The sequence below is a fragment of the Oryctolagus cuniculus genome, chromosome 4 (assembly GCF_964237555.1).
Source record: "Oryctolagus cuniculus chromosome 4, mOryCun1.1, whole genome shotgun sequence".
NCBI classification, from domain to species: domain Eukaryota; kingdom Metazoa; phylum Chordata; class Mammalia; order Lagomorpha; family Leporidae; genus Oryctolagus; species Oryctolagus cuniculus.
This window is the reverse complement of record NC_091435.1, coordinates 81,760,238-81,870,249: the sequence shown is the minus strand read 5'-3', so window position 1 is coordinate 81,870,249 and position 110,012 is coordinate 81,760,238. Positions and strand designations below refer to the sequence as shown.

General features: G+C 44.8%; 1 protein-coding gene and 1 long non-coding RNA gene across 4 annotated transcripts; one reads left to right on the top strand and one right to left on the bottom strand.

Moving 5' to 3' along the window:
• Positions 1–14,334: 14,334 nt before the first annotated feature.
• LOC138849303 (uncharacterized) lies at positions 14,335–19,192 on the bottom strand. Its single transcript, XR_011387966.1, has 3 exons — positions 19,089–19,192; positions 17,078–17,134; positions 14,335–14,466 (listed from the first exon to the last, which is right to left on the bottom strand). It is a non-coding gene; the product is annotated as an uncharacterized lncRNA (long non-coding RNA).
• Positions 19,193–19,244: 52 nt separating this feature from the next.
• Positions 19,245–109,531, top strand: SNX4 (sorting nexin 4). Of its 3 annotated transcripts, XM_070072239.1 has the most exons (15): positions 39,689–39,956; positions 40,053–40,296; positions 42,562–42,683; positions 55,396–55,531; positions 55,603–55,752; positions 56,220–56,267; positions 67,179–67,234; positions 76,406–76,478; positions 81,946–82,007; positions 88,813–88,878; positions 97,745–97,834; positions 98,511–98,610; positions 102,111–102,256; positions 103,923–104,037; positions 108,359–109,531. In XM_070072239.1, exons 3-15 carry the CDS (start codon positions 42,562–42,564, stop codon positions 108,404–108,406), a joined length of 1,212 nt encoding a protein of 403 aa, XP_069928340.1. In that variant the 5' UTR covers positions 39,689–39,956; positions 40,053–40,296; the 3' UTR covers positions 108,407–109,531. The 3 variants fall into 3 exon arrangements, with proteins under 3 accessions (XP_002716459.3, XP_051715173.1, XP_069928340.1); XM_002716413.5 differs by lacking the exons at positions 39,689–39,956; positions 40,053–40,296 and adding an exon at positions 19,245–19,425; XM_051859213.2 differs by lacking the exons at positions 39,689–39,956; positions 40,053–40,296; positions 67,179–67,234; positions 76,406–76,478 and adding an exon at positions 19,245–19,425.
• The last annotated feature ends 481 nt before the right edge of the window (positions 109,532–110,012 follow it).

Sequence of the window (110,012 nt, the reverse complement as noted above, 5' to 3'; positions counted from 1 at the left end):
GTACTCTATATTTTGAGTGGCTGTGTGGGTGCAGTCTGTTGAAATCTTTAATATATACTAAGTTGATTTTCTGTATATAAAGATAATTGAAAATGAATCTTGATGAAGAATGGGATGGGAGAGGGAGTGGGAGATGGGATGGTTGCAGGTGGGAGGGAGGTTATGGGGGGAAAAGATGCAACAATTCAAAAGTTTTACTTCGTAAATTTATATTTATTAAATTAAAAAAAGAAAATTTAAAAATAAAGACAAAAGAATATCCTTTCTCTGTTGAATTTTCTTTATAGCCTTCTCTAAAATCAATTGATCATAAGCATGTGGCTCTACTATGGACTCTGTTCTGTTACATTATTCTATCTGTGCCAATCTTAATGGCCATTCTAGTCTCCATTATTGTAGCTTCTACTAGATCTCCAATTGAGGTACAAGAAATCTCCCAGCATTGTTCTTTTTTGAAGTGGTTTTGGCTATTCTGGCCCCTTTGCATTTCCATATAAATGTTAGGATAAGCATGTCAATATTAGATTTCTCTCTAAAAGTTCATATTTTTGATGGTGATATTAGTGGAATTAAAAAATCTGCACTGTTGATAGCTTGTTGCTAACATATAGAAGTACAGTTTATCATATGTTGACCCTGTATCCTGTAGCCTAACTAAACTCATTTATTACATCTAATAACTTCCCCTGTAGATTCCACATGATTTTCTATATAGAAGATCTTGTCTGTGAATAAAACCAGCTTTATTCTTCCTTTATACTCCAAACGCTTATTTCTTTATCTTGCTTCATTGCACTGGTTGGAACCTCTAGTGTGAACTTGAAAGGCAGAGTTACAGAGAGTGGGGGGAGGAGAGAAGGAGAGAGACATCCTCCATCCACTGGTTCACTCCCCAACTAGCCACAATGGCCGGGACTGGGCCTGGTCAGAAGCCAGGAGCCAGGAAGTTCTTCCTGATCTCCCAGGTGGGTGCAAGAGTCCAGGCACATGGACCATCTTCTGCTGCTTTCCCAGGTACATTAGCAGGGAGCAGGATTGGAAGTGGAGCAGCCAGGTCTCAAACTGGTGCCCATATGTGACACTGGCACTACAGATAGCAGCCTAACCTGCTATGCTACAGCACGGCCCTACTTGCTTTATTTATTTATTTTTGTTTGTTTGTTTTGTTTTGTTTTTGACAGGCAGAGTGGACAGCGAGAGAGAGAGAGAGACAGAGAGAAAGGTCTTCTTTTTACCATTGGTTCAACCTCCAATGGCTGCTGCGGCCTGCGCACTGCGGCTGGCGCACTGGGGTGATCCGAAGGCAGGAGCCAGGTGCTTCTCCTGGTCTCCCATGGGGTGCAGGGCCCAAGCACTTGGGCCATCCTCCACTGCCTTCCTGGGCCACAGCAGAGAGCTGGACTGGAAGAGGAGCAGCCGGGACTAGAGCCCGGCACCCATATGGGATGCTGGTGCCGCAGGTGGAGGATTAACCAAGTGAGCCACTGCGCTGGCCTCAAATAAGTCTTAAAAAGAAAAGAAGAGAAAAATCTACAGTTAACATCATACTTTTTGCTCTAAGATAAAAAATAAAGCAAAGCCGGCGTCACAGCTCACTAGGCTAATCCTCCGCCTGCGGCGCCAGCATCCTGGGTTCTAGTCCTGGTCGGGGCGCCGGATTCTGTCCCAGTTGCTCCTCTTCCAGTCCAGCTCTCTGCCGTGGCCCGGGAGTGCAGTGGAGGATGGCCCAAGTTCTTGGGTCCCACACCCGCATAGGAGACCAGGAGAAACACCTGGCTCCTGGCTTCAGGTCGGCGCAGCGCGCCGGCCGCAGCATACTAGCCATAGTGGCCATCTGGGGGGTAAACCAATGGAAAAAGGAAAACCTTTCTGTTTCTGTCTCTCACTGTCTAACTCTGCCTGTCAAAATAAAATAAAATAAAATAAAATAAAATAAAATAAAATAAAATAAAATAAAAAGACTTACTTGAGGGGCTGGCGCTATAGCACTGTGGGTTAATGCCCTGGCCTGAAGCGCCAGCATTCCATATGGGCACCGATTCGAGTCCTGGCTGCTCCACTTCCTATCCAGCTCTCTGCTATGGCCTGGGAAAGCAGTAGAGGATGGCCCAAGACCTTGGGCCCCTGCACCCACATGAGAGACCCAGAATGAGCTCCTGGCTCCTGGCTTCGGATTGGCTCAGCTCCGGCCATTGCAGCCATCTGGGAAGTGAGCCAGCGGATGGAAGACCTCTCTGTCTCTGTCTCTGTCTCTCTCTCTCTCTCTCTCTCTCTCTGTGTGTGTGTGTGTAACTCTGACTTTCAAATAAATAAAAATAAATCTTTTTTAAAAAAAAGACTTATTTGAAAGGTACAGAGATATTCCATCTGGTGGTTCACTCACCAAATGGTCACAACAGGCAGGGCTGGGCCAGGCTGAAGTAACTCCTTCTGGGTCTCCCATTTGGGTGGCAGGAACTCAAGTACTCAGGCCATCCTCTGCTGCCTCCTAGGCTCGTTAGCAGGGAACTGGATTGGAAGTGGAATAGCTGGGATTTGAACTGGGATCCTGATATGGGCTGCTGGTGTCCCATGTGGCTGCTAATGCTGTGCCCCAGTGCCTGCCCTGACCTGTGGGCTATTCAAGGGACCCTGATCACTTCAAGAAAGGTCCCTTGAGTTGCTGCTTTGCTGGGAGGTTGTATCAGGAATTGTTGAATGGCTGCTCTTGTGTAAGATTGCATTTACATTTTCAAGTCATTTGGTTCGTTGCTTATGAAGTGTACAATCAACCAAAAACTTTTATTGTCTTTTTGTTTTGTTTTAAAGATTTATTTATTTTACTTTGAAAGTCAGAGTTACACAGACAGAGGAGAGACAGGGAGAGAGAGAGAGAGAGAGAGAGAGAGAGAGAGAGAGAGAGAGAGAAAAGTCTTCCATCTGCTGGTTCACTCCTCAGGTGGCTGCAACTGCCGGAGTTGATCCTACCCAAAGCCAGGAGCCAGGAGCCTCTTCCGGGTCTCCCACATGGGTGCAGGGGCCCAAGGACTTGGGCCATCTTCTACTGCTTTCCCAGGCCATAGCAGAGAGCTGGATCGGAAGTGGAGCAGCCAGGACTCGAACTGGTGCCCATATGGGACGCCAGCACTACAGGCAGTGGCTTTACCCTCTATGCCACAGTGCCAGCCTCATAGATTGCCTTTTCTTAACAGTCAATAAGCTTTAGTCAATTCTTTCTATGCATGTTTCTACTTCTTCTGAGGTACTTATCCAGGTACAAGAAATAGCATTAACTATTGTGGATGATTCTCCTTTTTCTGCTAATAGAATATCTAAAGCAATTCTGTTACCAAATACAACCCAAGCATGAGTCTCCTGATTTTTCTTAGGCAGCAATACTTTTGGCAGTATCTATCTTCTGCTATTGACCACTGGTGTCAGGAAAGTTCTGGTCATAGCCCTGCTTTGCAAACTCTGACACTAGGGGATAAGAAATCTAATTATGCTTTCACCTCAACTGTCTTGGTAACCTGTCAGCACACATCTGTTCTTTCTGCATTTGAGGGACTCTGAATTCTTGTGTGAAGAGAGAAGAGTCACAAAATGTTCTAGAAGCCATTGTCCTCTTTGCCAGCTGTCTAGACAGTGGTGACACAAATATCTTAAAATAGACCATCTTAAACACCACGTAGCTAACCAGCTCAGCATAGCACAGTCAAAATTAACAATATACCTAAGAGGCCGGCGCCGCGGCTCACTAGGCTAATCCTCCGCCTAGCGGCGCCGGCACCCCGGGTTCTAGTCCCGGTCGGGGCGCCAGATTCTGTCCCGGTTGCCCCTCTTCCAGGCCAGCTCTCTGCTGTGGCCAGGGAGTGCAGTGGAGGATGGCCCAGGTGCTTGGGCCCTGCACCCCATGGGAGACCAGGAAAAGCACCTGGCTCCTGGCTCCTGCCATCGGATCAGCGCGGTGCGCTGGCCGCAGCGCGCCGGCCGCGGCGGCCATTGGAGGGTGAACCAACGGCAAAGGAAGACCTTTCTCTCTGTCTCTCTCTCTCACTGTCCACTCTGCCTGTCAAAAAAAATAAAAATAAAAAAAAAAAAACAATATACCTAAGAGCAAAATTGCTATAGGAACTGTGAAATAAGCAAAAGGATTAGGCGTGCAAGATTCGGCCCGGTCTGGACTGGCAGGCAGATGCAGTCTTTGAGCTGTCAGTGACTTCTCTTCCTGGTCGGATGAAGCTCAAGACTGGTGAAGGGGGTGCTGGACCCTTCAAGTTCATCTTCATCCCCACGTGATTTTTGTTCTGTTTGGAGTTGGGGTAGCAGTAGTGTAGGTCTTTTTAGGTGGCAAATTTGAATCCGGGAGTGCCTTGTCTCACTTTTGGCTTCGCAGAGATTCACAAGAAGTACCTGGAAAGGAGCTTTCCAGAGAGGTTGCAACAAAGATGTCTTTTCTAGTACTTGAACTTGCCAAGATAGATTCTGTGAGGTGCACTGTTACTCTCTTTGTCACTGTAAGAATACTACTTGGCTTAAGAATGATTTTTAGGGGTGGGCGTTTAGTATAGCAGTTAAGACACTGCTTGGGATGCCTTCCTCTCAGAGTGCCTGGATTCAAGTCCTAGCTCTGCTCCTGATTCCAGCTTCCTGCCAATGGGTACCCTGGTGTTGCAAATTCTTCTGTCCTCTGGATTTTTACAGCAGAAACACCGGTGTTCTAACTGCTCAGGTTTGTGTCTTGTGACCACAAAGAACAAGGAGAAGGGACAAGGAAGAATGTGTAAAGCAGAAGTTGTTTATTTATTTATTTTAAGATTTATTTATATTTGAAAGTCAGAGTTACACAGAGAGAGGAGAGGCAGAGAGAGAGAGAGAGAGAGGTCTTCCATCCGATGGTTCACTCCCCAATTGGCCGCAACGGCGGGAGCTGCACCCATTCAAAGCCAGGAGCCAGGAGCTTCTTCCGGGTCTCCCACTTGGGTACAGGGGCCCAAGGACTTGGGCCATCTTCTACTGCTTTCCCAGGCCATAGCACAGAGCTGGATGGGAAGTGGAGCAGCTGGGTCTTGAATTGGCACCCATATGGGATGCCGGCACTCCAGGCCAGGGAGTTAACCTACTGTACTACAGCGCCGGCCCCAGAAGTTGTTTATTGAAAGAAGCAGAGAACACTCCTGGCAGCCGGGGGGTGGGGGTGGGGGTCTCTGAAGGAGGGACCCATTGAGGGCTGATTGTCTAGGGGATTTTATAGGCTGAAAGAGGGGAATTCTCAGGATTGGTTCCGGAGAGGCACTGAGAAGGGACGGTTTTGATTGATCAGTTGGGTGAAAGTTAAGTCTGCAATCACCGAAGCCAGTGGCTTCACTTTTCTGAGGTCCCTGCAGACCCATTTCCAGAGGGGAGGAGGGGCCCTTGCTCCCTGCCTGCATAGCCAGGAATCTGTCTCTCTCCAAACAGTTGGGTTCCTGCCACTCTTGTGGGAGACTTAGCCGGAGTTCCTGGCTCCTGGATTCAACCTGACACAGACAGGGCGATAGCAGGTATTTGAGAATAAACCTGTGGATGGAAGATCTCACCATGTCTCTCCCTCTCCCTGTGTCACTCTGCCTTTCAAATAAATAAGGCCAAAGCCAGGAGCCAGGGGGTTCATCCAAGTCTCCCACGTAGGTGCAGGAGCCCAAACACTTGGGCCATCTTCTATTGCCTTCCCAGGTGTGTTAACAGGAATCTGGATTGGAAGTGGAGTGGCTGGGATTGGAACTGGCATCTATATGGGATGTCAGTGTTGGAGGCAGCAGCTTAACCCAGTATACCACAATACCAGCCCCGATATAGATATAGATATAGATATAGATATAGATATAGATATAGATACACACACACACACACACACACACACATGATCAGGTTTTAGTCCTTGCAAGCAGAAACTCTGGGCTTTCCTTCCTGTGATGTGCACATTTTGGGAGAGGTGGTTTTTCAAGTGGAGACTGAGTGGAAATTTACATCTCACAGGCTGCATAGGAGTCTTCACAAAGCTCATAGAAAACATGCATCCATGCATCTCCAAAATTTTCCACATGGATTTCAATAATGTTTCTGCGCCAGAATAAAGTGATATTAGAATGCCCTTTTCCACGAACTTTTTGAAGTACTTTCCTAGAAACACGTCACGACTTCCACAGGCCAGTGGAAGTGGGGGTATCAGGCAATGAGGTAGATCCACTGCCATCGCACCCCCACACAATCTGCCATTCTGCTTTGTGGTTGCTGTTTGTTTTTTAATTGTTTATAAGGTAAAGAGAAAGAGAGAGGGAGTCAGACAGAGATCTCATCCTCTGGTTCACTCCCCAATGCCCACAATGGCCAGGACTGGGCTGGGCTGAAGCCGGAAGCCAGGAATTCAGTCCACCTGAGTGACAAGGCCCTAAGTGCCTGAGCCATCACCTGCTGCCTCCCAGGGTCTGCGTTAGCAACAAGCTGGAATCCCCAGCCGGAGCCAGACTGAAACCCAGGTGCTCTGACATGGGTGCAGGCTTCTTAGCCACCAAGTCAAATGCTGGCCTGTTGAGAAGAGAAGGTGGCCCACAGGAGATGGGCAAACGTGTCTCAAGTCGGGAGGTTTCTGGGTGAGGTAGGAGAAAGCCGGTGAGGCGCGTTCTGACTGGAGGGGCGGAGCTCAGAGCCAGGCCGGCGAGGTAATGAGGACTTTCCATTCTGGCTTTCCTCGTTCAGTGGGCCTCGGGTTTCTGAAGGGGTTGTAGGAGTGCAGGGCAAGGAGCCGAAGGCTGACAGCCCCAGCCGAACCGACGTGGCACAACTCCCTGTCAGCCCTAGCAGGACCGTGCAGGTCGGCGCCCATTGGCTACTCCAGGCTCCAGACTTCCCACGCTGGTGCTGATTGACAGCCCCGGGCAGGCTGTGCTTCGACAGCTGCAGCTGAGCACCCAGGTGCTGCAAGGCCTGGCCCTCGTGGTAAATCCCTTTCCGTGCATCGTCCAAACTCCGGTTCCTTTCTGTGCACTACCCAGGCCCACCTTCCCTGAACCACCAAGTCCCACTCCCCTTCTCCATGTAGCAGAAACCGCAGTGTTGCAAATGTAGAACCAGCGGTGGCTGGAAATAGCCAATATGGCGGGAGGATGTGTCGCTCCTCCCCTCCTCCACCGCATCCCACAACCTGAAGATTTTTATAATAAAACTACCATGGGGGGCAGCCCCACTCTCATCTAGCACCTGACAGCACGACACTTCTGATATTTCCCAAAAAAAAGGGCTTAGAAGTGGGCAGTGCTTGAACCCCAGCCAAATCCCACCCCTTTTTGAATATTCAATGTGGCTCCACCCTCTGTGCCTCCTGATGGTATAATTGAAGGCCCAGCCTTGTTGGGCATTTTTTGTCTTTTGTTTCGTTTTTTGAAAGGTTGTTTTCTCCTTGAAGGGGGCTCTTCTTGGTTGAGTTTTCACTTGGTGCGGGATTTTCTTTGTTTGGGTTCCTTTTGGCTGCTTGTTCTCGGCCGCCCCGCTCTGGCCTGACATCGCTATAGCTGGCACTTTCGCTTTGCTCTACATCAGTCCTGCTCTCCTGTACACCTTGCGCCTCCACCTTTGAATTCTCGGTGCCTGGAGGGAAGACCTGGGGTAAGCCTGCCTGGGAGCCTCACCCCCTCCCCCCCATGACAAGAGGGCTGCTGTGCACCTCAGTCACCATAGTGCTCTGCTTCCCTTGATCCCGCCAGGCACATGTTCCTTCTGCGCATGCCCAGGTTGCAGATGTGCCGCTCTCTGCTCTGGGTGCCCTGTGCAGATGCGCGAGCACATCCCCCAAAGCAGGGACTTAAACAGGGGAACTCTCAGGAAAAGAACAGGGGAACAGCAAGGCGTTTTTGAGTTTGGGGCATCAGGGGGAACCCAGTAAAGCTGTGGTCCACCCTGGTGAGGGGGCAGTCAAGAACCAGCGGTTTTCTGGCAACATATTTGAGACAGTAGCTTTAACTCCTTTAAGAGCTGGTTACAGCCTGAGTGGTCTGCATTCAACAATATTATCTTAATTTGCTATTTGATGTCAAGGAGCAGATTTCCAGCTAAGATAGAAATCATAGTTCTCTTTTCCAAATTTAAAGCTATTTGTCTTTTTTTTTTAAATATTTTACTTATTTATCTGAGAGGTAGAGTTACAGACAGTGAGAGGGAGAGACGGAGAGAAAGGTCTTCTTTCTATTGGTTCACTCCCCAGTTGGCCACAACGGACAGAGCTGTGCTGATCTGAAGCCAGGAGCCAGGTGCTTCCTCCCGGTCTCCCATGTGGGTGCAGGGGCCCAAGGACTTGGGCCATCTTCTACTGCTCTCCCAGGCCATAGCAGAGAGCTGGATTGGAAGTGGAGCAACCGGGACTAGAACTGGCGCCCATATGGGATGCCGACGGATGATTAACCTACTGCACCATGGCGCTGGCCCCAGCTATCAGTCTTTGAAACGATTTAGTAACCTGATTTTTTTCTGAGGATATGGCTCTGTTTAGCTCAAGAAGGTGAAATAGACAACAAAAAAAATTTCTATCACAATCTGAATAAAAACCCAAATTCCAAACCAGAGGTATTCCTGACATGACTTAAGGCATAGTGCAATTCAAATTCTGCTGAAGACCAGAAGTAAGATCTAGGGCAAGTGTTGTGGTGCAGTGGCTTAAGCCACCACTTGGAACGCTCACATCCCACATCAGAGCCCCAGTTAAAGTCCCTGCTCCAACTACTCTGCTTCCATCCAGCTCCCTGCTGATGCACCTGAGAAGGCAGTGGCTGACGGCCAAGTGCTTGGGCCTCTGCCACCCACTTGGGAGACCCACATGGAGTTCCTGGCTCCTGGCTTCAGTCTGCTTTGTCTGTAACCATCATTTGGGGAGTGAACCAGCAGATGGAAGATCTCTCTCTCTGTGTCTCTGCCTCTGTCTCTCTTTCTGTCTCTTCCTCTACATCAATCTGCCTTTCAAATAAATAAATAAATAAATAAATAAATAAATAAATATCTTTAAAACAAGCAAATGAAAAGATCCAGATTTAGAAGTATTTCTTTCTATCAAGTTCAGGCCAGGAATGAACGGCATTGGGTCATTGAGAATCTAGATCCAAGTTGTAATTGAATAAAATGGCCACAAGATGTCATTAGGCATTTAAAGTGCTTTTAAAAACTGAAATAACTCTACTGAAATAACTCTGAATCAAGGAGGAAAACAAAACGGGTAAAATGTCAAATTATTAATGATAACAGGAGATGTGAAGGCGTTCCCTCAGCAATACATCCTCTCTAAACTGGCAGTTCTGTCACAGCTCCCTAGCCAGGGTGGCCACTTGGGCACAAACCAAAACAGGAGCTCAACAAAGCCAGAGAGCCATGGCCACAAGCCCTAGGTGCTGCATTCCAGGTCCTGGCAGGGGTTGAAAAGGAGGCACTTACATCAGGCCCATGAGTCCCAAAGGAGACTGCTGCTGTGGTGCCAGTACTGGTCCCAAGGGAGTTGCATCTTTTTCTGCTCCTTTGAAAATGAGATCCCACTGCTGCCACCAAGTTGTTAAAACTCTTAAGATCAAGGGGTCTCTGAAATTCAAATTTTTAGTGAGCCATTACTGATGATAGCCAAAAAAAAGGGTCAAATCCCAGGGCCAGTTCCTATAACTGAGAGCAATAAGATTCGATTAGAGATGGAAAGTGTCCACTGGACCAAAAAAGCCAGAGTATTTTTTAGAATATCTATTTATTTATTATTGAAAGGCAGAGTGACACAGAAGGAGAGCGAGAGCGAGAGCATCTCCCATTCACAGGTTCACTCCCCAAATGGCCGCAATAGCCAGGCTGGGCCCTGCTGAAGCCAGCAGCCTGGAACTCCACCCAGGTCTCCGACAAGGGTAGCAGGGAACTCAAGTACTTGGGCCATCATCTGCTGCCTCCAAAGATGTACATTAGCAGGAAGCTGGATCAGAAGCAGAGTATCCAGGACTCAAACCAGGCACTCTAATATGGGATGTGGGCATCCCAAATGGTGACTTAACCCACTGCATTACAATGCTAACCTTTCTGTTTATTTCTGTCTTTCAAATAAATAAAAAATAAAAAAAATTTTTTGAACAATAACAATGGATGAAGTCTGAGTTTGACAGACCAAGAAAAAAGGGAGAGAACATGAATTACAGAACACAAGTAACAGCAATAAAAGGTTATCATTGGGGCCAGCACTGTGGCGTACAGGGTAAAGCTGCCACTTGCAGTGCTGCATCCCATGTGGGTGCTCCACTTCTGATCCAGCTCTCTGCTGTGGCCTGGAAAAGCAGTGGAAGATGGCCCAAGTCCTTGGGCTCCTGGACCCACATGGGAGACCTGGAAGAAGCTCCTGGCTCCTGGCTTCAGATCGGCTCAGCTCTGGCCCTTGAGGACATTTGAGGAGTGAACCAGTGAATGGAAGATCTCTTTCTCTCCCTCTCTCTGCCTCTCTGTAACTCTGCCTTTCAAATAAAATAAATAAATCTTTCAAAAAAATGTTATCACTACAGACCATAAATGGATAATAAAAGAAACTAACAATTTTATGCCAACAAATTCAACAACTTAGATAAAATGGACTTTTCAATTTCTTGAAAAATGAACTTTACCAAAACTGACATAAAATGAACCCAAATCTTGGGGCTGGCGCCATGGCTCACTTGGTTAATCCTCCACCTATGGCACTGGCATCCCATATCGGCGCCGGGTTGTAGTCCCAGTTGTTCCTCTTCCAGTCCAGCTCTCTGCTGTGGGAAGGCAATGGAGGATGGCCCAAGTGCTTGGGCCCTGCACCCACATGGGAGACTAGGAGGAAGCACCTGGCTCCTGGCTTCAGATCAGTATAGCTCCGGCTGTAGCGGCCATTTGGGGGGTGAACCAGTGGAAGGAAGACCTTTCTCTCTCTCTCTCTCTCTCTCACTGTCCAACTCTGCCTGTCAAAAAAAAAAAAAAAAAAAAAAAAAAAAATCTGAAAGGCCTATATGCTTTAGAGAATTTGAATCAAAACCTTTCTCACAAAAAAAGCTCTAGGGGCAAGCACGTTGGCATAGCAAGCCAAGCCACCATTTGGAACAGCCACATCCCATACTGGATGGAGTGCCTGCTTCAAGTCCTGGCTACTCTGCTTCTGATGCAGCTCCCTGCTAACATGCCTGAGAGGGAGCAGATAGTGGCTCTTGTAACTTGAGTCCCTGCCAACAACATAGCAGACCCAGAAGGAGTTCTGAGCAGAGATGAAAACAGCAAAAACTGGTGTTAGTTAAGGAAAATGTGTGTTCTCAAACATTATTAGAGGGAATGTAATTTGTTCCACATTTTTTTAAGATTTATTTATTTATTTGAAAGTCAGAGTTACACAGAGAGAGGAAAGGCCCCTGTTCCACATTTTGGAGAACAGTTTGGTGGTGCCTATTAAAGGGGGTACCCAGTCATGCACCCTCGTTTTGTAGGCCCCAGCTTCCTGTCGTAGAGCAGGGCAGGCACTGTGGCACAGCAGGTTGTCACTGCTTGGGACACCTACCCCCAGAGAGAGTGCTGCTTTGAGTCCCAGCTACTCTGTACTTCCAATCCAGCTTCCTGTAATGTGCCTGGAAACGCAGCAGATGATGGCCCAAGTGCTTGCGCCTCTGCCACCCACATGGGAGACCCAGATGGAGTTTCTGGCTCCTAGCTTCGGCCTGGCCCAGCCCTGGCTGTTATAAGACTCTGGGGAGTGAACCAGTGGGAACATGATTCTATCTTTATTATACTTATATATTTGTTTTTAAAAGGGGAGGGAAGACATTCAGAAATATAAATAGTGAAGGTGGTTGTTTCTGGGTCCTGGTGTTATGGATAATTTTAATATTCTTTTTGCTTTTTGGTATTTCTGAATTTTGAAAATGATGACTATACATTGCTTTTTTAGCAAAAATGGAACTAAAGGTCATTAGAAACATATAATATGCTTCCCTATCCATGGTACTCTTTACAAGCACTGGTGTAGATAACACTGTGGTGGGAGTATCGGCAGGGACTTTCAGTATCAAGTAGAAAGTTGGACTGGTGGGGCCGGCGCTGTGGTGCATCAGGCTAATGCCCTGGCTTGAAGTGCTGGTATCCCATATGGGCGCCAGTTCCAGACTTGGCTGCTCTACTTCCAGTCCAGCTCTCTGCCTGGGAAAGCAGTACAAGATGGCCCAAGTCCTTGGGCCCCTGCACCCGCGTGGGAGACCTGGAAGAAGCTCCTGGCTCCTGGCTTCGGATCGGTGCAGCTCCGGCCATTGCAGCCAATTTGGGAGTGAACCATTGGATGGAAGACCTCTCTCTCTCTCTCTCTCTCTCTCTCTCTCTCTCTCTCTCCTCTCTGTGTAACTCTTTCAAATAAATAAATCTTTTTTTTTTTTAAAAAGAAAGTTGGACTGACTTTTGAGTTTCCTGCTAATTGCAATTTTTATGTTTTTGCACACGTGTCACTACACAAATGCCTCTGGATATGTTAGTGAAGTCAATACATCTGCACATGTCCTAACAATGCCTTTTTTTCTATATTTTCCATGCTTTGATAGTGGGGCCTTGCCGACCCTCAGGGGCCTGTTTCCAGGGCTGGCCAGTCCCTAGAGGTGGTAAACGACGGCCTGCAGGACAAGGAGCCCCGGCCCCTTGCCCTGGCCACCTCCTTTGTCAGCCCTCTCACTGCAGCCTCATTCTCCTTCGCTAACGGTGCCGGGGCCACGCAGCAGACCACCCTGTCCTCCACAGCCTGAAGAAGTCACTCAACCTAGCCAGTCCTAAGTGTCTGGTTCTGCCTGGCCTGTTCCCATGGAAGCTGTAAGAAAGGCCCCTGTCCATGGTTCCCCTGTGGCCTCCCTGCCCCCTGACCCACCCTAGTGGTTCCTTTGCAATCTGGTGGTTCCTCCAGGTGGTACCTCTTGCTGTGGGTATAAAACACTCCTTCCTTCACGACAGTCATCTGTGTGTGTGTCTTACCACATCCGTGTAAACCAAATCCTGGGCACCCGTAGAGTGTCGCATATGCACACAGCACCTGGACCCTCCCTTGTACGAACTTCCTTCAGTATAAACAAACACACTTAGGCTTGATTTTGTTCTGGTTTCATTCAAGTGGGTTCAGTCTGAGCCTTCTCAGAGCAGAGTCGCCGCATGATTTCTGGGGAATTATCTTGGAACATCTGGGCTGCTGTGACCAAACACCACAGCCTGGGGGGCTCAGAAACAGCGGACTTCTGTCTCACAGTTCTGGAGGCTGGAAGGTCGAGGTCAAGCTTCCAGCCAGTCTGCTGGGGCCTGAGGAGGGCTCGTTTCCCGCCCCATAGCCATCTTCTTGCTGGGTCCTCACTGGGGGGGAAGTGGTGGATGAACTCCTGTGGGCTTCTTAGGAAAGCACTGAGCAGCAAGCATGGACTGCCAATCCCGCATTGGAGGCGCTACCCTTCCCTCATGACCTCATCACCTCCCCAAAGCCCCAAGTCCTAAAACCTCAGAGGTTAGGATTTCAGCACATGATCGGGGGTGGGGGGTGGGGAGACATAAGCATTCAGACCAGAGCTAGAATTGTGTCTGAGTGGTTGGATATGGTTGGTTGCTGGCAAGGATTGAAGAGTTGGGAGTAATTATGACTTCCTTTTTTGAACTCCTAAAAACATCTCCCACAACAAAATGCCATATGTAATAAATCCTTAGTGACTTTTAGACAGCCCTAATTTTCAAGTCTGGCAACTTCTGGATACCAAAGAAAATTCCATGTCTGGAGCATGAATTTCCGGTTCCTTTTGAGCTTGCAGAAGTACCCTCACAGGTGAAGTGCTATTACTGGATGTGTGGTGTTGGTAGAGAGGTGCCACATCATTTGTCCTGAAATACTTGGGCAATGAACTGTGCTTCCTCCCTGCCCATCAGGTCAGGTTTCCTAGTTGTAAACAACTATCTGCCTCGGAAGGCCTCTATCAAAGGGTTTTTTTTTTTTTTTTTTAATGTTTGTATTTTAAGTTAGAATTACAGAAACACCCACTGATCCACTGGTTCGCTCCCCAGATGGCCGCAACAGCCAGAGCTGAGCCAGGCTAAATCCAGGAGCCAGGAGCCAGGAGCTTCATCTGGGTTTCCCACAAGGGTGGAGGGGCTCAAGCACTTGAGCCATCTTCCACTGGTTTTCCCAGGAGCTGGATTGGAAGTGGAGCAGCTGGGACAGGAACCCACACCCACATGGGATGCTGGGGTTACCGGCAGCAACTTTACTTGTGACGACACAACACCAGTCCTTCAAAGTACCTTTAAGTTATCTGAGAGGGAAGGAGTATTTCTTTGCTGAAGATTTTGGTAGCTGGCTTGCTGTAGGATGCTGGAGGAGTTGATCTCCTGGGAGTTCAAGGGCCCCATCTGCTGAGTTGAAATAATTGGCCCAGGGTAGTGAAGGAAGGATCCGAGTGCTTCTGCTCCTGTGCTGGGAGGCTGGGAAGAAGGCGCATGTGAAGAATTGCTCTGGGGACTCTGCTCCCAAAGAATACAGTGACACTGATAGGAAGGGGACAAATGAGATCCTGTGCTGTGAACAACAGCTGAAGTCCTCCACACTGACCCTGGGAAGGAGCGGGGAGGAGGGTGCCCTGCACACTGACCCTGGGAAGGAGGGGGGAGGAGGGTGCCCTCCACACTGACCCTGGGAAGGAGGGGGGAGGAGGGTGCCCTCCACACTGACCCTGGGAAGGAGGGGGGAGGAGGGTGCCCTGCACAGTCCCTGGCTGGTCAGCCAGGGGACAGTAGGAAGATCCCAGCAGCAGGGAGCGGAGAACCTAGATGATAGGGTGCAGCGATTTTCATATCTGTTAAATGAATGACGAAAAGAAAAAGTAAAGCATGCTGTTCAGATACAGAAGCCTGAAGTTCCTCTTGCTGGCTGAGGTGACAAGTGAGGGGCACTCATCCTTACAGCCAGCCTGGCCGGGTCGCTCTCAGGTCCCAAGGGCGAGCCCTCCCCAGTGGGGGCTGGGGGTGAGGAGGTGTCCTTCTGTTTCCAGAGTCACAATACGGCACATCTGTGTCTCTGCCTTTATGGATTTCCAAGTAAGTAATCTATCGACCTCTTTTTAAAATAATTATTTGAAAGGGGGAGAGAGAGAGAGGGAGAGAAAGAGGGAGAGAGAGAGGGGGAGAGAGAGAGAGAGATTGATAGATTCTTTACTGGCTGGTTGGGCTGGGCCAGGCTGAAGCCAGGAGCCAGGAACTCCATCCAGGTCTCCCAGGTTCTGGGATCATTGTCTGCTGCCTCCCAGGTACATTAGCGGGAAGCAGAGGTAGGACTCAATCCCAGGCACTGGGAAATGGAATGCAGGCATCCCAAGCAGCCGTTCAACCCGCTGTACCACACCTCGAGCCCCACTGGCCCGCTCTCTTCTTCCTTTCTTGCACGCAAAGAAGTCACATAGGCCAAGAGCTTGGTTTCTGACTGTCCTACAAATCTGGGTTTGAATCTCAAGTCTTTCCTGTAGTTACTGGCTGCGTGACCTTGTTGGCTATTACCTGAGCATGCTTCTTCCTCTGTGAAATGAAGAAAATAATGCCTGCCTGGACACTGCAGGGTGGGAAGGTATGCAAAGTGCCAGCACAGAAGAACTGCAGCTGTTGTGATGCAGGCTACTGGGCAGAGCATCCCAAAGATGGACCGACTGAAGGACTGACTTCCCGCACACCAGGCTTTTTATATAAACACTAGTTGCTGTCTCTTTATCAAAAAGAATGTGTTAGTTTATAGGCAGCCCAAGGTCAAGGTGTATTATCTAATGTATATAAATATCCACTTTTTTTTGAAACACATTATTTTGTAATAGAGTAAAAGTAATCCATCAGATAATCTATCAGAGTTTAAATGAAAATTTCCTTAAAATCCAATTCCTAGTTAGCCTAGGGAAACAAGTGGCTGGGTCCACAGCAAAGCTATGTAGAAGGATGGTCACTGCAGTGTTTGTGAAACTCAAGCTTGGATTCAATTTAAATTATAAGTATAGACCTTTATAGGATTAAATAAATCATAATAATGTTATCATAGAATGCTTTTGGCCATTAGGAAGATTATGTAGAAAGATTTACTCACATATAAAGGTGTTCTTACTGTATTAAGTAAAATGAAGTAAATTCTGAAATAGTGTTATAGAGGGTGGAGGTTAGGTCTGGCAGTTAAGACGTCCTAGTCTCGCTCTGGAGTCGGCAGACTCGACCCCAGCTGCGCCTTTTGGTTCCGGTTTCCTGCCAGTGCAGATCCTGGGAGGCCGCAGGTCATGCAAGTAGCTGGGCTGCTGCTATCCACATGGGAGACCTAGATTGAGTTCCTGGCGCTCTGCTTTGGCCCAGTGTGGTCCTGGCCATTACAGGCGTGTGGGTTCTCACCATTGGGTGAGAGCTCTGTCAGTCCGTGTCTCTGTGTCTCTGCAATAAATTTTTTAAAATGTTGAGTGGACTAATGAATGAATTAAAGTGTAAGAAAACAGGGGCTGGTGTTGTGGTACAACAGGTAAAGGCACTACCTGGGACGCAGAATCTCATGTGGATGTTGAGTCCTGGATGCTCCACTTCTTTTTGTTTTTGACAGGCAGAGTTAGACAGTGAGAGGAGAGACAGAGAGAAAGGTCTTCCTTCTGTTGGTTCACTCCCCAATTGGCTACTACGGCCGGTGCACTGCGCTGATCCAAGCCAGGAGCCAGGTGCTTTCTCCTGGTCTCCCATGTGGTTGCAGGGCCCAAGGACCTGGACAATCCTCCATTGCCCTCCCGGGCCACAGCAGAGAGCTGGACTAGAAGAGGAGCAACCAGGACTAGAACCTGGGGTGCCGGCTACACAGGCAGAGGATTAGCCTAGTTAGCTGCGGTGCCAGCCGGCTGCTCCATTTCTGATCTAAAGCCCTGCTAATGTGCCTGAGAAAAGCAGCCCAGCTCTGGCAGTTGCAGCCATCTGGGGAGTGAGCCAGTGGATGGAAGATCTCTCTCTCTCTCTCTCTCTCTCCCTTCTTCTCTGCAACTCTTTCAAATAAATAAGTAAATCTGGGGCCGGGGCTGGGGCTGTGGCTCACTTGTTTAATCTTCTGCTGCAGGGCCGGCATCCCATGTGGGCGCCAGGTTCTAGTTACCTGTCAAATAAAAAAAAAATAAGTAAATTTTTTTTTTTTTGACAGGCAGAGTGGACAGTGAGAGAGAGAGAGAGAGAAAGGTCTTCCTTTGCTGTTGGTTCACCCTCCAATGGCCACCGCGGCTGGTGTGCTGCGGCCGACGCACCACACTGATCCGATGGCAGGAGCCAGGTACTTCTGGTCTCCCAGAGAGCCAGGTACTTCTGGTCTCCCATGGGGTGCAGGGCCCAAGCACTTGGGCCATCCTCCACTGCACTCCCTGGCCACAGCAGAGAGCTGGCCTGGAAGAGGGGCAAGCGGGACAGAATCCGGCGCCCCCATCAGGACTAGAACCCGGTGTGCTGGCACTGCAAGGCGGAGGATTAGCCTAGTGAGCCGCGGCGCCGGCCAGTAAACCTTTTTTAAAAAGAGTTTAAGGGGCTGGTGCTGTGGCGCAGCAGGTTAATGCCCTGGCCTGAAGCATCGGCATCCCATACGGGTGCAGGTCCGAGACCCGGCTGCTCCACTTCCCATCCAGCTCTCTGCTGTGGCCTGGGAAAGCAGTAGATGATGGCCCACAACCTTGGGCTCCTGCACCTGTGTGGGAGACCAGGAAGAAGCTCCTGGCTCCTGGCTTCAGATCGGCGCAGCTCCTGCCATTGCAGCCAATTAAGAAGTGAACCATTGGATGGAAGACTTCTCTCTCTCTCTTTTTGCCTCTCCTCTCTCTGCATAACTCTGACTTTCAAAAAAAATAGTTTAAAAAAATTGGGGACTGGCATTGTGGTGTAGCAGGATATACCACTGGTGATGCTGACATCCCATACAGGAGTACCGGTTCTAGTCCTGGCTATTCTGCTTCTGATCCAGCTCCCTGCTAATGTACCTGGGAAGGCAGTGGAAGATGGCCCATGTGTTTGGATGCCTGCCACCCACCTGGGAAATGCATATGAAGTTCCTGTCTCCTGGCTTTGGCCTGGTCCAGACCTGGTTGAGGTAGCCATTCAGGGAATGAACCAGCAAATGGAAGACACTTCTTTCTCTGTCACTCTGCCTTTCAAATAAATAAAATGCATCTTTAAAAAATTATTTTAGGGGCCAATGCTGTAATGCAGTGGGTTCAAGCCATGGCCTGCAGCACTGGCATCCCGTATGGGCACAGGTTCAAGTCCAGCTTCTCCACTTCTGATCCAGCTCACTGCAAATGTGCCAGGGAAAGCAGAGAATGGCCCAAGTGTTTGTGCCCCTGCACCCCTATGTGGGAGACTTAGAGGAAGCTCCTGGCTCCTGGCCTTGGCCTGGCCCAGCCCTGAGAGTTGTATCGATTTGCAGAGTGAACCAGCAGATGGAAGATTTCTCTCTCACTCCCTCCTTTCTGAAACTCTGCCTTTCAAATAAATAAATCTTTAAATATTTTTTAAAAAAATCAAATAGCTTTATAGTGTGATCCCATTTTTACTGTATATATGTATATATTTGTATGTATATATAATACTTGAAGGGATATATATTAAATGTCATCAGGGTTGGGCCGACGCCTGCAGCTCTGGCATCCCACATGGGCATTGGTTCTAGTTGCAGCTGCTCCTCTTCTGATCTAGCTCTCTGCTATGGCCTGGGAAAGCAGAAGATGGCCCAAGTCCTTGGGCCCCTGCACCCATATGGGAGACCAGGAGGAGGCTCCCGGCTTCGGATTGGCACAGCTCTGGACATTGCAGTCACTAGGGGAGTGAATTAGTGAATCAAAGACTTTCCCCCCCACCCCACCCCCCGCTGCCTCTCTGTAGCTCTGACTTTAAAATAAATAAATAAATCTTTAAATAACAATAATAATAATTGGAGTCCAGGCAGGGGCCGAGAGGGGGGATGGTCGGACCACAGCCTTCAGCTTCCTCTGCGTCCACGGAATGGTTCCCATGCCTGCTTCTGGTGTTCACCTTCCCTGCTTGTTTCTCTCTCTCTCTGTCTTCCCTACCTCTACGAGTTCTCCTAGATTTCTGATTCTCCTGACTCGGGAGCCAAACGCTTCCTCCACCGGCCCATCTGTCACCAGTCCCGCTCGGGGAACGCACCCGGGTCGCGCCCCCCCTGGGGCGGGCCGGGAGGGGCGGGGCGGCGGCGGCCCCGGCGGCGGCGCAGGCGCACTGGGCTCGGCGCGCGGAACTGCAGCCATGGAGCAGGCACCTCCGGACCCCGAGCGGCAGCTGCAGCCTGCGCCCCTGGAGCCGCTAGGCAGCTCCGACGCTGGGCTGGAGGCTGCGGTCGGGGAGGGCGCGGACGGGGCCAAGGAAGAGGGCTCCGGGGCCGACACGGTGAGGAGGAGGGCGGCCGAGGCCTCGGGGCCTGTGTCTGGGCCTAGCGGGCTGGGCTGGGCAGGGCAGGGCTGGGCTGGCGGAGGCTGAGGGCTTCGGCCCGGGGGGCCGCTGTGCTGGGGCTGCGGGGCCGCAGCTGCTGTGGGCGGAAGGCTCAGTGGGGACTGGGGACCCCTGGGGTGGGGGGCGAGCGTCGGCGCTGCGGGGACCCAGGGCAGGGGACGTGGGGGTGCGGCGCTGGGGCGCTGAGGCTGGAGGGGCGTGGGTTTCAGCGGTCGAGAGAAGGGCAGGCGTGGAGTTTCAGGGGCGGTGGGTTTGTGGGGGCTTGAGAGGGGAGGGGTTGGGGAGTGGGATGAGGCGCGCATCTCGGGGCTCTCAGGGTGGTTGGCCCGGTGCTACCGCCCATCAGGAAACTGAAGAACGGGTCAGGTTCAGGAGAAGATAAAATTGAAGGCACATTTTCCAAACACCTCATTTGGCTTTAATTTCTTGAATTGGGGGCGTGATTTGGAGGCTCCTCGGTGTTCCGTGTGTGTAGCCGCTTGGGACAGTTCCTGTGGTGGTGATTTTCATTTGCTAGAAAGTAAAAGGGGAAAAACGTACCGTCTTAGATTTGTAAGCGCTTCCGGTCCAAAGTGTTTTTCACGTACGTGGCGGGATTTGCAGACCACCGACCCGGAGGCTCCTGCCTTGGGCATTGCTCATCCAGTCATTTTGGGTTTTTCTTGATCGAATGGCGGGCCCCATGTTAAACTGCCCATCCGTGTGATGGATAAAGCAAAGCTGTTCATTGGATGTAGCTAGGAGGCCTCTTCGGCTTGCCACGGATTTCAGCTGAAACAGGAGTTAAAGATTTGGCCTACTGAGGAAAATACCAAGGTAGGGAGAGGAGCAGGAAGACTTGTTTACGGTATGATATGCTTGTAATTTTTCTTTAGGTTAAAAACCCATTTTTTTAAAGGAGTGCTTAGGTTGGCAGCAGCAAAAATGAGAGAACGGTGTTGAGATGCCCACATGCCCCCTGCCTGGCGGGGGGGTACTGAGCCTTCTGCAGGGGCCCAGCCCACAACCAAGTGTGTGAGTGTGCTTTTGTTCCCTCGCTGGCAGGCCTTATCACTCCAGGTCCACAGTTTACATTAGTGCTGACTCCTCGTGTTGGACAGACCTTACCCGTGTCCACCATTGCAATAGCCTCTCTCTCTTCATTGCCATGAAGATCCTCTGGGCTCTGCCTGTTGGTTGGTCTTTCCCCTCAACTGCTGGCAACCACTGATCTAACTGTTTCCGTAGTTGTGGCTTTCCCAGTCTGCCAGGGAGCTGGACTCATACTGAGATTGGCATCTTTCACTTTGTAGTGAGCATTTGAGGTCCCTCATGGCTTTTCATAGCTGAGTAGTTCTGTTCTTTTTAGCACTGAGGAATCGTCCGTTGTCTGCATGTACCAGTTTGTTTATCCATTCACTTACTGGGGTACACCTTGGCACTTTGGAGTTTTGGCAGTTAGGAATAAAGCTGCTGTAAACGTGTGTGTGTACAGGTTTCTGTGTGGACATAAGTTTTTAACTCCTTTGGGTGAATGCCAAGTAGCGTGATCACTGGGTCATTTGGTACCAGCATGTTTTTTGGAGAAGCTGCCAACTTGACTTTACCTTCCCACCAGAGATAAGTGAGAGTTTGTGTTCTAGACATCCTCATCAGCCATTGGTGTTGTCGGTGTTCTCGACTTGGGCCACCGTGGATGGGGATTTCCGTGTTTTGATTGCGTTTCCCTGAGGACAGCTGATGGGGACCATCTTTGTGTGGGCTTGTTTGCTATCTGTGAATCTTTGGTGATGTGTCTGGTAGGAAGGACTTTTGCCCCTTCTAAAAATTAGGTGGTTTTTCTGTTGTTGAGTTTTACCTTTCCATTTCATTTTTCCCTAAATTTTAGAATTATTTGTGGAGTGGTCAAAGGATCTCATATTAAATGTGAGAGAAGTGTATATTCTGTCAGTGCATAAATTTGACTGTTACATGATTTTTTAATGTAGATTCTCACCCATGACATAATCTTTCTTTTGAAAATAGTGTGCATTCAAATTATATCAGTATGCAAACAAGGCTGTCACAAAATAATTAACAGTTCCTTTGAAGACTCCATCCATTCTCTTGTATTCCAGCTCCTTTCCTCCACCACAGTTAACCAGTATTCTAACTTTTTAAAATTTTATTTATTTATTTTTAAAGATTTATTTTTTTGAGAGCTAGAGTTGCAGACAGAGAGGGAGAGACAGAGAGTAAGGACTTCCATCTGTTGGTTCACTCCCCAAATGGCCGCAATGGCTGGAGCTGGGCAGATCCAAAGCCAAGAGCCAGGAGCTTCTCTGGGTCTCCCACACGGGTGCAGGGGCCCAAGCACTTGGGCCATCTACTGCTTTCCCAGGCCATAGCAGAGAGCTGGATTGGAAGAGGAGCAGCCAGGACACAAACCAGTGCCACGTGGGATGCCGGTGCAGCAGGCAGAGGCTTAGCCCACAAAACCATAGTGCCTACCCAGTATTCTGAATTTTGTGCTGGTTAATTCTTGCTTTTGGTTATTATGTTTCCATATGTATCCCTAAACAGTGTATGAGGAGGTCTTCAAAAAGGTAATAGAAAATGTATACTGTGAGAAAACTGCATGGATTTCAATTTCTTTTTTTTAATCAAATCTAAATTCTATTTTTTTCCACAAACTTTTTGAATTATTTAGGTTTTTGCTGATTTTTGAGACTACATATGTGGATTCATTTTTCTGTGATTCCCTTTCCTTTGAGATTCGTCTAAAATGTGGTTTAGTTTGTTTTCATGACTGCAGCCTGCCACTTTGTAGATATTCCTTTTTTTTTTTTAAATAAATCTCACACTTACAATTTTTTTAACTTATTTATTTGGAAGGCAAAGAGACAGAGAGACATCTCATCTGCTGTCTTACTCCCCAGATGCCCACAACAGCCAGCACTGGGCCAGGCTGAAGCTCAGAGACAGGAAGGGTGGCAGGGACCCAAGTACTTGAGCCATCACCTGCTGTGTCCCAGAGTGGGCATTAGCGGGAAGCTGGAATCAAGAGCAGGGCCAGAAGATCAGTTTAGTATACATTAAGTAAAGATTTCAACCGTTTGCACCCCCATAGAAACACAAAGTGAAATATACTGTTTGAGTACTCGTTATAGCATTAAGCCTCAATGTACAGCACATTAAGGACAGAGATCCTACATGAGGAGTAAGTGCACCGTGACTCCTGTTGTTGACTTTACAAATTGACACTCCTGTTTATGGCATCAGTAATCTCCCTATGCACCAGTCATGAGTTTCCAAGGCTATGGAAGCCCCTTGAGTTCTCCGACTCTTATCTTGTTTAGGCAAAGTGGAGGTTCTCTCCTCCCTTCAGAGAAAGGTATCTCCTACTTTGAAGACCTGTTCTTTCCACTGGGATCTCACTCACAGAGATCTTTTTGCCAGAGTGTCTTGGCTTTCCATGCCTGAAATACTCTCATGGGCTTTTCAGCCAGATCCGAGTGCCTTTAGGGCTGATTCTGAGGCCAGAGTGCTATTTAGGACATCCGCCATTCTATGAGTCTGCTGAGTATCTCACTTCCCATGTTGGATCACTTTCCCCTTTATTTATTCTATCGGTTAGTGTTAGCAGGTACTAGACTTGTTTATGTGCTCCCTTTGACTCTTAGTCCTTTCATTATGATCAATTGTGAACTGAAATGATTAAACATGACAATAGGTCTGATCTGATTTCATCATCATTTAAAAAAATCATCTATTATTTTTCACTTTATGTTTCTGTGTGGGAGCAAACTGTTGAAATCCTTACTTAATGTATACTAAGCTGATTTTCTGTATATTAAGATAATCGAAAATGAATCTTGATGTGAATGGAAGGGGAGAGGGAGTGGGAAAGGGGAGGGTTGTGGGTGGGAGGGACGGTATGGGGGGGAAGCCATTGTAATCCATAAGTCGTACTTTGGAAATTTATATTCATTAAATAAAAGATAAAAAAAAAAAAAAAAAAGAGCAGGTCCAGGACTGTAACCTAGCTGCTCTGATATGGGGTGTGGATATCCTGAATGGCGACTTCACTACACCAAATGCTTGTCCCTCTTCCCCAAACTTTTAAAATATGTCTGTTTGAGTCTGGAACTTAGTCTGGGTCTCCCACATGGGTGGCAGGTGCCCAAGTACTTGAGCCATCTTCCACTGCTTTTCCAGCTGCATTAGCAGGAAGCTGGATCAGAAGCAGAGTAGCCAGGATTCAGACTGGCACTATTATGGGGGATGCCAGTGTTGTAAGTGGCAGCTTAATCTGCTGTGCCACAGTGCTGGTCCCCAGTTTTTTTCATATCCTTCAATGAGTGATCCAGGTGTCCTTACTGGTACCTCAACTGCTAGGCTAATTGCCTGTGCTATCATAAACTTTTTGAAAAACCCTCAGATGGTCTCTTGTTTTTCTCTCTGTCAGTCTTCAGTTTGCTTTTCCATTGTGATATTAGAAGCTCCTTGTCTTTCCCATTTGTATTTTTTCCCTGTGAGGAAGAGTGCCTTCATTTTTTAAAACTATGGGCATTTCTATTTAGAATAATTTGGAAAACTGAAAAAATGAGAGGGGAATCTAATCTCTAAGAATGTAGTAATTAGGAGAAGGGAGAGGAAAAAACAAGGAATGGGGGAAAGAATACTTTTTTTTTAGGCTGAAAGATTCCATTAATTTGCAGTTAAGAGGCAGAGATAGGGGCTTATTAGCATTTGCCAGAGATCAACCATTGCCTAAAGAATTCTTAAATGCTATTTATTTATTTTTATTTGAGAGTCAGAGGGAGATCTCCCATATACTAGTTCACTCCATAAATGCCCACAAAATCTGGAGCTGGGTAAGACTGAGAACTCAGTTTGCCCCCCCCCCTTTTTTTTTAAGATTTATTTACTTATTTGAAAGTCAGAGTTACACAAAGAGAGAAGGAGAGGCAGAGAGAGATGGCTGTGCTGATCCGAAGGTAGGAGCCAGGAGCTTGTTCTGGGTCTCCCACGTGGGTGCAGGGGTCCAAGGACTTGGACCATCCTCCACTGCTTTCCCAGGCCATAGCAGAGAGCCAGATCGGAAGTGGAGCAGCCGGGACTTGAACCGGTGTCCATATAGGATGCCGGTACTGGAGGTGGCGGCTCTGCTCGCTACACCACAGTGCCAGCCCCTTGGCTCTCCCTTATGAGTGACAGGGACCCAGGTACTTGAATCATCACCTGCTGCCTCCCAGGGTGTGCATGAGCAGAAAGCTGGAATGGAGAATGAAGCTAGGACTCAAATCGAGGCATTCTGGTTTAGGATGTAGGTGTCCCAAGTAGCGTCTTAACCATGGTGCCAATGCGCACCTTGAAATGATTTTTTAGGGAGAGCAGTGGAGCAAAGAGTGCTTGAAAGTTCAGGCTGGCTGTAGGCTAATCCTCCGCCTGCGGTGCTGGCACCCCGGGTTCTAATCCCGGTCGGGGCGCCGGATTCTGTCCCAGTTGCTCCTCTTCCAGTCCAGTTCTCTGCTGTGGCCCAGGAGGGCAGTGGAGGATGGCCCAAGTGCTTGGGCCCTGCACCTGCATGGGAGACCAGGAGGAAGCTCGAAGCTCCTGGCTCCTGGCTTCGGATTGGCGCAGTGCACCGGCTGTAGCAGCCATTTCAGGGGTGAACCAACAGCAAAGGAAGACCTTTCTCTCTGTCTCTCTCTCTCACTGTCTAACTCTGTCTGTCAAAAAAAAAAGGAAAGTTCAGTGCTAAGGGCCAGTGTTGTGGTATAGCAGGTTAAGTTGCAGTCTGCATTGTCCTGGCTGCTCCACTTGCAATCCAGCTCCCTGCTAAGTGCTTGGGAAAGCAGCTGAAGATGGCCCAAGTGCTTGGGCCCCTGCACCCATGTGGGAGACCTAGATGAAGCTCCTGGCTTTGGTCTGACCCACTCCTGGTTGTCGTGGCCATTTGGGGAATGAGCCAGTGAATGGAAGATCTCTTTCTCTGTTTCTCTCTCTGTAACTCTGCCTTTCAAATAAATAAATAAATCTTAAAAAAAAAAAAAGTTCCAGTGCAAGGTAGGCGTTGTAGTGCAGTGGGTTAAGCTGCTGCTTGTGACACCTGCGTCTCATATCTGAGTGCCTGTGTTGAGTCCCAGGTGCTTGAACTGGGAGGCAGCAGATGAAGGCCCAAGTACTTGGATTCCTGCCACCCACTTGGGAGATCCTGATGGAGTTCCTGTTTCCTGGCTTTGGCCTGGGCTAGCCCTGGCTGTTGTGGGCATTTGGGGGAGTGAACCAGTGAATGGGAGAGCATTCTCTCTCTGTCTCACTCTACCTTTCAAATAAGTAAATAAATCCTTAAAAAACGTTCCGGTGAACAATTAGCACCTTCTCTGATTGGCAGCTGAGAACTAAGTGAAGCAGAACAGAACTGTAGGGTTTAAGGAATTCTGTGACTGAGGATAACATAAAAAAGAACATTTATAAGCATAGTAACAGAGTCTATGAGTTTGACAGCAGCAGATGAAATCATGGTCAAAAGTTTTCTTATCCCTTCCTACCTCAGTGGCAGTGAGTTTGTTTGTTTGTTTTTTTAAGGTACCTTATGGTATAAAATTTTTCCATCATAGCCAGCATTTGTATATCATATATAGAAGTGTTGTCTCAGGAAATAGCATATAACTATTACTTTATGCAATGCTCTTTGATATTTTTCTCTTCTGTATATTTCATTAAGAAATGTTGGTTACAAGCCACCAGATTAATTTCATGAAACATGAATGTATTGTTATTCAATTTGGAAGAGTATTTAACTTACTTGTTTTTTTTTTAAATAAAAATTAGTATTTTCTGAGAAGCTGTACTTTTGGAAAAAAATTTATTTACTTGAAATGCGGACAAGCAGGCAGGCAGGCAGAGTTCCCATCTACTGGGTTGCTCCCTAGGTGCTCATAACGGCAGGGCTGGGCAGGGCTGAAGCTGGGGACCAGGAGCTCAATGCACATCTCCCAGGTGGGGTTCAGGAACCCAAATACTTGAAGGTCTGTAGCAGGAAGTTGAAGTCAAGATGCAGAGCACTCCAATGTGTGATGCAGCATCTTAACCGCTAGGACAAACTTCCACCCCTGTGCTTTCATTGTGAAAGTCTTCTTACAGAGGGCCTGGTGCTGTGGTATGGTAGGCTAAGGCTCCGCCTGCGGCACCAGAATCCCATATGGGCGCCGATTCGTGTTCTGGCTGCTCCTTTTCCGATCCAGCTCTCTATTTATGGCCTGGGAAAGCAGTGGAGGATGGCCCAAGTGCTTGGGCCCCTGTACCCACATGGGGAACCTGGAAGAAGCTCTTGGCTTCTGGCTTCAGATCAACCCAGCTCTAGCCAATGCAGCCATCTGGGGAGAGAATCAGCGGATGGAAGAACTTTGTCTCTCCCTCTCTCTGTAACTCTGCATCAAATAAATAAATAAATAAATAAATCTTTTAAAAAAATCTCCTTACAGAAAAAGCATGAGAACCCTATTTTATGTGTTTGTCCTCTCAGAATTTGTATGCTGAAGCCTAGTCCCCCAGGTGATGGTGGTTGGAGGTGGGGCTTTGGGAAATGGTTAGGTCACAAGGGCGGAGCACTCATGTGACTCCAGAGTACGCCTTTCCTCCCTCCACTGTGAGGAAGCAGTGGAGCCCTGCACATGAAAGGGAAGCAGGCCCTCACCAGTTGCTGAGTCCACTGGCATTTTGATCTTGGACTTGTACTTAGAAGAGCTTCGAATCAGTTCTCCACGATTAGCCGCCACCTTGCCAGAATCTGAATCCCCTCTGTGTCACAGATGAGCTCTGTGACTCTGAGTGAGTTGCTTAACTTCTCTTTGCTTCAGTTTCCTCATCTATCCTTGTGATAGACCAAATGTCTGTGTCCTCCAAAAATTCCTGTGTTGAAGTTCTAAGCTCTGAGGTCAGATCTTTGTTCTATCGATCACTCCCCAAATGCCTGCAGCACCCAGGGTTGTCTGAGACAGGAGAAAGCCAGGGGCCTGGAACTCCATCCAGGTCTCCCAGGTACTTGAGCTTTGTTATTTGCTGCCTCCCAGGTGCCATTTCCAGGAAGCTGTATTGGAAGCCTGTAGCTGGGACTCCCACAAGGCACTCCAGTATGGGACATGGCATCCCAAGTGGGGCCTTAACTGCAGTGGCAAACACTCAGCCCTGGACTTCATTTTTTTTTTTTTTTTTTTGACAGGCAGAGTTAGGCAGTGAGAGAGACAGAGAGAAAGGTCTTCTTTCCATTGGTTCACCCCGAAACGGCCGCTACGGCTGGCGCACTGCGGCCGGCGCACTGCGCTGATCCGAAGCCAGGAGCCAGGCGCTTCCTCCTGGTCTCCCATTCGGGTGCAGGGCCAAAGCACTTGGGCCATCCTCCACTGCCTTCCTGGGCCACAGCAGAGAGCTGGACTGGAAGAGGAGCAACTGGGACAGAATCCGGTGCCCGTATGGGATGCTGGCACCACAGGCAGAGGATTAACCAAGTGAGCCATGGCGCCGGCCCCTAACTGCTTTCATTTATAGTATTAAAAGTTGATATATAGGTTGACTGTCCCTAATCTGAAAAACCAGAAGTCAGAGCACTGACATGACCCTGCAAGTGGAAAAGTCTACACCTGACCTAATGTTGGATTGCAGTCAAAATGCAGCCATTCAGGAGCTAAGGTACTCATTATATGACATCCTCAGAAAAGCAGGCACAATAAAAATAGTTTATAAAAGTACCTTCAGCGTATGTACGTAAAGTATGTGAAACCTACATGAATTTCATGTTTAGACTTAGGTCCTATCCCCAAAATATTTCATTATGTATGTGCAAACATTACAAAATCTGAGATTCTCTTCCCAAGTGTTTCAGGAGAGTGATGTTGAGCCTGCACTCAGGTTGGCCTTCCTTTTGTTTTTACTCTTGAAAGAGCTCCACAGGTGGACAGCAGAGCATGGCTTGGGGGAAGAATTTCTTGTGTGTACCATGGACCTTGAGCTCAGGCCCATTGTCTCTGTCAGTTATCTTTCCATCCGTAATGCCTGACATTGTGAGTGCTCAGTAAATAGTTGTAGAATTAGTAGCTTCTTATTATTCCTTCTATTACTATTCCCTACTTTATGCTTCCTTTTTACTGTCTTCACTGTTTGCAACATTTTAAATACATAAACAGGTGATTTTCATTTTCATTTGTTTAATGGGAAATAAATTTTTTAAGATTTATTTATTTGAAAGGCAGAGTTACAGAGAGAGAAGGAGAGACAGAGAAAGAGGTCTTCCATCCGCTGGTTCACTTCCCAAATGGCTGTAACGGCCGAGGGCTGGGCCAGGTCAAAGCCACGAGCCACGAACTTCTTCCAGGTCTCCCACATGGGTACAGGGGCCCAAGGACTTGAGCCATCCTCTGCTGCTTTCCCAGATACATTAGCAGGGAGCTGGATTGATAGTGGAGCAGCTGAAACTCAAACAGGTACCCATATGGGATGCCAGCACTGCAGATGGCAACTTAATCTGTTCTGCCACAGTGCCGGCCCCAGAAATAAGTTATGTCATCAGCCTTTGCAGTATATCCTTCTACTTTTATCTAATCTCAGAGTCAGGTAGTTATTTAGTCTTATATCAAGTAGAAATCAGTGATGTACGCATTAAGTATCTACGCTGAGACATTATTCCTTCATCACTCTTTAAGAGTGGTCTTCACTCTGACGGTAAGTCCAGTTTAAATACACCTATGATATGTGTCTATAATATTGTGTCTCGGGGCAGGCGCAGTAGTGTAGTGGGCTAAGCCTCCGCCTGCGACTCCAGAATCCCATATGAATGCTGGTTCAAGTCCTGGCTGTCACCATTCCAGTCCAGCTCTCTGCTTATGAAAGCAGTGGAAAATGGAAAAGCAGTAGAAAATGCTTAGGAAAGTGCTTAGGAAAGCAGTGGAAAATGGCCAAGTTCTTGGGCCCCTGCACTCATATGGGAGACCTGGAGGAAGCTCCTGGTGCCTGGCTTTGGATTAACTCAGCTGCGGCTGTAGTGGCCATCTGGGGAGTGAACCAGCAAATGGAAAACCTTTCTCTCTCTCTCTCTCTCTCTCTCTCTAACTCCAACTTTAACTCTAACTCTACCTCTCAAATACATAAATAAAATATTTTAAAAAAATATTGTGTGTCTCTTTAAAACATGTCCCTGGTCTTAGCAGCCAGTCAGTAAGCCAAATTTCTAAATCTAATGAATGTGTCCCTTTGACAGTTATGGTATCTGTTGGGTTATTCTTGGCACTGCTCTGTGCTAATATTGACAGTATAAGCAATTTTGTGTCATTCTCAACACTTCCAGTATTATTATTGTATGCCTATTTTTGCTCTTTGGCTTATTTGTTTATTTATTTATTAAAGATACATTTATTTATTTGAAAGTCAGACATAGAGGGAGAGATCTACCATCTGCTGTTCAGTCCCCATATGGCTACAGTGACCAGGACTGGAGTCAGGCCAAAACCGGAGCTTCTTTCAGGTCTTCCACATGGGTGTCAGGGGCACAAATGCTTGGGCCATTTTCTGCTGCTTTACCCAGGCCATCAGCAGGGAGCTGGTTCAGAAATGGAGCTCTGGGACACGAACCAGCACCCATATGGGATGCCGGCATTGCAGGTGGTAGCTTTACCTGCTGTGCCACAATGCCAGCCCTGGTTCTTTAGTTTTGATGATGGCTGATTTTATGCCTTTATTTTTATACCTTCATTCTACTGGATAGTATCACACAGTAAATTCATGACTTATAGCTTTATCTTTTTGGGAGATAATTTTTCATTGAAGCGGATGGTGGTAAATCAAAATGTTTGGCTGTGGGTCAAAAGGTATTTTCACACATATACATAGAATGAGGACTTTGTGCTACTGATTTTTTAATGATTTATTATTTATTTGAAAGGGAGACACACACACACACACACACACACAGGGAAAGAGACGGAGAGAGATCTTCTATCTGCTGGTTCACCCCCCAATAGCTGCAATGGCTGGGCTGGTCCAGGCCAAAGTCAGGTCTTCCACATTGGTGGCAAGGACCCAAGTATGTGGCCCACCATCTGCTGCCTTCCCAGGCACAATAGGAAGCTGGATTGGAAATGGTGTATTGAGTGTCTGTTAGGGGATGCTGGCATCACAAGTGGTGGCTTAATCCAGTGTGACACAATGCCAGCCCCATTCTCCTGATGTTGAGTGGCTTGTGCTTATATAATTTTTTGTTTTCTCTTGGTTTAATTATTTCCTTCTGTCTCTCTTATTTGCTGTTTTAGTATATCAATATACAACAACTTATACTTTTATAAACATACCTTGTTTAACAACTGATTTTTTTTTTGTTGGCTGATTCCATTCCATTTGGCCCTTAGTTCTCTGTCCTTTTCTTTATTTTCTTTGATCATTTTTACCTTTTATTTTATTTCAAAGGCAGAGAGAGAGAGAGAGAGAAAAATCTTCCATCTTCTGGTTGACTTCCTAAATGGCCACACAGTCAGGGCTGAGTCATGCCAAAGCCAGGAGTCTGGAACTCCATTAGTCTTTCACATAGGTGGCAAGGGCCCAGGCTCTTGGGCTGTCTTCCACTGCTTTTCCAGGTGCATTAGTAGGGACCTGGGTTGGAAGCAGAACAGTCAGGACTCTGCCACTCTATGGGATTCTGGTGTCAGGTGGCAGCTTAACCCACCATGCCACAATGCTAGTCCCACCTTCTGTATTTTGAAACATTATTTTCATTTTTTAAAGTTTTTTTTTTTTTTTTTTTTTTTTTTAATAAAGGCAGAATGGAGGTGGGGGGAGGCAGAGATCTTCCATCCATTTGTTTACTTCCCAAATGGCCACAATGGCCGGAGCTGCGCCAGGCTGAAGCCAGGAGCCAAGAGCTTCTTCTGGGTCTCCCACGTGCATGGCAGGTGCCCAAGTAGGAGCTGCTTTCCAAGGTGCATTAGCAGGGAGCTGGAGCAGAAGCGGAGAGGCAGAGAATTGAACCGGTGTCCATATGGGATGCCAGAACTGTAGGCAGCAGCTTAACCTGCTACTCCATAGCGCTGGGCCCATGTTTTCATTTTATTTGAAAGGCAGAGAGAGACAGAGAGAAAACTTGTTCATCTGCTAATTCATTCTTCAAACATCACAACAGCTGGGACTGACCCAGGCTGAAACCAAGAGCCAGAAACTGAACCTGGGTCTCTTATGTGGGTGATAGGGACCTGCTGCCTTCCAGTGTGTGCATTAAAGGATGCTGGATTCAGAAGCTGAGCCAGGACTTTAACCCCAACTCTTTTTTTTTTTTTTTATTTATTTTTTTTTTTTGACAGGCAGAGTGGACAGTGAGAGAGAGAGACAGAGAGAAAGGTCTTCCTTTGCCGTTGGTTCACCCTCCAATGGCCGCCGCGGCTGGCGCGCTGCGGCCGGCGCACCGCGCTGATCCGATGGCAGGAGCCAGGAGCCAGGTGCTTTTCCTGGTCTCCCATGGGCTGCAGGGCCCAAGCACCTGGGCCATCCTCCACTGCACTCCCTGGCCACAGCAGAGGGCTGGCTTGGAAGAGGGGCAACCGGGACAGAATCCGGCGCCCCGACCGGGACTAGAACCCGGTGTGCCGGCGCCGCTAGGCGGAGGATTAGCCTAGTGAGCCGCGGCGCCGGCCCTAACCCCAACTCTTGTTGTTGGATGCCAGCATCCCAAGCTGCATCTTTACTGTTGCAGCAAATGCTCACTCCAGTACCATACTGTTTTATACTGTTCCTTTGTAGTAAATTTTGATAATCCATAAGTGTGAGCCTTCCAATTTTGTTCTTTTTCAAGTTTGTTTTGGCTATTTAGAGTTCCTTAGAGTTTTATTTTATTTTTTAAACTTTTTTTTTTTTTTTAAGATTTATTTATTTACTTGAAAGAGAGAGGAGAGGCAGAGAGAGAGAGAGAGAGAGGTCTTCCATCTGCTGGTTCACTCCCCAATTGGCCACAATGGCCAGCACTGTGCCGATCCGAAGCCAGGAGCCAGGAGCTTCTTCCAGGTCTCCCACGCAGGTGCAGGGGCCCAAGGACTTGGGCCATCTTCTACTGCCTTTCCAGGACACAGCAGAGAGCTGGATAGGAAGTGGAGCAGCAGGGTCTTGAACTGGCGCCCATATGGGATGCCAGAGCTTCAGGCCAAGGCGTTAACATGCTGCACCACAGTGCCAGCCCCTCCTTAGAGTTTTATGACTTTTGGGATGGTTTTTTTTTTTTGTTTTTTTGTTTTTTTGTTTTGTTTTGTTTTTTTTTTTTTTTTTTTGACAGGCAGAGTGGACAGTGAGAGAGAGAGAGAGAGAGAAAGGTCTTCCTTTGCCATTGGTTCACCCTCCAATGGCCGCTGTGGCCAGCGCACTGTTGCCGGCACACTGCGCTGATGCGAAGCCAGGAGCCAAGTGCTTCTCCTGGTCTCCCATGGGGTGCAGGGCCCAAGCACTTGGGCCATCCTCCACTGCACTCCCTGGCCACAGCAGAGAGCTGGCCTGGAAGAGGGGCAACTGGGACAGAATCCGGCACCCCGACTGGGACTACGGGGTGCTGGTGCAGCAGGCGGAGGATTAGCCTAGTGAGCTGCGGTGCTGGCCGGGATGGGTTTTTATATTTTGCAAGGAATGCCATTGGATTTTTGATAGGGATTGCAGTGTATATGTAGATTGAGTAGTATTGACATCCTAATAGCAGTCAATATTCCAGTCTGTGAACATGGGATGTACTTCTGTTTGTTTATGTCTTTAATTTCTTTTAGCAATATTTGTAGTTTTCATTGTACAAGTCTTTCACCACCTAAGTATCTTTTCCTTTTTTTTTTTTTTTTTTTTTTTTTTTTTTTTTTTTTTGACAGAGTGGACAGAGAGAGAGACAGAGAGAAAGGTCTTCCTTTGCCGTTGGTTCACCCTCCAATGGCCGCTGCGGCTGGCGTGCTGCGGCCGGCGCACCGTGCTGTTCCGAAGGCAGGAGCCAGGTGCTTCTCCTGGTCTCCCATGGGGTGCAGGGCCCAAGCACTTGGGCCATCCTCCACTGCACTCCCAGGCCACAGCAGAGAGCTGGCCTGGAAGAGGGGCAACCGGGACTAGAACCCGGTGTGCCGGTGCCGCAAGGCGGAGGATTAGCCTAGTGAGCTGCGGCGCTGACTTCTTTTCCTTTTTAATATTACTATAAATAGAAAATATTTTGTGGCCGGCGCCGCGGCTCACTGGGCTAATCCTCCGCCTTGCGGCACTGGCACACCGGGTTCTAGTCCCGGTCCGGGCGCCGGATTCTGTCCCGGTTGCTCCTCTTCCAGGCCAGCTCTGCTGTGGCCTGGGAGTGCAGTGGAGGATGGCCCAAGTGCTTGGGCCCTGCGCCTGCATGGGAGACCAGGAAAAGCACCTGGCTCCTGGCTTCGGATCAGCGCGGTGTGCCGGCCACAGCAGCCATTGCGGGGTGAACCAACAGAAAAGGAAGACCTTTCTCTCTGTCTCTCTCATTGCTCTCTCTCTGTCCACTCTGCCTGTCCAAAAAAAAAAAAAAAAAAAAAAAAAAAAGAATACAATTGATTTCTCTGTGTTAACTTTGCACCCAGCTACTTTGCTTAATGGATTTGCTAGTTTTTTTTTTTTTTATTTATTTATTATTTGAAACGCAGAGGCAGAGAGAGAGAGAGAGAGAGAGAGAGAGAGAGGGAGAGAGGTCTTCCATTCTCTGGTTTACTCTCAGATGGCCACAACAGCCGGAGCTGGGCCGATCTGAAGCCAGGATCAGGAGCTTCTTCCCAGGTGCAGGGGCCCAAGGACTTGGGCCATCTTCCACTGTTTTCTGAGGCTATAGTAGAGAGCTGGATGGGAAGTGAAGCAGCTAGGACTTGAATCAGTGTCCATATGGGATGCTGGCACTGCAGGTGGCTGCTTTACCTGCTGTGCCACAATGCCACCCCACATTTACTAGTTCTAATGGTGCTTTTTATGTGTGTGACATTTTGTTTAAAATATTTATTGATTTATTTGAAAGCTGAGTGAAAGTGAGAGGGGTCGAAGAGAGGGAGGGAGAGATGTGCCATCCACTGGTTCACTCCCCAAATGCTTGCATTTGGGTGGGTTGGGCCAGGCTGCGCCAGCTCACAAGCAGGAGCCAGGAACTCCATCCAGGTCTCTTATGTGAGTGGCAGGGACTTAACTGCTGGAGCCATTATGTGCTGCCTCTCAGGCACATTAGCAGGAAGCTGGACTGAAAGCAGAGTAACCCAGACTTGAATGAAGTGCTTCAATATCGGAGGCAGGGGTCCCATCCCAAGTGTTGACTAACACACCGAACCTCAGTGCCTGTCTCTTTGTGGAATCTTTGAGGGTTCTCTACATGTAAAAATTTTTTAAAAAATATTTATTTATTTATTTAAAAGTCAGAGTTACACAGAGAGAGGAGAGGCAGAGAGAGAGAGAGAGAGAGAGAGGTCTTCCATCCGATGGTTCGTTTCCCAATTGGCTGCAACGGCCAGAGCTGCGCCAATATGAAGCCAGAAGCCAGGAGCCAGGAGCTTCTTCCCAGGCTCCCACGCAGGTGCAGGGGCCCAAGGACTTGGGCCATCTCCATTGCTTTCCCAGGCCATAGCAGAGAGCTGGATCGAAAGTGGAGCAACTGGGTCTCAAACTGGTGCTCATATGGGATGCCGATGCTTCAGGTCAGGCATTAACCCTCTGTGCCACAGCACCGGCCCCTCTACATGTAAAATTATATCATCTATGAAGAGAAATAATTTTACTTGTTTGTTCATTTTGAGCACCTTTTATTTCCTTTTCTTGCATAACCACTCTGGCTAGAATTTTGAATACTGTGTTGAATAGAAGAGGCAAAAGTGCTCATCCTTGACTTGTTCCTTATCTTAGTGGAAAAGTTTAAAAAAAAAATTTTTTTTTAAAGATTTGCTTATTTGAAAGATGGAGTCACAGAGGGAGAGGGAGAGATGGAGAAAGAAATAGGTATCTTCCATTCACTAAGTTCACTCCTCAAATGACTGCAACAGCCAGGTCTGGATAGGCCAAAACCAGGAGCCAGAACTCCATCCAGATCTCCCATGTGGGTGGCAGAGTCTCAAGCACTTGAGCCATCCTCTGCTGCCTTCCTAGGTGCATAAGCAGTGGATGAATTGAAAGTGCAGCAGCCGGGACTCCAACTGGCACTCTGATGTGGAACGGCAGTGTTGGAAATGGTGGCTTGACCTGCTGCACCACAGTGCAGGCCGCAGTTTTCTTTTCTTGTGGTGTCTTTGTCTTTGGTATCAGAGTAATGCTGGTCTCTCTAGGTTCAGTTAGGAAGTATTCCCTCCCTTTGGTTTTTTGGAAGAACTTGAGGATTGGCATTAGTTCTTCTTTTGCTGTTTGGTGGAATTTAGTAGTGAAGCCATTCGATTCTGGGCTTTTCTTTATTGAGAGATTTTTGATTACTGATTCAGTCTTACTAGTTTAGAGCTCTATTCAAAATTTTATTTCTTCATGATTTAGTCTTGCTAGGTTTTGTGTTTTTTGGAATTTTCCAATTTGTTGGCTTTCATAGTACTTCCTTATAACCTTCTTTCTTTCTTTCTTTTTTTTTTTTTTTTTTTTTGACAGGCAGAGTTAGACAGTGAGAGAGAGAGAGACAGAGAGAAAGGTCTTCCTTCTGTTGGTTCACCCCCCAAATGGCCGCTATGGCCAGCGCTGCGCCCATCCGAAGCCAGGAGCCAGGTGCCTCCTCCTGGTCTCCCATGCGGGTGCAGGGCCCAAGTACTTGGGCCATCCTCCACTGCCTTCCTGGGCCACAGCAGAGAACTGGACTGGAAGAGGAGCAGCCGGGACTAGAACCCGGCGCCCATAAGGGATGCTGGTGCCGCAGGTGGAGGATTAACCAAGTGAACCATGGTGCCGGCCCGTCCCCCATAAGTTTTGATATACAGTTTTTGTTTTATAGTTTTCTTTTTTCATTTCCTATTTGCTCTGTTGGTAGTTTAAGAGTCTGTTGTTGCCATTTTGAGTCCTGGCTGTGTGCTTCCCATCCAGCTCTCCCTGCTTGTGTGCCTGAAAAGGCAGTGGGAGATGTCCTAGCATTGGGTGCCCAGGGGAGACCCAGCTGGAGCTCCAGGCTCCTGGTGTTGCCCTGGACCAGTCCCAGCTGTTGCAGCTGGCCATGTGAAGAGCAAGCCAGCAGATGGAAGATCTCTGTCTCTCCTTCTCTGTTACTTTACCTTCAAATGAAGGAAAGCAGGGCTGGGTGGGGGGGATATCCCTGTTGTATAGCTTCACAGTTTTGTGAATTTTCTGGTTTTACTTCTGTTACTGATTTCTAACTTCATCTTGCTGTGGTTGGAGAAGATAGTTTGTATTATATATATATATATATATATATATATATAGTATTTTTATCTATTTATTTGAAAGAACTACAGAGAGAGAGAGGCAGAGGGAGAGACAGAAGTCTTCCATCCACTGGTTTACTCCCCAGTTGGCCGAAAACAGTCAGAGCTGAGCTGATCTGCAGCCAGGAGCCAGGAGCTTCTTTTAGGTCTCCCATTCGGGTGCAGGGGTCCAAGGACTTGAGCCATCTTCCACTGCTTTCCCAGGCCATAGCAGAATGCTGGATCGGAAATGGAGCAGCCAGGACTTGAACAAGCACCCATATGGGATGCCAGTGCTACAGCAGTGCCTTAACTTGCTTTGCCACAGCGCTAGCCCCAATATCCATCTTTTTAAATATGCCAAGACCTAATTTGTCGCTAAAAGTATGATCCATCTTGGAAAATGTTCCGTGTATGTTTGAGGAGAGTATATATGCTGCTGTTGTTGGATAGAATTTTCTGTTAGATCTAGTTGGCCAATTTGTGTTAAGTCCACTATTTCATCACTTTCCTTCTGTAAGGCTGTTCTACACATTAATAGGAATGAGGTTTTGAATTTTCCAACTGTTATTGTAGAACTGAGTTTCTTCTATGAATTCTGTCCGGTTTTGCTTCATACATTTTGATGATCTGTTATTTGGTGCATAAAAGATTATGATTATTACATCTTCTTGCTATATTGATCCTGTTATTAATATATAATGTCCTTTGTCTCTTGTAAACTTTTTTGAGTTAAAACATATTTTGTTTGATGTTAGTGCTGGTGTCACTGCTATGTTTTGGTGGAGTGTCTTTTTCTGTCCTTTTACTTAGGATTTATTTGTGTCTTTGGATAAAGTATATCTTTTGTGAAGGCATGTTGTTGGACCATGTGTTTTTATCTCCTCTGCTTATCTGTGACTTCTGACTGGGGAATTTAATCCACTTACATTGTAAGTAATTAGTTTGGTTCCTATATATTTTATAAGCTATTTTTGCCCTTCATTTCCTGCATTACTACCTTGTTTTGTGTTTAGTGAATTTCCTTTAGTGAAACATTTTAATTCTTTCCTCTTTTCCTCTTGGATGTATTCTATAGCTATTTTCTCTGTGGTTATCATAGAGGTTACACTTATCCTAAAGTTACAACACTCGAGCTGTCACTGCTGCCTCCCAGGGTCTACATTAGCAGGAAACTAGAGTCAGAGCCAAAGTGCGAGCTCCGAAATCTCTGACAGTCGTTCTGATGATGTTCTTATTCAGGAGTCCTTAATGTGTGATGAGTTCTCTCATGCTGCTTTCTTTCTATTTATTTATTTATTTATTTATTTTATTTTATTTTTTGACAGGCAGAGTGGACAGTGAGTGAGAGAGAGACAGAGAGAAAGGTCTTCCTTTACCGTTGTTTCACCCTCTAATGGCTGCCGCAGCCAGTGTGCTGCAGCCGGTGCACCGCGCTGATCCGAAGGCAGGAGCCAGGTGCTTCTCCTGGTCTCCCATGGGGTGCAGGGCCCAAGCACTTGGGCCATCCTCCACTGCACTCCCGGGCCACAGCAGAGAGCTGGCCTGGAAGAGGAGCAACCAAGACAGAATCCGGCGCCCTAACCGGGACTAGAACCCAGGGTGCCGGTGCCGCAGGCAGAGGATTAGCCTATTGAGCTGCTGCGCTGGCCTCATGCTGCTTTCAAGAGTCTCTGTTTTCTTTCTTCTTCTTCTTCTTCTTCTTCTTCTTCTTTTTTTTTTTTTTTTTTTTTTTAAGATTTTATTTGTTTATTTGAGAGATAGAGTTACAGACAGTGAGAGGGAGAGACAAAGGTCTTCCACCTGCTGGTTCTTTCCCCAAATGGCCAGAATGGCTGGAGCTGTGCTGATCCGAAGCCAGGAGCCAGGAGCTTCTTCCAGGTCTCCCATGTGGGTGCAGGGGCCCAAGGACTTGGGCCATCTTTTTCTGCCCTCCCAGGCCACAGCAGAGAGCTGGATTGGGAGAGGAACAGCTGGGACTCAATATGGGATGCTGGCGCCGCAGGCAGAGGATTAATCGATTGTGCCATAGCGCCGGCCCCAGAGTCTCTGGTTTTGCAAATTTGATTAAGATGTTTCCTAGTAAACTCATCTTCTTTAGAGTTCACTGAGCTTCTTGGATGTTTATATTCATATCTTTTGTCAAATTTTTGAAGTTTTCTGCCATCATTTCTTTAGATTTTTCTCTCTTCCCTCTCCTGGGATTATTTGTTGGTCTGCCTGATGGTGTCCTACAGGGTTCTTAGGCTTTGTTCACTCCTCTTCAATCTTTTTTCTTTCTTTTCATTGAACTCTATGATTTCCATTCTCCTGTCTTCCAGTTTGCCAGTTATTTTGTGTGCTTGCCCAAATCATGCTTTTGAAGCCTTTTAATGATGTTTACATTTCTTTTTTTTTTTTTAAGATTTATTTATTTATTTGAAAGGCAGAGTTGCAGAGAGGCAGAGTGAAAGAGATCTTCCATCCATTGATTCACTCCGCAAATGGCTGCAATGGCAGGAGCTGGGCCAATCTGAAGCAAGGAGCCAGGAGGTTCTTGCAGGTCTCCCATGTGGGTACAGGGCCCTAAGGACTTGGAGCATCTTCTACTGATTTCCCAGACCATAGCAGAGAACTGGATTGGAAGTGGAGCAGCCGGGACTTGAACCAGTGCCCATATAGGATGCTGGCACTGCAGGCGGTGGCTTTACCCATTGAGCCACAGCACTGGCCCCTATGATGTTTAAATTTCTGTCACTATTCTTTTAGCTCCAGAATTTCTTTTTTGTTTTCATTAAAGTTTTCTATTTACTGATGTTTCCATGCTGCTCACACATTTTCTTTTTTTTAATATTTTTTATTATTATTTTTGACAGATGAGTTAGACAGTGAGAGAGAGACAAAGGTCTTCCTTCCATTGCTTCACCCCCCAAGTGGCCGCCACGGCCAGTGCTGTGCCGATCCGAAGCCAGGAGCCAGGTGCTTCCTCCCAGTCTCCCATCCGGGTGCAGTGGCCCAAGCACCTGGGCCATCCTCCACTGCCTTCCCAGGCCACAGCAGAGAGCTGGACTGGAAGAGGAGCAAGCGGGACTAGAATCCGGCGCCCATATGGGATGTTGGTGCCGCAGGCGGAGGATTAACCAAGTGAGACATGGTGCCCGCCCCACACATTATTTTCTTGACCTTTTCCACTTCTTTTCTTCCTTTTTTTTTTTTTAAAGATTTTTTTTTATTTGACAGGTAGAGTTATAGACAGTGCGAGAGAGAGACAGAGAGAAAGGTCTTCCTTCCGTTGCTTCACCCCCAAGTGGCTGCTACGGCCGGCGCTGCGCTGATCCAAAGCCAGGTGCTTCCTCCTGGTCTCCCATATGGGTGCAGAGGCCATCCTCCACTGCCTTCCTGGGCCACAGCAGAGAGCTGGACTAGAAGAGGAGTGCACCCGGGACTAGAACCCGGTGCCCATGTGGGATGCTGTCGCCGCAAGGTATAGAGGATTAACCAAGTGAGCCAGGGTGCCGGCCCCCACTTCTTAAAGCACGTTAAGACAGTTGTTTTGAAGTCTTATCTAGTAGATCTCCCATCTGATCTCTTTCAGGGACAGTTTCTGTTGATTTATTTATGTTTTTTCTTTGTATGGGACTTACTTCACCCTTTGTATATTTTATGATTTTTTGTTGAAAACTGGGCATTTGAGTATAATAATGTGGTGACTCTGGAAATCAAATTCTTTTCCTGAGAGTTTGCTGAGGTTTTTATTTATTTATTTATTTTGAGAAGGGTCAGGGAGAAGATTGTTGTTTCACAACCTCTGTGCCAAGCCAGCCTAAGGTGTAAATCTTAAGTCTTTTTTTTTTTTTTTTTTTTTTTTTGACAGGCAGAGTGGACAGTGAGAGAGAGACAGGGAGAAAGGTCTTCCTTTTCTGTTGGTTCCCCCCTCAATGGCCGCTGCAGCCGGCGTACCGTGCTGATCCGATGGCAGGAGCCAGGTGCTTCTCCTGGTCTCCCATGCGGGTGCAGGACCCAAGCACTTGGGCCATCCTCCAGTGCCTTCCCGGGCCACAGCAGAGAGCTGGCCTGGAAGAGGGGCAACTGGGATAGAATCCGGCGCCCCGACCTGGACTAGAACCCGGTGTGCCGGCGCCGCAAGGCGGAGGATTAGCCTAGTGAGCCACGGTGCCGGCCATAAATCTTAAGTCTTGTCAGGTCTTTCTAAGCCTGAGCCTTTCCTTGTGCATATATGGTCATTTTCTCATTTTTTTTTTCTGTATAGTCAGTTGTTTTGGAATTCCAAGATTTTTTAAAAATGTGTTTCTTTACTTTTTTGAAAGACACAGTGAGAGAGAGAGAGGGAGAGTTTGTTATCCCATCCACTGGTTCACTTCTCAAATGGTTGCAACAGCTAGGGCTCTGCCAGGCTGCAACCAGGAGCCATCCCAGACTCCATGTGGGTGGTAGGGACTCACATAATTGGGCCATCTTCCTCTGCTTTCTCAGGCTTATTAACAACATCCTGGATCAGAAGTGGAGTAGCCAGGACCCCAACAGGCTTTCTGATATGGGATATCAGTGTCCCCAGCAGTGGCTTACCCCATTGTGCCAAAACACTGAGCCCCTGAATGTCCAATATTTTAATATCTGGCTTCCAAAAGGGGGAAAAAAGAAAAAATGAAGGAAGAAAGAATAGAGTGTTGGCCCTTAAATACCCTGGAAGTTTCTTTGGTTAGGAGGACAGATTTGCAAAACTGTGGAAGGTGCACAACAGTGGCTATCAGCTTTGTCTTTACTTCTGCGATTAACAGCAGCAGGCGCTGATCAGAGGTCAGATCCCTGATATTTGCAAGGCAAAACCCCCTTTGCCTACCCTAGGCTCCTGCAAGCTGTGTTTAAGCTTCTCCAGGAACTCAGCTACTACTGCAGGGCTCAGGGTGGGAGATGGACAGCTACTATATGCTAAGTTGATCAAAGTTAACTACATTTCATCATTCAAACCTTCATGAGACCCCAGAGTTGCCAAATATTTGCATGAGACCTGGTCTCCCTATATAATTGTTGTCCTGGTTGGGAGACAGATTCATGGTGCTTCCTAATCCATTGTGTTCCTAGGATTTGCCATGTACAATGTGTTTTTTTTTTTTTTTTTAAGATTTATTTATTTATTTGAAAGAGTTACACAGAGAGAGAAAGAGAGTTAGAGAGGTCTTCCATCTGCTGGTTCACTCTCTAAATGACCACAGAGGCCAGAGCTGAGCTGATCTGAAGCCAGGAGCCAGGAGCTTCTTCCGGGTCTCCCACGTGGGTGCAGGGGCCTAAGGACTTGGGCCATCTTCCACTGCTTTCCCAGGCCATAGCAGAGAGCTGGATCGGAAGTGGAGCATCCAGGTCTTGAACCGGCACCCATATGGGATGGTGGCACTGCAGGTGGCAGCTTAACTGGCTACACGACAGTGCTGATACCTACAATTTGTTCTAAAATTTTTTTTCTTATGCATTTCTATATAGATTTATTTTTGGTCACTTGTGTGAAATGTCTAAATCTTAATAATGAAATGTATGATACCTGTTAAAATAGCCTGGAGAAGTTAGTGCATGACAATATGTTGATAAAAAGAGATTGCCATTTGCAACCCTTAACAATTCAAGAGATATAAAAAACTATCTTGAAATATGTAAAAATAAGAGGTTTTATTAAAATAGGTTTTTTCTTTCCACTCACGGGTTTTTTGTTCTTATTCCATTGACTTTTGTCTAGATGACAGAAAATAATTTTTTGTTGAAGAAGATAGAAATCAGTGTTTCAGAAGCGGAAAAACGAACTGGAAGAACTGCCATGAACATGCAGGAAACATACACTGCTTACCTCATTGAAACAAGGTAGGTGGTGAGAATCAGGCCTATGTTTAGAGAGAAAGCTTTTTCTGGTAGTTGTTGATGCAAACTCTGTTGAATAACTGAATATTTTACGAACCATTTTATTTTCAGGGATTGACTTTGTTTTACTTTTTAACAGATGCAGTAAGAGAACAGCTGTGTCTTTTGCTGGGTTGTTTTTGGTAGCCATATTCTGATTTGTTTTTGGGGGAAGAGGGTAGTTTATGGAATGCTTCTGGGATCTGGAATATTACTGGACATAGGCTTTGGTGGAGATTTTGATCTTATCCCTACGAATTTTGTAAAAGAATACCAGGTTCTGTTGAGTTTATAAAATGAATTTCTTTGTGTGGAGATGGTTAACAGAGAATTCTAGGAATAGAAAACAAACAGTTGGAAGTAACAGATAAATTAATGGGAAGAAAAATGAATCGATTAACATTTTAGACCATGTGGTAAGGTAGAAAACACAACGTGAACCATGCAGTAAGAAATGGAAACTCCCCAGAAAGTTACAGGACTTTTTTTTTTTTTTTCCAAGTTTTATTTATTTATTTGAGGGGCAGAATTAGAGAGAGAGAGAAATATCTTCTATCTATTGGTTCACTGCCTAAATGGCCACAGTGGCCGTAGCCAGAAGCCAGGGGCTTCACCTAGGTCTCTCACATGGGTGCAGAGGGCCAAGGACATGAGCTGTCTTACTTTGCTTCCCCAGGCACATTAGCAAGGAACTGGATTGGAAGTGGAACAGCGGAGACTCAAAGCAGTATCCATATGGGATGCTGGTGATGCAGGCAGTGGCTTAACCTGGGATGCCATGATGCCAGCCCCAGAAATGCTTTCAGTTAAAAAAAATATTTTTGGGCCGGCGCCGTGGCTCACTTGGCTAATCCTCCACCTGCAGTGCCGGCACCCCGGGTCCTAGTCCCGGTTGGGGTACTGGATTCTGTCCTGGTTGCTCCTCTTCCAGTCCAGCTCTCTGCTGTGGCCTGGGAGTGCAGTGGAGGATGGCCCAAGTTCTTGGGCCCTGCACCCACATGGGAGACCAGGAGAAGCACCTGGCTCCTGGCTTTGGATCGACGCAGTGCGCCGGCCCTAGCAGCCATTTGGGGGGTGAACCAATGGAAGGAAGACCTTTCTTTCTCTCTCTCTCTTACTGTCTAAATCTGCCTGTTTAAAAAAAGATTTTTTTTGGTGCCAGTAAAATAAAATAATAGCAATACCAAACCAAGCTGATTATGTGTTATAACCTTGTATTAATGTTTACTTTTTTAAGAACTAAGGTGGTATTTTTTTATTTGCTTAAAGATGCATTTTATTTATTTGAAAGGCAGAATTAGAGAGAGAGAGAAAGAGGTCTTCCACCTGCTGGTTCATTCCCCAAAAGGCCATAATGGCCAGGACTGGGCCAGGCTGAATCCAGGAGCCAGGAGCTTCTTCCAAGTCTCCCATGAATGTTCAGGGGCCCAAGCACTTGGGCCATCCTCTGCTGCTTTTCCAGGCCAGAAGCAGGTGGGGACTTAGACCGGTGCCCATATGGGAAGCTGGTGTCACAGATAGTTTCTTTAGCTGCTATGCCACAACACCAGCCCCAAGAAAAAAGTTTTGTTTTTTTGTTTTTTTGTTTTTTTAAGATTTATTTATTTACTTGAAAGAAGGAGTTAGAGAGAGAGAGAGAGAGAGAAAGAAATCGATCTTCCATTTGCTAGTTCACGCCCCAAATTGCCACAACAGCCAGGACCAAGCCATTCTGAAGCCAGAAGCCAGAAGCCAGGAGCTTCTTCTAGGTCTTTCATGTGGGTACAGGGGCTCAAGCACTTGGGCCATCCACCACTGCTTTCCCACACACATCAGCAGGGAGCTGGATTCAAAGTGGAGCAGCTAGGACTCAAACTAGCGCCCATATAGGATACAGGTGTTTCAGACCGGGGCTTTAACCCACTGAGTCACAGTGCTGACCCCAGAAAAAAAGTCTTAAACTCAACTGTTTCATAGGCTTTGCTAAAATCACTGAACCTTTATGCTGAAACTTGTGAATCTCAAGGCATCTTCCAGGTGTGTGGTTCGCCCAAAATGAAAGTTAAAATCTTGGTGAAGGTTATCTAAAGATGACTTTGCAAACCTTTGTAGATGCAGTCAGCCCGTTGTATCAATAGAGTTGGTTCAGCTACTTGTGGATCAAAAGTATTGGAGGGAAAATTAGATTTTACTGAAGACCTATGTCTTTTTTACATGTCTTTGTTCCCTAAACTATACAGTACAACAATTATTTATATATTTATATTGCAGTAGGTATTACAAGTAATCTAGAGATGATTTGTGAGTAGAGTGTTTGTCCAAATATTTTATATATGAAATTTGGGCATCCTCAGTTTTTTGGTATCCTGTAGGGGCATAAAACTAAAAGAATCTTTTAAAAGTGAGAGAGTATATGTCATAGGGATTTTAGGAAAAGGGAGAGTTAAGGTAGTTCTTTTAAAAATTGGGTTGGGTCATTTTGTGACTTAACTACATGTCGCTCCCCCTCTTCGTGGAGGAACGACACAGGACCCTGCGCTGTTCTTTCGTCTGCTCGGCCCTCCCCGGGTTTGCTGCTGGTTCTTCCCGGGTTGGCTACTATCCCTTCCACCTCCGTGGAAGGGCAGTTCCCCCTGGCCACATTCCCCACTTCCGCAGGGGAGCGGCACACCGCCGGCCGGCTCTCTCGGGGGCTGCACGGGTTCCCTTAGATGTTCCCCATAGATGTTCCTCGTGCATGCCGTCTCTCTCCTCCTTTATAGTCCTCCTCCGCCAATCCCAACTCGGCTGCCCACACGCCGAGTACGCTGCTCTCCAATCAGGAGCAAGTCCTACAGTTAATTGGTTGAACTGGAGGCAGCTGTGCGGAAGCTGTTTACTTCTCTCCCAGCGCCATATTGTGGGAGAGCAGATGCATAGAATAAGTCTTAATTCCAGTAACTCAGTCTAGTCCGGTTTGCTCCCCACAGTGGGAGAGCAGATGCATAGAATAAGTCTTAATTCCAGTAACTCAGTCTAGTCCGGATTGCTCCCCACAGATCCCCCTTTCTTTTTATTTTTGGCGTTGATACGCGCCTGTCTTCGGTGTCCCGCGGCACACACTCTGCTCTACTTGCTAGAGTTGCCACAGGCTCTTACAAGTCCTATCAATCAGGCAAACCGAATCCGGGTCCTCTCTTCGCCATGTTGTGAGGAGGTTTTTAGGCACTGATGCATGCCTGTGTTCGGTGCCCTGCAGCGCATGCTCTGGTCGAGCCTGCAGGGGCTTACAAGCTCTATCAGGCAAACCGAATCCAAGCCTTCTCATTGCCTTATTGTGGGGGAGACTTATTAGTGTTGGTTCGTGCCTATCTTCGGTGACCTGCAGCTCATACTCTGGTCGAGCTGCTTGCTGGCGCTTACCGCCTTAAATCAGGCAGACCGAATCCAAGCTTAATATTGTTGTATTGTGGGGAAGCCTTACTGATGTTAATTCGTGCCTGTCTTCGGTGACCTGCGGCGCATAAGCTGCTAGCTGCCCGCAGGTGCTCATCACCTCACTTGATTAGGCAGACCGAATCCAAGCCTTCTAATTGTGGTATTGTAGGGAGGCCTTTCTATTTCTCTATTTCTCTATCTCCGGGCATTCCTATTTCTCCCATTTTACTTCTATCTTCCAGCATTCCTATTTCTCTCATCTTCTAAACTTCTGTTTCTCTTATCCCTGCGGCTTTCCGGCGCCCGCCCCGAGACTGCTTCTCGGCGGCTTCCCGGCTCTGAGCCGCTTCAGCCCGCGCTTCTCCGATCTGCGCGGCTTCCCGGCTTTGCGCGGCTTCCCGGCGCCTCGCCCCGCGGCAGCTTCACGGCTCTGCGCGGCTTCCCGGCGCCTCGCCCCGCCGGCGGGTTCCCGGCTCTGCGCGCACGCTCCGCGGTCTCCACGCACTTCGCGCCCGCACCACGGCCTCGCGCCAGCCCCGGCGTTCCCCATCTATTCACGCCCCGTGCTCTCTCTGCACGCGGCGGCTTCCGCGAATGTTTCCGCCACCACCGGCATTCAGTCCAAGTTCCCCGGACTAACCTGGCGAATTCCAACCTGGCGGCCCACGTCTCTGCCTCTGGTTCCAGATCTTCGCCTCTTGCTCCCCGGGGTGACTTGAAGAATTCCAAGGTGGCTTATGTCTCCGCCTCGGCCTGCACTCGCGGCTTCATCCTCCCTAACATTTTTCTCTACCCGGTATGTTTCCCTAAGTTTTCTTCCAACAATATTCCTCTCATTTCTCCTGGCTTCTCCCCACAGTCCGTATCCGAGTCCAAGCCTCCTCCAGGTTTCACTTTCGCTTTCAGTCTCCTAGCTTCCCTGCCATAGTCCGCATCTGAGTCTATGAAAGCTTTCACTTTCGCTTTCAATCCTAACTTCTTTCCCACAGTCCATATCCAAGTCTATGCCTAGGCTTTCAATAGCTTCTTCCGGCACCTTTCTCATCCGGCTTTCCCCTAGGCTCTTCGCTAGTCTCTCTCTCCGGTATTTTCCTGCTTCTTCCCGTTTCTTCCCTCCTAAGTTTCCTATCCGAGTCACGGCACCATTATGTCGCTCCCCCTCTTCGTGGAGGAACGACACAGGACCCTGCGCTGTTCTTTCGTCTGCTCGGCCCTCCCCGGGTTTGCTGCTGGTTCTTCCCGGGTTGGCTACTATCCCTTCCACCTCCGTGGAAGGGCAGTTCCCCCTGGCCACATTCCCCACTTCCGCAGGGGAGCGGCACACCGCCGGCCGGCTCTCTCGGGGGCTGCACGGGTTCCCTTAGATGTTCCCCATAGATGTTCCTCGTGCATGCCGTCTCTCTCCTCCTTTATAGTCCTCCTCCGCCAATCCCAACTCGGCTGCCCACACGCCGAGTACGCTGCTCTCCAATCAGGAGCAAGTCCTACAGTTAATTGGTTGAACTGGAGGCAGCTGTGCGGAAGCTGTTTACTTCTCTCCCAGCGCCATATTGTGGGAGAGCAGATGCATAGAATAAGTCTTAATTCCAGTAACTCAGTCTAGTCCGGTTTGCTCCCCACAGTGGGAGAGCAGATGCATAGAATAAGTCTTAATTCCAGTAACTCAGTCTAGTCCGGATTGCTCCCCACAACTACATATATGTATGTGTCAAAGAGATTGGTAAGGTTATTTTTACAAAAATTATGACCCCATGAGAGGATTAAAACAATTTTTAAAAATAATTTTCATTTTATTTGAAAGGCAGAGAGACAGAGACAGAGATCTTCCATCCACTGGTTCATTCCCCAAATGCCCACAACGTCCATGGCCAGGCCAGGCCAATACCAGGACCCAGGAGTCAATCCAGGCTTCCCAGGTGGGTGGCAGGAACTTGGGTACTTTAGCTATTACCACTGCCTCCCAGGATGAGCATTAGTAGGAAGCTGGATTGGAAGTGGAGCAGAGTTTGAACCAGGCACTCCGATATGGTATGTGGGTGTAGTAAATAGTGACTTAACCACTGTGCCAAATGCCTACCCTAGTTTGTTTTTTAAATTAAATTAGTCACTTTAAAAGTCATACTTTAGAGAATACTGTTTTTTTTTTTTTTTTTTTTTTTTTTTTTTGACAGGCAGACTGGATAGTGAGAGAGAGAGACAGAGAGAAAGGTCTTCCTTTTGTTGTTGGTTCACCCCCTCCAATGGCCGCCACGGCTGGCGCGCTGCGGCCGGCGCACCGCGCTGATCCGAAGGCAGGAGCCAGGTGCTTCTCCTGGTCTCCCATGGGGTGCAGGGCCCAAGCACTTGGGCCATCCTCCACTGCCTTCCCGGGCCACAGCAGAGAGCTGGCCTGGAAGAGGGGCAACTGGGACAGAATCTGGAGCCCCGACCAGGACTAGAACCCCGGGGTGCCGGCGCTGCTAGTTGGAGGATTAGCCTATTGAGCCGCGGCACCAGCCGAGAATACTGTTATCTCTAGCTTTCTAGGTAAATTCTAAATTTAAAAAATGTTTTTGGTATGTGGCAGTTTCTTTACTCACTTGGGCTTGAAGTTAGGTGCTGACTACTTCTGCTGAAAGAGAACCTTGAACCTTGATCTGTGTAATCTAAAATAATTTATGTTTACTCTTTAGTTTTTTTTTTAAATATCTGGTTTAACAATGTGATGAACACATTCCCCCACCATCCCCTTTTTAAAAAATTATTTGAAAGGCAGAGTTACAGAAAGAGGGAGAAGAAAAACCTTTCATCCACTGGTTCACTCCCTAAATGGCCACAATGGCCAGAGCTGGGCCAGACTGAAGCCAGGAGCTGCTTCTGGGTCTCCCACGTGGGTGCAGGTACTTGGACCATCTTCTGTTGCTTTCCAGGGGCCATTAGCAGGGAGCTGGATCAGAAGTGGAGCAGCCAAGACTTGCCTAAATACTGATACAGTTTGTGGACTCAAAGGTTTTCATAGCCTTCACAGCTTATGTCAAGAGCTTGGGGTGATCACTGACGTCATAAATAAGAGTGTCAGTTGTTAAATCAACAACAGGAGTCTTTGTGTACTTACTCCCCATGTAGGACCTCTGTCCTTAATGAGTTGTACTATGAGAATTAACTGTAAAACTTGTTCTCAAACAATACTTTATACTTTGTGTGTGTGGGTGCAAATTGTTGAAATTTTTACTTAATATAAAGTTGATCTTCTGTATGTAAAGTTAATTAAAAATGAATCTTAATGAAGAATAGGATGGGAGAAGGAGTAGGAGGTGGGATGGGAGTGGGGGTGGGAAGGCGGGTATGGGGGAAGAACCTCTATATTCCTCAAGCTGTACCTATGAAATTTGTATTCATTAAATAAAAACTTTCTTAAAAAAAAAAAAAAAGAGTAAGGCCAAGACTTGAAGCTTCACACTCTTATGGGATGTAGGCATCCCATCCAGCATGTTAATTATTAGGCAAAACATTCGCCCTGGATTTTGCCTTTTTAATATAAAACTCCAGATGTTTACTTACAAATGGTCCACAAGGGGCTAGCGCTGTGACCTAGTGGACTAGGCCTCCGCCTGTGGTGCTGGCATCCTATATGGGCACCAGTTCCTGTCCCAGCTGCTCCTCTTCACATCCAGCTCATTGCTATGGCCTGGGAAAGCAGTAGGAGGTGGGCCCCTGCATCCACATGGGAGACCTGGAAGAAGCACTTGGCTTCAGACTGGCCCAGCTCCAGCCATTGTGGCCATTTAGGAAGTATACTAGTGATGGAAGACCTTTCTCTCTGTCTGTCCTTGTCTCTGTAACACTACCTCTCAAATAAGTAAATAAAAATTTTTACAAAAAAAAAAAAATGGGCCATAGACCATGAGTTTGATTGTTATTGTTCAAGTAAAAAGGTTGTAAGTTTTGAGATAGTTCGGTTTGTGTTCTTCTCTTTTATGATTTGTGTTTTCTCTGTCTTAGCAAATTCTTTCCTACCCATATCATATAGACATTTGGCATGAGAAATAACTTTGTAAGTATAGAGGACCCAGCGCTGTGGCACAGTAGGTCAGTCCTCCGCCTGTGGTGCCAGCATCTCATATGGGCACCAGTTCTAGTCCTGGCCCTTCCTTTTCCAATCTAGCTCTCTGCTATGGCCTGAGAAAGCAGTAGAAGATGGCTCAAGTCCTTGGGCCTCTGTACTCGCATGGGACACCCGGAAGAAGCTCCTGGGTCCTGGATGGAAGAACTCTCTTTTTCTCTCTCCCTCCCTCCCTCTAATTCTTTCAAAAAAAAAAAAACCACAAACATTTAATAGCACACAACTGGTTTTACACAGAAACCATCACAATAAAGTAGGCAGCCACCATCAGCCCTAAGAATCAAGTAATGATACCACGCTGCCTCCCAAGCCAAAATGGAATTCCTACATATTCTAACAGAGACATGATTTTACGCCTATTTTAAAAGAGCTGAACTGCTGTGAATACAAACAGACAAAATCTCTGAGGGAATTAAAAGCAGTTACTTCAGCTGTGGTCAGTTTTAGCCTACTAAACCACAGAACTCTAGCAAATTGCAGGCCGGGCTTTGTACTTGTTCCCAAAATGTAGGTGGGTAAGCTACAGGATCCAACTTCAACTCTCAGTTAATATGAAGGCTTAGTAATATTCACACTGTCCATGATTGTATGCATAAATACTGAATTCCAGAAAGAATATCATGTAAACAAATTTAAATATATATGAGGTTTTGGGTTGGTGAAGGCCAATTAACCTTAGGGATTCTATACTTACTTTTTTTTTTTTTTTTTTTTTGACAGGCAGAGTTAGACAGTGAGAGAGAGAGACAGAGAGACAGAGAGAAAGGTCTTCCTTTTCCATTGGTTCACCCCCCAAATGGCTGCTACGGCCGGCACGCTGCGCTGATGCGAAGCCAGGAGGCAGGTGCAGGGCCCAAGCACTTGAGCCATCCTCCACTGCCTTCCCGAGCCACAGCAGAGAGCTGAACTGGAAGAGGAGCAACCGGGACAGAATCTAGTGCCCCGACCGGGACTAGAACCTGGGGTGCTGGCACCTCAGGCGGAGGATTAGCCAAGTGAGCCGTGGCGCCGGCAATACTTTTTTTTTTTTTTTTTTAATATTTTTATTTATTTATTTCAGAGGTAGAGTTACAGACAGTGAGAAGGAGAGACAGAGAGAAAGGTCTTCCTTCTGCTGGTTCATTCCCCAAATGGCTGCAATGGCCAGAGCTGTGCTGGTCTGAAACCAGGAGCCAGGAGCTCCCGGGTCTCCCACGGGGGTGCAGGGGCCCAAGACTTGGGCCATCTTCTGCCTTCCCAGGCCATAGCAGAGAGCTGGATCAGAAGTGGAGCAGCAAGGACTTGAACTGGCACCCATATGGGATGCTGGCACTGCAGGTGGTAGCTTTACCTGCTATGCCACAGCGCCAGCCCCAGCCACTAAATATTTGTTGACTGGTTGGATAGACGGGGTAGTTTTTGAATCTGATACAGTGTTCTCTGTGCTGTCAGTCATTTTCTAATGGTTAGATCCTGTCTTTACTGGTTTTTGTTTTGTTTTGTTTTGTTTTTAAGATTTTTTATTTATTTATTTGACAGATAGAATTACAGACAGTGAGAGAGACAGGGAGAAAGGTCCTCCATCCAATGGTTCACCCTCCAAATGGCCACCACAGCCAGAGCTACGCTGATCTGAAGCCAGAAGCCAGGCGCCTCCCCCGGTCTCCCATGTGGGTACAGGGCCCAAGCACTCGGGCCTCTCCTGGGCCACAGCAGAGAGCCGGACCGGAAAAGGAGCAGCCGGACTAGAACCTGGTGCCCATATGGGATGCCGGCACAGCAGGCGGAGGATCAACGTAGTGCATCACGGCGCTGGCCACCCCCCCCTTTTTTTTAAGATTTCTTTGAAAGGCAAATAAACAAAGAGAAAGGATGAGATATATTTAGATATCTTCCATCCACTGCTTCATTCCCCCAAATGGCCACAACAGCCAGTTCTGCTTCAGGCTGATGTCAGGAGCTAGGAGCTCCATTCTGGTCTCCTACATTGGTGGCAGTGGCCAAGTATTTGGGCCATATTTCACTGCCTTCCCAGGCACGTTAGCATGGAGCTGCATTGGAACTGACTAGCCAAGACTCAAACTGGCATTCTGATATGAGATGCTGTATTGCAAACAGTGGGCTTGACCTGATGCACCACAAAGCTATCCCCTGGTTTTTTGTTTTTGTTTTAACAGGTTTTCTACAAGCCTTGTAGGCATACTGTGTATTGGCTTTATTTATGTACTCATTAGCAAGATGTAGATTTTGTTATAATTTTGAATAATTTGAAACCTGAGATTAATCTGGATACTTCTACAGCTAAAGTTGAGAATCTGAATTGGAATAGTTATTAGTCATAGCTAATGTTTAGGTCAACTCTTTAAAATGAATTGTGATTTAATAATTCTCTGGTTTTTTGCTGGGGAAAGGGAAACATTTGTGCATTTTGTGTTCCGTTGTTTGTTTCCTTTTTATTAATACATAATGATTAAATTTCATGGTAAGCTTAAATAATAAAAATGACTTGGCATGATGCAAATACTTCAAACTTGACTTTGAGTCAGCTATTTGGTGCAGTGGTTAGACACTGCTTGAGACATGTGCATCCCATTTCAGAGTGCCTGTGTTTGAGTCCTGGTCTGCTTCCTATTCCAGCTTCTTTCTAATGTACACCCTGGTAAGTAGCAAGTGATAGCTCAAGTACTTGGGTCCCTTCAACCACATGGGAGACCTGGATTGAGTTCTAGTCTGGCTTTGTCCTGGCACAGCCCCTGCTATTGCAGGCATTTGGGGAAGTGAACAAACAGATGGAAGATTTCTCTATGCCTTTCAAAGAAATAAATATAAAGGTTTTTTTTTTTTTAAAGATTTATTTATTTATTTGAAAGTCAGAGTTATACAGAAAGAGAAGCAGAGGCAGAGAGAGAGAGAGGTCTTCCATCCGCAGGTTCACTCCTCAATTGGCCACAACAGCTGGAGCTGTGCTGATCCGAAGCCAAGAGCCAGGAGCTTCTTCCGGGTCTCCCACATGGGTGCAGCAGCCCAAGGACTTGGGCCATCTTCTACTGCTTTCCTATGCCATGGCAAAGAGCTGGATCAGAAGTGAAGCAGCCGGGACTCGAACCAGCGCCCATGTGGGATGCCAGCACTGCAGGCGGCAGCTTTACCCACTGTGCCACAGTGTTGGCCCCAATATTAAGTTCTAGAAAAAAGATTTGGCATTTGTGGCAGAGTGAACCAAGCTGTAGCTTATGACACCAGCATCCCATCTCAGAGTGCCAGTTTAAGTCCTAGTTGTTCTACTTCCAGTCTAGCTTGCTGCTAATCCACCTGGGAAAGCAGTAGAAGATGGCCTAAGTGCTTGGGCCCCTGCTACCCCTGTGGGGGACCAGGATAGTTTCTGGCTCCTGGCTTTAGCCTGGTTCAGCCCAGTTTCAGCCCTGGTTGAGGCTGTTTGGGGAGTGAACCAGTAGATGGAAGATCTCTCTCTTTCTCTCTCCCCCTCTCTCTGTTGCTCTGTCTTCCAAATAAATAAATACATCTTAAAACATTTTTTTTTAATATTTGTAAAATCATTTTTTAGGAAAAAGGTTTATTCAGTTATTTGAAAAAGTGATAAAAAGGGAGAGACAATGAGAAAGAGAGATATCTTTCATTTTCTCGTTTACTCTCCAAATGGCCGCCACGGCCTGGGCTGGGCCAGGCTGAAGCCAGGAGCTTTATCCCAGTCTTCCATGTGATTCAGAGGCCAAGTACTTGGGCTATCTTCTGCTGCTTTCCCAGGCACACTAGCAAGGAGCTGGATCAAAAGTGGAGCAGCTGAGACTGAAACTGTCATCCATATGGGATACTAGTGCTGCAGATAGTGGCTTAAATTGCTGTGCCACAACACCAGCCCCTAAAAAAAAATTTTTTTAAAAGACAGCTTTATTCCTAGATTGATTTTGTTTTTGTGTCTTTGTGTTTTTAATAGAGAGGTATGCATTGTGGTTGTGTGTGCATTTCTTGGGAGTACAAATAAATTATTGTCTAGCAAACAATTAGAAAATAAGAAAGTACTAACCGTACTTAGAAGACTGATGCTTTCTCACAGTGCTTATGCTAGCAGAAACCTCAAGTAATCAAGTAATTTAAAATATCCTTTATATGATTTAACTCCAACCTTCTGTCAGTTACAAGTTGAACTTTTATATGGGTGAGAGATGGTGTTGCCTGACAGCTCTTTATAATTACATGTAAAACTTAAAAGGAGTTTTTACAATCCCTCTTTCCCATCCTTTTAGAGATACTTGAGATTTTATCATTGTATTTCCTGGTTTTGGATTCATCTGATTGGTGTGATTGGTTTGTTTATTTATTTATTTATTTTTTAAAGATTTATTTATTTATCTGAAAGTCAGTTACACAGAGAGAGGAGAGGCAGAGGCAGAGAGAGAGATTTTCCATCTAATGATTCACTCCCCAGATGGCTGCAATGGCCGGAGCTATGCCGATCCAAAGTCAGGAGCCAGGAGCTTCTTCCAGGTCTCCCACGTGGGTGCAGGGGCCCAAGGACTTGGGCCATCTTCTACTGCTTTCTCAGGCCATAGCAGAGTTGGACAGGAAGTGTAGCAGCCGGGTCTCAATCCGGTGCCCATATGGGATGCCAGTGCTTCAGGCCAGGGCCTTAACCCACTGCACCACAGTGCCGGCCCCGGTCTGATTGGTTTATAATCTAAATTGAGGTTTTGTGGTGTCTTAGTCTTCATCATGAGTGTTAATTCATCTTGGCAGAACTGAAGTTAAAAATATTTTTATTTAATGAAACACTAGCTAAGCCAGATTTTACCATAAAATCAGAGATTATACACTGAGGCGTTTAGAATGTTCCTGGTACAGCTGTATCTTTTGAGTCCAGTAGGCTTCCTGTAACAGAAGGAAAGGGATGGGGGGAGGGGAAGCTTCGGAATCGGATGGACGTGAGTGCCCACACCCGGGTCTCTGTTATCCTAGCAGAGCCCGGACTGTGCAGCCGTTTCCTCATCTGTGCAGTGAGGAGCCTAAGTCCCGGCTTTATAGATTGTTGTGAGGATTAAATAAGAAAGTATGCGAAAAGCATTTACTCAGGGCCTGCTTTGTAAACATTAAATGGTCTTAAATTTTAAGACAGGTTGTGTTTATATGTATATATTCTTATTTAAAAAAAACAATAGTAGAAATGTTCTTCTTCCTTTTCAGGTCAGTTGAACATGCCGACGGCCAGAGTGTCCTAACAGACGCGCTGTGGAGGCGGTACAGTGAGTTTGAGCTGTTGAGAAACTACCTTCTAGTTTACTATCCACACGTTGTCGTGCCGCCTCTGCCAGAAAAGCGGGTAAGAAGTGAAATGCAGCAGCTTCCGGGTAGCGGCGTTGGGACTTTCTTAATGATGCTTTGTTTATCTAGGCAGAATTCGTGTGGCACAAACTCTCTGCTGACAACATGGATCCAGACTTTGTGGAGAGACGACGGATTGGCTTAGAAAATTTTCTCTTGAGAGTTGCTTCCCATCCAGTCCTTTGTAGAGACAAAATCTTCTATTTGTTTCTAACACAGGTATTTTTCTTTTATTTAGTCTTTTTAATGTTCATTTGATGGGTTTTGTTGTTTTAAACTATGGAATGCTGTTCTTAAGGATCTTTTTGGAGCCACTTTGTTAATTTATATGTAATTTATTATGATTTTGTTTTGTGTTGAATTTCAAAGTATAGGAATCCATTATTCTTTTGGTTAACCTATCTTATACTTGAAGATACCAAAGATGATAATTTTTTGGTATCACTTAAATAATATCAGAATTACTCTTCAGTGTTTGAAGTCCATATCTGAAAAATTTTTGGTCTACATTTTGGTGATCTGGACTGTATGCTTAATTTTGAAATGGGAAGAAGTCCTTTTTAACTACTTTCTCTTGTCTCCCTTGAAATAAGAACAGAGTGATAGGTATTTATTTAAAATATAATATTCTTTGTGGATTGTTTTGCTTTTCATTAGTGATTTCTAAAATTAACTTGAATTTTTAGGAAGGTAACTGGAAGGAGACTGTGAATGAAACTGGGTTCCAGCTGAAGGTAAGAATTTTGTATGAAATAATTTGCTGTGTTCCTTTATAGTTCTAGCACAGTGCTGTACACTCAGTGGGTATTTGATCTTTGTTGAGTGAGTGAGTGAATGTATCATTGTGGATTTGCAAAGAAAAGAAATACTGCACTTCACTTTTAATTTGTGTAATTCTAATTACTAGTAAGACTATAATGAGTATATTAATTCTACTAGGAAAGAGCATTTTGAAGCAGCACTTTAAATACAAGTTGTAGCCTTTTTCTCACAGTGAATTCATATTATACTTTGCATTTTTTTACTTCCTTCCTATTTCTGCTCACTCCCTTCCCCCACAATTGCTCACTCCCCCCCCCCCCCATTTATTTATTTGAAAGTCAGAGTTATAGAGAAAGAATGAGAGACAAATATCTTCCATATGCTGGTTCACTCCCAAAATGGTTGCAACAGCCGGGGCTTGGCCAAGCCAAAGCCAGGCGCCAGGAGCTTCTTCTGAGTCTACCACGTGTGTGGTAGGGGCCAAAGTACCTGGGCCGTCTTCTGCTGCTTTCCCAGGCCATTAGAATGGAGCTGGATGGGAAGTAGAGCAGCTAGGACACAAACTGGTGCCCATATGGTATGCTGGCATCACAGGCAGCGGCTTAACCCACTACGCCACAACACTGGCCCCAAGTGCTCACTCTTTATCGAATATGAAAGGCATGTCTTCTCTTATTTTATGTTTTTAAATTTACAGAGTACTTTTTATAAAGTTTATTTATTTTTTTTGACAGGCAGAGTGGACAGTGAGAGAGAGAGACAGAGAGAAAGGTCTTCCTTTGCCGTTGGTTCACCCTCCAATGGCCGCCGTGGCCGGTGCGCTGTAGACGGCGCACCGCACTGATCCGATGGCAGGAGCCAGGTGCTTCTCCTGGTCTCCCATGGGGTGCAGGGCCCAAGCACTTGGGCCATCCTCCACTGCACTCCCGGGCCACAGCAGAGAGCTGGCCTGGAAGAGGGGCAACCGGGACAGAATCTGGCGCCCCGACTGGGACTAGAACCCGGTGTGCCGGCGCCGCAAAGCGGAGGATTAGCCTAGTGAGCTGCGGTGCCAGCATAAAGTATATTTTAAAGATGTGTTTATTTTTGTTCTTTTTTTCCCCAGAAGCCTTTTATTTAAAGTATACAAACTTCATGCATTTCATAAATACAACTTTAGGAACACAATGATTCTTCCCACCATACCTGCACTCCCACCCTTCCTCCTCCCTCTCCTATTCCCATTATTATTTTTTACTAAGATCTATTTTCAATTAACTTTATGCATATAAGATTAACTCTATACTAAGTAAAGAGTTCAACAAATAGTATGGAAAAAAAACTGTCCCTTGAAGCCACAGTTAGAGAGAGAGGGAGAGACAGAGATAGAGAGTTCTACTATCTACTGGTTCACTCCTCAAATGGCCTCAAAGGCTAGAGCTGGGCCAGTCTGAAGCCAGGAGCTTCTTCCAGGTCTCCCACTTGCTGCATTGGAAGTGGAGCAGCTAGGACTCAAACCAGCACCCATATGGGAAGCTGGCACTGCAGATGGCAGCTTTACCAGCTATACCATAGTGCCAGCCCCTGAAAGGCACTTCTGAAGATTCAAGATTGGATTTTCCCATTTTACTTGACTAAAAGATAAGTTCCTGGTCATGCTTCTTCTGCCTACTGGGGTATGACAACCAATTCAAAATGGCACAGGAGCATCTATTGGCAATTCAGGCTTATTTAGTTTTTCCACATTTAGTCATTGGAAGTAGTGTTTGGAAATGAAGTTGTTATCTGAAAATTGAGGAGCATGGTGGTGGTAGTGAGATGGCCATCCTGACTAAAGTTTCATCTCTGATGTGAAATGAATAGGTAAGTAGATAAATATAATATAAATTCAGATAGTATGGGTTGAGTATCCCCAATCCAGAAATCTGAAATCTTGAAATGCTTTGAATTTTGGAGCATTTTCAATTTTGTAGCTTTTCAGATTTCAGATTAGGCCTGATCAGCCAATGAAATCTATGCAGATATTCCCAAATCCAAAAGACGCTGTAATCTGAAACACTTCTTTTGGTCCCACACATTTCAAATAAGAGACACTCAATTTGTAAATTGATACATGATTCACATGTTAGTATAGTTTCACTAGTTCAATATGACCTAAGTAATTAATCATTTTTTTTTTTTTTTTTTTTTTTACAGAATTGTAGCTTTATATTTAACATCTTCGTACTAGGCATTACAGAAATCTCCAGAATTGTATACACTCCAGGGGATTTTCCTAATTAATTAAAACTTCCAAAACCTATCAAAGAGAGAATTGTTCTTCAATATAACTTCTTGTGAAAATATAAAAAGCTGAGCAAAAGAATTACATAGTTAATATACAAAACAAATTCTATTCTTAAAATGGCATCGATTTAAGAACAAATTTTTCAAGCTGGTAATCGCCTTATTCTCAAATAAGGACTTCAAATTGATAAGATTCTCTTGCAAGCAACAGCCTCCTAGCAGTCTGCCATTGTTAGAATATTGCTCTCTGAACATGAGCACATTCAGGCTTGTTAAATAAATAAATAAATAAGAATTATTTATTTATTTGAAAGGCAGGGTTATAGAGAGACAGAGGCAGAGAGAGTGAGAGAGGTTTTCCATCTGCTGGTTAATCCTCAAATGGCTGCAATGGCTGGTGCTGAGCTGATCTGAAGCCAGGAGCCAGGAGCTTCTTCCAGGTCTCCCACATGGGTGCAGGAGCCCAAGGACTTGGGCCATCTTCCACTGCTTTCCTAGGCCATAGCAGTGAGCTGGATTGGAAGTGGAGGAGACGGGACTCAAACTGGTGCCCATATGGGATGCCGGCACTGCAGGCGGCAGCCTTACCCACTATGCCACAGCGCCAGCCCCTAAGTAATCTTTTTTTTTTAAATTGTATTTTATTTTATTGAAATGCAGAGTTAGAGAGAGAGAGTTTTTCCATCTGCTGGTTTACTCCTCAAATGGCCACAATGTCCAGGGCTGGGCCAGGTCAAAGCCAGGAGCCAGGAACTTCTTCTGTGTCTCTCACATGGGTGGCAGGGGCCCAAGCCATTGAGTCATCTTCCTCTGCTTTCCTAAGCACATTATTAGGGAATTGGATCAGAAGTGGAGCAGCCAAGACTCGAACCCACACCTATATGGGATACTGGCATCGAGTGGTGGCTTAACCTACTATATACCACAATGCTGGCCACCCAAAAATTTTTTTAGTAATTAAAAAAATTGGAACTTATGCATTTGTATATAGGTACTTGAAATTCTGCACAAAATAAAATACAAAGAATTTTTTTCCTATACGGAGAACAGTCAGGTATCTGACTTTGTCATATCAGATTATAATTTATAAATATTTTGAAATGGAGATAATATGGCTTACTACTATACTTATGGAAATACTTTTTTCTCTCTCAGTTATTCAGATAATCTTGGCTCTCTGTGTTTTAGGCTATAACTTATTTTAACGGAAATAAAAAGATGCCGAAGTGAGTAATACTGGAGACAGGCACGCTGACAGTAGTTTTATTGTACATTTTAGCCTGATGGCAAGGCAGGGGAGGGAACTGTAGTGTAGGAGTCAGAACCCTGCAGGATGGGTTCACTTAGCATGAGGCCTAATCCCCACACTTCCTGTATAGCCTAGAGCTTCACTGCCTTACAGATGGGCCCAGTTTATAGTGGTTGTGTCTGGAGGCTTCGAGGAAAAGTGGAATTATGCTTGCTATGTACTTTTTTTTTTTTTTTTTTTTTTTTTTTTTGACAGGCAGAGTTAGAGAAAGAGACAGAGAGAAAGGTCTTCTTTCCGTTGATTCACCCCACAAATGGCCGCCACGGCTGGCGCTGTGCCGATCCGAAGCCAGGAGCCAAGTGCTTTTCCTGGTCTCCCATGCGGGTGCAGGGCCCAAGCACTTGGGCCATCCTCCACTGCCTTCCCGGGCCACAGCAGAGAGCTGGACTGGAAGAGGAGCAACAAGGACAGGACCGGCGCCCCAACTGGGACTAGAACCCAGTGTGCCGGTGCCGCAGGCGGAGGATTAGCCAAGTGAGCCGCGGCACCGGCCACTATGTGCTCTTGATTCGTGTGTGGTCAGTGGGCTGTGCATCTCAGTTGTTGGGATTGTTCTGAATACCAAGACCTAATGTTCATTCCCAACATGCTGATTCCCATTAACCTAAACTTTCGTAACTTGTTTTTTTAAAGATTTATTTTATTTATTTGAAAGGCAGAGTGACAGAGGGGAGGAAAGAGAGAAAAAGAGATCTTCCATTGATTCCAAATGACCCCAACAGTGGGGGCTGGTCCAGACTGAAGCCAGGAGCCTGGAACTCCATCTGGGTTTCTTGTGTGAGTCATAGCAGCCTGAGGACTTGGCCATCATCCCCTGCCTTAGTGGACGCCTTAGCAGGGAGCTGGATTGGAAGCGGAACAGCTGCAGCTTGCACTGGTGCTGTGGTATGGGAGGAGATGCCAGTATCACAGGCGGCAGCTTAACGTCTGCTCTACAATGCTGGCCTCTAAAATTTGATAACTATTACTCTAAGGTGATAAGACTGCTTTTTGGAAGAAAATTTTAGAAAGTTGTCAGAAATGGTAAAAAAAAATCTTTAGACTCATCACATGTGGGGTCTTCAAAAAGTTCATGGAAAATGTACACTATGAAAAAACTAGATATGGATTTCAATTTTTTGGCACTTTTCTTCTATTTTCCACAAACTTTTAAAAAAATTATTTTATCTGAGGGGCCCACTCTGTAGTGTAGCAGGTTAAAGCCCTGGCCTGAGGCGCCAGCATCCCTTTATGGGCGCTGGTTCTAGTCCCGGCTGCTTCTCTTCTGATCCAGCTCTCTGCTATGGCCTGGGAAAGCAGTAGAGGATGGCCCAAGTCCTTGGTCCCTGCACCCACTTGGGAAACCCGGAAGAAGCTCCTTCTTCCTGCCTTCAGATCGGCACAGCTCTGGCTGTCGTGGCCATCTGGGGAGTGAACCGGTAGATAGAAGACCTCTCTCTCTGTCTCTACCTTTCTCTGTAATTCTGACTTTCAAATAAATAAAATAAATTCTTAAAAAAAATTATTTTATTTGAATGGCAGATTTACAGAAAGAGAGAAGGAGAGACAGAGAGAGGTTTTCTATCTGCTGGTTCACTTCCCAGATGGATGCAATGCCTGGGGCTGAGTCAGGTCGAAGCCAGGAGCCAGGAGCTTCTTCCAAGTCTCCCACATGGGTGCAGGGGCCCAAGTACTTGAGCCATCTGCTGCTGCTTTCCCAGGTACATTAGCAGGAAGCTGGATTGGAAGTGGAGCATCTGGGACTTGAACCAGCACCCATATGGGCTGCCGACACCACAGACAGAGGCTTATCCTTCTGTGCCACAGCGCTTGGCCCCTCTGTTTTTTTATTTTTAAAATGTTTATTCATTTGAAAGGCAGAGAGAGAACTAGATAGACAGACACTGATCTGTCTGCTAGTTTACTCCTTAAATGCCTGCAACAGCAGGGGCTGAACCAGGCTGAAGCCAGGAGCCTGGAACTCTATCCTGGTCTTCTAGATAAGATGGCAGGGTCCCTAGCACTTGAGCCATCACCTGCTGCCTCCCAGAGTGTACATTAACAGGCAGCTGGTTTTGAGAGTAGAGCCAGGGCTTGAACCCAGGTATTCCAGTATGGAGTGCAGGCATCCTAAGCTACATCTTAATAGCCTGCCACCTGTTTAATCTATAGTCTTGGCCTACTAGATTAATATTTTTAAAAATCTTTGCTGAGTGACTGTTATGCACCACAAGATAATTATAAACTTAATTCTTTTTTGTTTTATATTAGCACAAGCAACAATTTTTCAACATTATTGATTTTTGACATTTATTCATGTTTTAGAATTTCATATAAATATTCATGCTATATAATTCCATGAAAGGAGAGCAAAAGATTTATCTTTAAAGTAATGGACATATAAACTAGTTGTTTTGTTATAATGTTATGTAACAAAACTAGTTGTTTTGTTATAACTAGTTAACTCAGTCATGAACATATGCATCATCCAATATGTTCAAACTTTAAATGGATACAGGCTGATTTAAAAGAATCTGAAACTTTGCTGCTTGTAGCAGACCTGTCAGAACTAAAGTCTGGTCCATTAGGGTCTCTGCTCATCTTTGTATTGCTTACAAGATCCAAGAGAGCCAGTGGAGGGTCCAAACTCTGGGTGCCTGCAGAGTGTGTTAGGGATTCTTCTGAGTCCCGAGTGCTGTGGGTACTGTTTGTTTATTTATTTTTAAGATTTATTTATTTATTTGATGTTGGAGTTACACAGAGGGAGAAGGAGGGGCACAGAGAGAGAGAGAGAAGTCCTCCCCAATTGTGGCCCAATTCGCCACAACATTTGGAGCTGTACCAATCTGAACCTAGGAGCCAGGAGCTTCTTCTGGGTCTCCCACTTGGGTACAGGGGCCCAAGGACTTGGGCCATCTTCTACTGCTTTTCCAGGCCATAGCAGAGAGCTGGACCAGAAGTGGAACTGCTGGGTCTCAAACAAGCACCCATATGGGATGCCAGCACTGCAGGCGGCGGCTTAACCCGCTATACTACATCACCGGCCACTGTGGGTACTGTTTGAATGAGCTAGGAACATCCATAAGCTCTCTGCTCTTATGAGTTTTTTTTTTTTTTTTTTTTTTTTTGCCGCGGCTCACTAGGCTAATCCTCTGCCTTGCGGCACCAGCACACCGGGTTCTAGTCCCGGTCGGGGCACCGGATTCTGTCCCGGTTGCCCCTCTTCCAGGCCAGCTCTCTGCTGTGGCCCGGGAGTGCAGTGGAGGATGGCCCAAGTGCTTGGGCCCTGCACCCCATGGGAGACCAGGAGAAGCACCTGGCTCCTGCCATCGGATCAGCACGGTGCGCCGGCTACAGCGCACCGGCCGCGGCGGCCATTGGAGGGTGAACCAACGGCAAAGGAAGACCTTTCTCTCTGTCTCTCTCACTGTCCACTCTGCCTGTCAAAAAAAAAAAAAAAAAAAAAGAATGATTATAAAGATTTATTTATTTATTTGAAAGTCAGAGTTACACAGAGAGAAGGAAAGGCATGGAGAGAGGTCTTCCATCCGCTGGTTCATTCCCCAGTTGGCTGCAACGGCCGGAGCTGGATTGGAAGTGGAGGAGACGGGACTCAAACTGGTGTCCATATGGGATGCTGGCACTGCAGGCAGCGGCTTTACCCATTATGGGATGGTGCCGGCCCCATGAGCTTATGTTTTAATGAGCTTATGTTTTAATGCTTAGAGATACTGAATTAACATTAAAAAAATACTTAAAATAGTGGTATATAGTATAAATAAAGTTTCAGCATTGTTAATGTGACAGGAGGGATTGTTTTTCAAGAGTTACTTTGAGGTGGGTGACTGGAATATTTATTGTCCAAATAGCAACCTTTTGAGAGTAAAAAGAGCTGCTATTAATAATAACAGTAGGACAATAGCTATTAAACAGGATTGTCCTTGGGCAAACTGAGTCACATGGTCCCATGGCATCTCTATCACCCAGTTTTAAGGAGTAATGTTTGAGCTGAGGCCTGAACCATAAAAGGCTGCAAAGCTGTCAACCCATGAGGCCAAGGTAGAGAAGTGTGAGACAGAGGCTCAAGCTGAGTTGAGATTTACCAGGCAAAGTTTGGGGAAGGATGAGCAAAACATGAAATCACTGCCACAGTAGGGCAAGGGGTTAAGCTGCTGCTTGAGATGCCTGTATCCAGTATCAGAGTGCTGGTTTGAGGCCTGCTGCTCTGCCTCTCATCCAGCTCCCTGCAAATGTGCCTGGGAAGCAGCAAATGATGGCTCAAGTAGTTGGGCCCCTGCTGCCCATGAGAGAGACTTGGACAGAGTTCCTGACTCCTGGCTTCAGTTTGGTCCAGCCAGTTTGGGGTGTGGACATTTGGAGTGTGAGCCAGTGGATGGAAGATCTCTCTTTGCCTCCTGTTCTCTTTCTCTGTCACTCTGCTGTTCATGTAAATAAAAAAATCTTTTTAAAAAAATAGTATTGCCACAGTAACTGTTGTGCAACTCTGGGCTGCTATTCATATTATGCTTTCATATTATGTCTTTTTTGTTTGTTTTATTTTTTCTTGAAGATTTATTTATTTGAAAGGCAGAATTATGCAGAGGCAGAAAGAGGTCTTCCATCTGCTGGTTCACTCCCTTGTGCTGTCTTATAGTCTAATGTTTAACCAAGAAACAAGCAAGATAATTTCGGCTAATGCTGGTTTAAGTGGAACAAAATAGGGTGGTATGACACAGTGATGGGTGAGGGGCACCTTTAGGTGCTTAGTGGGGAAATCTATGCAGTTTGGTGCAGTCCAGATAGTTTTTTGGAGATCCAGCTTTGGGGGAGAATTTCTACTTTGGCTGCATTTTAGACAGTTTCCCTTTATTGAGTTGGGTGTAGTGCTGGACCTGACCTGACCTGACAGAATGTTTGGTGAGTGAAAGTCAGCCTGGTGACCTTTTACATTTATATGCTTTCTTTTTTTTCTCTCTCCTTTTTTTTTTTTTTTTTTTTTTTAAGATTTACTTATTTTATTTGAAAGAGTTACAGAGAGAAAGGGAGAGGGAGATAGAGATCTTCCATCCACTGTTTCATTCTCCAAATGGCTGCAACAGCCAGGCTGGGCCAGACTGAAACCAGGGTCCAGGAACTTGTCTCCCAGCAGCAGTCTCCCAGCTGCGTGTAGGGGTTCAGGCACTTGGGTCATCCTCCACTGCTTTCCCAGGCGCATTAGCAGGGAGCTGGATCAGAAGTGGAGCAGCTGGAACTCGTACTTTCATCCATGTGGATGCTGGCGTCATAGGTGGCAGCTTTACTCAGTATGCCGCAGCACCAGCTTCTATATGATTTTCAAATTGGTAAATTGGTGATGCTAAGCATAAAGAATAAACTTAGTACTATGAAAATGCATGAGATTCAGGAAAAGATGAAGTATTTCTTCTTACAGTTTTTATGTAATTTGATCTTCATTTAAAGAATCACTTTTGCTGGGTTCGGTGCTCTGGCATAGCAGGTTAAACTGCTGCCTGCAGCGCCAGCATCCCATATAGGTGCTGGTTTGAGTCCCTGCTGTTCCACTTTGCTTCAGTTTCCTGCTTGTGCAGCTGGAAAATCAGTAGGAGATGGTCCAAATCCTTGGGTCTCTGCCCCCATGTGGGAGATCTGGAAGAAGCTCCTGGCTCCTGATTTCGGATTGGTCCAGCTCTGGCCATTGCGGCCAACTGGGGAGTAAACCAGCAGTTGGAAGACCTCTCTGTCTCTATCTCTTCCTCTCTCTCTCTCTGTAACTGCCTTTCAAAGAAATAAAATAAATCTCTTTAAAAAAATCACTTTTGCATATGACCAGTCATTAAAACTCGTGAGATCCTTTAGTATTTAGTAATTTAAAAAATGTTTATTTACTTATTTATTCGAAAGGTAGAGGGACAGATAGAGATCTTCTGTCTCCTGCCTTACCCCGCAGTGTCCCCAGTGACTGGGGCTGGGTCAGGCCAAAGCCAGGAGCCAGGAACTCCATGCAGACCTTCCTAGTAGGCATCGGGAACCCAAGTACCTAGGCCATCATCTACTGGCTTCCAGGCATTCTAGCAGGAAGCTGCAGTTGGAAATGGAGGTGGGACTCCATCCCAGATACTCCAAACTGGGATGTGGATGTCCAAAGTGGTGACTTAACCTATTGAGCCATAATGTCTGCCCCTTTTTAGTGATTTTTGCTATATACATCAGATTTATAGGTGTTGCTATTTGTAAGGACTTTCAAATGTAATAACTCATTTGTCCATGAGATGTAAGATAGATCAAGAATTGGTGAAATGGTGATTTTAGAAATCCCCTGAAATCATTGATAAGTTAAACTTCTTTAGATAATTCTGTAAATCTCTTCTGGTCTGTAGTTCCAGGAGGCTGTGACTCTGGAGTAGTATATTGTTACTTTTGTTTTTCTTTGCCTGGTCAAGTAATCTGGGAAGCCCTGGTAATATTTTTGCTATATTAATTGAGAGTTTTTCTAATTGTGCATTGGTAGGTGGAATAATGTAAAATTTTCAAACTGATTGAGGATTTTGAAACCAAAGCACATCTTGAACTTGATTGATGTTTGAACTGCCTTTCATGAACCCTATAGTTCCTGTGCCTTGGTCAGAAAAGTATTTTGTTTCTTTAGTGAGCACTTAGGATAGGATTTAGATAAATATACATTCCATGCAGTGAAATTACTGTTTAGTGTCTTTCCCTCTGTTCCTTCTTTGAGAATAATTACCTAGAAATAAGTAAAGAGAGGTAAAAAGTTGTGCTGTCTTGCAGCATCTTACAGTAGCCAGAAAGTAATTTGATGTCATCTAGCTTACCTACTTTAGTACACGTATTCTCATATTTCTTTATTTCTCCCTAAAACACTGACTATGAAACAGAAAAAAATCAGTGTACATTGGCTTGGATTCTGAGAACTGTCTTATCTGGTACACAGTCTCTAAAGCAGCAGTTTCCCTTAGTTTATTTAGTTCAGATCATTGCTTTTCTTGGTTTAGAGAAGAGCTGAACTACTTTTTCCACATATCTGTACTGAATTATAACAATGGAGAAGCCACATGCCTGTTAGTGTATTGGTGTTTGTAGTTGTTTTACTTTGTTATCAGCAAATGCTACATTTTCAGTCTAATTTATAAGATGTTTTGTCATATTCTCAAAAATAGCTCCTAAGCTGTTTTTTCAAGGATGTTTAATGTATTTCCAGCTGTATATGAAGAAAATTGTGCTTGAGCATCTTAATTCTAAAGGGAAAGTAAAGCTGTTTGAATTTTATACCCTGAAATGTAATTATATTAAGTGAACAAATTATTTTTTCCAGGCAGACTCCAGGTTAAAAGCGCTTAATGCAACATTCAGAGTGAAAAACCCAGACAAGTAAGGTTTTGTTTTAATAACAGTTACAATGTTGTTTTGAATGGTGTTTATCAATCTATTTCATTTTTCATTTCTGAATGTATGCAATTTATTTACGGAATATTTTAAATACTAATTCATGTGTAGTGAAGTATTTTAAAGTCTAAAACTGATTTTGAAATTTGGTAATTTAATTAGGTTTAAAGTTGTAAATAACTGAAGTTATAGAAAAGCCACTGCTGTCTTTTAGAAGGATTTACTAAACGTTGAAAGTGTCAGAAAAATGAGAAAAGCAATTTTAATTTCATATAGTTTTCCTTGTATGGCTTTGCTTGTGAAATATCCACAGAACTCAATATGAAAATTATGTACTTACATATTTCATAATCAGCTATCTACTCTATATGCCAAAAAACTTTATCTAAATGCATACTAGCATAATTTCATGGAGATACATTTATATGACACATACTTGACTTCATTAATATCAGCTTATTGTTTGTGAGAGCTTTTCTGTATTAAAATATGCCAATGTATTAAAAATTGACTTTCCTTAGGAATAGGACCTAGGTATTTAGGATTTGCTTTTGTTTCTCTTAATTTAGGAGCTAATTCAGGCTCCTGCTCTGTGGACCTGGCAGTCTGGTTCATCTAGAGGTGCTGTGCAGTTAGAGCAGTGCTAAGGCTGACTTTTCCATTTTTCAAGGACCACATTTATGAGATCTGTTATGGTTTCTCCAGTGAGTCCTTCAGTGTTGATTTCTATACAATATACATTTTTTGTAGATTTTATTTATTTATTTGAAAGGCAGAATTACAAAGAGACAGAGGCAGAGAGAAAGAGAGAGATCTTTCATCCTCTGGTTCACACCCCAAATGACCACAGTGGCTGGAGTTGGTCCAATCCGAAGCCAAGAGCCAGGAGCTTTTTCTGGATCTCCCATGTAGGTGCAGGGGCCTAAGCACTTGGGCCATCTTCTACTGATTTCCCAGGCCATAGCAGAGAGCTAGATAGAAGTGGAGCAACCGGAACTCAAACTGGTGCCCACATGGGATGCTGGCGCCGCATGCTGCAGCTTTACCTGTTGTGCCACAGCGCCAGCCCCCACAGTGTACATTCTTATCAGACAAAAGCTTAGTTTGTGTATTCTGAAACCCTAACACTAATTACAGTGCGTCTTTTTAGCTTGAAATTTGAATAGGAAAGATAAAGAAATGTTTTTTAATTTTGATAATTAATGAGTTGTAATGGTTAGTCATTGAGGATTTTGTTTTTGTTTTCTTTGTAAGTAGACCTCATTTTTTAGAGCTGTTTTAGATTCATAGCTAATTTGAGTGGAAAGTACAGAGTTCACTCACGGCTTCCCCAGCTATCACCGTCCCAACCACAGCGCTGCATTTGTTCCAGTGAGTGTACATTGTACATAGCGTTTTTACTCAGAGTCCATCATTTATATTAGGGCGTATTCTCGGTGTTGGACATTCTTTGTGTTTGGACAAAGGGAAAATAACAACTATTCACCATTGTAGCATCTACATAATAGTTTCACATTAGATGCTAAGAGTCCTCAGTGCTCCACCTGTTCATCTCTTCCTTCCCCCAGTTCCTGGCAATCGCTGATCTTTTTACTGTCTCCATAGTTTCTCCTTTTCAGAATTTCATGTCATATAGTAAATAGCTTTTGTGTTGGCTTATTTCACTTAGTAATGCGCATGTAAGGTTTCATTAAGGTTTTTGTAAATGCTACAGTGACATACATAGTATATAGTATATAAGAGATGTTCTCTTAAATTATAAGTCACTCTCCAAAAAAGCTTTAGGAAAACTTAAGCTAAGTTTGTAACCTTGGTGGATTTATATTTGTTAGAGTATCAGGAAGATACCTTTATTTAATTAACACTTTAATTTTTCATTATTTTTATAGAATAATTTCAATTTAATGAAAAATATTTTTTCATTTGAATATTTTTCTTACCTAATTAGTTTTTCTGAGTTGCTAAATTTTACTTATTATTCATACTGTATGCAGAAATTTACATATGATACTACCAGTGATATTACCAAGTAGTTTTTGCACTTTTATTTTTGTTAAGGTATATAATTTTAATTTTTTTTATGAATAGTAATAGAATTTGTTGGCTGTAAATTCTGAGTAAGAGAATCACCTATACTGGTCATTGTTATAATAGATTTTTTTTTTTCTTTGAGAGGTAGTGTTATAGACAGTGAGAGGAAGAGACAGCGAGAAAGGTCTTCCTTTCCATTGGTTCACCCCCCAAATGGCCACAACGGCGAGAGCTGCGCTGATCTGAAGGCAGGAGCCTGGAGCTTCTTCTAGGTCTCCCATGTGGGTGCAGGGGCCCAAGCACTTGGGCCATCTTCTACTGCTTACTCAGGCCATAACAGAGAGCTGGACTGGAAGAGGAGCAGCTGGAACTAGACCGGAGTCCATATGGGATGCTGGTGCTGCAGGCGGAGGATTAACCTGCGCCACGGCGCCAGCCCCTGAGATTCTTAATATGTAGAAAAAATCTCTGTTTTAGGTCTAACTGGTCCAATAGTCCCACCCTTATGAAAATAAATTTTATTCTATCTTTTCCGAAAGTCCAAAAAACCAGAATGATTGTTTCAAAGGGATTACCATTTGTTCTTCTAGTACTTGCTTCATACATGTTTATCTTTCCCCATACTTTACTGTTAAGAGCAGAGAGGAGGACTGGAGCCTTCTCCTTTTATTTAACTGTAGGAGCTCTGTAGATGCTATTTGTACTGCATTAACTGTGTATTTTTCTTAAAGTCGATATGCCCAAGGTTTATCTCCATTTGTTGAGCTCTATGTTGTTGCAAAGAAGCTAAACCCTCAAGACAGAATCTAAGGAGTAAATCAATCTGATTATATAAATGTTATTTATAATTATTTAAAACTATACAATTTATTGTGGAAATCAACAGTATCAACCACTCATGTCTTGTGCCACCTTCAGTAGAAGTTTCAGTTACCAGTGGCTTTAGTTGCCAGGTTTTCTTGACTTAAAAATATACACAATTAAGTTATTTTATTTAAATCATATATAGGAGCCGATGGTGTGGCATAGCGGGTAAAGCCACCGCTTGCAGTGCCGACATTCCATATGGGCACCGGTTCATGTCCTGGTTGCTCCACTTCCAATCCTGCTCTCTGCTTTGGTCTGGGAAAGCAGTGAAAGATGACCCAAGTGCTTGGGGCCCTGTACCTATGTAGGAGACCTAGGTCTCAGATCAGCACAGCTCCGGCCGTTGTGGCCAACTGGGGAGTGAACCAGTGGATGTAAGATCTCTCTTTCTCTCTCTCTCTCTCTGCCTCTCCTTCTCTCTCTGTGTAACTTTGACTTTCAAATAAGTAAATAAATTTAAAAAAATAAATCATACATAAAACAATGGTTTTCTTCTTTTAAAAGAAATCCAGAATACAAACGGGCCAATAGTTAAGATTATTATTTTTCTCAGGGTATTCCTTGAGTTTCTAATCTGGTTATATCATTTTCCTATGCTGAAAGTATGGATCGAGAGAAGGAATTTGTATAGTGAGTTTTTCTTCAAAGAGCTTAAAAGGTACCATATTAAGAACACCTTCAAATGGACAGGGAGGTAGGAATTGCAAGTGTGGAAACCAGAAAAAGAGGAGAGTGTTTAGCAGACTGACATATTTTAGGAGTCACTTGGACTACCAGAGCTCATTGAATTCTTTCTCTTTCTGGGCTTACTCTCAGGTAATGTTTGTACAAGTGCAAATATAGTAAAATTTGTAGAACTGGAAATACTTTCAGTGTAGTAAGGTAGAGAAAATTTAAAGCCATGTGAAAAAATAGGAGAGCAATGTGAAATAGATAACAGTTGGACTCCAAACTTTGTTTGAACCCTTGAACTTTGAGGTTGGAGAGAGATATTAATAAAAAAGCCTTGATGGAGGCTATTTCCAAGATGAGTCTTGGGATGGATGTTGTGGCACAGCAGGTTGGGCTCCTGCTTGGAATGCCCACATCCCACATCAGAATGCCTGGGATTGAGTCCCTCCTGTGATTCCAATTTGACTTCCTGTTAATGCACCTGGGGGATAGCAGATGATGACTCAAGTGCTTGGGTCCCTGCCACCAATATGGGATAACCAGATAGAGTTCTTTGCTCCTGGCCTCGGCCTGGTCCAGCCTCGGCTATTGCAGGTATTTGGGGAGTAAAACAGCAGATAGATATCTCCTCTATTCCCCTTCACTGTTACTCTGCCTTTCAAATGAATAAATAAAAAAAAAAAAACTTTAAAAATCATTAAACAATAAAAGATGAGCCTTGAATAACTGATGAGATTTGGTTAGGAGAGGCATAAGTCCAAGCTAAGAGAGATGACTAAAAGGTAGAACTAGAGTATGGAGAATTAAGGGAAGCATAGATCCTGTAGTAATATTAAAAAAAAAAAAAAAGATTTATTTATTTGAAAGGCACAGAGTTACAGAGAGAGAGAGTGGTCTTCCATCTACTGCTTCACTCCCCAAATGGCTGCAATGGCCAAATCTGAGCCAATCTGAAGCCAGGAGCCAGAGCTTCTTCTATGTCTCCCACATGGGTACAGAACACCAAGCACCTGGGCTATCATCTACTGCTTTCCCAGGACATAGCAGAGAGCTGGATAGGAAGTAGAGCAGCCAGGCTCTTCGAACTGGTGCCCATTGGGATGCCGACATTGCAGGCAGCACCTTTACCCACTAAGCCACAGCGCCAGCTCCCATAAGATTGTTTTAAGGATAATAGAAAACACAAGAAAGGTTGGTTGAGGCTTCACAAACTTACAGTATTATCAGAATGTGCATTTATTTGTTTATTTTTATGTCTCACAATCAACGATTTAAGATACGTAGTATTTCAGAAGGGAAGTCTTGCATCATTATCTCCCTGAGATAATGAGCTCTTTCTAAATTTCCTCCTATCACTTGAAGCTACAGCATTTTAATATTATTATATATAATTTGTATTCTTTACTCTAAGAACATCTCATCCTTTCAGGTAGGATTTCATATTATTTATTTATCTGAGAAGAGAGACAGGCAAACAGATCTTCTCTCCACTGGTTCACTCCCCGAATCCCTTCACTGGCCAGGACTGGACCAGCCAAAGCCAGAAGCTAGGAACTCAGTCCAGGTCTCTCATGTTGGTGGCAGGAACCCAATCACTTGAGCCATCACTGCTACCTTCTAGGGTCTCTCTTCGCAGGAAGCTGGAGTCCAGAGCCAGAGGCAGGCAGTGAACCCAGGCACTGAGATGGTGGGACACAGCATCTTAACCTGTGACTTAACTGCTGGGCAGAAAGGTCATCCTGTGCTCTTATTTCAGTGTGTAGGCATTGCTAGATTCTGAGTTGGCCAAAGAACTTTGAGTGTCATTCTCAGAAAAATTAATTCCTTCGTTTCTTAAATTTCTTCATTTAATACATGTTGTCATCTAAAACTTACTAGATTTTTCAATCTTCACCTTCAGATCTTCTGATTTCCCAGTAAGCATGATTTGCCAAAGGTGCACATTTTGTCTGTCACCTAGGTAGTTAGAAACTTTTAGCCATGTGGTCATGTGGGGATGCTGTAAACTCTTGCCCCAACATACACAAAGCAGATTGTGCCATTCTGTCAGTCGGATTCAGTAACTGTAGTATGCCTTACACATTTCATGACCAGAGAAAGGACCTTTGCTTTCAGCTCCAGAAACCTCTGTTTCTCCCAGTTTAAGTGTTCTTGAGTCTTAACTTCATATTCTTACAGATTTTCTTGTCACCTAATTTGAGAACTAAGAATTTTCTAGCCATGCCAGCTCCAGAGTTGGGAAAGGTCGTCAGGAAATCTGATCAAATCTGGAGAAGCTCCAGAAGGCCTGCTCCTAGAGAATGTCTTACTCCTGAGCCCTGCCACCAGCGAGAGCTGATCCAGGCAGATAGGATGTAAGGAACTCTTGGTCTCTTGACACTTGAATTCAGATTTTAACTTCTAAGGGAAAATTATTCCAGCTCAATTCTAATTGGCTGTACATAAAGAAAGTATATAAATTGATAACTATTGAAAGGTCAGATAATACAAAGCTTCATTCCTGTCCCTACCTATACATTCCTGCTCCTTTCCCCCAGAGGTTAGATTGACATTAATTTTTAGTTTCATATCCCTTCATAGTTTTACACTATAAATGCAAACAAAAGTCTAAGAGTATGTTTTCTACTTTCCATCTGGAATATAAAAAGGGAGATCAGACATGGTTTTTGCACCCTCCCCCAAGTGACATGCCAGTCTTTTTTTTTTTTTTTTTTTTTTTAAGATTTATTTTGCTTATTTGAAAGGCAAAGTTACCGAGAGAGAGAGGTCTTCCATCTACTGATTCACTCCCCAAATGACTGCAACAGCCAGTACTGGGCCAGGCCGAAGCCAGGAGCTTCTTCTGACCTCCCACATGGTTGCAAGGGCCCAAGCACTTGGGCTACCCTCTGGTGCTTTCCCAGGCACATTAGCAGAGAGCTGGATTGGAAGTGGAGCAGCTGGGACTTGAACCTGCACCCATATGGGATGTCGGTGCTGCAGGCTGGAGCTTAACTTGCCACACCACAGTGCCAGCCCTGCCAATCTTGCCAGCCCTTTTATACGTGAATTATGTTTTTAGCTGAAGAACTCTGCCTTGAGGGGAGTAAAAGTGATGATGAAGTATTTTATTAGGATCAGATGTCCTCAGCCTTGCTAGAGTTATATACATGGGGTCTGTGAAAAGTTCTGTAAGCCATATTAAGGAGTTTGAACTTTGTCTCAGGATCTTTGTAGTGGGAAGAAACCTGTTTAAAAACAGGGGAGTGGTGTCGCTTTGGGCTTTTGGAAGGCCATCCAAGCAGGGTGGGTGGTAGTTGAGAGTGGTGTGGGAATGAGTGGACTAGTAGGTGAAAAGTGGTGGTGCTGATTTGAATCTAGACTATTGGCTGAGCAGCCCAAGAAAGTGAGTGGATTTGGGTAACATTTAGAAGTGGAATCCACAGGCTAGGTTGTCAGCAGAACATAGAGGGTGAAGGAGAGGGGAAGGAAAACAGATGACGTTTGAACTTCATTATTTTGCATAGTAGGCAGTTCATGAGGGCAGTTTTGGGGGACAGAGGATGACAGATTGAGCTTTGGATAGGTAAGCAAGTACAAATGTCTGCTAGTCACTTGGTTGTATAGATCTGGAGTTCAGAACAGAGATTTGGGCTGAAAGTAGAAATTTGGAATTTTGCAGCATGTAGCGCCTAAGTGTGAGGTGTTATGAATGACAGGTGTATAAAGAATGGATAGATTAGATTAGCAGACAGCTGAGAATCTAATTCTTAAGCTTGAAGAATGCCAGCACTTCCAGGGTGTTTTCTTTTTTCTTTTTTGACAGGCAGAGTGGACAGTGATAGAGAGAGAGACAGAGAAAGGTCTTCCTTTTCCATTGGATCACCCTCCAATGGCTGCTGCGGCCGGCGCGCTGCGGCCAGCGCACCACGCTGATCCGAAGCTAGGAGCCAGGTGCTTCTCCTGGTCTCCCATGCAGGTGCAGGGCCCAAGCACTTGGGCCATCCTCCACTGCACTCCCGGGCCATAGCAGAGAGCTGGACAGGAAGAGGAGCGACTGGGACAGAATCTGGTGCCCCGACCGGACTAGAACCCGGTGTGCCCGTGCGGCAGGCAGAGGATTAGCCTATTGAGGCGCGGCGCCGGCCACCAAGGTGTTTTCGAAAGTGTAACCTGCAGAGTTCCATTGTGCAACTCCTGTGGGCCTCTGCGTGTCATTGTAGTTATTTATACTCCTTGAGAGACTAGTTTTCAGCAGAATCTATGCACACTTAAGTTAGAGATGTAAGAGATGGGTGAAGGAAAGGAGAACTGCAAAAGGGACTTAAGGAGCGACCAGAGAGCCACAAGGAAAATCATAAGACAAGAACATTGATGTTAAGAGAACAAATGGTTGAGAGGGAGGGCGATGTCAGCTGTCATGCTGCCGAGAGGATCGGGTAAGAGAGGGGCTGAAATGCACTGTTATTAGCAGGGTGGGAATACTTGGTGACTTAGCAGGAATATTCCTCCACTGTAGTGCTGGTGGCAGGAGCTAGGTTCTAGTGGGCCAAGCAGGGAATGAGAAGGAAAGGAGTGGTTATTAGTGGGGAGTTAATGCTTGGTTTTAAAAGTTAAGTATGTTATCAAGGAAGTGTGTATATTTTAATCTGGGAGAGACCTGAATTAATTATCTTGCTAATGAAAAGGAGCTTGTAAAGACAGAAAATTAACACATAGAAATATGGAGTATAGCTGGCATAAACTCTAGAATGTTGCACAGGAAGGAAGAAATGATACAGATATGAGAAAGTGTGTGAGTTGATTGGCAGGAGGTGGTGGTAGTAGTTCCCATTGTTTGGAGGGTAACAGGTGGTGGTCGCAAGTTTCAGAGCTTTAAGGACAATTGCAGTTAATGAATTAGGGAAACAAAGATTACCAAGCAGCATTAAGGCTGAGGTTAGGCCGGCGCCGCGGCTCTCTTGGCTAATCCTCTGCCTGCGGTGCCGGCACCCCGGGTTCTAGTCCCGGTTGGGGCGCCGGATTCTGTCCCGGTCGCTCCTCTTCCAGTCCAGCTCTCTGCTGTGGCCCTGGAAGGCAGTGGAGGATGGCCCAAGTCCTTGGGCCCTGCACCTGCCTGAGAGACCAGGAGGAAGCACCTGGCTCCTGGCTTTGTATCAGTGCGGCGCGCCAGCTGTAGCAGCCATTTGTGGAGTGAACCAATGGAAAAAGGAAGACCTTTCTCTCTGTCTCTCTCTTACACTAACTCTGCCTGTCAAAAAAAAGGTTGAGGTTAGAGGCTAGAAGTTTATGGTTTTACATTAAGATTTTTGGCACTAAAAGTTTTTTCCTGCTTTTTGTTTTCAAAGTAGTTTTTCATACCAGCAAATGTTATCTCATTGCCAGGGTATACATTTTTAAGTGTGACATCTTTGCTTTCAACATAGCAAAAGAAAGAATCATTTTATTTTAGAATTTTTTGATTTTATATTGGTATGTAAATGTTCAAGGCCACAGCAGATGATTAAGTAAAATCAGTTTCACTATTCTCAGGAACTACTGTTTTATCTTTCAGCATTTGACTGCTTTTTTTCATGAGAAAAAATGATTATTTGTTTCCTATTCCAGGCGATTTACTGAACTGAAACACTACAGTGATGAACTGCAGTCTGTCATCTCACATCTTCTTCGAGTCAGAGCTGTAAGTGTTACCTGAGAGTGCTCTGACACACATTTATAAAGAAGTGACTCTCTTGTTGTCATATTTTTAAGTAATGGTTGGTATTTATGATGAATATCTGGTTTTACATTCCAGTTTTTAATGTTTCATTATTCATATTGCTTTTTAGAAGAAATGTGATCCAAACCAATTTAATAGAAGTAATAAGCTTAAAAAAAAGTAGTAAGCTTGAGTGTTGGGCCAATTATAGTCCACAGTAATGTATTATATGCTATATGAAGCAGGGTAGACTGAATATAATTAACAATAATGTGTTATATACTATATGAAGAACTGGAAAACAAGAGCTTATAGGTCCAAACATAAAGAAAAGGACCTGGAAATGCTAATTATTCTAATTACCTGATCGGTTAATTTACACTGTATACATGTATTTAAATAGTGTACTGCACCCCATAAAAAGGTACAAGTATTATATATTAATAAATTTTGGGGCGGCGCTGTGGCGCAGTGGACTAGCGCCCTGGCCTGAAGTGCCAGCATCCCGTATGGGCGCTGGTTCGAGACCGGGCTGCTCCACTTCCAATCCAGCTCTCTTCTATGGCCTGGGAAAGCAGTAGAAGATGACCCAAGTCCTTGGGCCCCTGTACCTGTGTACAAGACCAGGAAGAAGTTCCTGGCTCCTGGCTTCAGATCGGTGCAGCTCTGGCAATTGCAGCCAATTGGGGATTGAACCAGCAGATGGAAGACCTCTCTCTCTGCCTTTCCTCTCTCTGTGTAACTCTGACTTTCAAATAAATAAATAAATCTTTAAAAAAAATTCAAAATTAAATTGAAATTTAAAAATAAATGTGAAGCATTTTGTGTCACGTGGTTGGGAATCGTTTAGTTGTTACATCTTGTCAAAAGGCCTACTATTTCAGTGTTGGAATGTAAATAAGTATAGAATCTTAGATCCATAGATAGTATCCTGTTTTTGTTTTTTTAAGTTTTGAAGATAGACCTGCTGTCAGCGTCTTTATTTTTTTAATTAATTAATTTTTAAAATATTTATTTGAAAGAGTTACACAGTGAGAGAAGGAGAGGCAGAAAGAGAGAGGTCTTCCATCCCCTGGTTCACCCCCCAATTGGCCACAACGGCTGGAGCTGCGCAGTTCCAAAGCCAGGAACCAGGGACTTCTTCCAGGTCTCCTACACAGGTGCAGGGGCCCAAGGACTTGGGCCATCTTCTGCTGCTTTCTCAGGCCAGAGCAGAGAGCTGGATTGGTAGTGGAGCAACCAGGTCTTGAACAGGCAACCATATGGGATGCGGGCACTGCAGGCACTAGTTTTACCTGCTATGACACAGTGCTGGCCCCAGCTTATGTGTTTGTTTGTTTGTTTGTTTTTTGACAGGTAGAGTTACAGACAGTGAGAGAGAGAGACAGAGAGAAAGATCTTCCTTCCGTTGGTTCACTCCCCAAATGGCCGTTACAGCTGGCGCTATGTCGATCCGAAGCCGGGAGCTAGGTGCTTCTTCCTGGTCTCCCATGCGGGTGCAGGGGCACAGGCACTTGGGCCATCCTCTACTGTCCTCCTGGGCCACAGCAGAGAGCTGGACTGGGTGAGGAGCAACCAGTACTAGAACCTGGCACCTATATGGAATGCCGGCACCACAGGTGGAGGATTAACCAAATGAATCATGGCGCCGGCCCCCCAGCTTATGTTTTAAAACTTGCTCTTCTGGCCGGCAGCGTAGCTCACTAGGCTAATCCTCTGCCTTGCGGCTCCAGCACACCGGGTTCTAGTCCCGGTCGGGGCACCAGATTCTGTCCCAGTTGCCCCTCTTCCAGGCCAGCTCTCTGCTGTGGCCAGGGAGTGCAGTGGAGGATGGCCCAAGTGCTTGGGCCCTGCACCCCATGGGAGACCAGGAGAAGCACCTGGCTCCTGGCTTCAGATCAGTGCGGTGCACCAGACACAGTGTGCAGGCCGCGGCGGCCATTGGAGGGTGAACCAATGGCAAAGGAAGACCTTTCTGTCTCTCTCTCACTGTCCACTCTGCCTGTCAAAAACAAAAACAAAAAAACAAAAACAAAACAAAAAAACAACAACAACAAAAAAAACTTGCTCTTCTGGGGCCGGCGCTGTGGTTCACTTGGTTAATCCTCCACCTGTGGCACCAGCATCCCATATGGGCGCCAGGTTCTAGTCCCAGTTGCTCCTCTTCCAGTCCAGCTCTCTGCTGTGGCCCAGGAGGGCAGTGGAGGATGGCCCAGGTGCTTGGGCCCCTGCACCCGCATGGGAGACCAGGAGGAAGTGCCTGGCTCCTGGCTTCAGATCAGCACAGTGCCGGCCGTGGTTGCCATTTGGGGAGTGAACCAGCAGAAGGAAGACTTTTCTCTCTGTCTCTCTCTCACTGTCTACAACTCTGTCAAATTAAAAAACAAAAAACTTGCTCTTCTAAACTTGGGAGAAAGGCCATTTAGTCATGGACAGTAACAGAAGAGTGACATGAAGTGCAAATGAAAAGTTAAAGCCCTCTGCTGACAGTGCGTAATGACAGAACCCTGCAACCAACACAGAAAGGAAGTGTCTTTGCATAACATCCAGACTGTCCAGTACGCTTACACAGTTTGAGGCAAATGATGTATTGTTAACAGATCAAGAGAAAACAAAACCTGTTGACTATCTTTTCTGTCAAAGATAATTCTTTTGAAACTAGGGAAGCAAAGACAAAAGAGAAAATTGCAGATGAGTTAGAGTTCGGTGTTTTAAGAAGTAAAAATAAGCAGAAAAGGTGGATGGCATTAGAGGAAGAACTGAGTTTGGAACTTGTCTCTGCCATTTGTTGAATCCTTCAGGAAAATCTGGTAACTGTTCAGAGCTTATTCTCTTTGCTGGAAAATGGGATTAAAGTCTGCCTGGCAGCTGGTAGGTATTCTCTTACTCAGCTTCATGGCAGCCCCTCGAAGACACTGTGATTGTCCCCATTCTGCAGATTGAAAACAGGCAAATGGAGTAAAGTGATTTGCCTAATGTCATTTGATAAATAGAGGTGTGGAGCCAGAACTTAAACCTGATGCCAGATTCCATTTCTTAACCCTCTTACAAATGACAGGTTGACAAGGGATGTGAATTCATGTAGAGGGAGGGGAAGAAGACTGACAGTCACAGAGCCGCCCCACTTGTGGCCAGGAATCTTGGAAACATCTCATCTTCACAAAGTCATTTCCACATCTTCAAAAGATGCAGTTCTAAGGCTAGGAGTGGCCTAGAAAATTCTCCAAAATCAAACCCTAACCTCAGAAGGAGGTAAAATTTGAACTCATATTTGTCTGACTTCAAGTCCTTTATTTCCTGCTACCCTATGCCACCTCTCTAGGAATATAGGGATATCCAGTGTAAAGAGGGGCTGGGGCTGGTTACCTTTGCTAAGATAAACATCAACATTATGCTTACTGAGACAATGTCTAGCATTTTATTTGTAGTCACCTGTCAAGACAGAAGTGTCTAGTGTTGATGAAGTATTTAGGATGTTGGCAGTATAAAGTGTCACACACAGATCCTTTGGAATCCATTGTGGCAAACAGTACCAGGAGTCTTAAATCTTATAATCTTCGACTCCTTAGAAGAATCAAGGAGAAAAAAAAAAAAACCTTCGTGTGTCTAGATTTTAAAAATAATGTCTTTTAGTAGCATGTCATAGAACCTTGTTCCCCCCAACTTTAATTATCTACTGTTTAGTGAGGAGAGAGGGCATTCTCAGTTCCAAATGATGTGAGTTGGGAAAGATAATTGCATGAGGTTGTCTGGTTCCTTCTGTTGTCAATGTGTTTGTCTAATGTCAGTCCTCCCAGGACAGTTGTCTGATAATCGATTTGCAAATAGAAGGACTTCTCGACAGAAAAGAAATTTTTTAGCAGAATAGACTAACCAAGTACAACCAGCTTTCCTTGGTATCAATATTCATTTTTTGAAGGATTTATTTATTTAAAATTCAGACACACACACACACACAAACACAGATTTTTCATGCACTTTTTCAGTCCCCAAATAGACACCGCAACTAGTGCTGTGCCAGCCTAAAGCCTGGAGCCTGGAACTCCATCCTGGTCTCCTTCATGGGTCCAGGGGCCCAGGGACTAGGGCCGTCTTGTGTAACTTTCTCAGGAGCATTAGCACAGAACTGGATAGAAGCAGAGCAGCCGATATGGGATGCCAGCATTGCAAGTGGAGGTTTCCTCTGCTTTGCCATAATACCAACCCCAGCAGCAGTAGTCTTAATTACTGACAACTGTTGAATCAATCTGGTTTTAGATTTTTTTTTATGATTTAATTTTTTATTTATAAAAGAGTTAGAGGGAGAGGGGGAGACAGAGAGAGGTCTTCCATCCTCTAATTCATACCACAAATGGCTGCAATGGCTCAGGCTGGGCTAGGCCAAAGCCAGCAGCCAGGAACTTCTTCTGGGACTCCCACAAGGGTGCAGGGGCCCAAGCACTTGGACCATCCTCCATGCTTTCCCAGGTGTATTAACAGGGAGATGGATTGGAAATGGAGCAGCTGGGACTCAAATCGGCACCCATATGGGTTGCTAGTGTTGCAGCCAGTGGCCTAACCTGCTAACGATGTTAGCTCCTGGTTTTAGATTTTGATTATTTGTGTTTTATTCCCCTGCCATTTTGGCCTTTCCTTTTCTCTAGAAATGATAAATTTTGGCCAATAGCTTGTAGTTTTTCTTAGCCTCAACTAAGCTTGATGAGATACATGCAGTCACTTCATGAGAATGTCTAAATACCCAACAAGGAATGCTGGTTGTTTTGTAACTACTCAGTGGAATTTTATGTGACTACTTAAAGTGGTGTTTATTGAAGGTGATATTAAACTGCTGGGGAAAATACTACTATTCTTGGATATAGGAAATTGTAAAGCAGTAATTAAAAACTATAAAAAGAAATATGAATGGGGCTGGTGCCATGGCTCAGTAGGTTAATCCTCTGCTTGTGGTGCCGGCATCCCATAAGGGCGCCGGTTCTAGTCTCAGCTGCTCCTCTTCCAATCCAGCTCTCTTCTGTGGCCTGGGAAATCAGTAGAAGGTGGCCCAAATCCTTGGGCCCCTGCATCTGCATGGGAGACTGGGAAGAGGCACCTGGCTCCTGTCTTCGGATCGATGTAGCTCCGGCCGTTGCGGCCATTTGGAGAGTGAACCAACGGAAGGAAGATTTTTCTCTCTGTCTCTCCCTCTCATTGTCTGTAACTGTACCTCTCAAATAAATAAATAAAACCTTAAAAAAAATTAATATGAAGCATATGGTATGATAAATATGGGAAGACTGTACTAGTTTTTTTTTATGATAATGTTTTCTGGAGATAAAGTTTTTTTCTTCTCCATTTTCTAAATACATTAAACATGGACTTTTTTGTTGTCTTTATTTAATAAGATGATTTTTTTAAGTAATCTGCATAGAACTTTAACCTAATAGCAGTTTCTATTAAAAATTTATTTCAGAGAGTAGCAGATCGACTCTATGGTGTATATAAAGTGCATGGGAATTATGGGCGAGTTTTCAGGTAAGGATTGAACATATTTTTTTTTTTAAATATTTATCTACTTGAAAATTACTACAGAGAGAGAGAGAGAGATCCTCCATCCCCTGGTTCATCTTCATATGATCATAGCAGCCAGAACTGGGCCAGGCTGAAGCCAGGAGCCTGAAACTCCATCCTAGTCTTCCACATGGGTGTCAGAGACCCAAGCACTTGGGCTCTCTTCTGCTGCTTTCCCAGGCACATTAGCAGGGAGTTTGATTGGAAGTGGAGCAGCTGGGACTCCAACTGGCACTCATATGGGATGTCAGCATTGTGCAATAAATATTGTTGTATGTCATTTCACACACGTGGTGTATATGTAGAATAAATTTTAGATGTAGAATTCCTGGACATAAGGACTGAGAAGGCAGACTGAACTATGAGTGAGAAAGGTTGCCAAAGTGGGAGAAACTGATAAAAAGGTGAACATTCTGTAAGTAAACAATGAGTGGCAGTTATACTTAGAGAAGATTTTTTTGTGTTTGTGTATTTTTTTTTATTTAATGAACATAAATTTCCAAATTACAGCTTATGGATTACAATAGCTTCCCCCCCCCCATAACTTCCCTCCCACCCACAACGCTCCCCTCTCCCACTCCCTCTCCTCTTCCCTTCACATCAAGATTAATTTTCAATTATCTTTATATACAGAAGATGAATTTCGCATATATTAAGTAAAGATTTCCACATTTTGCACCCACACTGAAACACAAAGTGTAAAATACTATTTGAGTACTAGTTATAGCATTAATTAAACACCTAAGAGTAATTGTATATTAATTACAGAGTTCAACCAATAGTTTTAAGTAGAACATAAAATGCAACTTTTGTATTGTTGTGGCTTCCCCCGCCAAACCTCCTTCCCTCCCATGGCCCTCCCCTCTCCCACTCCCTTTCCCATCCCGCCCTTTGTGTTTGTGTATTTCACTTACACGTTAGTCATTCAGTGGAGAAGCCAGAGAGATGGTCTAACAGAGGTGCAGTCATGGGCGTAGGTAAAGAGGGACACTGACACTGAAAACCTGGAAAACAAAGCAAACTGTAAATGCCCTTGTTTCTTTTTCTTTTTTTTTTTCTTTTTTTTAAACTTTTATTTAGCAAATATAAATTTCCAAAGTACAGCTTATGGATTACAATGTCTTCCCCCACCCCATAACTTCCCTCCTGCCCGCAACACTCCCAACTCCCGCTCCCTCTCCCATTCCATTCACGTCAAGATTCATTTTCAATTATCTTTATATACAGAAGATCAATTTAGTATATATTAAGTAAAAATTTCAACAGTTTTCATCCACACAGAACATTAAGTGTAAAATACTGTTTGAGTACTAGTTATAGCATTAATTCACATTGAACAACACATTAAGGACAGAGATCCTACATGAGGAGTAAGTGCATAGTGACTCCTGTTGTTGACATAAATAATTGACACTCTTGTTTATGGCATCAGTAATCTCCCTAGGCTCTTGTCATGAGTTGCCAAGGCTATGGAAGCCTTTTGAGTTCGCCAACTTCGATCTTATTTAGACAAGGTCATAGTCAAAGTGGAGGTTCACTCCTCCCTTCAGAGAAAGGTACCTCTTTTTTTGATGGCCCGTTCTTTCCCTGGGATCTCACTCGCAGAGATCTTTCATTTAGGTTTGTTCTTTTGTTTTGTTTTGTTTTGTTTTGTTTTTGCCAGAGTGTCTTGGCTTTCCATGCCTAAAATACTCTCATGGGCTCTTCAGCCAGATCCAAATTCCTTAAGGGCTGATTCTGAGGCCAGAGTGCTATTTAGAACATCTGCCATTCTATGAGTCTGCTGTGTATCCCGCTTCCCATGTTGGATCGTTCTCTCCCTTTTTTATTCTATCAGTTAGTATTAGCAGACACTAGTTTTGTTTATGCGATCCCTTTGACTCTTAGACCTGTCATTATGATCAATTGTGAACTGAAATTGATCACTTTGACTAGTGAGATGGCATTGGTACATGCCATCTTGATGGGATTGAATTAGAATCCCCTGAATGCCCTTGTTTCTTATGTGTCTCCATGCAGAGACCAGGGTGGAGACCAGGCTGCAGGAGGAGCAGAGGCATGGGGAAGTACACAAAATCCATCAGCACTGTGTATAGGGCTACTCTTTTTTTTTTTTTTTTTTTTTGACAGGCAGAGTTAGAGAGAGAGAGAAAGGTCTTCCTTTTCCATTGGTTCACCCCCGAAATGGCCACTATGGCCAGTGCGTTGCGCTGATCCGAAGCCAGGAGCCAGATGCTTCCTCCTGGTTTCTCATGCGGGTGCAGAGCCCAAGCACTTGGGCCATCCTCCACTGCACTCCCGGGCCACAGCAGAGAGCTGGACTGGAAGAGGAGCAACTGGGACAGAATCCGGTGCCCCAACTGGGACTAGAACCCCAGATGCCGGCGCCACAGGCGGAGGATTAGCCAAGTGAGCCGCGGCACCGGCCTATAGAGATACTCTTAATAGACTTCGTTTCTTAGCTTGAGAAGAAGCTTGTTTGACAGGACAGGCAGCCTTTGCCATGCAGGGATCTCCCCAGGCGCCAGGGTGGGGCTGGCCCAAGCTAGCTTGCGGGAGTTGGAGAAGAGGGACACTGTGAGAGTGGGTGAGGTGGGGGAGCAGAGGAAGGGCTGGAGTGCCCCTTGGGCTCTCAATTGGGGGACGAAAGGTCTCCTGGTTTTATTGCTTCTTTGTTTTGTTTTGTTTTTAAGATTAATTTATTTATTTGAAAGGTAGAGTTACAGGGATGGATAGGGAGAAGCAAAAAGAAGACTTCCATCTGCTGGTTCACTCCCCAAGTGGCCACAACAGCCAGGGCTGGACCAGGCTGAAGCCAGGAGCCTCATCTGGGTCTCCCAGGTGGGTGCAGGGCCCAAGCACCTGGGCCATCCTCTGCTGCCTTCCCAGGCGCATTAGTGGGGAGTTGGGACAGAAGTAGTGCAGCCAGGACTGGAACTGGTGCACACATGGATGTTGGCACTGCAAGCTGCAGCTTAATCCACTATGCTGTAGTGCCAGCCCCTCCTTTTATTTTCTTAGACTAGATTTTTGTATTATTCATGCCACAAGTTGCTGATAATGTTTGTTGGCTCCAGGTAGAGGGGTTCTTTTTCGCTCTTCTTGAGTCCGAGGCGTTCTGCAGCTGCCTTCCCTGGTTGTAGCACCTGCCCTGATTTAGCATCGGTCACAGGGGCATTCCTCCCCATTGTGGTTTATGGGACCTGTCCCTGTTTTCACTAGTTTCTGGCTCAGCTAGGAACTTTCACATCTACTTGTCCAGAAGTACACCAAATATAAGAGAACTTCAAAGAGTTTATGGGAAAATGGAATTAAAAGATGTTTATTTTGATGCCAATTTAAGCATCAAAATGCACATTTTCTATGAAGACCCCTGTACATAGGTGGGATTCATTCTGCAGAAGATTTACAAAAGAGGGGAAAGGAACTTCAAGTTCCACCATGCACTTACAGCTAAAGAAAGCTGTCAGGAATTAATAGCTAAAATATTGTATTCTGTTAATTGAACATTTATTTAATTCATAGAGTTAATCCATATGGAAGCAACCAGAAGAAAACATCTCTCCCAGAATCAGTATTACAGTTCCTTTCAAGGGATTCCATAAAATAATACAGGCAAATTTTTCTCAAAAAGCATGTGCAAAGGCTCGTGATCAAAAATGAAACTCATCGTGTATCTCGTGATGGGTATAAAGCTCACTAACACAAGGATGTACTCTCCTTTTATGTTTTGACTGAAGACATGGTAAATGGGGGTGAAGAGCCCTTTGACTAAGAAAGCAGAAGTAAGAAATGTTGTAGGTTGGGATAAACAGATGGAGCACTGTACTGGCAGCCAGTTCTAATCTCAGCTCTGTCTCTGATCAGCTGTCTGGTTTTGCGTAAATCATGTTTGGTCTCAGAGCCTGACCATAAGTCTGGATTTAATTGTGGTGTCAGATGAGGACAGTGATTTTCAAATCCCTTCTAAGCATAGTAGTTTATGTTTAAATGAAATCTTATACAGAGGTATATACAAGTAGAACATTTCTAACAAGACCTGCTTAGGGCTGGAGACTTTCCCTCTCCTTACTCATCCCTGATGAATACCACGTTCAGTGACTAAATTTAGCTGTAAACTTCTATTCTGGTTGTAACTCATAATGTTCTTTTGTTCCTTTCATTAATCTTGACACTGGGATATTCTTGGGAGTCCTTCCCTTTCTTTCTTTAAATGGAATTGTAAAATACTAGAACAGGAGAGACCTTGGTAGTTCTGTAGTTCAGAGTTCTTAAAGCAAGAGGTGAGGACAGACTGTGGGTTGTCTGAAGTCCCTGAAATTGTATGTAAAATTTTGTGTTTGTGATTTTTTTTACCCCTTAGGAAAAGGATACATGGTTTTCATCAGATGGTACAAAAGGTCTATGACCCTTGTGGATGTATTCATCTATGACCATTACCCTATCAGTACTTTAAGAAAACAGTTTTGCCTCTTAGAAATCGGATGCTTGGTGGGTGTTATGGCGCAATGGGTTGAGCCACTGCTTGGGATGCCTGCATCCCATATTGGAGTGCTGGGATTGAGTCCTGCCTCTGCTGCCAGTCTAGCTTTCTGCTAATGTGCACCTTGGAAGGCAGCAGGTGATGGCCTAAGTTCTTAGGTTCCTGCCACCCATCTGGGAGAGCCAGAAGGAGTTCTAGTCTCCTGGCAATAATCTGGCCCAACCCTGGCTTGTTATAGGCATTTGGGGACTCAACCAGTAGGTGGAAGATCTTTCTGTGTCTCTCCCTCTCTCTCCATTAGTTTGCCTTTCAAATAAATAAATCTTTTAAAATTTGATAGTAGACCTTTGTCTCTTTTAACAGTATGTTAGTGTTCCTCTGAAACTGGTTAACATTTTCTATTCCCTATCCTAGACTTACGCACAAAAGGTGAGAACCTTTTGTCTAGCTAGTTTCTTAAAATTTCATGGGTGTACAGTAATCTGGGGATCTTGCTGAAATACCCATTTTGATTCAATAGGTCTGCAGTGGTTCATCCTACAGTTCTGCATTTCTAACAAGCTGCTAAAATACAATTTGAGTAGCAAAAGGCAAGACTATATGTATTCTGAGCAGGAGAGATCTTATTTTCTTTACTTTGGTCTTTCCAGTGCTTAGCATTGGTTGATACATAGAACCAGTAACTATTTACTGCCTCACAATTAGTTAATTCAGTGACTCAGTTTATAAACTATACTCGCCAAGTATTTGTGAGACAAACTACTCAGTTGGAATATAACGATGATCACATCATCCCTTCCTTGAACTGGTTTTTAGGATTGTTTAGGAAGGAAGGAGTTGCATTTGGTTATGTTGACCTTGAGCTGGTAGCAATAATAGGAGGCTTGAAAATGAGATAAACATAGTTGCTGTAGATGTCTCCCAGATGATTGATCTGGATTGGCCATTAATTCCATTAATGTGACCTACAGTTAAATTAACTGGACTCACTGCATCACACACTTGGCCAGTTACACTTGCCATCCATCTAAGAACCCTCGATTTTATTTTTCATACGAAGAACTGGGCTTTACATTTGTTTTATTTGAGTGTGAGAGGTATGTAAAAGCAAAAATTGTCTTATAGGCATAGAAATGAGGTTTTGGAGCTAGAGCTGGAGGTGTTAAAAAGCCGTTTTGTAAACAGCAATGCGCATAAAGAAGCTTAACTGTTGCTGCTACTCTTTGACTAAACATATAGGAAAGGAAATTATTGGAGGGAGTTTTCCCTTTTCATCATAATCATGCAGTTACATCAGTGATTGGTATGTTTGTTTTGCTTCCTTGAAGATAGTAAAACCTTCTGATTTTTTTTCTTCTGATACTATAAGCATATGATCTTGAATTTCAGAACGGGTTATTGAAACTATTGAGAGAATTATGATTTTTTCTTTTATGATATGTTGAAGATGTTTATTATATATTTTGCAAATAGCAGGAAAATTGGAAAAAACCCATAAGACCAGAAAAGTGATTATGAGTTGTCATTTGAAACAATGCTTAGGAGAAACTATTTTAATATTATGGGAAGACACTGCTAAGGGAAAAAGGCATGATAAAAAATTGCCCATACCATATGATCTCAGTGACATTAAAAAGAGCAGATAAAAAGACTTGAGAGACAGAACAAACTGTGTAGAGAAAGCAAATTATATCATCTCTTGATATTTGGGATTATAGATTTATTTTCCCAGTTTACTATAATATGTATGTGTAACTTCCATAAAAATAATTTTTTATGAAGAGCATCTCACATAAATGACAGCAAAATGATCTTCAGTAGGCTTATTCAGCAGGCTGTGCAGTTGCATTTAAGGTTTTACTATGTACGTAACATTTCTGTACAATCGCCCTTTTCTGTTAGCTGTTAAATCAGTGGCATATAACTAGGTGTGCTCACTGGAACCATCCGTGGACATTTAAAAATGCACATGCTTTGGCTCTGTCTCCAGAGATGGCATTCCATATTTTTTTTCACAATTGACTTGAATAGGCACCCTGAGAATGTGACACATAAGCAGAAGCTGTTTTGTATGACACTTACCTTGCACTCTCCAGCAGGTGTCAACTTACATTCAGTTGTTAACTTGAGGGGGACAACAGCATATTTGAGTCACAGAAAATAAATTCAAATATATGTACTGTACATTATTGAAAAACTAACTAGAAAAGAATAGTATAAAAGAGTCCACTTAGTATTCCATATCTCTAACTCATGTTGCTTTTGGTTTCATCTTTTTCTTTCTAGTGAGTGGAGTGCCATAGAAAAAGAAATGGGTGACGGACTGCAGAGTGCTGGTCATCATATGGATGTGTGAGTACCTGGAGGGTTCACATGGCAGTGTTAACGACTCTTATGTTCCTACGAAGTTTACTGGCATTATACTGTGTGTGTGGATCTAACTGAAATTTATCTGAGGAATACAAGGTTAGTTCAACATTTGAAAATCAGCCTTGGGGGAGGGTCAGCACTGTGGTGCATCGAGTTAAAGCCCCAGTCTGCAGTGCCAGTATCCCAAATAGGTGCTGGTCCGAGTCCTGGCTGCTCCACTCCCCATCCAGCTCCCTGCTAATGTGCCTGGGAAAGCAGTGGAAAATGGCCCAATTCCTTGGGGCCCTGCATCCACATGGGAGACCCAGAAGAAGTTCCTGGCTCCTGGTTTCAAATTGGCTCAGCTCCAGCCGTTGGCAGCCATTTTGGGAGTAAACCAGTAGATGGAAGACCTATCTCTCTGGCTCTACCTCTCTCTGTAACTCTTTCAAATAAATATAATAAAACTTAAAAAAAAAAGCCTAATTTCATGAATTAACAGAATAAAGACAAAAACTTCTATACTCATTTCAATACATGTAGAAAATGCTGCTAACAAATTTCAGCACTCATGGACAGTGAAATTCTCATCAAACTCGGAAGAAAAGGAAATTTCCTCAACCTGAAATGTACAGCAAACATCATCTTAATAGTGAAGTGTGGACATTCTCTCCTAATGTCAAGAGCAGGCAAGGTTGTCCACTGTCACCACTGCGAGACACACTGTGCTGGAGATACCAGTCAGTACAACAGGACAAGAAAATTAACAAGTATAAACATTAGAAACTGTCTTTATTTATTTGAAGTCAACAAGTTTTGTATTTTTTACATAGAAAATATTAATAAATGAGCCAGAAATATTGTAGAACTAACATCTGGTTTTTAACAAGGATGCAGGATACCAGATTAATATATAAAAATCTGTGGGAGAATATTTGAGAGGTAAAGAGAAGGAACTTTGGTCTACTGATTCACTCCACAAATGCCTGCAATAACAAGGGCTGGGTCAGACTGAAGGAAGGAGCAAAGAACTCAACACCGGTCTCCCATATGGATAACAGAAACCCAATTACTTGAGCCTTCAGCTCTGCCTGCAATGATCTGCAGTAGCAGGACGATGGAGTCAGGACACTGAGCCAAGAATTGAACTCAGAGAGGTCAATGTGGGATGCAGGCAACTTAACCTCCAGGCTAAACAACCTACCCCATGCACTCCACCACCACCACCACCACCACCACCACCACCACCACCACCACCACCACAGTGGGGCCAGTGTGATGCAGTGGGCTAAGTTGCAGCTTGTGATGGATCCCATACTGAAGTGCTGATTTGAGTCCCAGCCACTCCACTTTGACTCTTGCTTCTTGCTGATGTGCCTAGAAAGGCAGCAACACATGGCCCATATGGGAGACCTGCCATCCATATAGAAGACCAGGATGGAGTTTTCTGGCTCCTGGTTTTGGCCTGGTCCAGACCTGGCTGTTAGAGGCTTTTAACCAGCAGATAGAAATCTGTCTGGGGCCGGCGCTGTGGCTCACTAGGCTAATCCTCCGCCTGCGGCGCCGGCACACCAGGTTCTAGTCCCAGTCGGGGCGCCGGATTCTGTCCCGGTTGCCCCTCTTCCAGTCCAGCTCTCTGCTGTGGCCCAGGAGTGCAGTAGAGGATGGCCCAAGTGCTTGGGCCCTGCACCCGCATAGGAGACCAGGAGAAGCACCTAGCTCCTGGCTTCGGATCAACGTAGCATGCCGGCTGCAGCGGCCATTGAGGGGTGAAGCAATGGAAAAAGGAAGACCTTCCTCTCTAGACAGACTCTCTCTCTCTCTCTCTCATTGTCCACTCTGCCTGTCAAAAAAAAAAAAAAAAAAAGAATAGTGCTGGAAAATATTACTTGTTTTCAAGATCTATAAGCAGTGAGCATTTAGCCTGGTGGTTAAGACACCTACACCTCACAACAGAGTATTTGGATTTGATTGCCAGCTCTGCTCTTGATTCCAGTTTCCTGCTAATGCAGATCTTGGGATGCAGTAGTAACAGCTTATATAACTGGGTTCCTACTTCCCATGTGGGAGACCTGGATTGAGGTTCTAGATCTCAGTTTCCCCAGCCCACCCCCAACTGTTTGCAGCCATGTGGGAGTAAACCAGCAAGTGAGATCCATTTGTCTTTCTTTTCTCCCTCTCCCCACTCACAGCCTTTGCCTCCCAAATAAATTTAAAAAATTTTTTTTAAATTTACTATAAAGGTAATAAGGTATTGGCATAAAGATAAAGATCAGTGGAACAGAACATAGTCCAGAAGCAGAGCCATGCTCCCCATAGTCCATTTCAACAGATAGTGCTGGAATAACTGGATTTCTACATGGCAAAACAAGTGAACCTTTGGGCCAGCACTGTAGTAAAGCAGGTAAAGGTGCCACCTTCAGTGCCAGCATCCCATATGGGAGCTGGTTCAAGTTCTGGCTACTCTACTTCTGATCCAGCTCCCTGCTAATGTGCCTGGGAAAGCAGTGCAAAGATGGTCCAAGTGTTTAGGCCTCTACACCCATATGGGAGACCCAGAAGAAGCTCCAGGCTCCTGGCTTCAGATTGGCCCAGCTCCATCCATTGTGCCCATTTAGGAAGTGAACTAGTAGGTGGAAGATCTCTCTCTCTCTCTCTCTCTCTCTCTCTCTCTCTCTCTCTGCCTCTGCCTCTCTAATAAATAAATAAATAAATCTTAAAAAAAAAAAAAAAATGAGCCTTGAGCTACATCTCACACTTTACACAAGGACTCATTCAATTTGGATGATACACATATGTGTGAAAGCACAAATTATAGCTTTTAGTAGGAAACATGAAGAGAACATTGTTACAGCACTAGAGGTAAGCAAAGATTTCTTTCTCTCTCTCTCTCTCTTTCTCTCTCTCTCTTCCTCTCTCTCTCTCTCTCTCTCTTTCTCTCTTCTCTTTCTCTCTTTCTCTTTCTTTCTTCTTTTTTAGATTTATTCATTTATTTGAAAGAGTAAAACAGAGAGAGGAGAGGCAGAGAGAGAGAGAGAGAGAGAGGTCTTCCATCCGGTGGTTCACTCTCCAGTTGGCCGCAAAGGCCAGAGCTGCACTAATCTGAAGCCAGGAGCTTCTTCCAGGTCTCCTATGTGGGTGCAGGGGCCCAAGGACCTGGGCCATCCTCCACTGCTCTCCTAGGCCACAGCAGAGAGCTGGATCAGAAGTGGAACAACCGAGTCTTGAACTGAGGCCCATATGGTATGCCGGCGCTTCAGGCCAGGGTGTAAACCCACTGCGCCACAGCGCCAGCCCCAGCAAAGATTATTCTTAAAGTGCATATGATGGGGCCAGCGCTGTGGCATAGTGGGTAAAGCCACCACCTATAGCGCCGGCATCCATATGAATCCTAGCTGCTCCACTTCCAATCCAGCTCTCCGCTATGGCCTGGGAAAGCAGTGGAAGATGGCCCAAGTCCTTGGGCCCCTGCAGCTGCGTGGGAGACCTGGAAGAAGCTCCTGGTTCCAGGCTTCAGATCAGCACAGCTAAGGCCATTGCGGCCAGTTGGGGAATGAATCAGCAGTTGGAAGACCTCTCTCTCTGTCTCTCTCTGCCTCTCCTTCTCTCTGTGTGTAACTCTGACTTGCAAATAAATAAATAAATCTTTAAAGTACATATGAAAAGAAACAAATTTTAATAAGTTGATTGGTCAAAATTTAAAACTAATGGTTATCAAAATAGTATTTCAGGAAGGGAAACATGGAGAATCAATACTAAATGGGATACAAAGTGTCAGCGAAGATGAACAAAGTTCTGAGATGAATAATGGTAATGATTGCATAGTAGTGTGAACAGTACACTAAAAAATGGTTAAAAAGCTTAATTTTATGTTATGTATATTTTACCTAGGAGATACCATTAAGATAATGAAGATGCAGACCACAGACTGGGAGAAAACATTTCTTACCAAATATATAAAGAACTCCTACAACTCAATAATAAAATGACACAATATATCTTAAATATTCTTGCCACAGAAAGAGGTAAGGGGGTAGTGCTGTGGCACAGTAGGTAAGGCCACTGCTTGTGATGCTGACATCCCATTTCAGAGTGCTGGTTGGAGCTCTGGCTGCCCTGCTTCCAGGTCAGCTCCCTGCTCATGCAGCTGGGAAGGCAGCAGCAGATGGTCCAAGCACTTGGGCTCCTGCCACCCACATAAGAGACCCCAGTGGATTCCTGGATTCAGCCTGCCCCAGCCCCAGCTATTGTGGCTATTTGGGGAGTGAACCAGCCAATGGAAGATGTTTGTATGTGTATATGTCTCTGTCACTCTGCCTTTCAAAAAAAAAAAAAAAAAATCTTAACCCAGTAAGTGGCCGGCGCCGCCTCACTAGGCTAATCCTCCGCCTTGCGGCTCCAGCACACCCGGTTCTAGTCCCAGTCGGGGCGCCGGATTCTGTCCCGGTTGCCCCTCTTCCAGTCCAGCTCTCTGCTGTGGCCCGGGAGTGCAGTGGAGGATGGCCCAAGTACTTGGGCCCTGCACCCCATGGGAGACCAGGATAAGTACCTGGCTCCTGCCATCGGATCAGCACGGTGCGCTGGCCGCAGCGCGCTGGCCGCGGCGGCCACTGGAGGGTGAACCAACGGCAAAAGTAAGACCTTTCTCTTTGTCTCTCTTTCACTGTCCACTCTGCCTGTTAAAAAAAAAAAAAAAGACAGACAGACAGACAGACCCAGTAAGTATGTTAGGCTGTCAGTATGCTAATTAAGTTGATTCATTCATCTTGTGATGTATGTTTCAGGATATTACATTGCACATTGGATACATGACTGAAGATTTATTTTTTTTTTTTTGAAAGACAGAATTAGAGACATCTTCCATCCACTGGTTCACTCCCCAGAAGGTCACAGTAGCCAGGGCTGAGCCAGGCTGAACCTAGGAGCCAGGGGCTTCTTTGGGGTCTCCCATGTGAGTGCAGGGGCCCAAGCATTTGAGTCATGTTCTACTGTTTTTCTCAGGCCACTAGCAGGGAGATGGATCAGAGGCAGAGCAGCTGGGGGACAAACCAGCAGCCACTTGGGATGCTGGCATCTCATGACAGCTTTAGCTGCTACTCCACAAAGCTGACCCCTAGAAACAAACTTCTGTCAATTGTATCTTAATAAAGCTAGGGCTGGAGGGGCTGTCACTGTGTTGCAGCGGGTTAAAGCCCTGGCCTGAGGCACTGACATCCCATGTGGGTGCCAGTTCTAGTCCCGGCTGCTCCTCTTCTGATCCAGCTCTCTGCTATGGCCTGGGAAAGCAGTAGAAGATGGCCCAAGTGCTTGGACCCCTGCATCCATGTGGGAGACCCAGAAGAAGCTCTGCTCAGCTCTGGCTGTTGTGGCTATCTGGGGAGTGAACCAGCCGATGGAAGACCTCTCTCTCTATCTCTGCCTCTCTCTGTAATTCTGTCTTTCAAATAAATCTTAAAAAAAAAAAAAAAAAAAAAAAAAAAAAGCTAGGGCTGGAAAAAGAAAAAGACATTTTGTGAATATTTTCTTTATGCTATTTTAAGCTGACAATTTTTCAACTAACTTGTTCAATCTTAAATCTTTGTACTCTGTTCATTTAGCAATTCAGTATATGTAACTCAGACCATCCTTTCAGTTACTTACTAAAATGTTAAATAAAATTATTCTCAGAACTGACATCTAAAACCCTTTACCATTTGTCCGTCTGTATTCAAGGATGTGCCAGTTTGTCCCACACTGTCTTCTCAAGTCACCAGCCTGTGGCTCCTCTTTTTATGTTCATATCCTTAATGTTAACTCTGGACTTACAGATTTACAAACTGAGACTTCTTCCTCATTATTTAGATGCAGTTCTTCATTCTGATAAAGTATTTTTATGATTAATTTATTTATTTGAAAGGCAGTTACAAAGACAGAGAGAGGTCTTCCATCCTTTGGTTTACCTCCCCAGATGGCCACAACAGCTGGAGCTGGGCCTATCCAAAGCCAGGAGCCAGGAGCTTTTTCCAGGTCTCCCATGTGGGTGCAAGGGGCCCAAGCACTTGGGGCATCTTCCATTGCTTTCCCAGGCCTTCAGCAGCTGGATCGGAAATGGAGCAGCCAGATCTCGAACTGGAACACTTATGGGATGCTGGCACTGCAGGTGGTGGGCGGCCTACCCACTATGCCACAGTGCCAGCCCCTCTGATAAAGTTTATAATTACAGAATATGTACCTTGCTGTTATAAATTGTGTAAACACATTGCTCTTTTTTTTTTTTTAAGAGAGTTTTAAAAACGATTTCTTTCTCTGCTTTCTTTTAAAGGCAGAGTGTCATAGAGAGGCAGAAAGGAGATCTTCCATCTGCTGGTTCACTCCCCAGATGGCTGCAATGGCCAGGGCTCGTTGAAGGTGCAGTCAGGAGCCTGGAATTTCATCTGGGTCTTCCATTTGGGTGATAGGGGCCCAAACACTAGGGCCATCTTCTGCTTCTTTCCCATGTGCATTACAAGAGAGCTAGGTTGTAAGCTGAGCAGCCAGGACTCCAGCTGGCACTTCGATGTAGGATTGTAAGAAGCGGCTTAACCCACTGTGCCACAACAGCCTCACACATTGCTTTTCTTTTTTTTATTTGAAAGAGTTACACATAGAGAGAAGGAGAGGCAGGGGTGGGGGGGGGTCTTCCATCTGCTGGTTCATTCCCTAGTTGGTCTCATCGACAGGAGCTGTGTGGGGAGCAACTCGGACTAGACTAAGTTACTGGAATTAAGACTTATTCTATGCATCTGCTCTCCCACAATATGGCGCTGAGAAGGGAGCAACAACTTCTACGCAGCTGCCTCTCGCCAACTTGATTGACTGAGCTGCAGGAGCTGATCTTGCTCCTGATTGGAGGAGAGCAGCGTACTCGGCGTGTGGGTAGCAGAGTTGGGATTGGTGGAAGAGGACTATAAAGGAGGAGAGAGACAACATGCACCAGGAACATCTAAGGGGAACATCTATCTGAAGGAACACCTGTGCAGCCCCCGAGAGAGCCGGCCGGCGGTATGCCGCTCCCCCGCGGAAGTGGGGAATGTGGCTAGGGGGAACCGCCCTTCCACGGAGGTGGAAGGGTCGGCAGCCAACCCGGGAAGAACCAGCAGCAAACCCGGGGAGGGCCGAGCAGACGAAAGAACAACGCAGAATCCAGTGTCGCTCCTCCACGAAGAGGGGGAGCGACAGAGCTGTGCTGATCTGAAGCCAGGAGCCAGGAGCTTCTTCTGGGTCTCCCATGTGGGTGCGGGGGCCCAAGATTGGGCTACCTTCTGCTGCCTTCCCAGGCCATAGCAGAGAATTGGATCGGAAGTGGAGCAGCTGAGACTCAAACCAGCGCCCATATAGGATGCCGGTACAGCAGGCGGTGGCTTTACCCACTATGCCACAGCATCAGCCCCCACACATTGCTTTTCAAATGAACCTTTGTTTTTCACTCATTTAATTTTAGAACTTCAGTAAACTTTTTTTTTACTTTTCTGGAGGAAACATGCCTGAAAACATAAAGTATATTTATTTCTATGCTGATGAATCAATTGATTTTTTATGCCAAAGTAAATATATTTTTAAAGATCTATTTATTTATTTGAAAGTCAGAGCTTGCGGGGCAGGGGAGGGAGAAACAGAGAGAGAGATATCTTCCATCTGTTTGTTCACTCCCCAGATCAGAAGTGGAGCAGCCAGGACTTGAATGGGTGCCCACATGGGATGCAGGCAGCAATTTTACCTAATATGCCACAATGCCAACTCCAAACTTGTCTTTTAATTCCATTTTTCCATGAACTTTTTGAAGTCCTCTAGTATGTACCAGCTGGAGAGAAAATTCAGAATTGATTTGAATGAAGGATGTATCTTCTATACAGAAGTAGTACATATATGTAGCCCATGTCCTTGTGGAATTTACAATATGTTCAGAAAAATAAAACCAGCACATAAGCCATCACTTTGATGAAATTTAAGTTCTAGATTGTTAGCAGATCAGTAGAATGACAGGGGTTGACTTTGTGCAGCAGGTTAAAAAGTTTGAGTCCTTGTTACTCTGCTTCTGATCCAGCTTCCAGCTAACGTGCCTGGGGAACAGCAGATAAGTGTTCAAGTACTTGAGTCCCTGCCACCACATGGAAGCCCTGAATGGAGTTCTTGGCTCCCGACTTTAGCCTGGCCTAGGGAATGGAAGATCTTCTGTCTCTCCTTCTTGCTTTATCACTCTGCCTTTCAGACAAAGAAATCTTTTTAAAGAGTGATGAATAAAAACTGTGGAAATTTTCATAGAAGGGTTGAGATATGTGCACATGGAGTTTGGCAGAGGCAGTGTGGAGAGCCAACACATTTCTGTACCGGCATGGGGTCAGGTGCGGCCGTGGGAGTGATGTAACAAACAGGGCAGGATCCTAGTAAGAGCAGAGGGTGCTGTTGAGAATTGGTTTAAAATAAGACCTGTAGATTTTTCTGTAATCTTGATTTACTCTTTTCCTTTTGGCATTATCATAATTACAACCAAGGACATGTGTGTGTCAATTACGCCAAACTCTTATTCTTTGTATAGTGTTTGTTGCCCTTTTATAACCTCTCTGAATAGAAGATACTACAATGTTGCATTACTTCTTAAGCTCCTTGCAAAAGAACCGTATTTTGTTTATATCTGAGCCATTGCTGATTGAAGTATTATGTTAAAATTCAGTAAAACATCATGGTAATTACAAATTGCTATAAATGTTTCTAAAGACTAATTCTCACTTTCTATACTTTATCACTTAGGCATAGTAAATTGTGGACTGGACTGTGAATAGCACTTTTATACAGTTTAGCACTTTGTGTTCCAATGAAAGTTACTCTATTTAAGCAGTGTTTTTAAAAACAGGTATGCTGCCTCCATTGATGACATTCTGGAAGACGAGGAACATTATGCGGATCAGTTAAAGGAATATCTTTTTTATGCAGAAGCACTGCGGTAAGTTTCGTAAAAGTTTTTCTTTTCTTTTTTTTTTTTTTTAAGATTTATTCATTTATTTGAGAGGCAGAGCCACAGAGAAAGGTCCTCCATCAGCTCATTCACTCCCCAAATGGCCACAATGGCCAGGGCTGGCCCAGGCCAAAGCCAGGAGCCTCTTCTGGGTCTCCCACGTAGGTGTAGGGGCCCAACCACTTGGACTGTCCTCCACCACTCTCCTAGATACACCAGCAGGGAGCTGGATCAGAAGTAGAGCAGCCAGGACAACAACTGGCACCCATATGGGATGCCAATGCCAGAGGCAGAGAGAGAGAGATCTTCCATCCACTGGTTCACTCCCCAAATGGCTGCAGTGGCTGGAGCGGGGCTGATCTGGGTGCAGGGGCCCAAGGACTTGGGCCATCATTTTTTTACTGCTTTCCCAGGCCATAGCAGAGAGCTGGATTGGAAGTGGAGGAGCTGGGACTCAAACTGGCCCATATGGAATGCTGGCACTGTAGGCGGTAGCTTTACCCGCTATGCCACAGCACAGGCCCTAAAACTTTTGTTTTAAATATATATAAAGTTTATATGCTTAGGTTCTGCTAGATTTATTTAGCTTTTAAAATGTCTTAAGATGTTCAAACATGAACACAAAGAAGAGAAGTTAAATGTTAGCTCTTTCTTCCGTCTCTAGGGCCGTATGCAGGAAGCATGAGCTTATGCAGTATGATCTGGAGATGGCTGCTCAGGATTTAGCTTCCAAGAAGCAGCAGTGTGAGGAACTGGCAACAGGGGTGAGTATTTCTGTTTAGGTCTCTGGTGTAAACATCTAGCAAACGGTGTGTGGGATCAGCTGTAGAGACAATACTCAAGATGCCTGAAATTTTACAGGGGAGTCATTTGTGTTAATTTTATAATTCTTTGTTTACCTTAATATTTAAAAAGTAAACCATTGAAATCATATAGTTGTTTTTTTTTTTTTTTTTTTTTTTTTTGGACAGGCAGAGTGGACAGTGAGAGAGAGACAGAGAGAAAGGTCTTCCTTTGCCGTTGGTTCACCCTCCAATGGCCGCCGCAGCCAGCGCACTGCGGCCGGTGCACCGCGCTGATCCGATGGCAGGAGCCAGGAGCCAGGTGCTTTTCCTGGTCTCCCATGGGGTGCAGGGCCCAAGGACTTTGGGCCATCCTCCACTGCACTCCCTGGCCACAGTAGAGAGCTGGCCTGGAAGAGGGGCAACTGGGATAGAATCCGGCACCCCAACTGGGACTAGAACCCGGTGTGCCGGCGCCGCAAGGCGGAGGATTAGCCTAGTGAGCCACGTTGCCAGCCTAAATCATATAGTATTACAAGATGTTTTACCAACACTCTTGTGCGATAAGTATGGCCTAATTTCTGATCAACTCCAAATGACAAAAATATTATTCTCCAAGACTGAAATGATTGGCTTGATCAGGTTTAATTTTGCAAGATGTTTCACTGACATTTTAGTTTACTTTGAAACCCTTGCACAGTCAGGATCTGTGCATCTCTCCTAACAAGCAGCTTTATGTGCACTTTATTCTTTAATGCTTACAGTGAGTACTTGGGAAGAAAATTCCATGTCTTAACTGCTTGAGATTTAGACCTGTAACCAGCTTTCCACTGCTGTGGTCAGAGACATTCTGCAAGCAGGGAGGCAGCCACAGTGCCGCCATTCGCAGGTCCCTTCCTCATTAATAAGAACTTGGGTTTATGTGGATTACCCACTTGCTACTTCCTGGTAAAGTCATATATAGATGTGGGGAAAGACCCGGGACCATGAGATGTGCATTGATGAGGTCCTTGATTTAATTTTTAAATTATTTTTCTTTTTCTTTTTCTTTCTTTCTTTTTTTTTTTTTTTAATTTGACAGGTAGAGTTAGACAGTAAGAGAGAGAGAGAGACAGGGAGAAAGGTCTTCCTTCCGTTGGTTCACCCCCAAAATGGTTGCTACGGTTGGTGCTGCGCTGATCCGAAGCCAGGAGCCAGGTGCTTCTCCTTGGTCTTCCACGCGGGTGCAGGGGCCCAAGCATTTGAGCCATCCTCTACTGCCCTCCCGGGCCACAGCAGAGAGCTGGACTGGAAGAGGAGCAACCGGGACTAGAACCTGGGGCCCATATGGGATGCCAGCGCTGCAGGCAGAAGATTAACTAAGTGAGCCATGGTGCCAGCCCCTGTTTTTTTAAAAATTTTAAAAGAATTATTTTATGTATTTGAAAGAGTTAGAGAGAGAGGTAGAGACAGAGAGAGAGGTCTTCTATTCTGCTGGTTTACTCCCCAGATGACTGCAACAGCCAAATCTGAGCCAATCTGCAGCCAGGAGCCAGGAGCTTCTGGGTCTCCCACGTGGGTGCAGGGGCCCAAGGACTTGGGCCATCTTCCACTGCTTTCCCAGGCCATTGCAGAGAGCTAGATCAGAAGAGGAGCAACTAGGACTCGAACCGGTGCTCATGTGGGATGCTGGCCCTGCAGGCTGGGGCCTTCACCTGCTGCACCACAGCATCAGCCCCCCTTGATTTATTTTTAATACTCAGGTGGGTGGTTGGGGGTAGCATTGTGGCACAATGGTTAATACCTATGACTCTGGCATCCCATATGGGTGCCAGTGCAAGTCCTGGCTGCACCACTTCTGATCTAGCTCCCTGCTAATGTACCTGGGAAAGCAGTGGAAGATGGCCGAAGCGCTTGGACTCCTGCACCTATGTGGGAGACTTGGAAGAAGCTCCTGGCCTCCACTTGGCCTAGCCCTGGCTGTTGCAACCATTTGGGGAGTGAACCAGCATATGGAAGAGCTCTCTCGCTCTCTGTCTCTCCCTCCCCCCTCCCTCTCTCTCTCTCTCTCTCTCTGCCTTTCACATAAATAAGTAAGTAAATATTAAAAAGGAAAAGAAAACTGAAGGGGAACTTGCCAGGCCATTTTCAGGGAGCTCGATTCTCGTGTATGTGAAGGGGAAAGTGATTGCTTGTATAAACCACAGAGGAGGACGTGTCACAGCAGTGACACTGGAGGGTGCGGGGCAGTGCTGGGCTTATGCAGCCTGCTTCTTTGTAGGTTCCCAAGTTTCAGTGTGACTTACCCAGGTTTTAAAGGTGCTCCTGTCGTTTGGTGTATTTTCATGGTTGGCCAATAGATTTTTATCTATTTTTCATGTCCCAGAATAGTATTTTTTTTAAAAAATCACTATTCAATCGAGTATTACACAAGTTATTTCTCACTATATACAATACTTCACACCTGGAAGTTTGCTGTTTGCTTAAGAAGTTCACTTTTAATTTTTCCTTTTTGACTAGTCCCAGTGTTCCAGTGTCAGAAATCACATTGGGAGCCCCTGGATGTAGGCTTATGTTGTTTCTTTTTGAGCTAGGGGGAAGCTGGCAGTGCTTCTTTCCTGTGAGAGGGTGGTAATGAAATATACATAATATGAGGTTTATCATTTTTAATGTAGTTTAGTAGTACTAACTACCAAATCTGTGCATACCAAACATCTTCAAAAAGTTAATGGAAAAAGAATATTATGAAAAAACTATGAATGAATTTAAACATTTTTTGCATCAAACTTTGTGTTAATTCCATTTTCCACAAACTTTTTTTTTTTTTTTTGACAGGCAGAGTGGACAGTGAGAGAGAGAGACAGAGAGAAAGGTCTTCCTTTGCCGTTGGTTCACCCTCCAATGGCCGCCGCAGCCGGCGCGCTGCGGCCAGCGCACTGCGCTGATCCGATGGCAGGAGCCAGGAGCCAGGTGTTTTTCCTGGTCTCCCATGGGGTGCAGGGCCCAAGCACCTGGGCCATCCTCCACTGCACTCCCTGGCCACAGCAGAGGGCTGGCCTGGAAGAGGGGCAACCGGGACAGAATCCGGCGCCCCGACCGGGACTAGAACCTGGTGTGCCGGTGCCGCTAGGCGGAGGATTAGCCTAGTGAGCCGCGGTGCCGGCCCACAAACTTTTTTTGAAGCAGTATATGCAACACTGTTGTCCAGCCAATCTCTAGTACTCTCTTCTGCTTGCAACACTGAAACTCAGTGTCCCATCAACAGTTCCCATCATGCCCTCTCCCCTGCCACTGGCAGCCACCATTCTTCGTGTCTGATTTGAGTACTCCAAGCACCTGACATAAGAGGGATCGTACAAGTGCAGTGTTTGTGTCCTGTGACTGACACCACATTTACTCTGATGTCCCCAGGGTTATTGATAGTGTAGTACATATCAAAATTTCACTCCTGTGTGTGTGTATGACACAGTTTGTTTAATCTTTCTTCTGTTATTTCCTTTTAGACTGTGAGAACATTCTCTTTGAAAGGAATGACTACCAAGCTGTTTGGACAAGAAACTCCAGAGCAGAGAGAAGCCAGGATAAAGGTGCTAGAAGAACAAATAAAGGAAGGAGAACAACAGCTGAAGTCTAAAAATTTGGAAGGCAGGTAAAGATGCTGAGATGTTGAGCAAAGTTAGACTTGTAGACTAATTTACAGCAGATTTTTATAAATTAATTAATAAAATGATTCCCATTTTCCTTAGGCTATAACCTGTTTCTCTACTGTATAGTGATTGCATTTCTAAGATGTATGAGTTAGCAAAACTCATGTTTTAGAAGCAGTTGTTATGTGGATGAGAGGAAGAAGCGGAGTTTCAGCTTCATTGCATTATTTCCCTGCATTTTCATAATATCTTCCCTTTGCACATTCCCTCCGCCCCTTCTTCTCTGATTAACAAAAGCCTGAGTACCCTCAGTACCTGGCTCCAGTGTTGCTTCAGTGTGAAGCCTTTTCTGATTCTCTCATGCTCCTGGAGTGTGGCAATTTTGTATTGGGTGATTGGTGACAACATGTGGCTACCCTGGCTAACTGAGGAGGCTTTCACAGTCAGTGTCTGTGTCTTACATCTTTATGTCCCTGCACCTTGCCTAGGGTTTGGCATGTTTCCATAAGCACTTCTAGAAATTCAGTTCTCAAAAATCTGCTGTCACTGATTGGTTAATTATCTTTACCATTGTGTTCCTTTGACAGAGAGTAAACAAAGGCAAACCATGAGTCTGTCACAGGTTTTGAGTTAGTTTTTTGTTAATTCTTTTTTTTTTTTTACAGGCAGAGTGGACAGTGAGAGAGAGAGACAAAGAGAAAGGTCTTCCTTTTTGCCGTTGGTTCACCCTCCAGTGGCCGCCGTGGCCGGCGCACTGCGCTGATCTGATGGCAGGAGCCAGGTACTTCTCCTGGTCTCCCATGGGGTGCAGGGCCCAAGTACTTGGGCCATCCTCCACTGCACTCCCGGGCCATAGCAGAGAGCTGGACTGGAAGAGGGGCAACCGGGACAGAATCCGGAGCCCCGACTGGGACTAGAACCCGGTGTGCCAGTGCAGCAAGGCGGAGGATTAGCCTAGTGAGCTGCAGCGCTGGCCCATCCAGCTTGTCAAAAGAGTCTATTTTCCAGTGCTCCCAGGAAGGCACTATGGTATCACATCTGTTAGGCTTGTGGGTTGGTTTAAGGAGCCATCTATATATTGTTGGATAGGAGAAATTAGAAAATAGAAATTGTGGCAAAATATAAATTGTGAAGGGCCCGGCACTGTGGCATACTTGGTAAAGCCTCCATCTGTGGTGCCAGCATCCCATATGGGTGCCGGTTCGAATCCTGGCTGCTCCACTTCCAATCCAGTTCTCTGTTATCGCCTGGGAAGCAGTACAAGATGGCCCAAGTCCTTGGGCCTCTGCACTCAAATGGGAAACCCAGAAGAAGCTCCTGGCTCCTGGCTTCGGATTGGCACAGCTCTGGCTGTTGAGGCCAATTAGAGAGTGAACCAGCAGATGGAAGACTTTCTCTCTCTTTGCCTCTGTCTGTGTTACTCTGCCTTTCAAATAAATAAATAAATCTTTAAAAAGAAAAATAAAAAGAAATTGTTGAAATGTGGACAACTGTATGACTTTTTCCCTCACTATAATTTTTAGGAAAAGAAAAAAAGAGAACTCCTCGTGTACAAGCAGTAGCTTTTTCTTCTAGACAAGTAAAAATAATTCAGACAAGAACTGGTTAGTTAAGTGTATAGTATACAATTTAATTAAATAATAATAATAACTAAACCTCTTTCTTCAGGGAATTTGTGAAAAATGCATGGGCTGATATTGAACGCTTCAAGGAGCAAAAGAACCGTGATTTGAAGGAAGCCCTCATAAGCTACGCAGTCATGCAGATCAGTATGTGCAAAAAGGTGGGTTTGGGTGTAGCAGGAGTACTTACAGAGCTCTCTAAATTATCTTATTTGGACCAAAACTCTTTCCTTCTCATTCTTCTGAAATATTTCCCAGTTGCCCTACTTAATTTAAGAAGAAGTATTGATAACCCAACTGTCAGTTATTGAGTCTTAGTCATCTAAAGTTCCAAATGTGTATGCCCTGTTTAAACCTGTATTTGAAAAACAGTCCAACAATATTATTTTGGTTATGTGATGTTTGGGGACAAAAAGACTAAAATACTCTTCCTAACGGTGATGTAAGCTTTGCTTGGACAATCCCTTAAACATTACTTTGGGGAAATGTGGTTATGATATGGCTTGTTGGTAAAGTAAATCTTTCCCGTAACTGATAAACCCATATTGAAAGATGTGAACATGGAAGTTCATCCTGGTTCAAGGAAGTTTTCACCATTGGGGAAATCTTTCTAAAATGCTGTTTTAAGAACAAAATGGAAACTATTCCTTAGCTGCTGCTTCATAACCTGAGTTCTGCCAACATGACCATCAGTACCAGTGCTTTCTGTGTGTCAAGCATGTTATGTGTCAAGCAATTTGACATGCCTTACGTCAGAGTCCAGTGAATTCCCATATTAGGAAGATCCTAGAAAAATTATACTCATCAATAGCTCTTATGTCGTAATTTATCCAAAAGTTTTATGTTTTGGAGAAGAGTCCTCACTTCCCTTCACCTTTTCACTTATATCCCTGGCATTAGCAGTACAGGCTTTAAGATATTTTGATAATACTGGACCTACTTGTTAAGTGGGCTCCTCTTGGCTTGGGCAGATTCATAGTTAAGCTTGATGGATATTTAAGGTCATTTGAAAGCAGTAAGAGCCATGCCTGGCGCGTGTGCACGAGCTGTTGTGTGGGTTGCAGGTGGGTGGTATTTAACTCTCTTGCCTGTTTGCCTCGACTCCTGCTCCTGTTTCTCACTGCTGCTGGGTTGCATTGGTATTTGCAGTCATTTCTAATTTGCCTCTTTTAACCTCAGGAGCTCTGAAAGATCAGATCACAAAGATTTTTGGAGCTGGTTTCTGTTTTGCAGAAGACTCATTAATAAGTTTCTTGTAATCTCCTGTTCCATTTGCTTCTTTTCCATTAGTAAAATGCAAGGCCTTTTTTATAATGGCTCTAAGGATTTCCCCCCACACACACTTTTTTATGGTGAGGTGATTAAAAAAAATTCTGTTGAATATCTAGGGGTTTACTAAGATATGCTAAGATAATAAGTAAACAAGAATTTCCTAAGAGTTTATGTTCATCTTATTTCCCAAGAACACTGCTATAAAATTTCGTCATGTTTTATTTTCTTGCCTAAGTGAAGTAAATTTTTGCATTTAGAAATCTACAGTTTTTTTCTTTTAGAAATTTAAAATCAAATTTCAGAAGTCACGATTAGCATCCTTTTTTTGTACAAATTTGAGTGTCTATTTTAATTGTATATTAACTTTTAACATATATTATGCTTTCTTGTGTCAGTTATTCAGTGTTAACAAAATGTCAATTGAATATAGTCATGTGACTACATTGCAGTACTAATGAAAGATGTGTTTTTTAAATTTTTTTTGCTTTTTAAAAAATATTTATTTTGTTTATTTGAAAGGTAGAGAGACAGAGAGGGAGAGACAGAGAATGAGATCCTCCATCTTTTGCTTTACTCCCCAAATGGCCACAACAACCAGAGTTGGGCCAGACTAAAACCAGAATCCAGGAATTCTATCTGGGTCTCCCATGTGGCTGGCAGGAGCCCAGCTACTTGGGCCATCTTGTGCTGCCTTCCCCAGCACATTAACAGGGAGCTGAATGGGAAGTAGAGCAGCCAGGACTCAAACCAGCACTCTGATATGGGATCTGGTGTTGCAGGTGGTGGTTTAGCTCTCTATACCACAGTGCCAGTCCATTATAAGTGTTTTTGGGTCAACTTTTTTGATGATAAATTATCTACTTTATTGAGCCAAGTAGGCTGAAGCTTTTAAAAAATACCTTTTTATTGATTTTTAGGCTACTTTATTTTTATAGATTTTTAATTAGTTGTGAAAATAAAACACATATGCCCTTTGCAAATATTTTAAATAATCCAGTAGCATATTAAGTATAAAGTCACACTCCTAAAAAATTTCTTTTCAAAATTTTACTACTGTTAAACCTTCATATGTATTTTCCAGATTTTTTCTTCTATTTACTTGAAATATAGAGATTTTTTTTTTTTTAAGATTTTATTTATTTGACAGGAAGAGTCACAGACAGTGAGAGAGAGAGAGAGAGAGAGAGAGAGAAAGGTCTTCCTTTTCCATTGGTTCACTCCCCAAATGGCCGCCACGGCCGGGACTATGCTGATCCAAAGCCAGGAGCCAGGTGCCTCCTCCTGGTCTCCCATGCCGGTGCAGGGCCCAAGCACTTGGGCCATCCTCCACTGCCTTCCCAGGCCACAGCAGAGAGCTGGACTGGAAGAGGAGCAGCCGGGACTAGAACCCGGCGCCCATATGGGATGCTAGCGCCGCAGGCGGAGGATTAACCAAGTGAGCCATGCCTCTGCCGCACTCCCCAAATGTCCACAACAGCCAGGGCTGGGCCAGAAAGAGGTTAGCAGCTAGGGACGCCTCAATCCAGGTATCTCACATGGATGGCAGGGACTCACATATTTAAGGCATTGCCTATTGCCTTCTAGTGTGTACATTAGCAGGAAACTGGATTGGAAGTAGAGAACCAGGATTCGAACCAGGCACTCTGACATGGGTTGTGGGTGTCCCAAGCAGGCTCTTAAGCTGTGCCAAATGCCAACCCCAAGATTTTCTTATATACACAGATTCATTTCACTAACCATGAGGGGAATTAAAAGGTAACTTTGTTGCAAATTTTTTTAAATCCATGCATAGTTTTTTTATGATGTACATTTTTTTGAACTCTGAAAATCCCTCATAGGCATGGATTTACACATCTTTTGCACCAAAATAAATTTATCTTTTGATTTCATTTTTCTATGAACTATTTGAAGTACCCTTGTATACATTTTTCTCCTCTGCACAAAAACAGGAGCATATTATAAGTGCTAGTGTGTATCTTTTGCTTTTCTTTTGATATCTCATGGACAGATTGCTATGACAGTATATACTGTCTATCTTATTCTGACAGTGAACATTCCATTAGTAACTACTGTATCCAGCCAGTCTAAGGCCTTTTAAAAGGTTTTTGCTTTTCATTAATTCATCTGCTTTTTATATCCCATCAGGGAGAAAGGAAACATAAAAATATTTTTTGGGTTTTGTTTTTCCTATTTGAAGCCTTGATCAATATTGACACACTTCAATACATAATTAAGAAAAAGTTCCCTTCTGATAAATTAGCAGGTATTGGAGACTCTGCACCTTGTTCACTGAATATCTTTGTTTCTGTCACTTGCTGAGGTATTACTGTGACATCTTCACAGACACATTTTTGTTGAAGCTTATCAGGCTGTCTCTGGTGTGGTGTTGTAGTGGACTGCCAGTACTGCTGAGAGGGACCCAGAAGTTGGTACAGGATTAGTTTTCATCAAAACTTTAGTTATTAGACTAGTAACTTAATAACTCAATTTATGTTTAATCATTACACTAATAATTTTGTTTCAAATTCTACATTGAAAAAACTATCTGGGCCGGCGCCGCGGCTCACTAGGCTAATCCTCCACCTTGCGGCGCTGGCACACCGGGTTCTAGTCCTGGTCAGGGCGCTGGATTCTGTCCCGGTTGCTCCTCTTCCTGTCCAGCTCTCTGCTGTGGCCCGGGAGTGCAGAGGAGGATGGCCCAGGTCCTTGGGCCCTGCACCCCATGGGAGACCAGAAGCACCTGGCTCCTGGCTTTGGATCAGCACAGTGCACCGGTTGCAGCGTGCCGGCTGCAGCGGCCATTGGAGGGTGAACCAACGGCAAAAGGAAGACCTTCCTCTCTGTCTCTCTCTCTCACTGTCCACTCTGCCTGTCAAAAAAAAAAAAAAAAAAAAAAAAAAAGAAAGAAAGAAATGATAATGAGTATGTGATATGAGTAAATGAGTTTTATGATATGAGCCCTGGAAACTCAGTTTTCCAACAAATTGTAGTTCTTTCTCCATCTTAACAATAAGTGCATATGAAGAATTCTCTTAACTTTTTCAGTTGCATTAAACATTCATTCATTGTTAGCAGTTTCCCAAAATAGTGTCGTATTTGCTGGACTTACTAGTTGTTCCAAAAAAGCAAAACTTAGCATACCATTGAGCTAAATATTTTGGTTTTGAGAATCCTTACAGAATCATATTTTAAAGTTACTTTTGTTTTTAGGGAATTCAAGTTTGGACCAATGCTAAGGAATGCTTTAGCAAGATGTAATCCTGTGAAATGAATTTCTCTTCAATCAAAAAAGTGCCCCAAAACAGAAGCACAAGAAAAGAAATTTGTTTCTACCCAGTATACATAAAAATATACAATAAGTTGAATAAATTCAGCTCTCTATAACCTAATTATAATTGTGTTTGTATAGCACAAAAAGGATGTATTTTAATGAAGATTATATATTATAATTTGAGTTTTGGGGACTGGTGCTGATTCCAAAAATTTAACTTAATAATATATACCAATAGATTTTTTTTTGTCAGGCTTCTGAACCAATGACTGAATGTCAACATGTTAATTAATTTCTAGATGCTTATTTCAATACCAACTGTTTTAGGTCTGATCATGTAGAGTGGTTTTTCCTGAGATTGAATTCCTATATTTACTTGGTAAGACCTACTAATCTGTTGTAGGGGGTTATTTTCTCTTGCCTTATAGTTGAGCTGTTTGGTTCGACAAAGCTCAGCAGTAAAAAGTTAGTGTGTAATCTGAGGTTTTCTTCCACATTCATTGATGCCCCCTGCAATATCTGCATACACTAGAAAATGCCTTCAATTTGTGTTTACCAGAATTTTGATACTGGCCAGAAATTTTATACTGCCAACAAAGACGACTCAGCTTCTCAGACATACAGAGAAATACATTGTTAGGATCTAGGACTTGCTATGCAGAATGCTGTAGTTGAGTGTGTTACATGTTAAGAATTCAGTTACCCGCTAATTCCTAACCTCAGTGAGGAGCCTCCCTTTGCTCTGCTTGGCTCTGCACATGGCATTTCAGGGTACGAGAAGTGGCATTTCTGTGTGAGATACATGTAGTAGACACACGTGCTGGTGTCTTCATTATTAACATCCTTTTCTGTTGCTTGGCTGTAATTTTTGAAAAAGCTACATTACAATGTTTTTTTATGTGTGTTTTTGTGGTGTATGTTCAGAAGCCAAGCACCTTCATTTTCCTAGCTTTGCAGAATCTGAACTGTGTACTCATTATTTCTAATGTTGGGGGAAAAAATCCCCAGTATTGTTCAACATTTGACTTTTTTACGTTTAAATGTTGCTGGATTTTTGTGCTATTTGCCAAACTTATACAATAAATAAATGATGTATCATGCTGATTTTCAAATGATTTTTCTTATTTTAACAAGATGGTCCAGACATATTAATATGTGATGCTGTATGAGAAACAAAACACATGCCGTATTATGTTTTAAAGTGTTTAATTGTATAAATAGATCTTATACTAAAATGTGTTTTAAAAATAAGGTGCAGAAATAACATATTTAAATTTTTATTGGAGTTTTTAAAAAGATAAAATTGGTAGATCCGTACAAGTACGTATTTCATTCCATTTTGTAGGGCCACTTCGCTAATGAAGTGAAACACCTTTCTGCGTGGCATTTAAAAATCAGAAGCTGTCTCGCCCAGACGAACTGCACACTAAATGTGAAAATTATCAGACTGTTTTTGAAAAGCAGAACTAATTTGAGAAAGCCCTTGTTAGTGCCCCTATGTTTTAAAAAGATGAATTAGGGGGAAAAATTGTTATCTTTTCAAAAATATATAAACAAACTTAGTTATATGTGTATTTAACTGAAAGTCCCTTG

Coding starts and splice junctions, on each gene's coding strand:
- SNX4 (XM_002716413.5), top strand. CDS start 19,285: ATGGAGCAGGCACCTCCGGACCCCGAGCGGCAGCTGCAGCCTGCGCCC. Junction 19,426..42,561: donor AGGGCTCCGGGGCCGACACG/GTGAGGAGGAGG, acceptor ACTTTTGTCTAG/ATGACAGAAAATAATTTTTT. Junction 76,479..81,945: donor ATCTTCTTCGAGTCAGAGCT/GTAAGTGTTACC, acceptor AATTTATTTCAG/AGAGTAGCAGATCGACTCTA.